This window comes from Centroberyx affinis, unplaced genomic scaffold (genome assembly GCF_046629955.1).
Source record: "Centroberyx affinis isolate AG114_WGS23_722 - 3 ecotype Tasmania unplaced genomic scaffold, CSIRO-AGI_Caff_v1 ptg000100l_1, whole genome shotgun sequence".
NCBI lineage: Eukaryota > Metazoa > Chordata > Actinopteri > Beryciformes > Berycidae > Centroberyx > Centroberyx affinis.
In genome coordinates this window covers 21927-157500 of record NW_027278802.1, presented here as the reverse complement: position 1 = coordinate 157500, position 135574 = coordinate 21927, and the positions used below count along the sequence as shown (strand labels likewise).

Sequence of the window (135574 nt, the reverse complement as noted above, 5' to 3'; positions counted from 1 at the left end):
TGCGGCCAGAGTCTGAGCTGGTACTCAAACTGGAAAGTGAATCTGCTGGGCTGAAATTGACTTGAACCAGGTTGGAAGTTAGTTAGTTATTTGAATGCTGATGGAAACTGAGGCAGAGGACACGGAGGATGATGGGAGGGAGAAGTGAAAGTGAGGCGAAGGAGAGATCAGGTTTTGTTTGCCTCCATAGAGAGATAAATCTACAGCTGTTATTCAACCTTTAACATACGTATCTGGTTATACTGTCTGCTGGTCCGGTGTGTGTGTGAGAACAGAATTTGAAAGGAGACTTTTCATTTTACAGCGCATGTGACACTTGTGACAACTTGACCCCGTGTGCGTGTGTGTCTGTGTGTGCGCGTGGATGCGTGTGTGTGCTGTATGTGCGGCTGTATGTGAACACTGAGTTATGTATGTCTATAGTGTGGAATGCTATAAAAATGTTCCTTTTTTCCCCACAAATCACATCAAACTCTTGGCATGTAAAAACAGAGACACTGAAGGAATCAAAACTATACATCAGCAAGCAAACTATAAGTCAAGTTCATAGCAACTCAGTCTAGCCTCTCTAATGTCTCTATTCTGCCAAGAAACCTCAAAACATTCAGTTTATATCACTTAATCATTGTAAAATATTTAATATTAACATGTTTTTCTCATACACACAGACACAAACACAAAGACACGGTCAAGTTTACACCACATGTGACTTACACTGTGAAAACTTCAGCTTTAGGGTCAGAATTAGAGTTAGAAATAGAGACATTATGTTAAAGCTGGAATCCAGGACTTTTTTCCAGTAAAAAAATATTTTATCTATCTGTCAAAAATTATTTTGTTTTGTTTTTTTCAGCAGGATAATGGCCCATGTCACAAGGCTTGCTCAGGAATAGTTCCTCAATCAGTGGAAGACAGTGAATTAAATGGTGAATTTAGCACTGGCCCACTAAGTCACCATATCTCAATCCAACTGAGTGTCTATATGAGGAGATGGAAAAAAGCTATTCGGAGCAGAGATCCATTACCAGCCCAGAAGCAGTAAGTCAGCATGTATCATCCTACTGAGACAGTCCAAGTCCAGATGAACTAAAGCTGTTCTAGGTACAATAAGAGATACAACTCAATATTAGGAAGAGGCTCCTAATGTTGTAAATCAATGTAATGCTGCCTCAAGCAGCCTATAACAATGCATATGTGTGTGTATGTGGTTTGTGTGTGTGTGCTTGCGGGTGTATGCTTGTGTGTGAGTGATAATAGCTGCTAGTGTGTACGGCCGCTTCAAATAAGGCAACAGATTAGACTGTCAGGATGAAACGAGCTGACAACTTTCAGCCTGTGTGTGTGTGAGAGTGACAGAGAGAGTGTGAGCGTCTTATCTTATCACAGCAGAGGTGTGTCTGCTCCGTGTGACACACTACAATTATGTCCCAATTACACACACACACGCACACACACACGCACACACACGCACACACACACACACACACACACACACACACACACACACACACACACACACAATCTCACTCTGTCCTTCAATTTTCTTTTTATCTTTTTTTGGCCTTGCATCTCCTCTACTCTGCTCTACCCCTCTCTATCCCACTCTATTCCGCTTCATTCTACACTATTCCACTCTATCCTACTCTATTCCACTCTATTCTACTGTACCCTACTACTCTCTACTATTCACTGCTCTATTCTATTGTGTTTTACTCTCCTCTCCTCTCTCTAGTATAACAGTATAATGCTCAACATGCAGTAGTTGGAAGAGGTACACAAATAAATTACTTGATAAAGTAGAAATAGCCGAATGCCAAATTAATATCTCTTCTGTAAAAGTTCTGCATTCAAAATTTGACTCAATCAAAAGTACAGAATTAGCTGTTAATGAATGTACGACATGTGTTGCATGTTAAAAGGGTAGGTGGTCTACTGGCTATTGAAAGTCTCTAACTTTGAAATTCACCATTAAAACTTGTCTTGGATGCAAAATGTTTTTGTTGAAAATAACTACTAACTATATGTGTTACGTAAATGTAGCGTAAAAGATGCTGTAGGATATCTACTTTGAAATTTGAGTAAAACATTATGGTCCTCCATAATGCATGTGTCTCCTCTCCTAGAGAGCCCAAATCAAATCAAGGACAAGTGATACCAAAATAAATCAGAACAGTGTCTGTTGCCACCAATGAGTCATCATAGCGTGAGAAAAATAACTCCTTCTCTCTTCCAGACACACACACACACACACACATATACACACACACACACACACACACACACACACACACACACACACACACACACACACACACACACAGACACACACACAATCGGCTGCCCTTACAGAGCAACACTTTCCACTGCCACTGATAACAAAACAACCCCAGGGACACATAGCTGACACGTCATATTTAGTAATGTATGAGCATCCTGCACATGTCTGACTGCTTTCGATGAATGAGTCCCTGTTGTTGTCCATATGCATACATACGTGTGTATATGTGCATGTGTGTGTAAGCACTAAAAGTCTCAGAGTTTATAGAAAGCCAGAGAGTAAATTTACAGCTGAAACCCCTGGTCTAGGTCCATGGTTCCAGCTCTCAGACTCTCCTCAGGACTCAAAGATGACTAGAGGAAACAGTGGGAACCAATCAAAGGATGACGTTTGAGGTTCAGGCCAGATTCACAGGCTAACCTCTGGTCAGACTAATCCACGCTGACCCAGAGTTCAAGTTCAAGTCAACTTTATTGTCCCACATCGGCAACTGCATAGACCCAAGAGCAAACAGTACAAAACGTGGAAACATAAAACATAAAAGAGATGACTTACACCAAAATGTTATAGGTTATCATCCCCAGTAACATCATGATTTCCTCCATCTTACAGAAACATGTAATGCTCTAATTGGCAATAGATATGAGGGAAATTCTTATACCTGTTGTTCATGGCAGATGGGGGACTAAACCCGAAATCAGAGGGCAGGATCTGAAACTCTGAAAAGAGGCCATCTCTGGAGATTGGTCCAGGGACTTTACAGTCCTGGCTATAAACAGTTATCCAAATCCTCTGAGATACGTTGAGTGTTTCTCTGAGCTTGCCTCGAGAGCAACATGAGTGAGCTTTTTCCAGTTGACCAGCTGTCATTGTGCCAGAGCCATAGACAAGCTCAATCTATCAGTCTGCTGTGCAAGACAAGCAGCATGATTTGTAAAGGCATTCTGCTGTCTTGACTCAGTTCTGCTAACTCTAAATGTGAGGTGTCAACTCACCTGTTCAACTTCATGCAGGTCAGGTGAATTGGAGACTCTAAATTACCCATAGGTGTGAATTTGACCATGAGTGTGTTTGATGTATTATTATGGTTTATGATGTAGTATATGATGTGTGTAGCATGGTATATGGAATATATATATATAGAGATGTACGCTACGACATATATGATACCATGATATGGTATGTAAAGTCCTTTGAGACGCGATTATAATAAAGGGCTATATAAATAAACTTGACTTGACTTAACTAGTCATGTGCTCAGAGTTGGACTGCATTGCTTTGAAGGTAGCTGACATATCTGCCACATTTGAATCTAATTAATTACTTGATGAATGCTTGGTTGAACTGACACAGTGATTGCTTGTTTTCATCTTATGCCCAAATGTTGCTGCATCAAACAGCAGTAGAAACAGCAGCTGAGACAGATGTTCTCATTGTTAAATTGGTGGTGAGGTGGGGTGTGCCAAATACATCAAAACCACATAGATAAACGACCAAAACTCTTTCATTACTGTCCACAATGCATAGACTTAAATCATTCTCTACAGCTTGTATTATTTACCTTGATTAACTTATTTTCACATTCAAATTATTCCATTGTTTTGTATTTACCATTGTCTTAAGGCAACTCTGCCCAATACGCTCCATTAATGTAACTGTGATGGTGTTATGGTATGGATCAGGTTTAGGTAGAAATATTGCAGGGTGTTTCTCACCACTAGATGGTGCTGTAGCCCCTTCCTGTAGTACAACACACAATCTTGTGACTCAGGCCTTGAAGGCACATCTAGCTTTTTTTTTTTTCAATTTCCAGAGTACGCGCACACACACACACACACACACACACACACACACAGAAACATGTGGATGCTCTGACAAATGTATGCAAGGACACATGTGGATGCATAGAATTCTAGGCACATTCACAGATAGATAGACAGAAACACACACACACACACACACACACACACACTTCCTCAGGTTCCTGTCACCTTTTGCCTCTAGCTTTGTCCGTCATAGTGGAGCCTGGGGGATGGTGAGACCAGGCTGGGAAGTGGATGAAGGCGTTGTACCGTTAACTGATGCAGCTGATGATGTTGTAGTCCATCTGCTCATTCATCTTCCCCATGAAATAGACAGCGGCCCATCGACGTGTCAATGAGTAACAGAAACCCTCAAGTAAAAATTAATCTCATGCTGCCATAGAGAAATACTCTGTGTGCCCCCACACACACACACACACACACACACACACACCCCGCCCCAAGACACACACACATGCACATCTATATTCCCTCCCTGTCTCCCTCCCTCTCCCCTTCCTCCCTCCATCCTTTCCATTGTAACTAGCCCCCTGGCTATTTGTGTCGATGTTCTTAGTGAACTTGCCTGATGAGATGAGGGTTGAAACCCTCAACCCCTCTAGCTCACCTAAAGCCAGCCGCAGATAAAAGACTTGTTTCCTGTGACGTCGCTGGTAATAAGTCATATATACAGTGCTGACTGACGTAGGACAGGATGAGGTTTTAAAGTTCAAAGATCAGTAAAGGCAGAAGCTGATACTTCCCGGATTTCCATATATTGCCTTCATTATCGCACAGCAAGTGTCCACACAGCGTGACGTTGGTTGCATTATTAAAAAAAGATACTGCTGCATAGCAGAATCACCCCAGGTAGTTACAGATTGGTGCAGAGCGGCAACATGCGACCCTTGGTTAACCCTCAATTATAGATGTGTTTTACTTATGGTTCAATTTCATATTTTTAGAACCTGCAATTTCATATATTCACCTGAAACCAATTCCAGAAGTGGAACTTGCTTTGGTTCATACTGTACTTACATTCTGCCAATGTTACTTAATGCATTGCTGATTTTTTGTTACTGTGATATATCTTGTTAATCGTGGCTTTAATGCTAATGCTAATTGATGTACCCAATAATGCCATATTTCTCTGCCAAACGATATGAGTATCTGTGAAATAAGAATGATCAAATACTAGAGAAGTGCAAGGAAATGAAATAGTGAAGAGACAGAAAGGTTATACTTCAAGAAAAAAAGCATATTAGTGTAAGAGTGCGTTCACACCAAACATGTCTGGAGCCGTTTATTCAAATTCTGGAGCGTTTACTCTTTTAGTTCAGTTCGGCTGGCCATATGAGAACAATGACGTTTGAACTTTAATGTGCAGCAAATAACCGCATCAATAACACCTGAAAATGCTTCTCCAAGCGACCTGCTGTGTGAATCGTTAGGTGTGAGAACGTAATCCGAACAAACTACAAGAAATAACCCCAAAACACAAAGGTTTTATGGTTTTGAGTGGTTATAAATGGTTATGCGTGCGAGGCCATGCGTGGAAAGCCTAGCATATCAAAATGAACCGAGGGCAAACCGCAGTCTGGACCGATGCTCATATTCAGCTGTTTCTTCATGTGCTCTGAACTGGCATGAACACCAGAGAAGATCAATTATCACAATGAACGCAGACAAGTCCATTATGCTTAGCTAAAGTTACAGGAACTGGACAGATTTCTTCCACCAAAATCTCTAACCTGGCAGGGTGACAGGTTACTGTCCAATAGACTCTGTCCAATAGACAAGCTACTTGTCATGTCACTTTTGTTTACAAGCCCTGGTTCACTTGCAGCGTGAACCTAAACAAACCAAATAATGAAACTGTGGAGAGTGTGTGGTTTTGCACAGTCTGTAGAGGAGAGGCAGTGGGGCGTGGCTCATGGGAGCAAGCTCAGGGACAGGTGAATAAGAAGCAGGTGTTTTACATTCGCTAATTGCCTGTCTCCTCTCTTAAGCTGAACCTGTTGGCAGAGTGGAGAGACAGACAGACACACACACACACACACTCACTCACTCTCACTCTCAGAGCACAGACAGTGGTGGAGAGAGCACCGCTGTGTTTTCATTTACTTTGCAACCAGTGACTGTGTATGAATAAAGACACCAGAGAGCTGATTTAAGTTAATTCATATCTCCTGTGCTGGGTGGGACCCCACAGTAGCTTAGTCATTGCTACAGAAACAAAGTAAGCTTTTCCACTATGGTTCAGACCAAAGAAAACAAACTGTGAGATATGATCTCACCCTTAGGGGAAGGAGTACTAGAAGTAGTAGAAGAAGATAAGGGAATGTAAGTGATGGGGAGAGGGGGATATGAAATATTCCTTCAGGAGATGAGTTTTCTTATGTCCGCGGATAGAGAGTGACTCTGCTGTCCTGACTAGAGAGGGAAGGTAACTCCACCACTGGGAGGCCAGGAGGGATTTGTAACAAAGAGCCAATCACATGCAAGATGGACAGATCCAGAGCAGCCCTTTCAAGATAAGATACGATTAAATTATTGATCCCTGATGGGAAATTAAGTCATTGCAGCAACAAAACTACTATGATTCAACACGGAAAAGGAAATAGAATATAAGCACATATGAGCACAACTAGAATATAAAAATAAGCATTTGAAAATAGTAGAAAATATAATAGACTGTAAAAGTGGGAAGTATAGGAAAGAAATGGAACAAGAAGCATAAATTATTCTAGTGAATACATGTGAGCAATATAAAAACATTTACAGTTACAGTGAAAAGCAGCTAACACTGCTGCCAAGGCCAGAGAGGACTGCAGGAGGAAAACTGCAGATAGTGCAAATATGTAAATCAGTAGGCTCTTCTCTGTCCTGTCATGAAGGCACAGTGGGCATGCGTTTCATTGATACAATATTGTGTCGTCACAAATTGAGGCTGTGAAAAGATTTTCTATAGCCTCATGTTGCCACCTCATGTTCCCCAGGGCTGTTGGAATATGGCTGCAATCTATTGCGTTAATTGGGAACCCTAGCATATCAGCGTACTTAATATGCAGTAACAGTAAATTTTATTCATTATTAATCACTATAGTCAACTAATATAAGCTAGAAATCCTCTTTTGTAGCCAGAGTAGGCAAATAACCTGGAAACACTTATTATATCCTATCTCTGACACAATAAATCATCATAAAAAGCAAAGTGGTTCTTCCAGTCTTGAAACATCGTCAACCTTCTTACTATCTGTTAGTTCAATAGTTCCCACCTGTACAGGTCCTTTTACTTGTCTCATTCATTTGAATGTAATATTTCTGTTCATATCTGGTTTTGTAAATGCATTTTTTTGCACAACAGGATCCTCTAGGAGTGGTGATGCCATTTTTCCAAAGAGTGAATTGGCTTTTTATACGTTAGGATCCGATCACCTGAACATAACCTCCGGAGCAGTTTAGCTGTGCAGCCTGAGTTACGGTGGTGATGTACCCGGCCTAAAAAAGTGAGCCACTGTTGTGACATCGGACGTGTTACCACACTAATAATCTATCTTGGTATTATCCCCCTCAGGTTGCCACAGGGAAGGGAGAGCAGAGCTGCAGGACTGGCATGTAATGCTGGACCATGGCCTGGCAGTATGGGGCTCGCTCAGCAGCCTTGTATGCCAGCCCCAGGGTTTTGAATTAGACATGAGCGGCTCTGTCATCTCACCTCTGTCGTCCCTCCTCTCTGTCATGCTGAGTGCAAAGCCTGTCAATTCAATATTCTTTCATATCAATTCCCAAGGAAAAATGATTTAAGCATTAATATTTCTCCAACCGCAGACCAATTAGGCCACGCAAAAGGTAATCCAAGCGTCACTCACACAATCACTGACCACAATCACACATGCGCACACACAGAGGCGGGTAAGAAGAAAGGTGACTTAAGAAGAAATCAAACATTTATGATGCAAAGCAGAGGGAAGGGAGGGAGGAATTGCCCCAGGCTGATTGAATAACTGCAGTTCACTTCAAAAGCATCCATTTCCTCTCTGACTCGCACAAAAAAATGCACACACACACACATGTAGACATACATAATAATATAGTGTCAGGTTTGTAGTTGGGACCCAAAAGTGGAACACACCAGGCAGAGGCAGGGGTAAAAGTTCAGGGGTCTTTACTGAGCCGAAAACCCGAAAGTCCAAAGTCAGAACCAGATAATCCAAACAATCCAGGCAACAGTACAAAAACAGTGAGCTGAGACAGAATCCAGTAGGCAGGCAAAAGGTCATAACAAGTTACGGGCTACAGAAAACCAGGAAACAGGCTGGAACGACACACAGGAGAAAACACTGGGACGAACTGGCAAAAACTGGCTGACAACACAAGGTATACTGTATATACATCATCTAGCTAACGATAAGTGGAGACAGGTGTGCTTTGATGGGCTGGCAGAAGATCGGCTGGTAGATGATGCAGAGGAGGCGGAGACAAGGTGGAACAGGTAAACCAATCATTGGAGCTGAAGCAGGAGGGGCTGGATGTATAGGAACTGGACACAGACAAACAGAGCAGAAAACACGACAGGCAAAAGGCAAACACAAAATGAACTGAATGTGCATAATGAGAAAATCAATGGACCTCGGCTGGATTCCTGACAATATAGTATGCTATATTACGCCAGTATGCCACTCCTTATGAAGTACAGTGGCTCCATAGATGATTGGGTGTGTGACACAGAGGAGGGAGAGCACAGTGTAGCAGGCCTTAAAGCGTATTCATATTCATATGAGAAAGTAACTCAAGTGGCTCAAGGATGGAGAAAATGAGATAGTGAAGGAAAAACAGATTCAGTCGTATGCTTATGGGTGGAGAAAAATGATGAAAGTTTTACAGTCCTGGCAGCTAGAAACAGTGGAACATCAACAACAAAAGGAAAATACATAACATATTAAGGTATACTGTATGTCTTGCACTTGTCATGTTATTCCTTATATATTCCACCTTTCATTATTTTACAAGTAGCACGCTCTATCACTGTTAATATCCTCATGTTGATAACTTTATGTGTTGGAATTTTGAGCAATTTCTGGCATTCTTTTAGCCTTTTCTTTCACAATCATTGTTATTTTTAGGTTGCTTTGGCAACACTTGTTAAAGGTCATGCCAGCATGCCTAATGAATTAAATTCAGTTGAGTGAGGTGCAGAAGTGAAGACACAGAAAGAGTGGCAGGCGAAGAAAGGGACACGGAGCAGGAATATTTCCATATATCTATTTTCATGGCACCATGGCTCTGACCCTTGCATATTCCTCCTTCATATTGGTTGCCTGTAATGTTGATGATCATGAAATTTAAGCTTATTCTACGTTTGCAATTATTGTAAGTTGCTCTGGAAAAGAGCACGAGATTTAAGTAATATCACACTCGAGGGCGCGCTTATATTGTATATATAATATCTACTGTATACATATATATTGCGCACTGTTATATTGTATATTGTATATACAACAGCACAACCTCAAGTGCTTATTGCTGTAGGCGATGACTGAATCACAGCCGTGTGATATTGCTTTCAACAGTTCTATAAACAAAGCTATCTATCGAGTAATTTGAAACAACTGATTTTTGTCTTTTATTCGTCTCTGCCATTAGAACACCTGTAAAGCGGAGTGATACATATAGTAAAACGTCCCAGTGCTATTAAACTGCATATCAGCACTCATGGAATGTCTCCTGTCCAATCAAATTGCTCATCTGGAACTAACTGTTGTATTAGAATGCTTAAATGTAAATGGAATGAGAGGGAAACAGAGGCAGCTATGGTGAATGGTAGTTATGAGGCGGGCAAATAAGGAAAATAAAGTGTCCTCTGTGTGTGTGTGTGTGTGTGTGTGTGTGTGGTGGTGGGGGGGGCTGTGCCTCAGGAAATTGATTGACCTCGTACACACATCCTGATGGCTGGGATGGCTCGTTAAACGCTTTCAGAGATTCAATTAATAGCAGAAATTAGATCATTCTGTGTGTGTGTGCGTGTCTGTGTGAATGCAGAACATGATTCATATGTGCCCTCAGCGGGGAGCGCAGCATTACCACAGACAGAAGCGCTAATGATTAATGATAATCATTTCCCGTCGCCAAAGGAAGTACAATATTGAATATGATTTCAGACAGAGGGAGAGAGAGAGAGAGAGAGAGAGAGAGAGAGAGAGAGAGAGAGAGAGAGAGAGAGAGAGACAGGGTTATTATTATACGGAGCCCAGTTTGTGTCATTGTTAGACCAATTTTCAGGTCAGGGCCATGTCAACCTGTCACAACACCAGACCGAATCACTTGACTCCTCTCACACATTTAAATGCCAGATCTTGATCCAGGTCTTGTTATTGCTACAACTTCGGTTTGTCCTGTTCAATACAGAACAGTATACACAATCTATCTCTCTCACACACATGCACACACACACACACACACACACACACACACACACACACATGCACACACACACACATGCACACACACACACGTTTAGCAAACCTGAGTGCTAAGAACATGACCTTTGCCAGAACCCATATATCTAGTCCCGGGTTTGTCTCTATGTATGAGTGCAAGCAAGTGTGTGTGAGTGTGTGTGTGCATGTGTACTTGTGTGTGGGCGCTTGGGATGAGATTTTAACCTTTGATTTGACAGGAGCTTATAGATTGAACTGAACGTGATTACCATAAAATTATTGGAAAGTCATCTGTCCTGATGACGGTCTCATATATTCACACGCATCATGCAGCACACTAAAAACCTACAGTATAATGCAGAGGAGACCGCATGTCAGAATGTTTGGAAATACCAAAGTGCTTGGAAAATAGTTCATTAAGTGATTCAATGAGGCAGCGAATAAACAAACATTTATTCCTCCTATTGGTTTATTCATTCAGTCCTTCATTCTAACGACTCCACACTTTACTGTCATTAAGAGCAAACAAAGTAAACAGAGGAGAGTGGAGAGTGAGTGGACTTTTTTATTGTGGACAAAAGGCGTTGATTTTTTTATTTTCATCCAGTGGAAGTGAACACGCATGCAAAAACATGCTCACACACACACACACACAGACACTGAGTTGTTGATGTGATGTCATACCACTGGGTGGGAAATGAAAGGAGAGGAAATGTATCACACAGAGCTCTCCCAACTCTCACTGTTAAAAGCAAAACACACACACACACATGCACACACACACGCACACACACAAACACGCGCACACTTGAATAGCAGGTGTCTCTGAATCATTTTGCCCTCTGCAGCTAAAATCAGACAAACTGATGACATCTATAAGAGTTGGAAAATAGACTCTTCTGCTTGGGTGGCCACACAATTTGTGTGTGTATGTGTGTGTGTGTGTGTGTGTGTGTAGGTGCACCCCGTTTCCTTTGGCGACCTAAAAGGAATTCATTAATGATGACGCTGTGATACAATTACAGTAACAAGGTATATAGGATTCTGGACATTGCACAGTTACAGATAAATGAAAAGTGCAACATGAAGGACGATACCAGTGTTTATGCTTTTTTTCTAGTATTGTATATCTCCATCTCACACTATCCATAGGCAACATGAGTGCATATACACCATTTAAGAGACATTTTACTACCGGATAGCTGTAGCAGAACTGTGAGAAATCGCCTATTACAGCTATCACTTCCAATGCAAACAGTATTATTTCTGCTGCTCGCTTTGAGCGAAATGACTTTTCCAGGCCAGGAACTTGCTGCTATTGTGAAAGTTATTGACTGAAACAAACAAGGAAGCTTGTTTCAGCTCTGCAGAGAATGAACTCTGCTAAACTCCCAGTGATGGATTATGGCTTCAAATTGATGAGGATCTCTGTCGGCAGAATATTAGATCAGAGTTTAACTGAACAGGATTCTGACAATTATCAGTGTGTGTTACAAGTAGTGCAAGTATTCCAAAGTAGGCCTTTTTTATTTGTCTTTTTCTTATTAGTATTATTCTTGTCAGTAGCCTATGGAATCTTTATTTGTCAGACTCTTGCAGAATATAAACCTACTGCACATGTAGTTCAATCACTTAATATAAAGATAAACAAAATATAGCATACAACAACCTTTTTTGTCCATGTCTGCTTAGCTTGTACTGTACATTTCAGAAGCTTGAATTCTTCCATTTTGCAGAGTCCATGTTGTTCCAAGTTTCTGGAAGCCTTTGGAAAACACATGATGAAGTGTTTTAAGCCTTCACATAGGCCTAGACACACTAGGCTATAGGTGAAAAAGATCTGTTTAGATTACCTTTTTCCATCTGAAGCATCCTATTTGGAAATTTAAACTTTTCAGTTCACTAATCTGACAGATTGATATCCTTATTTTTGTCCATTTGACCTTGTTCATCTTGTGTAATAACTCAGAATCATCCGGATGTGTGATAGTGTGTCATGACAAACTAATTAATTACCAAACCGTTGAACCGATCAAAGAACTCACAGCCTTAATTGTTTGACTAGTTCATTAAAACATGGAGTTATAAGGTTAAAGTTACCCGCTTTGTTTCCCTTTGCCGCTCAAACATGTAAAAGAAAATGTGCTGCTGCAACAAGTCGTCAGTTTACATTAAACCTGTGAGATTTATTTGTCCAACAGTCATGGACCCATTACTTACACAGGGAAGAGGATAACCTGTAGAGGTGATAGAGACAAATTTGATTACTGCTAGACAGACAGAGAGAGAGAGAGAGAGAGAGAGAGAGAGAGAGAGAGAGAGAGAGAGAGAGAGAGAGAGAGATAACCATAAGATAATCCTGTCAAGATTTCTTGACAGAATTTTATTAATGCACTGATAATGGACTTGAAAGGAGAGGCCAGGGAAGCAGGGCAGTGACTTTCCAATTTAACCTTCCCAGTTAATTAGGGGGAAAATGGCCAGTGCCACATCCAGCTGAGGGAAAGCCATCTCTCTGCTCTCTGCTGCTGCAGCCTTGCAAACATCTGACATATCCTTGCCCTAAGGCTCCTGAATGGTGGGGTTATCAATATTAATAGAAAGAAGGTATAGCCTAGTGTATAGTACAATATGTGCATGAAGTGTTATTTCAGCCTACATGTTTGATTTAAATCAATTTCCTATTTCATCAACAGCAGTTAAGACCATGCCTGGAGCAACTGGTAAGCCATCTATAGGTACAGTCTAGTGGTAACTCAATTAAGGCTAGGCTATATAACAAGTAGTGTAACGGATTACTCTTTTCATTTCGGTTATGGTATTTTAGTTAGGCTACTGAAAAAAAGTCGCCCCTTTAACTACCAGAATGATCCAAAAACAATCTTCCCGTTTTAGTCAAACTTCGTCATCATCCTCTCATTTTAAACTAGCTTAGATCAGAAAAGCGGGATAGGCAACTTTACTTTCTCTGGGTGGAAATATCCCACTTTTTTATGTTATCGATCAAACAGGACGAGAACAACACTGGACGTCAATGCCACTTGGTTCCCCAGATCATTCAGAGGAAATGTAATTGAGTTATCGCTATTTTTGAAGGTAAGAGAGGATGCAACCGCCAATTTTAAGCTTGTAACGGAAAAAAATGATATAACGAGTAGTGTAGCCGTTACCAACTCACTGCTCCCAGGGAGTACTAATCTAATAAGTAACGTTAAAGTAGGCTAATACGATTACTTTTGAATTGAGTAACGAGTAGTGATATGTTGCTGGTTATAAGACACATCCCCAAGTGTGTGTAGTGCCTTGGCTGGGAAACAGCTGCGCCTTGACTTTATTTCTGTTGGATGTTGAGTCCTGCAGTGCCGGATCTGCTGTCTGTTCCCGCCGGCACACCGGAGCGCAGACATCTGAGCAGCAAGAAAGGATGAGGGAAAAGAGCTATTCTATCAAATCCCTATTTTGCCAGGCACCCAAAGGCGGATTATAGAGCACATATTGGCATCAAGCGTCCATAAACAACTTTCCCGGCCACTGTCTGTCTGTCTCCTATCTTCCGTTTTGGTGCAGATCTTCAGTCAGCACCTGGCCGCCTCTTCAACATCTTTTCCTTCCAGCTCAGCATGAAGGAGGATCCGCACCGTTTTGAAACGCATAAGGTCAGTAAACAATTTGGCTAGATTGTTTTTTTGTTTTTTTTTCTGAAGGGTTGCTTGCTTATCTTTCTAAATAGTCTCCCTCGTCGTTTATTCAGTGAGGGTTGAAATATGTATTTTCTGTGGTGTGGTTTGGGTGGAAATTCTTAAGTTCCCAAGTGCCCATTTTTAGCCAAACACTTGACTTCTGACTCCTCATTTAATAGTAGTAATTTGATGGTGGCAAACGGGTTTTAGGCTGGCTGGTGCAACAGATAGCAAACCCAATTCTCTTGGTTCATAAATGAAAGATGCCTCTGTTCAGAATAATAATTATTTTACTTCATAAATGAAAAATTCTTGAAATTGACACACCTCCTTTACCAGGCCTAAGTCCCTTAGTAAAATGCCAAGTACATTTTCAAGAGCAATTTCACAGACATAAGCTTACTTTCTTTGCTGTATGGGTCTTTACTGACCTAACCAGGAAAGCTGTGAGCTGAATGCATTAGGAGGAGAGGAGGAGATGTTAAACGCATTTCACTGTTGTTCTGTTAAGGAATGTTTTATTTGTAGTTGTTTGGCAGTACTGCCAGCTATTAAAAGATTGAAGGTGGTAATAGCCTCTGATTTCTCTGATGTTTCTCCAAACAGATCTGATTGCACCCCGGTGATAGACTGAAGGTGTGAGGAGAGGGAGAGAGAAGGAGAGAGAGAGAGAGGGGAGAAAGAGAGAGAAAACGCACGAGAGAGAGAGAGAGAGATCCGCACGAGGGATACCATCCTTGGAGGTGAGAAAGTCTATTAGAGGCTAGTCTCGGATTATCGGGTTCAGTCAGCCACTCCCTAGAGAGATCAAAATGTATACGTTACGTAAGGACTGCACTGGGACCAGCGCTTAACACTGAATCACCAGCTGACTCATAGAACATGACATAAGATGCTTTACGTTTACCTGCAAAGATATTTACCTGCAATGCAACTGCGTCACGGGGGAAGGACCTACAGAACATGGGACTGCCAACCATACTGATTTCGGAGCGTTTGGAATGTGATTTTTTGAGAGTGAAATTGCCTTTTTGTTTGTTTTCATTTTCCTCATCATGCTGTGTCTTTGTGCTCTATGAATGGAATTTAATGAGGACAAGTGGAGTTCTGTACCGTTAGCCTTACATCGCAGAGATTTCCGTTCTCCAAGGTCTCTCTGTCTGCCTTTTCCCCTGCCGTGGCCCCGCCCCCGCCCCCGCCCCGGCCCCACAGCAGCATGGATCTGTCCCAGGACCGGCTGTTAGACAGAAGCTCAGTCCAGCCCAGCTTCTCTCCGCTGCTGCAGCACGACGGCTCTCAGGCAGCACTCAACCACACCTACAGCTTCCACAACGCTCTGATCCTACCCTCCACTTCCACCTCGCCCTCTGCCTCCCTCCATCAGCCTTTGCCCTCTCTTCTCCCCTCCTCCCTCCTTTCATCCTCCTCTCTCATCGCTTCCCCTCTCCTCTCCACCGCCTCATCTTTTCGCTATCCATCCACTTTTGTCTACCAACCGCCCTCTCTCCACCCCTCCTCCACCACCTCCTCCTTTCCTCTGTCTCCGTCCACTTTCTCCCCTAATGATTTGGCAGATCTGGAAAGCATGTTGCTCTGGACCCTCCATGAGCCCAGCACCATCGCTCTGACCATCATGTACTGTCTGTCCTTCATACTGGGATTCGTAGGGAACCTCATGTCCCTGTGGGTCCTCACCAACCGCCGCAGCCGACGGCTCGCCGGCGTCAGCGCCACACGCAGCCTCCTGGTGAACCTGGCGGTGTGTGACCTAGCTGTGGTGTGTGTGTGCATGCCCATCACGCTGGGAAGCCAGATCTACACTGCCTGGGTGTACGGCGACCTCCTGTGTCGAGCGGTGCCGTTCACGCAGGCCGTCTCGGTCTCAGCCAGCGTGTTGACCCTAACGGTGATCAGTGTGAATCGCTACTACAGTGTTCGATCCCCGCTGCGAGCCCGCTCCGTGTTTACCCGCCGACGTATCTTGGCGACCGTTGCCGTGGTGTGGACGGTGTCCTCGGTGATGTGCGCCCCGCTTGCGGTGATGAACCGGCGGCGGGAGATCAGCTTTGGAACCTTTGCCATCTTGGTCTGTCAGGAGGAGTGGCCTCAACCTCGCCTTAAACAGGGGTATGTATACTGACTGACTATGTTTTTTATTTTTATTTACTTATCCTTTAAGAAAGCGGCATACAGAGAGTTCATCTAACACAATACAACATTACATAAAAAGAATCAAGAAGAAAACATGATGGTAAAAACACATGAGAAAATAAAGACGCGATAATGAGCTTCAACACACCAGTTAAAAACATGAGCACTCCATGGTAAGCAGGTCTCCAATTTGTTCTTTAAATTGATCAATTCCGATAAGGGAGTTTAGCTGCACCGGGGTGTGCAACCTAATCAGTCTTAGAGGATTCAGGTTCAGCACAAGAATGATCACTATTCTTAACACTGGATATCTCTGCATATCTTGAAACCCCAGCCATCCTCAGGCAGATCTTTGGTCCAGGGTCGTAGGATGTGGAATGTCCTGTTTGGGGAGCTCAGGCTGGAAAAATCAGTGCTATATTTTAAATCACTTCTTAAAATAGACAAGCTTTTGTGCAGGTTTTATTTTTTAATCACATTTTCCCCTGCTGTATTTGCCTGTTTTGTTCCTTTTCAGTCTTTTTAATTCATTATGAGTTGTCAAGTCGTTCAGTATGATTTTTTTCAATGTTTATCTGCTTTTATCTACTTGGCTTTTGTTCCATTATTGCTTTATTGTCTGTGAAGGACTATGCGACTCTGTTTTGAAAAGTGCTATGCTTTAGAAATAATGTTGATCATCCACACACTGCTTTTACATGCAATTCTCCTGGAGTTCTAAGAGAGTGCTGCTGGCTGTAATATTGTCATAACCACCCTTAGTTCTTATTGCTGAAAATGAGACCAAATGAAAATAGCACTGACTGACGAAAGTGTTCCTGATATCTGGATAAGGAATGAATACAATCTTACAGGGGAAAGAAATCAGTCTCTCATTTTTAATTAATACACCTGTCCTTGTTTTGCAGGTACAATGTGTTGCTGTTTGTGGCGCTCTACTGCCTGCCAGTGACCTTTAATCTAACCATAGGCTTCCTGACTAGCAGGCGTCTCTGGGGTGGGAAGAAATCAACCTTCTCTGATCTCGACCCCCGCAGCCAAGCTCTGCACGTCTCACGCCTCAAGACGCGCCAGAAGATTGCCAAGATGGTGGTGTGTCTGGTGCTGCTGTTTGCAGTTTCCTGGTTGCCCCTCTACTTGGCTGACCTTTGGATCGACCGTGAGCAAAGGCCACCATCTTGGCTCCTGCAGACTCGTCCATTTGCTCAGTGGCTGGGCCTGACAAACTCCAGCCTCAATCCCATCTGTTACTGTTTCATCGGGGACCTGTACCGCTCTGCTAAGGTGATACGGACACGATACTACCAGAAAGTGGCCGCTCTCTTCAGCTCCTCTTCTTTCTCCAACTCAGCTGCCATGACGACTCCTGCTCCGCCGATTACTGACAGCAAAGCGACTGCTGCTCAACACCACCGTATTGCTGCGGCTACCGTGGCAGCTTCTGCATCCATGGTAACTATTCCCAGGCTGTTCAGCTTGGCTAGAGGCCAGGGGCTGGGCCTGAGGCCGGGGCAGGGGCAGGGGCAGGGGCAGGGGCTCGGAGACGACACGGACTGCGGAGGAGGATCCGACCACAGTATCTCAGACTGGTATCGGTCCAGCCCTAGTGTGTGTGACAGCACCCTGCTCCCCAGCCAGCTCCACACACTCCAGTACTCCACACACAGCGCAGAACTGCTGCCTACGAGGAGACATTCTGTAAATGAGAACATGGGATCGTTACTGTTAAGAATAGAGTCTGTGGAAATAGACACGCTGCCTTTGAGGAGGCATTCAGGTGACAGAATATATGGTCCGTCATCTGATAGGAGAGACATCATTACCATGGACAGAGACACTCTCTCTTCAAGTGGGCAGTGCAGAAATAACATGTCACATTCCTTCTCTCTAGCAGGAGACAGTGAGGATGAAACAACCGACATTACCAGCCTGTAAAAGCAGCAGATTATCTGATATATCAGCAGGGAGGTCATAGGAAACTCAGAGGAATTTATTTTTCTGTCCTGCAGGCAGCAGAAACACAGTGCGAATCACAGTTTGTAATTGACAGTGTGGGGTTAATCCCTTCCAAAAGCCATTATTTATCTCGTGCAGGATAAACTGACTTTGTCTAAACTCTCCTCCTCTCTCCACGTCGTATATTCTCTGTGTCATCTACTCCATGGGGATTCAGGACTGGTTTATGCCTGAGTTCTTGTTTTCAAAGCCAGGTGGGACAGTGATGGAGTGAACCCTGCAGGGGAAGGGGTGGAGTGCAAATTAGCCCGAGGCTGGGCAGCCAGTCATCAGTCAGCAGGATGGATTGTAGCAGTGTGTCATTATGTTTACATGCAGGTCATACCATAAGTGATTCAGCTACGACTCACAGTTGTGTCTGACATCTGTTTGAAATAATAACCCAGCAAGACGTAACTGTGTAATGTATTTTTGGATTATTTTCTTTCTTTCATATTGTTCTGCCAATGGTTTAGATTGTATTTATTGTTGACAGAAAAAGGTCAAATCCTGTCTTAGAATGCAGTGTGTGAACGCACATGCCACACGCACAGACACACACCCAGACATCTGTGTAAACAGTTTATGACAGATCTTTACAGCTTGTTGTCGCCATCGATGTCTGCAATTTATGGAAGCAGATACGCCGCAGCAGGTGGTTGTGTGCACAGCCACACACAAAATTTGCAGGCCGTGGGTATATGAGATATATCAAGCAGGGAATCAAATACAGGAGAATGCCATGCATGGGTTTGATTTGTACATAGTAAATATCTGATAATGCTATGAGACATTTGAGAACACTTATGATTAATGAGATTTATGAAAGCTGGTCTGAAATAAGTCCTAGAGAGGTGGGGCATCATCACATGCAAGAGTATTAAAAGAAATGGAGATTGTTGATGGCCAATATCACATTCTTGAGTGTTAAACAGCTATGGACAAAGACAGTGACAAGTCTGTTTCAGTGTCTGTTTCAGGAGAGTTTGGCCTAACCAGAGACATTTTACCAGCACATAACATGTGGAGTAGAGGACTGAGACAGGGTGCAGGGAGAGCTTTAAAGGTTAAAGGACTACAACACACACACACACACACACTTGCATGCACGCAGACAACTAAATCTAATCTACCCTCAGGCTGTCTCCAGTTGTGTGGAAGACAGAGGTGGTGAGTAGCATGAAATGCTGTGACATCAAGCTGCTAATCACACACACACACACACACACACACACACACAGAGACTTGTCATAGCAAAAGTAAAGTGGTGCAACACTCAAGACATCAAATGGTGTTGAAACTGTCCTGTTTGGATAAGGCTTGGATTGGATGAGGTTGCTTTGTACCCTTGCAAATCTAAATACTACCCATTATGCTGTGACTGTGTCTTTCATCTCTACTTCCCTCTTTTCTTTTATCTACCTCTCTCTTATTCTCCCAGTTTAAATTTTGCACTGTATCGCTGGAGGGCATGTGTACCAAATAATGTGCAGTTGGTGTTTCATTAAAAAAAGATGAGATTGTCCACAGCCACCCATGGCTGTGCCTGAAAGGTCCTGGGCAGATGTTTGTGTGTTGTTTTTGGGTTTGTTTTTTTTTACCAATAACCAATATGTCTTGAACAGACTTTCAAGGCATTCACAGTTGTTTGCTTTTTCCCAGAATCTGACAAAGCTGAGTGACCATCAGTGGAGTGTAGTTCCAGGTTTTCATTAACTATATCCTGTGTTAATAGAGAAGTGAGAAGTGGTGGGAGGCCTGGAATAGACAGATAAAAGGTTTCTGCAGAATGCTTGGATGCTTTGTCCAATCTGCTCTTGTTCCCTCGGGCGTGATTAAACCTTAATGGGATGTGGATTTGGTTATGAATAGCTGTTATTCCTCAATGAAGCGAGTTACATATAGAAGTTAGGGCAAGAGCTATAGGATCTAGTGCTTGGACCCATTCCATCACAGTCTCATAATATACAAATTACATGTTGTGGACACAAATTTTATGAACATTATGTTCCTCTACCACAAATTGGATTATGTGACAATAGCATTAATTGGACACGCCATTTGCCACATGAAAAGGTAACGGGTAAGCTTTAAGTTTAATTAAAACCATTTGGTTAAGGTTAGGGTAAGGTTTTGATCATGGTTAAATAAAAACATTTATAGAAAATTAACCCCCCCCCCCCCCCCACTCCAAAATTCGCATAAGTTGGGAATTGAACCAGGTAGAGTCGAGTGTGATTCTGCCCACCCTCTACCTCACTTTCCACCATGTTATTTCAGTATCAATCTGCCTGTGTCTAGTCGTGTCTCCTCCATGTAATCCTTTTGTGGTGGAGAGACGTATTTCTCTCAGTTTTCATGCAGGGAGCAGACACCAGGCTCCTGGACCTATTATTGATCAGTACAAACACCTGGGTTCACTCCAAACATCCAAAGAGTTTGTGAATTTTCTTCTGGATCTTGAAGCGGTCATCGCTCTCTCTCACACACACACACACACACACACACACACACACACACACACACACACAAACACAAACCTAATTTCATTTCACAATTTCAAACCTATGGACTCAGGATGAAGCATTGTATCTCTTCCTTTCAGTCTACAGTTATGATCGCTTTCATTTCCCATGTCATTTTTATCATCTCATCTGTTCTCTACATCCCCTCCGTCACTCCTTTTTTTGTTCTCCTCCTTTTCCATTCCCCCCCTCTCTGCCCTCTTTTCTTCTCTGTCTCTCCCTCTTTGTCACCCGCTCTCTCCTTGCGTCATAGCTGTACCAGTGTGAGAAGATAGTGCTAACAATAGACTCTTTCTCTTTCTTTTACTCTTCCTTCATTACCGTCTTCATATGTCCTTTTTTGGCAACAGGGCAAGGACCATTTAACAGCGGAGAACATACCCAGAGGGGTGTGCGACCGACTAAAGGAACTGAAACGGTGAACTAAAAATATTGTGAAATATAAAACTTGATGGCCAGGTCACTGTTGAAAATAGAGCTGTTCATTCCAACTACGAAAATAAAGGTTAAATGAACACAAGTAAAAATCAATACACTCCTACTTGCCGTAAACAAGATTTATCAAAGACTATTGTTAGACTATGATTCACTTCACTTTGCGTTGTTGCATTTTATATATCCTGCTGTCCATAATGCCAAATAGCTGTTAACTTATAAATGTATTTACCATAGTGAGAAAGTAGGCGGTGACAGTAGACTGTAAAATGATGCCTCTCATCACAGTCTTCTCACAGTGTTCACACAAGCTGACTCCAAGATGGTTTCAGTGTCTCCTCAAGTGAAAGGAAATTTCAAAGTTTCAATTACTTAAACATAAGGCTTCAAATATTCATGTATTCACCCAAAGCAGAAGTGACTGTTCCCCCTAAGACATATTTCAATCAACCTTTGTAATTGAATCTGGTGATAGTGGATTCAATAATGTGGCAGCCTTGCATGAAATCATTCATCATGGGGTCAAGAAGTGGATAGTTTTATTTAAAATACTAATATAACAGTAATATAATAATAGGTTTGTGTCATTTATTATCTGCTGACCTGCTGAACTTAATTGCAGAGGGGAATTTTAAATGTTATTTTGATTCAGATTTGAGCTCGTCATGTGTGCTATAGTTCTATCCATTGCCTTGGCAGAAATTTTGCACTGAAATTGACTGACCTAACTACATCACGCTTCAAAAGGCAAATTTTGGGGAATTAAAAAAATGATTTGTGATTCATGACTGCTGCCGATACTGGCCTGCAGTTTGTTTCAGGGTGAAGACTTTGGAAATGCCCAGTACTCCCATTTCTGTCAAGGCAATGAGGAAGAAGGGGATCTCAAATCACTCTTAGTAGCGAGTGCCTCCATGTTCTTGTAAACAAACATAAGTTGCCTTATGAAAAAAAACTTTTGCAGCTGAAACGCTGTTGACAGATTGAAGTGGACTTCAGATGCACTTTTGAACTCTACTGCAGTCAATGGGAGCCGTCATCAGGTCAGCAGAGGCCGATACTAATCCAATGACAAATCAGCTGGTTGAAGCAGTGAACAGCATTTATGTAAGCTAACTGGCAAACATGATGAGATGAGGATATAATTTTATGATGAGCCATCAGATATCTTTTAGCATGTTGCAAAAACATCCTCCTCAGCCAGTTCTGCCACACAGCCTGCATGTTTCTAGTTTCACTGCCATGCCTTCATTCCCTGAAGAAACAGGATTGTAAACCATGACGGTGCCAGTACAAGAGGTCCTGGGTTGATGTTGCACATAAAGTTTAACAGCCCATCTAAATCTTTTATGAATCAGCGTATCATTTTGGCCTTTCATTGCCGTTAAGACAGAGTTAGAGCCTGACCACCCGGAGCCATTTTTATTAATGAAGGGAAACCTTTTCTAGTTGTTTCCAAGTGTTTTGCATGCTGGTCTTGCTTTGCAGGGCTCTTTGTGTTTTTCCGCTCTAGGGACCTTACATTTTTGGAAGACGCCTTGAATACCCTCAGTTGAAAATTTTCAACTCAGAGCAGAGAAGCGCCTTGCGTCACTGACGTTTTTTTCTCTAGTGTCCAATCGGATCAATGGAGAGGCAGGATGTCTGGGGTGCCTCTTGTAAACAAAGAACATGGAGGATTACCTGGAGCTATAGGACTTCATGGACCAGAGTTTCCACGATCTAAACAGGAAACAGCAGCCTAGAGGCTAACTAGTGCTGCACTCAAAATTTGTGGTAACTTTTTAGCATGAAATTTTATTGTTTATAATAATAATTGTATAATTTAACTAAATCGTATTAACCTTACTAGCACTAGCACAATAAACAACAGCTGGTTGAGTGACTGACAGCTGTTTGTCAGTTGAGTCTGTGGTTGCCTAGCAACAACAACACAAACACACTGCAGCCTGCTCTGCTTTCTAGGCACACTGCACCTTGCGTTGTTCAACCTTAAAATGCATCTTGCGTGATCAGGCATTTATACTCTGTTAATAGATGCTGGCACATCAATACTATCTAAGTGGTAGATAAGTCCATTAAATAACGGAACGACTTGTGTCATCACTATAATGCCTACTTCACACGCACACACACACACACACACACACACACATACAGGCCCCTATAAACTGCTTTTGTCAAGCACACACAGACATACATCATACACACGTGCACACACACTACTGTTTGAATTCCATTTACTTCATTTTCACTTCTGATTATGTTTTTTCTTCTCTTCCATTCTACTCTCATAGCAACATGATACACTGAGTCACTCATTCGTTGAGATGTGCTTTAGACCATAGAAGAGCCAAAAGTAAACTCTTAAACTGCCCTCATGCATCCTTGAATCATGCACTGCCCCCCGACACACACACACACACACACACACACACACACAGTTCGACAGTTAGTACAACTGTTGTACCTCCACAAAACAATGAGCGCACAAACCACAAACATAATACAATAATTTGCTGCTTTGCTGCTTTGTTGCTCTGTATTATTTATGGCCAGTACAAACACACAGCAACCCCAGTGGATTTGGCAAGTGTGAAATCATTACATAAACCTTACTAAACAAACTTGTATATATAGAACATACGTGGTCAGCAACCCCCCCCCCCAGCTCTGGGAGGACAGTGAAAGAGCGTTACTCTCTGAGAGTCGGAGATACGTTTTTTTTGCAACAACGGACAGAAACTGTCTATGTGTATGTGTGTGTGTGTGTGTGTGTGTGTGTATGTGTGTACTTATGTCTGTGCTTGTTCATGGGGATTCAGGGGCTGCTGTGGACACATGATAAAAATCTGCAGTTTTCTGTCACCAAACAAGTCACAGTTTTTCCACAGCTGATGGACTTGCCATTCCCTGGAGTGAAGGACAGTGCTCCCAAAATTACTCAGGCTCTATCAGTATGTTGCTGTGTGTTCCCTCCATCATTGATTTCCAATATTCAGCATCTAAAACAAGCTTAGCGGAAGCCATAGGATTTTCTGACATGGCGCCAAAAGAAAGAGACAACCAATGAGATAGCCTTGGTGATGGAGCTGCAGCCAAATCTCATAATAAGGTGATTGAAACTAATGATTTCCAGCAATAACCGTTTCCTGTTTTTTAGCTTCTGAGGAATACTTTCCTCTATCGTCATTTATTTACACTGGCTTTATCGTCAAAGTGATACAGTAATGATTAGAGCTGTTGTGTATATGGTGTTGTCCAATTTAGAAAATGTTGAGCGAGCATAGTTTCAGGCCCATTTGAAGCAGAGTGGCAATAATAGCGCTGATTCCTCATTATGCCTGTGACATTTAAGAGGCTTCAGTGTGTACAAGTCAGACTCCAGTTTTCTCAATACAGTTTGTTCTGACGCAGTGGTTTAATGCTTTGACTCAGTGGTTTTACATGTTCCATCATCAGTTCTTATTAACTACAAAGAGTGCATGCACATGTGCACACACATAAAGTACACACACACACACACACACACACACACACACACACACACATACACACACACACACTCGCATGCACACACAGGCATCCATCTGTGTACTTGTGTACTTCTTAAAGCAAATGTTTATCTGAAGCAAACTTTTCTAAAGCATTTCTGCTTACAGTCAAGAAAGACAGGGGAGATGGGAGATGGCACACGACAAGGGCCAGATTCAAACCTATAGGACACCACAGTTTGTGTGCAGAGGTGTGTGCTTTAGCCAACACACACACACAGATGTAGAAGAAGAGAAAAAGTAGAAGTACTGAAGTACAGAACTTTAAGAAGTTCTAAGTTAAAGTAAAAGTATAGAACTTTTAGCAGCCACACACACACACACACACACAGACAACACAAAGTCTTAAGAGACAAATACCGTGTGATAGGCAGGGCCACATTTTGTTTCATGTCCCCAGTGTAAGCCTGTGTGTGTGTGCATGTGCTTGCACACGTGTGTGCACGTGTGCGTGTGAGCATGCATCCGTAGGTGTGTGTCTCATGCACTAAGTTTTATGATATGATGTTGTAGGAAAACCCACCACTGACTCACAGCATGTGATACAATGTGTTAAGACTGCTCCACCTTTAGACTCAGTCTGCCTCAGTAGAACTGTAGCTGTCTGTGTCTGCACTCCTCTCAGTGAGTCTCTGTGTGTGTGTGTGTGTGTGTGTGTGTGCGTGTGTGTGTGTCTTGTCTGTGACAAAAGCAGTTTATCAGCCAGTGAGGTCACCAAAACTCACCAAAGTGCTGAATACTTAAAGAAATAAAAGTGAAATAGTTTGACATAGTGCATCAAAATGTGAATTCAACATTATGTTTCTATTACTTCTGTTTTGTACCAGGAGATATTGGTGCCTACAGGAGGTGGTAAGGGATTTTTCACTTTCCATAATTGCATCTCTTTAGTACGACTCAGCAATATTCTGGAGCCAACTATCAATAATGTGACAACAGAAAGTGTTTTTTTGTTTATCGTACAATACATGTCTTAGAGCGGAGGCAGGCAGCTAGGGGATGGAGATGGAGAGACAACAAGGTGGACCAGTGCCTAATTATACTCTTCTTATATGTAGGTCTTTCTCAATTTGCGTTCTTGTCCATTCTTGTGTCCTCCACAATGCATTTGATATTTTATCAAATGGCCGCAGTACTATTCCAAAACAAAAGAACCTGGAAGTTAACTTTGCCAACTGCAAAATAGATTGGTGACTTGGCCGACAAGAACGAATTGCAAGCCCCAAATTCATTGTGAGAATAATGCATCACTCCCAAAGTATTTGGCACAAATAAACAGCGCTATCCTCTACAGCACAGAACCAGTTCAAACAGTGGGGAAAATGAACACCTGTGTGTCTTAATAGATGGTGCAACCTCAAACACACAGCCCATCTCAAACTGTAAAGATGCATTCTCAGTTCTCAATTTGTGTTGGCTTGGAACTCTTGGATTTGATAATCACCTTTTGTGTTTCAGAGGCTGAAGGGACTGAGAGAACCAATGGGTTGAGTTTGTCACAACAGCAGCCTGAAAAAAGTGTTTTCATTTATAGACTGCGGGACTTATCCCTGAAAGGGGGAACAGGATTTCTGGCAGCGGCAGTGCAGATTTTAGTTTATAGGTTTTGTTCACTTGTGGTGCCAAATAAAATTACAAGAACCCGAACACGTTTTCTTCAAGTGTCCTTACTTGTTCCCTGTAAATTCATAGCAGTTGTCACACTTTTGCCAAAACCTGGGAAAAATGGAAGGACATTATCTTGGAATGAATGTAATCTCTGCTGGGGCAAATCCCCCACCATCTTGCCCACCTACAGGAGACGCAGGTCACCATGCAGCAGCAACAACAGGTGCTGTGTGAAATGTCACATGCGCAGGCTGGGGCTCAGGATCAGAATATACCCTCTCAGCCTCCCGTCTTCCTCTCTTTTCCTTACAGAAGATGATGCCAGTGGATGACCTCAAAGTGTGCTTCAGTGTCGTTTTGGGGAAGCGCAGCTGGCGGCCCACAGTTTGCTGGCATCCTTTGGGCTGACAATCACCACTGGCTGTCCCACAGTGCAGAGCCAAACGTTGATGGTGGCTCCCATGCACTTGCTCCTCCCATCCCTGTGCTTGCTCATCTGTCTCCCTCTCTCTCTTCCCCTCCTTCTCCTTCAGTTCCTGTCTACTCTCTCGCTGTTGTTTCAGAAGCCTGGATAGGAGTGCTGGCAGTGTGGCCGGCCCGGCCAGTTCTGCAACAGATGTCCGTTGATGGAGGTCAGCCAGGTTGTGTGGGTGGCCAGTGCATCAGCCCCTCTCTCTCAGAGTCAGTGTTCCAAGCTTATACTTTTGATCCCAAAGGTGTTAGTATTTTTTTTTTTTATCCCAAAGGCATTATCTTTTTCCTTCATCGTGCTTTCTGCTCCTCAGTCCCCACTGTCCTCGCCGTCTGCCTACATCTTCCTCCTCATCCCTTATTGCTACTTATCTTGCTTTCATTACAAATGTCTAGGCTCATGCAAAGTTTGTTCACTCGTCATTTTAAAAAAAATCTTACTCCGAGCCCCCCAGTCTCTAAAATCACATGAACATGTGTGTTTGCAAGTGCATGCATGTGTATGTGTGCATGTTTTTCTGCGAGTGTATGCATGTCTGAGGGAGTAAACGTAACAGCATTGCGGAGTATTGGAGCATATTTCAAAAGTGAAAGGCTGTCACAATAAACAAAGCCCTTTGCAGTACAAATAGGGGTCTATTTATGAATAGGGTCTATTTATGAACAGGATATAGTTAGCATGGAGAATGGCCCTTATTGTGTATTTTTGTTCAAGTTCGATTCAGTGTTTTTACCTCATGTCAAGAATTGTAGTAACTCTCGATAGATGTTATAAAAAAAAAGAGATGATGTGATAGTAGCAAAGGGGACTATTGCTAGACTACGGTACCCCCAATTCGAAGAGTGGGACAATTTATATAAAAAGCACAACAGTCAGTGTGGGACAAACTGCTATTTACAGAGTGGCTTTATCGCTGATTAAAAACCTGCAAAAGACAGAAAGGAGAGCAGACAGATAGTGGCACCACAGCAAGGGCAACCAGGGAGCAGGGAGTGACCAATATAATGGAGTTTCTATCAAAATAAAATCAACTTACACCCATTAATCCTCAAGACAAAACACCCACTAGACTTACCAAACATACAGCAAAACAAAAGTACTCAAACCAAATTATATCACCATGATTTCTGCACCCCACCACATCAGTGCAGCCATACGTCCAGAGACTAAAGACAGAAGATAAATAGATGGCACTCAGTAGAGCACATACCTGTGCCAAGTATATGCAATTGTGAATATATGCCAGTTCCTCGTGTTCGATTTTCACCAGAAGTTAATAATTTCTTCCATGCCACATTATCAACTTGCTTCACATTTTCATGACTGGACCTGAAACGATTCTATCCACTTTTAATCTTTTAGTCAATCACAACACCACATGGCCAATCAGCAGTATATTTGTTCAGTGGCCATTAGGGCTGTCCTTCTACCACTGTACCAAGTTTTGGAAAAATTGGCAGGGTGGTTATGTCTAAACTGGAAATGAGCTCTCTAGTTCCCCCATGTTGTTTGACTGGGGCAATAATGGAGGGTTTGCCTCTTCTTATGTCTGCTGAGGCCACAGAGTTTGACGGTGGAGGGCACCTTAAAAAGGCGTGAACATGTGAAATGTTGATGGGAAGTCAGGAACTCCTGGTGCCTGGGCCCTCCATATGAATTGCAGAGTATATTGAAGTTGACATGGGCACTCCATCACAATTACAGTTCCCAGAGAACAGAAAACCCTTTCATCCTCCACATGGGTAGATGTGTGATTTTGACTTCAAATGTTTTTTTACACCGGAACACAATCGCATGTTATTCTTATGACATACAGCCAAACCACTATGAACAAACATGCTTCTTAACATACTTTTATAGTTTAATTTAACTTTACCGCACATACCTGTAATATCGCTTGGGGTTCCACATTTGATACTAGTTACCTCAAAAGTGGAGATGTGTTGGTTAGCCACTTACAGCAGTTGAGCTTAACATTCAGCCCAATCCTCTGACAACTCCATCCAAATAAATCTATATCATGCATTTTATTTAGAAATGCATGCAACAAGCAGAATCCTTTGCAAGTGTTTTCCAACTTTCAGGTAAATTCACAACTTTGGGTGAGTTCACACTTATAACGCAAGACACTAATAATTTGCACCTTCCCAGATTGTGTCAGTTCACACAGTTTGCTCTGTAACACCTGGACCGCTCCTATGCCAGGATCCTGCTGGTGGATTTCAGCTGAGCATTCGATGCAATCATACCAGAGCTGCATAGAGTAATAGTGTATCAATCCTAACTGCCTTGTAATACATCAGCACCAAGCACCAAGTCAATTCCATGTGCACCCAGACAGCCAAGACTTATCTGTAATGTTATACCACTCCTTTGACAATTGATAGGAGACTAACTTTTGGAACTCATACTATAAAATCCATGTGTGGCGGGGTAGCGATGTGAGCAAATAGAATATAACTAACCCGACAACGCCACCTGGGGAGTTTCACCCCAGGAAGTATACTGAGGAACCTGGACTAATACCTCGGTCATACACAGGCTACACAAGTTCGATAACCAAAGTAAGACAGAGACGTGATTCCAAAAGAAATGCAAATTTATTGAATAATTAATGACTGGAAGGGTCTGTGGAGAGGATGGGTTAAACACAAATGAAAAAGGAATCAAACCTATGTGAAAGGATGTAACAAAATATTTATTACAATAATTTAATTAATGTCTAACAAATGCAATTCTTTTACTAAAACACTTCCAGTACTTACGAAGGGGAGCGTGGGCTGAGGCCAGCAATGGAGAGGCAGACTAACTGAGGGCGTGTCCAGGGGTGCAACCACTTACCTACCACATGTGTATTCACTGCAAAACAGCAATCACAGCAAAAAGGTGAAAAACAGTGTCCCAGTGCTCTTTTACCAGTACAAACTTGTGAAGGGAACCGCACCAGGGTGTCGAGCCTCTCCAACCAGCCAGCACTCTGCTCCCCTATAAGGGGATAACAGATATACTAGATTACTCGAACATAAAAAGGTCATTAATAACAAACCAGTTGGCTCTCACTAAAAGTACCAGATACAACTGGCAACGAGATAAATCAACCAAGTCAACACACATACACAGTAAATACAAAACTATAGAGGCAAAACAGCAGCTGATAGAGACCTACAATACAAGAGGCACATTAGTAACAGGTCTATAACACTATAATAACCATTACCTCGGGTATTTATCGTACCCTACTTACCCCTAACTACAGTGACCAGTACCTTGACGAAATGTGCGCTGGCTACGCAGACTCAGGGTGGTAAGAATCCACAGCACCCAAGGGCAGACAGGAACTATAGCAGATAAGATTGATCAGTTGCAGTACCACTTCACATGTGCTTGGTGCACAAACAGTTGGAAAACCTACCTTAATTCACAAATCTCAGCCAGCAGACACCAGTACGACCAGGTAGACAGGAGACTATTACAAACAAAATAAAACTCAGTCATTGAGTACATAGAAACACCCTTAAACAACCTCATGACTGCATCACCTACCTCAGAGTCACAAAGAGGGGCCAATATGGCAACCAACAGGCAGAGAAAAGGAAAGGCAGCCATGATGCCACAGCTGCCTTAAATACCCTGACAAGCTAATTGGAGGGCTGGACCAGGGAGGAGTCAATCTAGTGCTGCGGGGGGTGTGTCGAGAACTAAGAGGGAGTACTGCATTAATATTGAAACAAGTGTTCCTACTACACATGTTTTCTGCAAAAAAATCCTCTTGGGTATTATCAGAGTCACCAATTTCCATTTTTTCCTAGTTCATTCTCCGAGCCCTATGTTATCAAAGCTTTTCATTGAGGTGATATCACATATTTAGAGGTGGGCCAAACTCCCCTCTCTTGTTCCTGGTTGTGAATGCTCTGTCATGCGGACCTAACTGTGCTCGAGCTTCTAGGAGCAACATATTTGAAAGGTGAAGTTCAGGGATTCTCCCAAGTGGGCAGAAGTTGGTTTGATATGTCCCCTTTTCAAAGTAAAGGAAACCTCTCTTGATAAGCTTTTGATTTTCCATGCAGTCAGGCCACTTTGTCGATTTGCTGACTCCTTCTTTATGTTGTAATTGATTTTGGGAAGTACCTTATGCTAACTTGCCCTGTCACACAGTTCTTTAAAGTGGTCTCTCTGAGGTTCGGCAAGAATTACTTTTAATGGAGCTTTCAGTATTCAGATCCTGTTGAAACAGAACAAATTATACTTTTTTTTTGTTTTTTAATGGGCTATTTTTGCCTTTGTTAGACAGGAAAGACTGGAGAGAGAGGGGGATAACATGCAGCAAACGTCCTGGGCCGGATTTGAACCCAGGACGTTAGATGGTATGTGCCTCAGACCACTGAGCCACAAGAACAAGCACAAAATTATCATTTTTAAGGTGAAGAAATCAAACCCACTTTTTCATTTTTCAGTTAATTACATTGAGGTAATTTCACACCTCAATGGGTTTCTGCATTCATTCCCCTCGTGTGTTTGCTGTTGGTAAGAGAAATTGTTATTTCATGTAATCCTATATTAGAATATTTAGCACTGAATGCACAGCCTTTGATGTTAGGCGGGCACACAATAATGACTGCAAGAAAAAAAGTAAACGATAGATTGCAGTAAGCAGAACGAATCAAAATGGAAAAATCAGACAGTTACCAACTTAAACAGTGGCTTTATGTGTGTGGAATTAAAGAGACGGGTTGGACTGATTTGGCTCTCATTCAAGTCAATTTCCTAAAGCTTTTCCCAGCTGGCAACATGCCTGTAGTTTTGCCATCTCTTGTTTCTTTATTTAGAAATAAAAGCCCTTATGTCAGGATAACTGAGGTTCATTGTTGATCCACTTATAGAAAATCTTTAGAGAATTTTGGCCCAGATTCAAGAGTTTAACCTGTAGCGTTAAATTGATTGATCTCTGACATCTTAGTGCTTCGAACGAAGGCATTAATTAATTGAGAAAACTGGAGGCCAGTTTATACATTACTGTAACACACCTTGTTGTCCATAGTTTTAATAGCTTTAGCTGTTGTTTTATTTTCTATAGCTTCAATAGCTTTAGCTTGTGGCAGGGCTGTTAAACATCTTGTCCTGAAGTAACTGAAATGCATGAACACCGGTCATAAAACAAGGAAGGAGGTATCATTAATAAAAGACCATGAAGACCAAGATCACTACAGCTCTCTCCTTTTAAGGTTTTTTTTCTGTCTGTTTCCATCAACAGTAAGCATTCCTCATTCTACTAGACTCTCTCTGATACAAAATTTCACCAGCAGAGACACATCTGTCTTTACCAGGCTTGAGCCTGCTGTGGCCACTTAATGTCTGGTAAACAAAGCCATGTTCCCAGCCACAGGCTTGATCTAGTGGTGGACTTAAAAATGCCCTGATCCACCACTGAAAAAAACCCTCATCATTATATAGGCTTCTTCTCCACAGCTGTTTCCCTTATAAAGATTTGACATGATTTGACTTGATTGATTTGATTGACTTGACTTGATTATACATTTAGCAAAGTTTTAACATGTCCTTTAACTTTAACCATTTTTTTGTATCGTAAGACCTGTAGAGCAAACTCTAATTCTTTCAACTTTATACCAAATTTTATGTTAAAGTCTCTCGAATGTAACCTTTTACTGCATGGCTGCCTCGCTGTGCATGCTCTGACTCCTTGGAGGACTGCAGCAGTTTTACAGCATGGCTGACATTGAGGAGATTTGAACCCAGAAGAACCCAGTGTCATTAAAGATGTTTGTATGATTTTGCCTCACCTGGGCTTCTGGCCACTAGTGATATATTACATTTGTAGACTTAGACATCCACACACACACACACACACACACACACACACACACACACACACACACACACACACACACACACACACACACACACACACACACACTTACTTATGTCACTTTTGGGTATTTACATAGACTTACATTCATTTCCTGGAGACTTACCCTAACCATAACCATAACCATGACCACTACTTGCCTAAACCTAACCTTTACCCTAACCTTAACCTAACCCTAACCTTAACCTAAACCTAACCTTAACCACTGACCCAAAAATCAGCTTTTTACCAATTGGGGAGATGGCTTTTGTCCCCAATTGCACAAGCTGTCCCCAATCAACTGGTCTTGAGTCTGGTGTGTGTCCCGGAAAGTGACTTAAGTCATACCCACACACACACACACACACACACACACACACACACATACTGTACAAACACATGCACACAAACACGTTCACAGAGATAAACTAGTAGCACTGACTTTGATGAATTGTACAGCTTTCCCTTCAGAGTCAGCAGATATCTTTTGCTGTAACTACCTTGTGGTCATTTTTCTGTAGGTAACTCCACCTGTATGACAAAGACTCAGGGTGAATTTGCATATAGATAAAGTACAGATGAGACCACTTCAAAAAATAAAGCGATAGCAGCAGCTCATAGGACAAGAAATTGAGTGTAAGGACAGAAAATACATTTATTAGATATGTTCACATGAAGCATTGTATTGGTCTTGACTCCGGATGAACCTTGCAAAAGGAAGCTGGGATTGATTATCTCGGTAAATAGTGGAATCTGTAGATCCATATGCTGCACCACTCTCTATCTCTCAAAATTGATTTTCAGTTCTAACCAGACATACTGTATATGTTTCTTCAAAACCTTATAGGCTGCCAATCGAACACACCACAGTCTTGGCATTATGTGTTCATCAATATCTGGGAGAAAACCATATAATGTAATCGCATCATATTATCACATTGTTTTCAAATCCATTGTATTCACTGTAGGGGAAAGAAAAACCTGGAGAGACACACAAGAACGCACACACACACGCACACAAACTGTCAAAATTATTCCCTTGCCTTTTGAAAGCTTTATAGAGAAAATATTTTGAACCTTACAAATTTTCACCTCTATTATATAATCACCTCCCTTCACTCTCTCACCATCCGTGATCTTTGGAGTTTGAGCGGCCCCGCTGGTGAGCGCGTAACGTTTGAAGTGCAGTGGGCTAACACTGTGACAGGACCGTGGGAGGCACATTTCAAAAAGATGATTGCTAGAAGTACTGATGAGCTGAACCTTGGGATAGTTAAGTGAAGTCTCTGTCTTTTGTGGATTTTATCTCATGCAAACATCTCCCTTAAAACATTATGACAGCTTTTCGTCATTCATTTTCATTCTGTTTGTATCATTTTCTCTGGTTATCAAACACAGACACACACACGCAAACTCACATCCATCTCTGTTCTGCTGAAGTTGCAGGCATTTTAATGTGAGATAGGTAGATCTATCAGCCAGGGCTTTTCATACTTCTTTGATACAGTTTTCTCAGTAGTGCGACTCCTCGATGCTCAAAGACAGAGTGTGGAATATTAAAAGGCTGCTTCTGGGCCTGCACCAGTATTGAAATATAGTCAATATAGAGCCGAACTGAAAGTCAAGATGACATCTGCAGGTGCTGCGTGCATCATTTTGTGAGATGAGGACCTAAATATCTTCTGACTTCAGTTCAAAACAGTTTTCAAAGCTATTTTATTCATTTTACAATCATCATGTTGTGAAAATCTTGTTTTGTTCTTGGGTTGATAAACTTGGCCACCTCCTACGCACCACTGTCTGTCAAATGCTTACTGGGCAGGATAGGCTTCTGTGTTTGTTTTTGACTTGGATCGCCCTCATAATTCTGTTTTTCACTTGGATTACCCTTATAATTCTTCTTACCCTTATAATTTGTCATAGCAGAGATAGATAGCAAGAGAGAGACTGGCAGCCAAACGTACAGAATATGCTGGTGTGCGCACATATTTTGTTCCTTAGAAATGATTGGCATGTTTATCACTTAATTAGAAAACACCGGAGGAAAATGCATTGTTAATCACACATTGCTTCCAATGTGTAGCCACAGGCAATTGGCCTCCATAATGTCTTATGATAACATGATGTCTTGATAGGTAATAATTAATGTTTATGAGGCGTGACTGTGTGGATCGATGGTACTGGAGGCTGAGGAGGTAGAAATGCCCTGACCTGACTTGGTTACTCAAGCTAATTCAGGTTGAAATGACCTGGCCCGAATCAATGTATCACTACTGTGGCCCTGTCAGACATGAAACAGACGACTCAATCACTCAGGTCATTGCCAATCAGAGGTCACAACCTGACCGCTCACTGCTCACTGCTCACTGTAATATACCCACACTGAAAGTACGTGAGGCGAGAGACCAGAGGTGAATCACAAAAACGGAAACTTTATTCAATCTTTCTGTTCTTATCAGCTATTGCTGTCACACTGGATATGATCTGTGGTTTGTCTTTGATTCAACCTAGCTGATTCAAGCTCGCATTTTGATAAGGACGCAAGAGGGAGAGAGAGAGAGATAGACAGAGAGAGAGAGAGAGAGAAAGGGCGAAAAAAATAAACCTCATTTACCAGATAAATGTGACTCCCTGGCGCAATGTGCAGACTGCATTGCTGCTGCCATCGTCCCAGAAAAAGACCAGGTCTATGATGCATTGTTTTAGGTTTCCAAAAAACATAACATTTTAAAATGTCACTTCACAGTTTTGTAAAGCTCCTGTGTGCATTGCAACAAAAATATTGGTAAAAATGTCTGCACTGATTTCCATAGAGAATGGCCACAATCACAACCCTTGTCATCCAGACATTAGATATAAACACCTCACGACACCTTCACTAATTCGAAAAAAAGTTGGATTTGATTTCTCAAAATAGGTAAATGTGAGAGCCGGTGCTGAAGCCAGAGCTTGGAAGTCAAACTCATATTATTAAAAATGATTTCCAGCCTTTAGCTGCTCCTGAACTATCATCACTCTTTGTTGGTTCCACTCTTTCCTTTCGCCCTGACAAGGAAGATAATGAGAAAAGTTAGAAATGATCATCACAGCCTGTAGAGGGTGAGAACTTGGAGTCACTTTGGGACGCAAAGAGGATGTATTTTATCTGTGCGTGTTTCACATTATGTCTGCTGCAATCCCTTTCACCTTGGTGTCTGCGAATGGACCTTTGAGAAACTGTCATCCATTGAGGCTCTTGACTCTCCTCTGTACTGGAGTGGGCTGATGATAAATGAACCCACTGTTGGCTAGGGAAAGTGGAACATTAATCAGAGATCAAGCAATACACACACACACACGCACACGCACACTCACAAAACAACAAGATACACAACGTCAATAAACAATGCAAAAATTATGTTAGTAACTGTGACACTTGAAACTTGCTTGAGATAGGTAATCCATCACAGTGAACATCCCGCCTGGGTTTATTTTTGTCAAAGTTACTTCACTGTTATGTGTTAATACGCTATATCAGACGAAATGCAACCTCCTTTGATGGGGGACAGGCGGGCTTCCCTCATTAGCATTTTGTCATAGCAAGACAACAATCATTCTTTCATCGATGAAAGCTATATGCTTTTGAATGTGCAGGGTGAAAACATTGTATTTACATGATGCAGTTAAATAGATCTCATGGTGCACCATGGAGAGTTTTCAAACTCTGATAAAACATTGAAAAACTACAAAGGACTACAAGCACATTGGCTGGTTTTAGGAGTTCCGTCAGACACTTCCTACAGTGAAGTGAACAGGCGTTCAGTGTTTAATTCTTAATCCAAAATGTCTCTATAATTGTCTTAAATGCAATATAATCACTGCAACTCAGAAATGTTTCCATGCAGAAACACCCATACAACAGAATGCATGTCATCTGTTAATATTTCTTTTCTAGAGGTCAGAGGAGGTGAGAATAGGTGAAAATAGGGAAAGCAAGGAGTAACTTTAAAGGTGAGTCACTTTCAAGAGATTTTCTGACTTCTTGTGTATATCTGACAAACATGTAATTTCAAGTAAAAGGCACATTTGTAACAACATTAAATGTGGTGGTTGAACTGATTTTAGGACTTAACAGAGGGACAAAGAGAATTGTGACTTTCAGTTTTTTCTCCACTTCCATGGAAGGATTACGCTGCAGCAGCTGCCTCTATCACATATGAACAGAGCTGTGCACACACAATTTCACCAGCAGATGAGTTGATGGATTTTACCATGTATGAAGGAGGAGTAGGAAAACAGAAGATCAATATGGCAAGAGTGATGACTGATGAACTGACTAGTTGAGGTATGACCGGCTTCACTTCTATTAGAAGTTGGTTCCTCCCACGGTAACCCACTCCTCTTCCCCGTCCCGAGACCCTTGGGCATGTCAACTTCTATCTGCCTTGCACCTAATCCAGCCAATGCTATCAGATCTGTAAAGGTCATGGAGGAGGGAGTCATTTTCTACGTAGTGTCACACAGATCACAGACTGCCGCAGAAGCCATTTTTTAGGCTTCAGTGATTACCGGAAATGCAGCACATCCTCGTTCTTCAGTATAAACTGTGTAAGACAGAAGAGGAGAAAACACTAGAAGAAGAAAAGACTTGCTGTGCTGTAGGACTACATTGTGTATCATAGAGCCTTTGTTAAGGCACAGTGTATCAGATCTTATAATGAAATTATAGTCTAACCCATTATAGAGTCCTACTGTAGATTCAAGGGGAGTATCTACTATGGTTAGACCAATCTATCTGTTTGCCAATATACTGTTCTGATATATTGGCAAATATATTGGACATTGGCCTTTTATTAAATATCGGATATCGGCCAGGAGGTTCCTCCCTGACCACAGCTACAGAAAAACAGTTGGTAAAACATTTTTCTTATTAATTTAATTGTTCAATTATGTTTCTGGAAATTAATTTCTCATCTAAAGGCCTAATGTATCCCAGAGTTTCCCCTACCACTGAATAGGTGGGGTGGGTCACATTGCCTTAAGGAGCTGCTAATTAACTCACCTAAAATAATTTTACTAGTCTGGGTTTCAATTTGTAGGCTAGTGTTCTAGTGTCTAAATGCTGTTTCAGGGGCTTTTCTATCCTCACAAGAATAAAGCACTAAGTACTTGCAATTATTTGGCATGAAAATGATTACATTTAAAGAATATAAGCACAAAATATTGTCTATATGTGACTGATTATGAAAATGATTACATATAGAGAATATTAGCACAAAATATTGCCTATATGTGACTGATCATGAAAATGATTACATTTAAAGAATATTAGCACAAAATATTGTCTATATGTGACTTCAGTCTAAAAATATTGGTATTCACCTTCAAAAACATCCATGTTAAGTTTATTGCAGCCGTCAATGTAGTGGAAATGATTTCATGTATCTGACTATTGTCTGCACCTCAACCCACACAGTCTGCACCCTCTGTCGCACCTCTTTATAGCAACATCTCCTCTTTCTTCCTATGTTCGCTCCCCTCTTCTCTCTCCATCCCACCTCTCTGCATCCCCTCTTCATACCACCATCTCTCCTCCTCCTCCTCGCCCTGTGTTTTTCTGCTTCTTATTCTCTCTCCGTTCCTCACCTCCAGCAAAGCCATGATGTTTCTTATTTTTTGTCTGTCAATCAAAATACCCTGTAGATAAATCCGATCTGTCTGATTGGTTGTATTCCAGCTGATGGCTCATACAGACAGACAGACAGACAGACAGACAGACAGACAGACACACACACACACACACACACACACACACACAGACACACACAGAGTCCAATCTTTCATGTCTCAGCAAGTGATTCCCAATGGAACGCTGTTGGGTAAATCTATATTGAGAATCAGGTGAGTGACAGCAAACCATGGAAATATGAGGGATTAGCCACACACACACACACACACACACACACACACACACACACACAAACGCGCAATAATATGTAGTATATTATTACTTATCACTTATTTAATTGTAATTTACATTATGGCTCTTGCAAATAAAAAGCGCTCATCTCTGGTTCTGTGTTCATGCTGATGTGTTGTGCAGCGGTGATCTTGCTGCTCTCTGGGGTGCTGCCCTGCCGAGGGCAGAGAGGCTGTGGATGCTGAAAACCCCCCGGGGAAGAATTTATAAAATCCTGTGACACACATCTCCTCCTCAACCTAACTGCTTCACTGAGTTTGCTTATTTTATTAATTAGTAAGTTGGGTTTATTTTTATTTTGTTGCCTGATTGTGGTTTGTATGTGCCTTTCCCCTCTCTCTCTCTCTCTCTCTCTCTCTGTATGTGTGTGTGTGTGTGTGTGTGTGTGTGTGCGCATGCCCGTCACCCATAAACTAATATTGTTAAGGTATTCCCTGGGGCTTGAGAACACAGAAAGCTTGAATCAGCTATCGACTCTGTCCTCCTTCATTAGAAGAGTATAAAATCTTCACTTTATTGATTCTTCTCTGTAACCTTTACCTCATTTGATCTATAACACTCTTTTTCTGTCCCTCTCTTTCCCCTTTTTCTCCAATTTCATGCTCTTTTTTTCCCCATTACCTTTCTTCCGTTCATCCTCCTTCCTTTCCTCCTTCCTTCCATTTCGTTTCAGTAATGTGCATTTCCATCTTTCCTCTCTCACCCTCTGCTCCCTCTTATCTAGTTTCCTTTTCCTCCTAATTGTCCATTTTCTTTCCCCATCTTCACTTCTCAGACTTATAGGTCCAATAGTTATTGAGGCAACACATTACGCCTGACTGACCTTGGAGTGACCTTGATTGACAGGTCAGGCCTTCGCACAACAGTTCCTGTGAAGGGCAGATTGACGTGTTGAGGGAGAAATGGCAAAGTACATTTACTAAGAACCATTCCTATATGTTCTCTTAAAGGGATGTTGAACTTTGGTCGTACCTTGGGTTGTGTAGCTTCCTGGACATGATTTATCCCCAAAATCGGTGATTCTCTGTTCTCTGTTGCTCCGGTAGAGACGATTGGATTGCGTTTTTTTTCTCTCTCCATTCTCTTCCATTACATGGTGAAACAGGTCTGAAAATCACACTTTGAGCACATAAACAAACATGAGCAAAGCAGAATCTGACAATATATTAAAAAAATAGTCATTCTATAATTTTTTTTTAAGTGAATCGCTAATATCTTCTAGAAGAAGGTGCACATCTTATTATGCATCTCCTTAAAGTGGTTGAACTATATTTGTCATTGGGTGTTCAGTCTTGTTCATATGACCTTATACCTTCTGACCAATAACTTCATTATATTCTATCTGTATTAACATAATCACATTCAACATTGTAAAACTCTGTCGCAGTCGCATTAAGGACACATCTCAATTCAAGAATCAAGAATAATGTTTGTGAATGTAAAGCTTTACTGTAAAGTTCATCACAGTTTAATGACATCACTGCACCTCCTTGGATGGCTGGCGTTGTTAAAAGCCTTTTTTATGGCTGTTAGAATTACAGAGTTATCAATTCTCACCATTTTACAGTTTTCTGACTGTGGAGACGTAAAGGTCAACATAGCTAACAACATGACAGGCATCCGAAATATACAATATAGATATTAAGATATCTGCTGCCCACACATACCGTTATGATTTGCATGTGTTTGCAGGGATAAAACAGGAGTATTTGGGCATCCTGGTGGATCAGTGGTCTATGGCGCTTACCATATAAACGCAACATCCTGGGTTACATGTCATCCTCCTCTCTCTTCCAATCTTTCCTGTCTATCTCTACTTTGAACCGTTAAATAAAGGCAAAAATGCCCCCCCCCCCGAAAAAACAAACAAAAACAAAACAGGAGTATTTACATTCGTGACATTGTTTGTGTGTGTGTACATGTGTTTTTGGGGGTTGTGTGGGTGGCAAAGTCATCGAGTCTAAAGATGGCTTTTTGTGGTCTGCTTTTAGATTTTACACAACAGATGGCATTGGAGGGCACATCTGCAGGCACTTCTGCTGATTTACTCTATCTGTGTGTGGTGTGTGTGTGTGTGTGTGTGTGTGTGTGTTTGTGTCTGTGTGTGTGTCTGTGCGTGCACACATATGTATTTACATCATTTTTTTTAGATTGCTGCAGTCAGGGCAACCTCAGGAGGGAGAGGCCAGGTGGAGACAGAGGTGAGGGAACGGCAGAATCCCCAAGAGAGAGAGAGACTGAGTCAGACCGAGATAGAATATGAAACACAGTGAGGAAGAAAGTGTTGCTGGCCACCGAGTAAGGGAAGAGAAGGGGGTCCAAGAAAAGGAGAGAATGATATAGAGGAAAAAGAGAGGAGGGGGTGGGGGGTTAAAGGCAACAGACAGAAACAGACAGAATACTCTTGGGGGTGAAAGGGTGAGAGAGAAAGAGACAGTGACAGTGAGAATGAGAGCTCTTATGTCACTGTGAAGAGGACATGTCTGTACTGTCTGACCTTTTCAGATGAATTCACACCCCTCCACTCGCTCCCTCTCGGGTCTCACCCAACCTCAAAAAAAAAAAACCACAAACTGCCCTCTATCGCTGTCCCTAGCTCTTATTTTATCTTTTGTAGCACTTCTCTCACATAAATATTGTGAGGGCGCTACGACTCTGACCCTGGCACCGCCTCCTATTGGCCGCTCGTAATGGTGATTGAGCAGTTGAAGCTTATTCTACTGTTGCTGTAAGTTGCTCTGAATAAGACCATCGGGTAAAAGCCTAAAATGTTAAAATGTTCCTCTTTCCCTCGATGCCCTGTACCCCTCTCCCATGTCACTACCACCTAGTTGCGTTGGGACATCAAGAACATGGTGTATACACTTCCAAAATGTGCTTGATACCAAAAGCAAAGCAATGACAATAGAAAAAGAATGAAAAGATACACACTCTCTCTCATTGGATGTCACGTCTGCTACATTTATGTGTTCTCTATGTTTATTTTGGTGTGTAAAATAGAGGCATGAGAAAGAGAGTCAGTAGGAATTACAAGGCCTGGGAACACTGGTTGTGCTGTTTGTAGTTCAGAAGTGCGTAACCAAAAGTATCAGGGTCCATGATATGTAAACAATGAATAATTATAAAAGTCCCCAACTGCTTGATACATATTTAAGAATAGCATGTTGTGGCAAGATGATTGATTTGACAGAAGAGCAAATCATAGCTGGAGTTGACCCGTAGACCTGCACCCCCTCAGTGATGAATGTTTATGAAATAATAATCTGCCAAGGAGACTTTTTCATAGTAAGTCTGAGCAGACAGGAGCTTATGTCTCCACCCAGCGCCCTCAACTCAGAAGTCTTGCTCATCTCATCAGCTTGTGTAAAATGTAGACTTCATGTAGCAGTGCTGCTCTCTGTGGGAAAAACTATGTAACTACACTTTGTGGTATACTCTACATTTTGTCATTCATTATTTCATACACAGTGTTCTGGCATGTATTGCTCTGACAGGTGGTGATGATTTGTGGCTCTATAGCACTTCATGGTGATAGCTCTTCAGTTGTTCTGTGTTTTATTCACAAATGGTTCTTCATAGTAGTGCGATAGTTCCATTTTGCAGCCCTGGATGGCTCTTAATTTTGTAATGCTCTTTAATGATTCAACAATAGGCCTATTTTGATCTCGACGCTAAATAATGATTGAATGTCTTTAAATGAATAAATAAAGACTCGGGTCTAAAATGGTGCTATAGCCTATGCGAGACTGATTATAAAGGTATAGGACCAAAATTAATTAAAGTGGTTCATCGGCTTACAGGACAACGAAGATGTCTGCAAATCAATTGATGAAAGTTTGCTTTACATGTAGATGCGGTCTGTATGCCCCTCTGCGCAAACCGTCCCTTATTAACGCTCTCGAATACTCATTAGCTAAAGTCTCGCGATACTAGACACATCCCGTTCGAAGTAAACTGGAGGGCTTTCTGACTGTTCAGCTAACCGGCTAGCAGGTTAAAGATAACTTATCTACAACTAACTTACTCTCAGCAGACAAGTGTGCGAGGTGAGGACGTGGTTAAGCTTACAAACAAGGCTGTCATAATGTAAACGATAGCTAGCTCTAAAATTATTAGCTACAAACATTTGAATAGCTACTTAGGTTCACACATGAGCAAGAAAACAGAAAACTAACAAATGTCGACATGCAGTTTGAGATAACGTTAATCATCTCGCCTAGGTTAACAGAGAATGGCACGAAAGGGGACTAGAATTATGGTAACTAACATTACAGGCTATGTTGCTAAATATTAGCTTTGTTTATTAGCCAAGTTAGCTTAAATACCTCTATTGCTGCTTGGGGTCAGCAAGCAAGCTAATGGTTGATAACGTTAGCCTCTTGGCATTTGTCGTTACCCTGGAGTTGCCCATATTTGCAGTTACTGAGCGTTAGTTAATTTCAGCCTTATTCTATGGCTAACCTGGCCAGTGAACCAGGTAGCTAACGTTAGCTAAGTTTCTGTTGTTTAGTGTCACTGCAGTATACTGACACTTGTTAATCTAAACTCTCCCTCCGTTTGTGCATAGCACCGCCAGTGACTGTGACAATGGATTTAGAAGATGACACCACGGTGTTTGCAACCCTCAAGTCCTTCAATTCCTTCATCTCCCGTCCTGATCCTCCACAGCGCCTCACTGAACACCCAGCTGGGAGTGGAAACCTGCAGATACAGTTCAAACGCAGCATGGAGGTATACAGACACTAAAGGCCCTCAATAATGAGATGTGTCAAGGCACTGTAAACAAACACCCTCACACTGACAGTGTCTTATCTTTTAGTTGTTGGAAGCAGCAGACAGGGTTCACTCTAAGAACCAGTACCTTCAGTTGGACCAGGAGAAGAAACAGATGGAGCTGAGCCACAAGCGAGCTCGTTTTGAACTAGAGAAGGCTGCCTCTGACAGTGCAAGAGACTTTGAGGTACAGGTCATATATCCTCTTACATTCATGTCTTCTTATAAATATAATGGTATACATGAGCTATAGATTGGGACTGGGCGATATGGACAAAATTAATATCACGATAATCATAAGGAGTAATTTAGATATTGATAAATAAGATACACATAAAATCACATGTTACATCATCAATGCTCATTGCATTGAACTACATAGTAATATAAAGTATGAGAACATTTCGACAACAGAATTGTATATCACAGTGTTATTATTTCATCATGATATGATTCTGATTTGATTCTATTGAAAGACGATAAATTATAATATTGAATTTTTGCCCAGCCCTAGTATACATTCCCACAGGTATTTCCTCTCTCTCTCTCTCTCTCTGACACATGAACTGATCAAAGAGTCAGAGAAGACGTTGATTAAAGACTGTATCTCAATGTTTTGTGTTCCAGCATGAAGTGGGCCGGAACCAGGAACTCTTGGGGCGAATAAAACGGCTGGAAGAGAGAGAGGCAGAGGCAGCTAAGAGCCAATCAGAGCAGGTGGAGGCGAACCGAACCGTCCGAAAGAACCTGGAGGGCTTGAACAAGAAACTGGAGGAGCGAGACACAAGACTAAACACCGCTAACCAGGTACACACACACACACACACACTTTCTTTGTTACTCTGCTCCTCTTTCCTATCTTACATTATCTCTTTTCTGTAATCTGTCCTGCAGACCATCAGTGCCTTGAAGGATGAGATCAGAGAGCTGAAGCAGAAGATTCAGAACCAGGACTCCACCATTTCCACTCAGACCCTGGAAAACCAGGCGCTGCAGGAACAGCTGGACTTACAGCGCAGGTACACACATGTACACACAGATACACTGACATGGTTTATCTAGCTCTGCTTCGTGCTATTGGACAGTGAGCTGAATATACACTGCAAGAAATAAATACTGACTGGTGACCACACTTGGTTAGTATTTGCAATGCTCTGTACTTATTGGTGTCCTTCTACTTCATTGGTCTAATCATCAGGAAGTACCAGGAAGTGTCTCAGCTGTGCCAAAGTCTCCAGTCTGCCCAGTCATCCTGCTCTGAACATGTCATCAAGATCAAGGTATGATACACAACATACATACACACATACACATGTAATGTCAGTATTCCTCTTGGCTGATTCTCTCCCCATCTCACCAGGAGTTAGAGAGACGTCTCGCCCTGCAGGAGCAAGACATCGCCATGGTGAAGACTATCAAGTCAGAGGTGGCCAGGGTTCCAGATATGGACAAGGAGCTGAGGCGCCTCCGGGATGATAACGCCTACCTCAGGTGAAACACGTTTTTCAGTTTTTAACGCGAAGAAGTGCTAGTTTACACACTGTGGTTAGTGCCTTTCACATAGACATGCATTTGTTTAGAGCTGCAATGATTAATCGATTAAACTATTAAATTAATCGCCAACTATTTTGATAATCGATTAATCGGTTTGAGTAATTTTTTAAGAAAAATAAGTCAAAATTCACTGATTCCAGCTTCTTAAATGTGAATATTTTCTGGTTTCTGTACTCCTCTATGACAGTAAACTGAATATCTTTGGGTTGTGGACAAAACAAGACATTTGAGGACGTCATCTTGGGTTTTGGGAAACACTGATCGACATTTTTCACCATTTTCTGACATTTTATAGACCAAACAACTAATCGATTAATCGAGAAAATAATCGACAGATTAATCGACAATGAAAATAATCGTTAGTTGCAGCCCTACATTTGTTCTTTGTTCTTTGTTCATCTGCAGCCCAGTCCAACTCCATAATGCTCATAGATTTTGAGATGAACCATTCGCTAGGTTGACACGTGTTGTTTCAATGCAACTTACATCATCTGATCACACTAGGACACATTAGGTGAAGGGTAATTTTGCTCAAATTGCTATTGGATCCTCAAAACCAGATATGGAAGTGGTCAGGCTGGCACTGTGATCAGCATTCTACATAGTCTGAGGCCATGAAGCCGCAGTGTGCATACAAGCTGTGTAAAGACATGAAGAGGGAGAGTGGGGGAAAAGTAATGCCGTGTGAGGCAAGTAACAGCCATGCAGACCAAGTGCAGACATACTGCAATGTGATCTCACTAAATCCAAAATCAGATTTCAAAAATCATGTCAGAAGTGTAAATGTAGCCATTGATCAAAACAACATCAATATCATACACTTGTCCCAAGCTTTAAAGTTAATTTTGTCCTTTATCTTGTCCACTCCCCTTCCTCCCTGTGCCTCATTACTCTGCCCAGGGAGAGCAGAGAAAATAGCAGCCTGCTGAAGGAAGAGGTAGAAGGGCTGAGGAGGAAACTAGAAAGGATGGAGAAAACCAAGGAAGAGCTGGTCAATATGGAACTGGAGAAAGAGGTACGCTGTGTGTGGGTGTGAGATTGTTTTGTGTATTTGATTCTGTAGCATATTCCTAAACATTCTATTACTATGAATATGACATGGAGACAATACGTGTTACATGTACTTGCATGTTGCTATTTCTGTGCATTCTTCAGCTGTAATAGTGGCAATATGAACATCATGTACTTCCATGGGCAAACATGTTATTGTTTCTTGAAAATATAGAGGATGTGTGAGAAGCTCCTGGCCTGGGAGAACCTGGGACAGTCTACTGGACTCAACATAAGGTTAGACACTCTGTGTGTGTGTGTGTGTGTGTGTGAGAGAGGGAGAGAGCGAGAGAGTGTGAGATAGAGTTAGAGTGTGAGAGTGCTCGAGTGTGTGCGTGTCCATCCAAAGTTTTATCCTAATCTGGTTTATTGTGTAATTCACCAGGAAAAACACCACCAGGGGGAGCTGTGGTCACTCTTAATGAATATGCCTCTTCCTTAGTCTTGACTGGGGTTTGATTCCACCAGTGTGTGTAGGTGTGTGTGTGTGTTTGTTTGTTTTTGTGTGTGTGTCTTTAGCTCAACAGCATGTATGTCTGATTGTGTCTGTGGTGAATGTGTCTTTTTGTCTCTGTGCATCCGTTCAAAGCTGGTAATGAGAGAATGATTGCATGTTTCCTTGTGAGCAGTGGAGCAGATCCGACAGATTATAAACACCGCAGCCTCCTTGTCCATCACACACACACACGCACACACACACACACACCATTTTCTCTATGATTAACTCAGCCTGTGATGTAAACAGAATGTTAAATGGAACACATCCACACAGCACATCCCTTTTGTCTTATACCATGAATGCCTTCAAGTGTGTGTGTGTGTGTTTGTTATAGCCTCCTACAAGACGAGAAGAAAAGGTAGTGCCATTTAAAAAATGAAACATCTTTCATAATGTAAGGTTTGATTTTAGTCTTAGTTAATGTGATATGAGATGAGACTGTGACAGCATTCTTTAGGTTAACATTTATTTAAAGGGTGGGAAGGATTATATGAATGTAATGACAGACTTGGCTCATAATGTGGTACGGCTGTGTCACATTTTTCTGAAAATTGAAGTCAAACCAAGCTGTTATGAGGGGGGAGGGGGAGGTTGAGTTGAAAATTTGAAACACTCCTCAAAATTATCGTACTCAAATGGCGTGTCATTGGCTGCCTGACTGTTGTTGATAAAACAAAAAGAACAGTCTCACACATACGGCTGCAAAAAGGTCAGGCGTAAATGTGTGTGTGGGGCTCCATATTGATCAAAACTAATGGTTAATGCAGCTTGCAAATCAACAAAGTTCATGAAAATGTAATTGATTCACAAACTCCTGCAAGCTATGTTTACAAAATGTACAGCTTAATTGTAGGGTGGGGAAAGAGGCTATTTTCCCGAAACACTGTTCTGGTGTGAAGGCAAAAGGAAAGCAAAAACATTTAATTCAGCAATCCACTCACCTTGATTGCACTCACTACAACAATGCTGTGTGCACCAGTGGAAATGAGTGTTGACTCCAAGTTGTGTATTAGTGGGATGTTGTGATTACCTTGTAGGCTATTATGCAGACATAATTTCATTTGAACAACACTGATTCTTTTCGGGGGTCTAATTGTCAAAGTTTTTCTGATGCAGTTCAGCGATGACGGAAGCTGGATTTCCATCATCATGCGGTTTCTTGGGAAATTAAGAATGATTAGCAACTGTCAGTAGTGCAGTACATGATACTGCAGTGGCAATACGATAATGTCGCAATATCAGGAGTTATGTTGACATGAAAACAAAACTCCCTGTTACAGAACATGTTTAGGCTGCGACTTGTTTTGTCCTTAATATGAAACATTTCATAAGGGCAACAATTCGCTGCCCAGTAAGTTTTATTAGAATACGTATGGTTGTAATGGATGTCACATGTCTCATAACTACACATAATTGATACCATACTGTATACTAGGGTTGTCACAATACTAGAATTTCTAACTTCGATACAATACCCAAGAAAATATCGATATGCGATACCATTTTTGATACCACGGGGAAAAAAAATGAACTTTCAATCTTTTTTTAAAAAATATTTTAAAGTTGTCTCAGATCAAACAACACATTTTTGATTGACAGGTGTCGATCGCCGTCATGATTTGCTCTTTTTTTTTATTGAGGGGAGTGAGCTTATACTGCACAAGCATGTGAAACGTCATATTGCCTCCTGGCCTCTGCAGCATAGACTGTAAGCAACTAAGCAAAAAACATAGACACAGAGACCCAAACTAGTCCCTTAATATCCGACAACACAGGGGGAAATCCCGGTACAAACGAGACAGATGGACAGACAGACAGACAGACGCTTCTCCATAACGTAGGCCCGATAAAACTCATTCAAAACTTCGCACTTACAAAGCAGATTACCCTGCTCTAGTCATCAGCCTATCAGAACACTTTTAGCTTGTTGAAGCAACAGATACACACCAATGATAGGGGAAAATCAGCAGGGCTAGAGTTAGTGGATTATTATTGACAGAATGATTTTAATCGGACATTTCAGCGTCCGGTCGAGCCTTCTGACCGGGCCCGGACAATGCATCTGAAAACCGGACAGTCCGGTTGAAAACCGGGCATCTGGCAAACCTACTTGATAACTTTTGGTAACTAAACTAAAACGGATGATGTGCAGGGTACGTTAACGTTTAAATGTTTAATGTTTCAGTGATGTTGAAACGGGAGCTAACCTCTTCTTTATCTACCTCTAAATTCTTTATATAGACTGGCGTGTCGGTCCTTAAGGTGCTTCGCCAAGTTTGACGTGTTGCCCGCCTTCGTCGGCACCACTCTGTAGCATTGTTTGCTGACTGAGGCAACAACCCAGCTGACTGCAACTAGTGAGAGGGCCGGCTGTGGGCAGCGGTGCTGTGTGTGTGTGTGTGTGTGTGTGTGTGTGTGTGTGTGTGTGTGTGTGTGGCTAGTGGAGACGGAGAAATAATATGTTTGATTTTTCATTAAGAGAAAGCTGGTATCCATACTGTTGCAAATGAGTATTGTATCGGTTTCAATTTTTTTGTATCGATACTTATCGAAGTATCGATACTTTTGACAACCCTACTGTATACAATGTTTTGCTCCAGGATACATATTGTGACTCTGCATGTCACAGTATATTTTGTTATGACACATTGTAACATGTCCTTCCGACAGAGAAAGTGAGGAAATGTGGAGAAGTGGTGACTAGCGGTGGCAGAAGAGTAGGTGATTTGTGGCAGGGCAGTTGTTAATGAGCAGTGTACAGATTGGAACAGTACTTGAAGAGTCTATGTCATGCAACATGGGGGTTCTTTTCTTACCAGACATTTTTGCTATTTTGCCGGACAAAAATAACTTTTTTTACGTGAACCGCCCCAAACACCAATCAAAGTGTCTGGTAGACAAGCCTAGAAGCCGCAGCTTGAATTGCCAGCAGTTGGCCAGTGGCTGGTGTTTATTTCGCTTCCCTCTGTTTCACTGTCTGATAACATTGTGCCTGCTTATGTGTGTACCCATGTGGTTGACAATTGAAAATGAAATTGACAGAAATGGAATGAAAATATTTCCTTTAAATTAGGCGGTGATGTGGTGAAATGTTGTTGAAGGGAGAGGCGATAAAGTAGAAATGAAAATATACGGGAGGTTTTCTGGAAATGGATTTCTTTTCAGTTTTCACCAGCTAAAGGGAGAGTTGAGACTGTTTTGTGCATGTGTGTCTGAAGTTTTTCCTCGCTGGAGGAATGGTTTTAACTCAAAGATAGAACTAATTGGGGTAATACTAGCTAGTTCACATACTGGGTTAGAAATACAGTTTGAGGTGTGTGTGTGTGTGTGTGTGTGTGTGTGTTAATGCTTCCTTTTTTCCTTTCCCTAGACTAATGGGTTCTTAATGTTCCTTTCTCTTTTTGTTCTGTCTCTTAACTCTCTCCCATGTTACTCTCAGTGTGATTTTTTTTTTTGTCCTAAGCTCTACAGCAAATGTCTTTCTATGGGGTTTAGGTGCAGTACATCTAAAATATGTTTACCTCCTCATATGACATCTTGTTTTCCTTCTCACAGAGGAACCACAGTGGCAGCAGCCACAGTAAAGGTCTGTGAATTCAAGCTGGTGCAGTCCTTCGCATAGCTACATATAAGATGGCAACTAAAATAAATCCTAGAATTGTCTCTCATTCATGGTGAAAAAATATGAGTTCATTTAACAGTACACAGGATCTGATGTAAATATCCCTTGTACTATTAACTTAGGGTGAGCGCGCACATTGAAAACCAACAGATGCAAACGCTCATTTTGTCCCTTGGCCATCACCTTGATTAACGGACATAACTAGAGAAATCCTGCTATTATTGTACACCACATTCTACTGTGAGCTGGTAATTTTGTTGTTATTATATTGTTACTGTTTTGTCTGTCTGTGTTACTTGTCATTGCCAATTTTTTCCGCAAATCAATTGCCGTTTTTTTTTACTGAATATGGAAACATGGTTTGGATGTCAGGAGAAAGAAGGGTGATAAAAGTGGGTATGTTGTTGGGATTATCAAGTGGGCACATCCCGTCACAAATGTTTTGTTAAATTAGACCCACAATGCTTTTATGAGGCTCTAGAGTAAATTCTGTTGTCCCACTTCCCTTTATACCCACTCTCGGCAATGATCAAACCTACACTCACACTACACACACGGCACTACACTGACAGAGCAGTGCAATAATGTCCAACCTAAACTCATATCTAGATGGATTTCCAAACCTAAGCCTCCAACTGGCTAAGTGGATGTGGCTATAAATCCATGACACCCAACTTCCACACGGTGTACTCTGGCTTGCTGTTCAGCCTCAGCTGCTAGCTCAGTTTATCTTAGCCTTTTCCTGTCATAAGCTTCGTATGGCACAGTGAGCTCTGCAAAGTAAATGGACTCCTGAATGTTGGACCACAGGTCACATCTTAGGCTGGCGCTAACTATCTCTGGCAGAACTTAAAGTCGCTGGGCTATGCCTGCTTGCCTTTCCAAATCGTGAGCTGCCCTAACTTGTGCCCAGTTCCCAAGAGATAATGACCATTTCTCGACCGGAAATGAATTTTTGGACAGATCCATAGTTACTTATAGGATTTAGAATTTGGAGGTCAATCCCTGCCTCTCCTGGTGTTGTGTCTGTCTGTCTGTCTCGGAGTATGTGACCTTCTGCATTGTTGCCTTCCCATTGTGTGTGTTTGTGTGTGTTTTTTTGTAATCTGTCAATCTCTCCCATGGAGTGAGTTTGTTTTGTGGAACTGTGACCAGTATTTAGCCCACTATCCTCCTCATCTCTCCCTCTGCTGCTCATGTCATTTTATTCCGCAGCTCCCCACTGGCTGGCTAACAAAAGAATATGGAAACGCCGCGGTTTTCATCTATTCTCTGTCCTTTCTGCTCTCTCAGTCATATTGATTTTTCATTGTGAGTGTGTGGGTATGTGTGCGTGTGTATGCTAACTGTTCTGTGCTGTGTCTGTCTGTAGGAAACCAGAAGATCTGTCCAGGGAGGTGATTCAGATCCAGCAGAGAGAAATTGCTCTGAAAGAGCAGAACTACACACTCACCAGCCGGTAACACACACACACACACACACGCAAAGTCCTTCTCTGCCTCAAGCCCTTTTCTCTCATTCTCTGTCTTTCTGTATGTCTCTCCCCCCCCATGTATCTAGCAGAGCGTATCTCTGAGAACTCCTTAATTGTCACAAAGTTAATTAAACTGGTCCTGATTCTGATAGCACTCTTGACAGTAACCACTGGTGTGTGAGTGTGTGTGCATGTGTGAGAGATTGTGAGTGAGCGAGAGGGAGAATCCACTAATTAGACTTGTCCTGTTTAGGAAGAGGTGATGTCTGGCGGGAGGGCTGTGCGCGTGCTCTACTACATCCATGCTGCAGCTCAGTCTAGCTAAGAAAGTGTTCATTAGCTAACGAGCTTCTCTATTCTGATGAGCGTATTGGGCTCATTATGAAATATTAGAAACGGCAGAATGGAAGAGGGATGGGTGTGGGAGGAGATGGAGAAGGGGTGGAGAAGGCAGTGCGGTTAGGGAGACTGGTAATACACCTCTGCTGTAATTATCGTCCTCCAGTATAATTATTGTCCTATTGATCAGGCCTGGCTCCAATGTTTGCTGCAAATAATTCAGATAGTGTCAGCTGCGCTGTCTGTTACTAAGTATTTTTATGCTAAATTGACTATCAAATTAGTCCCTCTGATTGTCTAAACTTTCACCACTCACTTATCAACCTATCTCCCTCTTTTCCTGCCCTCTCTTCCCCTTGTTATTAACCTAGACACACACCCTCACACACGCGCACTCACTTTCTTTCCACCTGTTCATTTATCCTCATTTGTCAGTGTGAGGAGTGTGGAGCGTTCTCAGTCTGAGCTCCATGGAGAGCTGTCCCAGCAGCGCAGCAAGGCTCTGGAGGAGCAGAAGAAGAGAGAGACGCAGGAGGCTCTTGTCCGTCGACTGCAGAAAAGAGTGCTGTTGCTAACCAAGGTACCCGCCCAAGGCCCAACACACACACACACACACACACACACACACACACACACACACACACACACACACACACACACAAGTTTGACGGTATTTATATCCCTACACCATGACCAGATGCCAGAATTTTACATTGAAATCACAGGAGACACAGCAGGCACTTTAATCTTAAGGCCAACTAAGAATTCTTAATCTCTCTCTTTCCCTCTCTCCCTCCGATTGGCCCAGGAGTGTCACATGGCATCAAGGGCTAGCTCTATCTGTCTCTCCTGCTTCCCCCTGCTCTGCAGCTCCTGACTAGGCCTCTCTGTGATATTGATTTTTCTCTCTGTGTGTAATTCCCTAGGTCAACATGCTCACTCTCTTAGTACACAAATCACAGACACACACACGCACACACCACCGTATATCTAAGGTGGGCTAAAGGCACACTATAAAGGCTTGGAAATATTACTTGGCCCAAGATTATTTTGGCAGAGAGTGCAATCATGCATTTGTACTTTATGCAGTATTCAGAGGAGTGAATAATGTTTATTATTCAACCCCAGTGTAGTATTTTAATAAAACTCCATTCCAATTGTTGCTGAACACTTGGCTTTTTCAATTTTATTTTAACCTTTATTTATCCAGGGATGGTTTGCTGAGCATATGTGTTGTCTTTCTGCTCAGCTCTGCTTTGCTTCATATTCACACAGTTATATTCACCGTCTTCTACTGTTGGACACTTAGTGGCATCACTAGAGATGAAGTGCCTTGCTCGGCTCCACCTCAACAGTAGTTGTTAAGGAAGTGAAGAGCAATTTCATTCACTTTCCCCACCCACATTTTCCCAGCCTGCCCAGGGATTTGAATCCCTGACCTCTTGGCTACAAGGCCACTTCTCTAATCTTTAGGCAGGCTACTGTTGACCCCCTCAGCTGTTTTTTGTGTGTGTCGCATGCTTCTGTGTGAGTAACTCGCTGACCCAATAGAGGCACAATCACATTATCTTCATGCGCTAGATAATGGAGTTGACATAAAAGCAATTTAAAAAAAAAAAGGAAAATAAAATGATGAAAACACTAATGATAGGCTAGTTTTATCTTTCTCTCCCCCCCTCGCTCTCCCTGTTTGTGTGTTTAAAATGAGGGTTGTTATCAGAGAAGAGCTTACAGATTTTTGATTTAGATTAAGTGAGTGAATTTCATTGCACTTTAATAGACAGTAAATAGCCAAAGGGCCTGCTGTTTTAGTATGGGCAACACACTCACACACATACACGCTCACTGACCTCTGAAGGTATTTGCGCTGTTTGTGTTTATTTGTGTTTAGTCTGTCTTCCTGTTCGTCTTCCTATTTTCTTCTCTCCAAGGTTCTCACACTGTGTATTAGGCAATTGTCTAATGTTGTGTGACAAATGGCTCTGCTCTGGTGCCAAAACAAATAAAGTTGAATTAAGGATGATTTCACATATAGTGTTTTTAAATGAACCCAACTCAGTCATCTTTAAATGGATTATGTTGTTTTTGATCAGGCTAATCACAGGCAGAATCTGATTAGGGTAATCATGGTTTGTTTTCAAATACTAGCCTATGAGCTAATTTGACAGGGCAATTGCAGCCCATTATTCATAGAATTTTACATTTAGGAATTACAAGGTGCTTCCCAGCCATTCTTGAAAGAAGGCACTATTGAGCATGCAACGTGTATTTCATGCAATTATTTAAACAGACGATATTTATTGCTAAAGTAACCTGACTTGAACTTAAATTTCATAAGCTTCCCCAAATGAGCCCCATTAATAGTAGAGTGCAGAGGTCTCAGTGTCCCTTAAAATTCAAGCTTGACCCTAACCAACCTGGCTGTTTCTTAAATATTCTTAACATGGTCATTAAAAGCCTCATTGCCAAAAAATACTACATGCTTTGCATTATAATGCAGAGAAGACCAGCAGAATGAAGTCTTTGCATTAACAAACAGGCTGTTGCCAGTTTTGGGATAGGATGGATAAAACAGATTAGATTGATCTCACGCATCATGTTACCTGCTACTATTTTTGTTATAAACTGAAATTTTGTACTTGATGACATTTTCAAGTTTGGTATGGATTGTTCATTATTTTACCTGGAATTCATTTTTATCATTGAGCCATGATTTATAATGTCATAAGCCATAAAATCAAAATGCCTTCCTTCAAGTTTCTTACAACCGAAAGTGTTGCCTATAAACGGATTACAGCAATGTCTATGCACATTTAAACAACCAAACAATGCTTGGTTTAGTTTATGTCCAGTTGGTGCAGAGTTTGTCTGACTGCAATGTGCTTTGCCTATCCTTTCTCTAAAAATATGGCCCAAACTGAGCCACCTTGAGTCAGTTAGGCATGAAAAGGGAGAACATAGCTTTGTGTTCACAAGGCAAATGAAGAGAATTCCTCAAAGGTAAACTGTTTTAGAGTCTGAGTTTATTAGTTTATGTGAAGTGTTCCCATGCAGACAAAAAATGCTGCCTAGTTATTCAAAGTTGAATGGCTGAAATGGACCCGGGCTAAAAAAACTAAAACAAACTTTAGAGGCATTTACAGGACCCAGTTATGCTGTTAGTCTGTGGTGTGTATAATATATATGTAGTAATAAATATGTGTGTAATATATATACCTTCGCTCTTTCTTTTGACACTTTAATTTTTAATTGGTGCTGTGGATAGTTGACTTCTCTTTCAGTTGATTTTTGGAACTATACCAAACTGTGTGTGTGTTTTTGTGTATTAGAAAGAGGAATACACACACACACACACACACACACACACACACACACACACACACACACACACACACACACACACACACACACGGTACAAGAGAGAAACGGAGAGCTGTTTGGAGAAGCCCTGTCAAACCGAGTGACACTTGTGAAGAGGTTGAAGTGAGGAGATTTGTATCCTCTGCTGCTCTAAGTGAAGCAACTGTTTGGTGTGTTGATTTGCTGGACAGAGAGTACAGTGTTGAGGACATGTCTTCCATTACATTATTATAGATGAGAAAGAATTCACTTGAGTACCAACCCAAGCTTAAATCATCACATCTCAGATAAGAGAGATGAGGCAGCTTAATACTTTATGCTTCATTTGCAGAGACATTTGTCTGTCATGACTCTTTGATTTAATTTGATTTATTCTTTATCTTTTGTCCACGAAGACATTTGTCTTTGATTTGATTATTACAAGAGGAGAAATGCAAATGAGCACGACCATAACCCTAAGCTTATCTTGTCACAGCCCGGATGAGAAAGACGTGGCCGCCTCATACTTTACTCTTCATTTACAAAGGCATTTGCCCGTCTTATTAACACACCAAACAATCATATAAAAGCAGACACAGACACATTATAAAAACATTAAAGGGCTTTGATATGCTCAATTTATTCACATACACATGCACAAAAACACCTTACTCAACCTTACATATTTGATAACCCAAGACTCTCAAATAACATGACTTTTCTTCCTGGCTACATGGAAATTTGTCAAAAATGCTCCACGATTTCCTCTTTGAAGGGTTATGCTAATGTGTGTGTGTGTGTTCTAGGAGCGTGATGGAATGCGTGCCATCCTAGAGTCATACGACAGTGAGCTGGCACCTACTGAGTATTCTCCCCAACTCAGCAAACGGCTCCGAGAGGCAGAGGACATATTGCAGAAGACACAGAGCCACCATGCAGAGATGGAGGTGGGTGTGCAGACACACACGCACACACATGCACACACACAATTACTTCAGACAAAGTATATGCATACTTATTCTTATTTTTCTACTTCTTCCGGACAAAAGTTTGGCACGCTACTCCTCCTTCACTTTTTACAGTACATAGACATGTGAGACATCAAAACATGCGGCTCATTGAGGAATGGTGTGGAAACCATAAGAGCTACAGTTCCCAAACTGGGTACATAGGTTCACAGTGTCCCCTTCTACGCTGGTCTAAAAAATTACACCAATTGACCTGATGGTGGCGCTATCAGAGGGCTAACAGCCCTCTTTACGTTTTGGTCCATAACTTTTGAACCGTTTAGAATCAAAATTCTTTTTTCCCTGGATTCCCTGGGTCCATACGCACCATATAACCATATAGGCCACGCCCATTTCCGCCTAACTAGATTTTCCGCCATTTTGAATTTTGTCCAAACAGTTTTTTCGCTACTATTCCTACAAATTTTGTCCAATCTTCACCAAATTTGGCACACAGCATGTCTAGACCTTCCTGCACAAACGATTTGTTTTTTGATATTCCGTACCGTTTGATGTTATGGGCTTCCAAAGTTTGATGACATGTTGTGGGCGGGGCCTATGATATAAAAATTGGTTTAACTCATGAACGCATTATGCTATCCCATCCCAATTTGGTACAGTTGTGCACGTGTCATGTCTCAGCCGAACTGTAAAATTTTGTGTCATTTTGCCAATAGGGAGCGCTACAGCGACCTATTAAGTTTTAAATGATCGTAACTCGGTGACCGTAAATGCTGGAAACACAATTCTTTTTTCCCTTGGATTGTCTTTGTTCCCTAGTAACCTAGCAACCACCTAGCGACACCCTAGCAACCACCTAGCATCACCCTAGCAACCACCTAGCAACACCCTAGCAACCACCTAGCAAAAGCCTAGCGATCAGCTAGAAACACCCTAGCGACCACTGGCGAAACCCTACCCGCGACTTAGCGGCACTCTAGCAAAGGCCAGTTCAAAGTGACTGTTGCTTGGACGGCAAGCACACTTTAAAATTTCGAGTGGAAAATAATTATTTTACCCCTACATTTTAGCAGAACCCATTGTTATTGTCTGGAGACTGTATGTGTGCATATGCTGTGTGGAAAGGCTTATTTGATGCATAAGACAATAAACTGTAACACAGGTCTAGAATCATGAATTAATAGCCCCCGAGATAAATGGGCACCAGGCATGTCTGCCTGCAGGAAGCAGAGCACTCATGGGTGAGCGACACTGGAGTGCAAGTCGGAGCAGCAATGTTTTAAAGTTTTATGTATGCGCTCCACGCATTAATTATTAATTAACTATTAATATATGGCTGCTCCTCTCCCCGCTCAACTCAGGCTCTGCTCACGTACTCTGTTGCTGTCAATATATCATTAGGATAAGGACAAAGTCATTTTTTATGATTTATATTTTATATCTATAATCTTTTTCTCCCTTTTTTCTGCCCTCTCACTCTTTTACAGGCTCAGCTGACCAAAGCACAGGAAGAGACGGGGGCCCTCAAACTGCAGCTGCAAACTGTTAGTATATACACACACACACACACACACACACACACACACACACACACACACACACACACACACACATGTTCTTGCTACTGTGTGCCATACCTGGGCTGGGACCATTTACTGCTAATCAGTTACTTACGCTCTTTCTCTCACACTCTGCGTCTCTGTCTTTCTGTCTCTCTTTCCCTGTCTGTCTCTCTCTCCCTTTCATGGCCTCTTGTTGCCGAGGAGACATCAACATAGCCACGGCAATGAGAATTGACGCGTGAAATCCACCTGTCTGGTAGAGCAGTAATTACTTATCCGTCCTGGGAAGAGAGGGAATCGGGATGAGTGGAGAGACAGATAGACGCTGTCAGAGAAGGAGGAAAACAGTGTGCAAATGGAAATGAAGGATAATTAGAGAGAGAAGGAGTGAGAGATCAGAGGGAAACTAACGGAGATATAGACAGACTAAAAACAACCAATAGGCAAAACAAAGAGTGGGACATTGTGGAATGGAAAATGAGAGTAATGGGGGATAAAGGATATATCTGTTTGTCTGTCTGGAGAAGATAGCAGTACACTGGAATAGAGTTCTCCAGATTTATCTGCAGCCACAATGTTTCTGCCAGGCGCCTGGCCAAAGGTGGTTTGATGCTGGTGCACCCAGCCCAATTTTCTTCTCTCTATCTTTCCCAGGTGGAGTTGGAACTGGAGTCTGTAAAGAAGCAGCAGGCCTCTGTTGCCGAGAGCAACTCTTTAGTGACCAAAGAAGAGGTCAGCACACTCAGGTACTGAGCACGCACACTGTTTATATACACCGAACACACACACACACGCAGTCTGTAACCAACCACTGCCAACTCTGATGGCTTGGACATGAAAGATTCACGCCTACGGCTAGCCTGGCTTTACCTCACCCAGGACTTACATGCCTCATCTGTGAGCAGAGCTATGCCCCTAGGATCGGCCTATTTAGTCAACAAAGGGCATGGTCATAATTCTACGTGATGGACAGTAATAAGTCAATAAGTGCATGTGCATGCATTCTTCAGGCAGAAGATTGAGGATTTGGAGGGAGAGCGACAGCGTCTGGAGGAGCAGAACAACATTCTGGAGATGAGACTGGAGAGACACAACCTCCAGGTCGGTAGCAAGACATCCCTCCAACTGTTTTGTGTGATGGATTGACTTGTCTGGCACAAAGGAACCAATTTAATAACCCCAAGGGCAGCAATGTAGCCCGTATGACACCACAGATTGATTCACACAAACGCTTCCCATATCTGACAGTTTTTCAAGCACAATTGGACCCAGGTGTGATTCCAGCAGTGTCCAATGGAAAGCTGTAGGACCTGTGGCTGATTTAAAGTCCCCCATTATTGGCTGAAGGGATTAGAATGGACAGAGCGATAGGGGAGGAGAGATGGAGCTGACAGAATTGTAGACCTCCTTCAGTGTCAGCTGGGAATGGAACTGTCTGAAATGAATCCTACTTGGTTGGGCAGCACACACACGCGCACACACACACCCACACACCCACACACACACAACCACGCACACATGCATGCACACACACAACCATCTAATCCGGCTACTTTCATCTTGCAAAGTTGCTTAACTAACTCCCTCACTTATACCTGATCCCTTCTCCTTTTTAAATTGCCTCTGTGTGTGTGTGTGTGTGTGTGTGTTTCATCTTAGTCAGGCCCTCTAACTCCCCTGACTCACGCTGTGCCAAACTGAGCCTACCAGGGCATTTTAATGAAATGTGTGTGGGTGTGCATGTTGGTTCCATTTAGCAGTGGGGTGTAAGGAATCCGTGGCTTTTCAAGCATGACCACCACATTTTAGGCAATTGACAATTTTTTATGTGTGTGTGTGCGGGTGTGCATGTGTGCAGGTTTCAAGGTTGCGCTGTGAGTGGATCAGGTCAGTTCTTAGGAGTAGACTTTTCTGACTCCTCCATGGTCTAATGCACACCAAGAGACTTCTGCATCGGACTGAGTGAACAGTTGAGTGACTGAATGGAGGACTATTTGAAAGGAGGCATGAATGGATGAACGTAGGCGTGAGTGATTTAGAGACCATTCTTACTGGTCCGATTGGGGCAGTGGTGGCCTAAAGGTTAGAGAAGTGAGCTTGTGACCGGAAGGTCGTCGGTTCAATCCCCTGGACCGGCAGGATAAATCTGGGTGGGGAAAGTGAAAAGCAGCGCTCGCCCCTCCCTCATTACCACCACTGAGGTGCCCTTGAGCAAGGCCCATAACCCCAACCGCTCCAGTGGAGCTGCTCAGTGGCCAGCAGATCGGACTGTGGTTGTACTGGTCAGCTTCCAGGTGTGAATGTGATCAGGGCATTCCTGAAAAAGAGACCATTGCTCTCAGTGAAACTCCCCCTGAATAAATAAAGGTGAAAAAAAAGAAAAAAAAAAGATTGTCAACCACTGAGATGACCAGAATAGGGGAACTTCCCTTCAATCGGAGGACACAGATTCAAGTGCCTGCAAGCATCTGGCCCACTGAAAACATTATTATTAGGTGGTGCTCTTGCGAAAATTCAAACTACATTCTTATTCATAGCGATTTAAAGCGTATATGTACATATGCTCAATTTGCTTGACATATGCTCAGTTTTGCAAAGCTCACAGCACAAAAGACTATTAAATACATGCATTAGATTTAACCTGTATCATGCAATCAAAAAGGCACATGTAATAGCAGAATTGTATTGTTTTGAGGCCAATTACTCAATTTCTGCACACTGCTAAAAAATATTATTCAGCCATTTTGATTGTAAATAATAGTGATGCTTATTGATCCCAGTAAGAGAATTCTCCTTTTGCTTGCCTCCCTCCTGGGAAGTCGGAGTGCAGAGTCAGCTTTAGAACAGCGCCCTTAGAGATAAGAAAGTCTTAAGTTTTACCATCTAAGACAACTCCTTTCCTCCTCGCCCTTAGGAGGGAAGAGGTCTAAATATTTCACTTAATTGGAGAGGTAATGAAGAATAAAGACTGTCAGGACATCAGAGAAGTGTGTGGAGGGCAAATGCCAGCTGATGCAGAGGTGTTGTTGTATGCCTCTGTACCGCTGGCCTGGTCCTGCAGCTTGGAGTAGGTTGTGTGTAGGATGAAGCTGGGAGGGCTGACGGGACAGATAACGAAACCCAAACCAACTCATGGTCCCGGGAGAAGAGAAAACCTTAGTAACTCATGTTCTAACAGGAAGAATGGGGCTGATGCTTGCTCTAACGTTGCAGCTGGTAGGGATTCAGCATCTTGCTCAAGGACACTTCAGCAGTGCGGATGCTTGCCAACATGGGAGCTTGAAACTTCCTCCAATCTATGGGTGGTTTCTATCACCACTAGGCCAGCATGACTCCCAAAACCACCTACAACACACGTATTGAACAAAGAAGATAAAAACAGTGACACTATTCATTCCTGCTGACATTTCAAAGGACCAATACATTGATATTTTTACATTTATTTGAAGTTTTTTAAATTTCTTAAAGTAGTAATCTGAGATGTCCGTGTTGTTTTTAAATTTTGTTTTTCCTTGGATGTTTCATGACCTGGGTATTGGTTGAGTCACTATTGTGTTTTATCAACCGGTGATAGAGAGTAGCAAAATGAACATTTATTCATATGAAAATGTTACAAATGATTGTTGTAAAGGTTAAAACAACAGTGATGGGGTGGATTGGCTGTTTTATGGTGTTGGAGGTTTAATTAGGTTATTTCGTTATTTTTTTGCTCCAAATCCGTCTGACACCACAAGCTGTCAAGGCTGTTTCCAAGAGCCTGCAGTCTCATCCAGTCATATTATTGAGAACACAACCTCATTTGCATACAGGCTTTCAGAGCCAATCAAGGACTGTTCTGCTTCCCCCACGTGTGTTCTCTCTATCCTATGCTATTTAGCCCTTCAATGGCTTGGGCCCTGTGCTCCTTCTGGCGAGAAATCATATTCATAAGCACATGGGAAAAAAGAAAACCTGGATCATTATGCCTTCCACAAGTACATGATGGCTATTTTGAATGGAGCTGATGACTAGTAGCAGTTCCTAATTAACCCACACCTCACTGACGACTTTCCTATCCTTTTCTTGTTTGTGTGATTTTCTTCTCTTCTCATGTTTTTTCCCTTGCACAACAAAACATTATAGTGATAATGGTGGACTTAACAGAGCCGCCATACTTTGTTTCTTTTTCTCTTGCTGTCATGCCAGTGTCTAGACAGAGATAATTGTCGCCATTGCAAGCAGTTGCATCAACAGTGCCTCTCTGATGTGTATGTGCTCACATGGGCATGCCCAAACGTACAATATTTAGCTTCAGCAACATTTAGTTTAGACATAATTACCAGATAGAAAGAGTCCTAGTACTAGGCGAAGAGGTTATTGAGATCTTGGCCTGACTAATGCGTGCCTCAAGCGCGGATCAGGGTTTTTCCTGGCTTAAAATAGGTCTTTAGTGCCCCTGTGTGAGGGCCAGATGATGTCATATGCAAATTAGTGGCATCAGCTGTACCAATTTAAGGGTGCCTTCAAATGTCATCAAGGTGAATCTAAAACTTTTAAAGACCTTTTTTCAAAAAACAGAATTAAATACAAGATCAATTTCACCACTGAAATTAATGTGAAAATTATAAAAACCCCTTCGTTGTGTCAGAGAACGGGTCTGCATGACGAGGCTGATTTCTCACTAGAAAAACAAAGCCAATTTTTAGACTTAAGGCTGTATTTAACAGTATTCAAGGAGTTTTTGAGGCCTTGAATATAGATAGGGTTGTAAAATTCTGGCAACTTTGGGACATTTGGGAAATTTTGAGGCAATTAGCAGTAAATTTGGGAATCTATGGAAACTTAGAAAAATTACATATATTGTTGATTTTATTTGGGACATTTAGAAATATTTTTCTTTAATTTCATTGTATACTCATATTTCACTATGAGACACTATTGGATTGGACAAAATGGTGTTCAGGACAAAAAATATTTTAAAGAAGAATCTCAACAAACTGTTAAAGCAATTTCCCAACTTTATAAATTTTTTTTTCAATAACAAAACCACTAGAATCACATAAATGAGAATCATTTCTGTGACAAAGAGGCCCAGCTTTCTCCCCTCCAACAGGGTAATAAAGTAAGACACATAAGAAGTAAACTTTTTGGCCAGCATTCTTCCTATTTACCACCCTCTGATAAGGCAACATACTGGTGAAGTACATCTTCTGAGTCAGTGGTTCTCAATCCTGGTCCTCGAGTACTACAGCCTTACTGGTTTTCTATCCTTCCAGCTAGTTAATTACATTCACCTGGTGTAATCAAGGGGTTAATGATGGCTGTTTCTCAATATGCGTTCTTGTGTCGCATTTTACATAATATCAAACTGCTGAAACACAAAACAAAGGAAAGAAAGGACAGAGGACGGCAAAATATGGCAGCAGACGATGCATCAGATGGTGACTTGACCGATGAGAACGAATGGAAAGCCCCAATATTCATTGCGAGAACGACGCATCACATTGAATCAGTGTTATAGTCTACAGTACAGAGCTGGTTTTAATAGGTGGGAAAATGAACAACTGTGTGTCTTTATTGATTGCGCGCAATGTGAAGCACACGGTCCATCTCAAACTGTAAGGAAACATCTCTGTACTTACTTTCATGAGAAGCTCGTTCTCTCCAAGACCACTTCGGAAGAATTTTCTCCACAAGGTCACAAGCATCGACTTGGTGTTCTTGGATTTGATAGTCAGCTGAGACCTGGGACACCAGGAGAATGTAATCAGCTAAAGGTAGGTAGAGTAGAAAACCGGCAGGGCTGTGGTACTTGAGGACCACTGCTCTGAGTCTCTTAATTTTGTTGTATTTAACCATATGAGCCAGTGAAGGTAGAGTGAATTATCACTACCCTATTATTTGTGAGTCTGTTGCCTACCTTGGTATGGGTGTTCCCAAAGAGAAACCAGTTGGGCTCAGATGCTTCCGATGATGGTGGGATCTAAAAAAATAGCAGGACAATGGGGGAAAGATCTCAGAACTAGTCAGTCCTTTCCACCAGGTTGATGGTGTGTTGTGGTTGGAAAAATCCCACATGGCATGAGCCTTCCACATACCATCCTTGGTTGTGAATTTGGACATACACCCTCGAACCTTCCCCTCATCAATATGAAGGTGGTGTGCAAAGGCTGTTAGTATGCTACAGGCTGGGGTTCTGTCTTCACCAGATGAGATACAGTTGTGCTCATAAGTTTACATACCCTGGCAGAATTTGTGATTTTTTGGCCATTTTTCAGAGAATATGAATGATAACACAAAAACTTTTTTTTCACTCATGGTTAGTGGTTGGGTGAAGCCATTTATTGTCAAACAACTGTGTTTACTCTTTTTAAATCATAATGACAACAGAAACTACCCAAATGACCTTGATCAAAAGTTTACATACCCCAGTTCTTAATACCGTGTATTGCCCCCTTTAACATCAATGACAGCTTGAAGTCTTTTGTGGTAGTTGTGGATGAGGCTCTTTATTTTCTCAGATGGTAAAGCTGCCCATTCTTCTTGGCAAAAAGCCTCCAGTTCCTGTAAATTCTTGGGCTGTCTTGCATGAACTGCACGTTTGAGATTTCCCCAGAGTGGCTCAATGATATTGAGGTCAGGAGACTGAGATGGCCACTCCAGAACCTTCACTTTATTCTGCTGTAGCCAATGACAGGTCGACTTGGCCTTGTGTTTTGGATCGTTGTCATGTTGGAACGTCCAAGTACGTCCCATGCCCAGCTTCCGGGCTGATGAGTACAAATTTTCCTCCAGTATTTTCTGATAACATGCTGCATTCATCTTGCCATCAATTCTGACCAAGTTTCCTGTGCCTTTGTAGCTCACACATCCCCAAAACATCAGCGATCCACCTCCGTGTTTCACAGTAGGAATGGTGTACCTTTCATCATAGGCCTTGTTGACTCCTCTCCAAATGTAACGTTTATGGTTGTGGCCAAAAAGTTCAATTTTGGTCTCATCACTCCACATGACTTTGTTCCAGAAGTTTTGAGGCTTGTCTCTGTGCTGTTTGGCGTATTGTAAGCGGGATGCTTTGTGGCATTTGCGTAGTAATGGCTTTCTTCTGGCGACTCGACCATGCAGCCCATTTTTCTTCAAGTGCCTCCTTATTGTGCATCTTGAAACAGCCACACCACCTTTTTTCAGAGAGTCCTGTATTTCAGCTGAAGTTATTTGTGGGTTTTTCTTTGCATCCCAAACAATTTTCCTGGCAGTTGTGGCTGAAATTTTTGTTGGTCTACCTGACCGTGGTTTGGTTTCAACAGAATCCCTCATTTTCCACTTCTTAATTAGAGTTTGAACACTGCTGATTGGCATTCTCAATTCCTTGGATATCTTTTTATATCCCTTTCCTGTTTTATACAGTTCAATTACCTTTTCCCGCAGATCCTTTGACAATTCTTTTGCTTTCCCCATGACTCAGAATCCAGAAACGTCAGTGCAGCACTGGATGAAAGATGCAAGGGTCTGTCAGGAGCCCAGAAACTCACTGACCTTTTATACACACACACTAATTACAAGCAAACAGATCACAGGTGAGGATGGTTACCTTTAGTAGCCATTCAAACCCGTTTGTGTCAACTTGTGTGCATGTTATCAGGCCAAAATCTCCAGGGTATGTAAACTTTTGATCAGGGTCATTTGGGTAGTTTCTGTTGTCATTATGATTTAAAAAGAGTAAACACAGTTGTTTGACAATAAATGGCTTCACCCAACCACTAACCATGAGTGAAAAAAAAGTTTTTGTGTTATCATTCATATTCTCTGAAAAATGGCCAAAAAATCACAAATTCTGCCAGGGTATGTAAACTTATGAGCACAACTGTATATGCCTCACTCAGTACTTTTTGTGTCTAGCATGTAGGTAGCTGCATGAATTGGCTAGATGCAAAAGCCGTGATGTTTCTGAATGAAACTGCCTTCTCTGCTTTGAGCAGTAGAGATGATGACAACGCAGCACTGCTCGTATCCTGTAAATCAGTGAAAAGCCTCCAGTTAGACAAGCGTGCCTCATCCCCCTCAACCTGCTCAGTGTAAGATGAAATTGGGGAGAGTAATGTCAGGCTGCTCAGTATTTGTTCAACATACCTACCATGGTATCAAGTTAGTTTGGACAGCTGTAGAGAAGCGCAATTTAGATAATATACAAGGTGTTTTTTCGTCTTATTTCAAAATTCCTTAAATTCCCAAAATGGACATTTACCAAGTAAAAGTTTACAAAAATTAATAGGAATATCACCTAATCTTTTTCCCTATGTGAGAGTTGCTGTGTTTAGCCAAGCAAGCAGCACAATGGGAAGTCCTGCCTACACAACCAATGAGGAGACTGTCCTGCTTTTTCTTCTGCCTAACAAATTACAGTTGTGTTATTAACGCATGCCCTCTGCTTGTAAGATGGTTGAATTACAGCAAAAGTCAAACGATTTGAAGTGATGTTTTTTCACTTTGACACTAAAGGAAAAGGCTTTGGCAGCCGCCAAAAATTCCCTATGCAGGAAAAATCCTGCAGCTGTACCACTCACCCAGATCAGTCCATGGTCAGTTTTCATCATAACCAATCCAGAACACAAAAAGCCCTGGTAGTATTTCTGCTTGTTGCGATTGTCTATCGGTTACGCTCACAGATACCAAGAACCAAATATAGTGCAGTGCTGTTTGACATTGCTGAAAGGATATTTATGCATGAATAACATTACCAAATTATATGGGAGGATACAGTTTTTGCATAGATATATTTCATGTCTTAAAAATGTAATTCTGTGCCCACTCCAACACACGTGCACACAATTTGTAAAGAGGAGAGGCTAAAATAGTCGATATCAAGAAATGTGCTCAAATCGGTCCTTGAATATGTGACTCATTAGTTTGCCTCTACAGCCTCTCTTCTCTCTCTCCATTCAGTCTCACTTTATCTCAGTCGGTGTGTGTTTTATGGGAAAAGTTAAGAGTGAGTATGTTTTCTTTTTTATGATGGCACCCCTGACTCTCACACTCATACACACTCACTTACCATTAGTGTGTCACCTATTCCATCAGTGACTCATGTGTCCCCTGTGGTCTGTGCTGTGTTGAGTATATAAGTGGATGTTTCAGAGCGATTTGTTCAGCTGTGTTAAAAACAGACATTGTTCCCCAGATTTAGATGCTCCCTCTCTCTCGTTTCTGTCTCTCTTGTGCTCTTGCTGTCTCTCGCTCGCTCTCTTGCTCTCTCTCTCTCTCTTGCTCTCTGTTTTATAACAGACTCTGCTCTCTGGTTTTAGATGTGTTGTTATTGTTGCTCCATGAATAAGAGATATGTAGCCTAAGGCACTTAGAATGGCACTCCACCTTGCTGCACTGTAAATTCTGTGTGGAAGAGTGGCCTGTATATATGCATGTAAACACACACACACACACACACACACACACACACACACACACACACACACACACACACACACACACACACACACACACACACACACACACAAAATAGGCCAACTAGACATACTGTAATATTAAGCAGTTGGCTTACGACCACTTTGTAACTCAAGTAACTCAACATTTTCTGTTGCTGCAGCAATTAACTAAATTACAATTTATAAACACATAGTGCTCTCTGTCTCTTCTCATATACACAGACACGCACAATTCGAAAGGCATATAGAGAGAAAGAAAATTATTCCATTCTGTAGATTAATGTTTTCCTATGTGTGAGAGTCTTAAGGTTCCAGGCTATTTATTTCAGTGGATCATGCTTATTCACTTGATTACCTTATGCTGTTTGTTATGTCTGTTTTACCCCGTCTCTGTTTTTCCTCTGTTTAAAAGGTAAAACAGAAAGAGAAAAAGACTGCTTTTTTCATTTCCTTGTTTCTGTTCTATATATGGAAGAGCTCAACCAATTAAAAAAATGATTATGCTGTTTCTTGGCTTACTGTGAAAGCAGTGTGCTTTAATGGCAAAGAGAAAGAAATTTCCTTTGTTTTTTCTGTTGAAGCAGTCAATTAAAAGTTTGCCCCTCAGCTCAGTCCAGGCATCCTGAAAGTGAAATATGAATTGGCCAAATCATCCTAATTTTCTTTAGCTTGACCTAGTTTTAAGGAAGCATGTTTAAAAGAGTTTCTGGTCTTTGACAGTGATGCAGCTGTTGGCTGCTTTTTGACGACTCTACATTTTTTCTGGGGTTTTATAGCACTAATCTACATATCTTTCTCACACTAGCTGTCTCTCCTTTTGTTTCTCCCTCTGTTTCTCACGCATGCACACATGCACGCACGCAAATACACACGCACACACCCTTGAATAAACTGTCCATGTGCAGATGTAGAACTTCAAAAGATCCGGGGGAGAAGAAAATAAGCCAGGAGTTTATTTGGCAGTGACGTGTGTGTGCAGTCCAGTTGAAAATGGTTTGATATAAATACACACATGTTCCCTGTTCCTCATTTCGGAAAGCTTACTCCCTCTGTTCCTTTTAAATTATACAAAGCTTTATTTATAGGAGTGTGTGACATTCCCTCCCCGCCCCCCCATCCGTGTTACTTTTCCCCTATGCTGAAGGCGATAATACTCCATCCGTCCATTGTTTTCACTCTGTTTACCATTCTTTTCTTTGTCCTTCAGTGTTTCTCATCTTCCTATTCCCTTTCTCCTCCTCTGCCTCTCTGCTCTCCCCCACGTCTGTAGTTTATTTGGCAACCGTCGCTTGGGGGCATATGGAATCTAATTTAGCCAGTAATCAAGAGCTCAGATTGGTGTGTGTGTGTGTGTATGTGTGTGCATGCGTGTGTACTTGTGTGTGTGTGTGTGTGTATGCGTGTGTGCGTGCCTGCGTGTGCGTCCTCTTATATTGACATTAAGCTAAGATGGACTCTCTCATTTACCAAGACCCTAGAGAGTCAGGAGAAAACAAAGTAAAAAAAAAAGGAAATCATGTTGTCAGGAAATAACATTCGCTTTTTTGCTTTAGTGTGGGCATCTTCTACTATCTGATGCCTCTTCTCTCCTCAGTCTCTCACATCCATCTGTATTTATTACTAAGTCTGTTATGTAATTCTGTGTTTATCTGTTTGACAGATGCACGGTTGAATCTTGTGTACTAAAATAATCTAATGACATCAATATATTGTGGTACATTTAGTAAAACTATATTTTATTGCCAACATTTTGAAGTATAGGTAAAATTTGTTAAACTACAAAAGTACATGTTACCACGGTTAAAAAGCTATGAAAGGATTTTGGGAGAAATTTATACAAATATAAAAACAATTTTAAATGCTAGCATAAAATATACATTTCAATACATAATATACAAAGAAATATATTAAAAGTATTAAATGTATATAGCAGAATTTACTTTTATTTATGAATATTTTTTTTTTAGTGCATTTATTCATTTATATAATTGTTATAAGATATTGTGTGTAGAGTGAAGTTAATGAATCTTCATCCATCAAAGCTAAAGGGCTCGAGTGATTGGTTACATTTTACAAAACTGCCTCTTGACTGCCTATTGACCCTGGCTGCAGACTGAATGAGTTGAGTTTTGTACATTGCAGTGTTGTACATTGTCTAATTCAGTGTAGAACGTCCTCCAAGTTTGTGAATGTGGCATCAGTGTTGACATAATCGTGTCGTTGATTTGAACTAGGTGACAGAAGGAAGAACATTAGCTTTCATTTCATCTGCTAAATTTAACGTATTTCTCACTACACCATATCAAATCTTGACATCAACTTTAGGCCTGGGCTGTGCCATTTTGAAAGAATCAACTGATATAGGGTCAACCACAAATTCAAAGTTAGACCTATGGCTAGATCCCGCCCCTTGGCTTTAATGGATGAAGTTAACAGATATAGTGTATTTCATTGCACACACTACATCCTGCACCACTAAAGAAATTATTTTTCACTGCAGAGTCACGGTACATCGTTTAGAATCCCAAATGCAGAATGAAAATACTCTTGTTATCAAGAGGTACGTTGCAATACTCGGCCCTAGAGCGCTGACATCTCAAACCTGTGGTGAATCGATGTTCCTTCATCTTATTGAAAAGTCTCATTTATTAAAATAGATTTAATTACCAGTGCAAAACTTATTCAGTTTCATCAGTCACATTCAAGAACACCTGGTACATTATTAACTAGGAAATTAATATATATATAAATGAATGTACAATTGATTATCTATTATATTACTAGTAATGGTATATAATATCCACATTTCTTTGATTTATTAACTGGAAATATAGGTAGGTCAGTTAATCTGTCACTTCAGATTTCCACAGTTAAGGTAAGAAGATTATATTGTAATTCCTGTGTAGCTGAAGAAATACTGTACAATTTAGGGCCATTTCATCTTCATCTCTCTCTCTCTCTTTCTGTCTCAGGGAGACTATGATCCAGTCAAGACCCGAGTCCTCCACTTCAAGATGAACCCCACTAGTGTTGCTAAGCAACAGCGCCAGCAGGAAGTGGAGGCTCTTCGGGAGGAAGTGACACGTCTGAGGGAACACCTGCGCTCGCTGCAGGACGGAGGCTCTCTGGTCCATGCACAAGATGATGCCAGTACACACACCCCCAAACTCAGCCTCAGTTTGCCACCATCACAGGAGGTGCTGGGTAAGATCCACGCACACACACACACACACACACACACACACACACACACACACACACACACACACACTTACAGGGCCCAACTCACTCTTAATTAGGTCATAGTAATTAGCTCATTTGTTCATACTAGCCTCATAACATACACAACAGGATTGCGTGATTGTGTTGACCTTTCCATTGTCATCACATCCCCATTCCAATTAATTTTCGATGGAGTTGTACATCGCTGCAACAGCTGAGATTAGAAGGCAGGACAAACTCTTCACTCTTTTTTTTTTTTTTGGCTATGGGAGAAATGAATGTGAACTAATACAGACCACATTCCAGTAGTAACATACAAGTGATGAGGTCAAGCTTGAGCTGAAATGAGCTATAATGAACTTTCACTGAAGCCCCATGATCATTGAGTATTCGGTTCTGTCAATTAAAATAAAACTCAACATTTTATTTTCACATTATTCTATTTTTGTTAGGCTAACTTTAACTCAGTGGAGAGTGGTGGTCACCTATAGACATGACAGTGAATAGAAGTTTTGCTGATGATTCCACTTAAATTGGAAAGGACATTGCTTATATCATTGAACTGCCTCAATTGCAGCCAACATGGTGTTTGAGTCATCGTTTGAGCCATAGTCAGGTGTTTTTGACAGTGTGTGCAGGGGCAGACTGACAGTTCAACACAACAAAAGGCATGCAGACACAAGCACCCACATTGGTACCCAGGTAAATATGTGATACAGCTGCAAATTGCCCGATTTGCTCAATGATAGCATGATATAACAATGCTGTTGCCCATGATTAAGTATTTGGGAAGTATTTAGTTTTGTCACAGGTCCCTTGTTGAGTAACACTGGCAAACAAACCAGAATTGCAGAACACGGTTACATTTCAATTGAGCCCTCCCAGCGTCATGCAGAGGTCAAAGCCATGAGGTGCGCGGGTTAAAAAACAGCAACAAAAGAACAAGAGGAGAAGTGAGATAACGTATGTGACATCATGAGGTCGAGGGGGGGACTGCATGATCTTGCCTAGGGTACCAACAATGCCCGGACCACCACTGCGACAGCATGCCTGTCGCGGCCCATCATGCAGTCATCCATCAGGCCGAGCCAAACTCGCACAATTCATGACATGCACACAGGCAATCTGTTGCACATACACTCACGGACGAGCACGTTTGTCCAACAAATGCTGAAAACGTGTGGTGCGAGATGAGTGCTTTTAGTGGGCTTTGTGTGATCATAATGAATATGGTCCTGTTGTACGGCTCTGTGGGTTAAGCGTTGGGTTGGGGGTTTGATTCCTGCTGGGGCAACTCATACAAAAGAGCTCCACTTCTGGTAATGCTGTGAAGTGCTTTGGATAAAAGAGGCCATCAAAGCATTTGTCCTTTGGGAGAGAGAGAGACAAAGAGAGACAGAGAGAGACAGAGACAAGGAGAAGGGGTAGTTATGACAGGGTTAAATATTTAATTGGAGTTCAGAGCAGTTAGGATCTGGAAGTCTGCCGGCTAATTTATCTTCTGTGAACCATAGCCTGTCTCTCTCTCCCTCTGTCTCGATCTCTCTCTCTCTCGATCTCTCCCTCTCTCTCCCTTCTAATTCTTAACTACCCCTTCTCCTTGTTTCTGTCTTTGTCTCTCTCCTCTCTCTCTTTCTCTCTGGTCCTTCTTTTTGCATTTTTACATCTTCCATTCACTCTCTGTATTCTCTTTGTCGTTTACCCTGTCTTTAGTTTGTCGGTCAGTTCCTGACCCTTCCTTTTCTTCTTCCTTTCTCTGTCAGATATGAAATGGTAATTGAGTTTCTTACCATTGTGCTCCATTTATAGGATAGCAGATAGTGCAGACCTTCTAGAAACTAATCTGTGATGTCTGTTTATATCTTTAGACCAGGGTCTCTGCACAGCTCTGGAATGTCTGGAAAAGTATGGAAAATAATTCAGTTGAATATTTTTTCATGACATGAAAAGAATATATATACAGTGTATCCGACTATGTATACGACAATCAGCATGCATCTCATTGAACGCCAACTAAACTATTGAAATTCAACCAAGAAATTAAGCTCTGGACTTTGGAAATTGAAGATTTGTAGGAACCCTTTGAAAGGTCTCTCGTGCAAAAGGAAATGCAAATTTCAGTGGGAATTACCTGCATAAATAGAGGAAAAATCCATTTTTGAAGCCATCCATTTTTAATAGATCTGAGGCTGGATATACATCACAAAAACGCTGTAAAAAAAAAAACAAACCCAAAAACTCAAACAGTCACAGTCATTCATAGGTGTATCTTGGCAAATTTTCAATGTGTATTTTCACAGCCCTTTAACTTAGAGGATTTTTCCAACAGTTTCTCACTTTCTCACTCAAGTCAGGACAATATTGCATTTGATTTTGGTATACTGGCTAGTTCGATCAAATGTTGTAAGCTTCTGCCCTTCTGTCTTAAAAGAAAAAAAACACGTGTTAAATTTCACATTTTGTCCCTTGCAGCTTTAAACCGATACAAATGCAATAGTTATAGTGATGGTGATAGTGGTTTAGAGTGAGAAAGAGTTGGCAAAGATGTATGAATCTTATGAATGAGTTGTAGTATTGCCAGAGTATAAATAACCAACTCACTCAGCAGTGGAGTTTTTTGACAGCTTTTAGGAGACAGTGTGCCCAGACCCAGAGGGATCAATTAATGACAAAAGTCAGAAATCACTACCTTTCTCAAATCTTGACAATGGCTATAAAAATGATCTAACGCCCCCAATACTTTGATTTACTGACTAAACACACTGGCATATTTGTGTGTACATGTGTGCATGTTTGTGTTTGCCGGTGCACACACACTAGTATGTTTGTGTAAATGTCCATTTGTGTGCATGTTACAGTATATTTAATCAGAGTCTACTTCAGGCTGTCAGTGGTGAATTAACAGCCATTTTGGAGCCATTTTGATAGCTGTCATAAAGTGACAGTTTTGACACAATCCCTAACTCTAGAAACAGTGCTTATCAGGACTAACTGACTGGCACTCGAGGAGCACAGTCACCCAGGAGACAGACAGACAGTCTTCAGTTTATACTTTCTAACCATCTACCTGTTTAAGAATGGGAGAGAAAAATAGAATAGGCTAAGATGTAGGGGAAGAAAAGAATATGATGGGTAGTAATAATTATCAGTAATAGCAGGGTTGGGAGCCTGGCCTTATGAACAAAAGGTACAATTATAGTCACACTATTAACTGCTCTTCATAAGTACATAAAAGGGGTGTGTGTGTCTGTGTGTGTATATGTTTGTGAGAGTGTGTTAGCAAGAGTGAATGAGGGAAATAAAGAGTGACACAGATGTGGTACAAGTAATAATGGTTGGTGCTGGCTGTGGGAACAATAGCTCCCTTTAAAGGTGAAGACTGGTGGCGTTGTGAACAAGGTATCGTCTAATTCTTATCAAAGCAGATGCACAGTCGAGCGACTGAGACTCCTTTGACCTTGCAAAAGTCATCAACTTGAGCTAAACATTCAGGCTGTTTGAATACCAAGTTCAGTTTAGCGTCAGGAGGAAGATACATACAGTGGTCAAATGTCTCTTTGGCTTAAATGGGAATCAGCCAGGGTAGCCTTGATGTGTGATGTGAAGAGTAGGAATAAGATTATGATTATTACAACCACCTCAAATTTATAATGATATAAATTACTCCCTGCTATTTAGTTAGTGCAAACTGTCCACCTTTCAGTGTTTTGTGGACCTGTGAAACTATGGGGAGACACTGTAAGATTTCTGGGTTCACATAAAAGCATCTACCAAATTGCAAATTGTATTATTTCTATAATCTTTACATTCCTAGATAGAGTAGCTCCATTTCTGGGTTTCAGTGTCCTGAAAGCTCAAATTCTGATGACTGTGCTCCGTATTGATTGGGCTACACTGTAGTGTGTGGACACAGGTCATTCTCTTTAGTATCTGACATTGTAGGCAGACCTTTTTGTAGCACGAAGACTTGTTGAGAGAAGTTTCAGTCAATTAGGGCAGTAACACTATTGAAACATCTGCCTTGTGTGTGGTTGTGTCTCCGTTCCCCTCACTCCACTTTCTCTTGCCCCACTGAGGGATTACATCATGTTCACACACAGGCGCACACACTCGCATGCCCAAGCCCTTTTTAACTTTTTATGCAGCGAAAATAAATAATTCCCTCCATAATGAATCATTTTTGCTCAGACAAACTCATTTCTCGGCCCTCTCAAATCAAGTCTTCAAATTAAAGTAATTATCGCAAATTGATTTTCAACAAATTAAACTCAAGCCCCCTTCCTGCCTCTTCTCCATGATTTTCTATACTCACAGCTAGGAGAAGCTGCTGAGTGCCGTAGTCACCATTCCACTCTGTACAGTGTTCTGTAGACCCTAAGTAAGCAGATGGAGAGTGCTGGAGGGAGTGTATATTTGATATGGAGCCGTCCATCTATGCTGCATGAGCTTGGGACCATTAGTGAGTTCCGAAGCGCTTGTTGAGCTCCATGAAATAAAATGTCTTTCAGACTTGCATATGCATATGAAGAGCAATTTAATAACTGCCAACCCTTCTCATCTTCCAGACCAGTGTCAGTGTTTGTGACCGGTGTATTCTTCCACTGCTGTATATGTTGCAGACCTGCGTAAGCAGATGGAGAGCTTGGAGCTGAGGAACCAGAGGCTGAAGGAGGTGTTTCAGAGGAAGATCCAGGAGTTTCGTACTGTCTGCTACGTCCTGACCGGCTACCAGATAGATATTACCACCGAGAACCAGTACAGACTTACCTCCGTCTATGCAGAGCATATGGATGACTCCCTGCTCTTTAAAAAGGTACACACACACACACACACACACACACACACACACACACACACACACACACACACACACCTTGCGGAGATAAGATATGCTTGGAGGTAGGGATGAGACAGAGATGAGAAATGGAGCGACTATGCGTGTGTATTTCTTTAAGCTCTCAGGTTATAATGCATTAACATGGAAGTGGGAAGTTGAAAGGGAGGAAGATGTGAGACACTGTCAACATCACAATTCCCATGGGCTACAGCATCTGTGTGAGTGCTGATATCTGTCTTGGTGAGCTCTCTCTCTCATGAACGCTTCAGGAAGTGTCAAATTTGACCTTGTGAGGTGTTTTTGTATCTCCGCCGTCCATGTTTATGCACCATTAGGCCGTGTTACAGTATTGTGCCTGACTGTGCCCGTAATGAGATGAACGCTATGCAGACTTTCCCGTATTGAACGCTTGTGTACCCTGTGAGTAGAAGAACGGAGGTGTGTGTGCGTGTGTGTGTGTGTGAGTGAGTGAGTGAGTGAGTGAGTGAGAGAGTGATGACTGGGCGATGTCAGAGGGCTGGGCTGCATTAATCGATCTCCTCTCCCCACACACTCATTGAGTGGGCTAAATAAAAACTGTGTGTGTGTGTGTGTGTGTCTATCCCTTAGCTGTTGAGCATATCCTTTTCATATGGTGCTTTGTAGTGAAAACATCCTCTGTTCTGTTCTCTTCCCACTCACCTCTCTGTCGCTCCCTCCTCTGTCTCTCTCTGTCTCTCTCTCCATCTGTTTCTCTCTCTCTCTCTCTCTCTCTCTCTCTCTCTCTCTCTCTCTCTCTCTCTCTCTCTCTCTCTCTCTCTCTGTCTCTCGCACTCTCTTGCACGCTCTGATCTAAGTGTGTAGCAGTAGCTAATCACTGTGTTGTTTCTCTATGATATGATAGGGGCCCTCCAGCTAGAACAGATACCGTGGAGAATCCATACTGGCAAGGTAGAAGGCAGCTTTATTATCTTGGCAGGGTAATTATTGTGGTCAAATGCTAGTCAATTGCGGCGGGTCATTACTGCCTTGCTCAAGGACTCGATTGCTTGTGGAGAGAAGAACAACAGGGTGGTAGGAATGGAGGGAAAAACAGTCAGAAAGTGCGTGTGTGTGTATTTTTTTTTTCTTCTTGGTGTGTCCAATCTGCTCCACCGAGCCCACCTGCGACCCTGCCAGAAGAGATAATTCACTGTCAATATTTATTAACCTCAGACTGCATCCACACACACACACACACACACACACAAGCACACACAGGCACGCACGCAATCGTAATGCCCTCATAGTGCACACTGTCACACTCAAGTGCACACATACTCACTCCAATCTCAACACTTGCCGTCACACCACACTTCACCACACAACCCTCCCTCCCCGTTGTGCGCACATGCATACAGATACATAAAGACGTACACACACACATACGCACACACTTACACACACACAACAGATGCTAACACCTCCAGTATTAGTATTCAGGGTGATCTCCACTGTCTGAGTGTGTATGACACACACGCCTGGTGGCCTAGGGGAGCAGAGAGGCCTGTACTACTAATGGAATACGACACACATACCACACGCACACACTCGCACAATAACACACAGACATAAAGGAACACGCACACACACAGAAACACAATACACATAACATGCTTGTTTTGTGTGTGTGTGTGTGTGTGTGTGTGTGTGTGTGTGTGTGTAATCTGGGTTATAAGAGTATAAAGTGGACTAATTGTAGGATGAGGCAAGAGTAAGTGGAGTGAAAAGGGGGGATTTTGGACAGGAAGTATAGAAGTCTTTACAAATAGGATTCTAATGTTATTCACCTCAGCAACAGGGTTGCCAGATAATCCTGCTAATATCCCCCTCTAGCAGAAGCACCCAAATCCCCTTCCTATGGTGTAAGCTGTTTAACCTGCCACTGTCACATTCTCTCTCTCTCACGCTCGCTCTCTCTCTCTGCGTCTCACTTTCTCACTCACTCATTAATTCTCGCTCCCATTCTAAATGTTTCTTCACCCTTTTCTTCTTCTGTCATTTACTTTTCAACCCTTTGACCTTGCCATAATTTGGTAAGAGAAAAGTTAAGAGTGAAACTCTCCAGAGGAGGCACTTCTGTCTCTCTATCCATCTGTCTCTCTTGCTCTGTCAGTCGTTACTACTACTGTGTGGGTGTCAACAGGGTGGCAGAGAGACACAATGACAGTTGTAATTATGACTGCAAGAAACGTTTTGTTTATTCCATCTTTGTCAGTCTAACTTGGCACAGATGCAGTGATTTAAACTGTTTTTGCCATCTGAATAATGATTCATCACAATTGAGCGCCGACGGAGGGTTTCGGAAAAAATAAATAGTAGATTAGTAGATGAGAAATCAATTATGTAAATTAGTGTTGGTTAGATTATGAAGATAATTTGTTGGTGATGTTGGGTATTTTCAGATTGTCTTCAAATGTGAAATCCATTTTTGACTGTCATGGATATATTTATATACGTATATGCTAGATTCTTGAGTAGTAGTTTATTTTGCTGAGACATTTAGATTGAATCCTTGTTTAAAGAAAGCATTATAGCTTGTGTGACAGAATTTATCTAAACTTATGCTGAAGCTTAAGAACAACAATTTTGAAGTTTTGAGGCCTTTATTATCTGATCCTCTGTATTGTGTCTATTGTAGAATAAGCCAGCTGCTTTGTGATAAAATGGAGATTTCTAATGTTTGCACAGGCGAGACAAGCCTACATCAAATCTGTTGCAACTGCTAATTAGGGGGGACAATATCAACAAAATATACCACAATATTTTCACAATTTATAATATGCATTTAGATATTTTTCAGTTAGATTTTTGTAAGGAAGGGCTGCAAGTTACTGAAAGGTACAACCCAAATGGTAATGGTACAAATAAAATGAACTGTAACACTGAAATAAGGCTCTGAAGTATAACTAGACCTTAAATAAGAACTGTCGCACATTCATTAGCTTCTGGTTGAAAATAAGAAAATTGATCCTGGAACAAAGATAATTGTTCGGTGACTGTTCCATGTTAGAAATCAAGCTTTTATTTTATTTTATTAGTTTCATTAAAACTTTGCCATTTAAAGAGTGATATATTAAGGGTGCAGCGCTGATGTTTGACTAATACCATGTGCTGCATCAGAGATTCGTATTGAATCAGCCAAAAAAGGAGACTGAATGGAAGAGGCACTGAATAAACTTGTTCAAGTGTTCCTGAGTTGAAGATTCTCTGGCCGCCGCTGCAGTGTCTCAACGTTGTAAACATCACCCTTGTATTGTGCAGCTTTTACATAACACTGTTTTGCTGGGAAAACGAGCCAAGGAGGTGTGACCCCACAACAAAGGCTAAGCACTGAACTTTCACACCAAGTTTTACCCGGCTCTCATTATTGATCTTGACCAGGCTTGTTATGCGGGGCCACATGGAGCGCCAACAAGCGTATTTTCCGTGTCACTTCCAGTAAGAAAGGGGTATCGCTTAATTGCAGCCATTCATGTGGAATTGGAGTGAGAGCTTAATATCTATTGCACACAGTATTTTATTTTGGAAAAAATAAGGCACAAATAAATGAAGTAGAAGACCCATCAGAGTCTGCTGTCATTTAAATTTTTAACTGTCAATATCACAAACATTAGGACAACAAGTTGATATTTTTTACCATTTTGCTCATTTGCTTCATTTTACTCAATGAGGCTGCATTTTGAGTTTTACTTTTGTTTCATTGATACATTAAAGTTGTCTACTGGTGGCCACAACACTGACCATAATACATGTCTTGGTTTCAAATGCATTTGCACAGTGCAAAGTGGTGAGAATCCTTCTGTTGTATTGACCCCTCCATGTAGATCTGTTTCCCAGAGTGGACTCGAAGGTTACGGTTTATGTGTCTGTTTGTGAACAACCAGTCTTCAGAGTGTTCAGAGATCAAAAGAGACATCGAAGTTGTCTGTAATTGTGCGGCCCTTCTGTGTATGTTGCAACAAGAACCAGTACAGTGCAAAGGAGATTCAGTCATAGCTATATTATGTAGATAAATACTGTATGCAAAGTTATGTTAAAATGAGTGTAAAGCCAAGATGAAGCTTTTGAAATGGAAAAGAGAAAGTGTGCGGAAATTATGTTTGTGCGTATTGACTTCAGCATGCGTGCATATTTTTAGCTCACCCCTAGGTGAGAGGTCTGATTAGCATCAGTGATTAGGTATTTATGATGCTCTGCTCATCAGCAAGATAAACACCTTTGCTCTGTGTGAGAGAGAGTGATTTGAACATTTTTCTTCCGGAAGTTTCAAGGATAAACAGGCACTGTGGCATTCCAAAACATTAACATTTGCACATTTAAAGGTTCAGATAAACATTGTACACAAAGTCACCGAGTCCACAAAGTCGGTTTACCATTTATTATTGATGGAATATCTCTAGGCTGTACAACAGCTTGACATTATGGTCACATTATGGTCACAACGTGATTGTCTGACCAGAAGGATAGCATGTATGATTTTGAGATTTTGAGGCATTATTGTTATCACTTTTTTATTAGCACTTTTCAGTAATCTCTCTAAAAATGTCATCTTATGTTTGAATATATCACTGTCTACAGACATGCAATAGCTCAAATGAATCATTACAATCTGTAGATAAACAATATGAGCATAAAATACACCTAGGACGTTAGTGTTGCTCTTATTTGTACCATTTATTTTTAAACTAGGTAAATTTAATTTAGCCAGAATTTTAAAAGTTAAACATTTAGACAATTACAAGTCCTATCAGTTGTCTGTTCCTGTAACTAATCCCCCAAAACAGACCAACTGCTAGGCCTATACACCTCTGCTATTGATTAGATGATTAACAAATAAACACACACAGATTTGTGCACACCACATTAGGGACTTAAAACTTCTAGATGTTCTCCATCGACAGTTAAGACACCCACTCCCCCGCCCCGCCTCTCTCTCTCTCTCTCTCTCTCTCTCTCTCTCTGTCTCTCTCTCTCTCTCTCTCTCTCTCTGCTCTCTCTCTCTCTCTCTCTCTCCCTCCCTTCCTTGACACTCACTCCCCTCTCTTTCCTCCCTAATGAACAGAAGAGATAGAATCTCAGGGCCAGCTCATTAAAACATACACTCAATTAACTGTCAACCCTCTTACCAGAGAGAGATGGAGGGAAGGAAAAGAATGTAGGGAGGGAGGAGTGTAGGTGCTGAGGAGAAAGCTAAAACATGGCAGTGGTTTAAAGTAGGGTTGAAATAGTGTATTTTGAAAAGGAAAAATACTTTGTGTGTCTGTGTGTTAATGTGAGTGGGAGAAGGAAGGGGACAGTTAATAAAGTACAGTTTATGTATACTGTCGAGTCATAATGACCTGTCTCTCTTTTATCAGCCACTTGGGAATGATTAACGCTTCACAAATACAGCAGACAGCACCAAATGTGGTTGTTTGCCTGCAAGCGGGTGTGTATGTGTATGTGTGTGTGTGTGTGTGTGCGTGTGTGCGTGTGAGAGACAGATTGTAGGCCATCATTGCTTGAATGGTCTAGTCATTTGTCTCTTTCATGTAAGTTAATTTCAAAATAAGTTTAAAGCAGGGTTCAACAGTAAGGATTGCCCCGCGGCCCCAGGGCCAGTAAGACGTTGACATGGGATCGCTCAGAAACTGGTTCAGTTGGGCCAGTGCCTGAAAAAAATGGTTTCTGATATTACTATTTTTCACCTTGTGATAAGCCTGTTATCTTTGCCTCTCTATTCTGCCATGGGCCCTCTCATGGCATCCACTCACTGTGAATGCCACCTCAGAGTTAGTCAGAGAGTTGAATGAAACGGATGTGACGGCAACTTCGTTTATAAGTGGTGAAAAGAAAAAGTCTGTTTGAATCTATCCCATACTGTTTGTACCTTTTATCCGGCGATTTCTGAGTAAAGTGGATCATGCTGGCTCATTTCTAAAGGCAGCGACAATTACCGAACACTCAATGCCCATGACGAGCTGGCAGCACCTAGCCTGTATGCCGGCAAAGCAGGCAGCTGACAACCCCCCCCCCTCATCAGGTCTGATTAAAGTATTGGCAAGATGGATGAATGAAGAGACTTACCAGCAGCATGAATTTCCCCTCTGGATTTTGTTTTGTTTTTCCATGTTATTGCTGGTTACATTTACAGAAAACCTTTAAAGGTTTGAGGCCTCATCCATGAATACTGTAAGTGCCAATTCATAACGGCCAATTTTACAGAATTGTTAATCTAGTTTACTGTAGTTTATTTATACAGCCCTTTATCACGGTCAAGTCTCAAAGAGTTTACATACCATTATACATGTAATATGCCATACTACATCATGTATACATGCACATACATACACATATATATACTGTGTACATATATATATATATATATGTATATATACACATATATATATAGATATAGATATAGATATACACACATTGTGTATATATACATACATCCTATACTAGGTCATATACATACTTCATATACATCGTTTACTACATAATATACATACTCTACATCATATATTACATCATAGACTAGATCAAAAAGCTAAAAATCAGGTGTTTCAAATTTATCACAGTTAGTCAATCACAATCATTTTGCTGCTATGTGCATGTCATTATCATGCATTTTCTGGTAATTACACATTTGTTTGGAAAAGTAGTGATTTTCATTTTTGGCTGCTGAGCCTGCTAAAATTTATTCCTGGCAAGCAGAACTCTGACCTACTGGCTCAACCAGGCAAGTGGAGACGATTCTTACCATTGAACCCAAATGTTAAAGGCTGCTTCATTTCAACTTTGTTTTCAAGTGGTTGTGCATGCCGCCTACATTTAAATTGTACAGTTACCATTCCTATTCAGCCTATTTTGGCGATGCCAACTGCAATTGAATTTGGAGCGGATGATTTATTCAAACAGTATAAATGCTAACTGACATTCGGTCATTTTCAAATGTTAAGCCCTTAAAAACATTATGCATTAATTTTGGCAAGATGACTCTGCACTGTAGTGTACCTGATTGTTCGCAGTAGTATGTGATCAAACAAGATTATGATATCCACTAGACACTAATGCAATAATAGAAAAAATCAATAAGCTGTTTCTTTGAAGATATTGCTGAGCTAATGTTTGTGAATTGTGCAGTGTTTGTATGTGTTTGTGTGTATTTGTGTATCTTTAATCCCCATGGTGTTACAGGTCTCATTCTATTACTGAGATTACAGATGCATTGCAACCTGCATTCCTCTCATGCACATTGTCTTCAATCAACTCACAATTCTGTGTGCGCACACACAAATGCATGAGTTTTTGTTAATTTGTATGAGAGATGGAGATTAGAGCAATAAAAGGAATATGAGACTGAAAAGGATAGATGAGTGGGTGTTGAAATATTTTGGGAAGAGAAAAAAAAAGAGCTTGGTTGGTCTGAATTTCACTTTGCTCACTGACTGAAACAAAACACTCACTGATGTATTGCTGATAGCTATGAAGATAAACATGAGCAAAGTACTAATAAACAGTAAACACAAAGGCTGATGGGAATACAAGAATGAATAAATTAACTGCATTTTCAGTGGATATGACTTTTTGTGCTTAAACCTCAGAGAGAAATCTGAGAGTGAAAATCCCAGAGAAAGAAGAGAAGAACGGAGAATGTTGACTCTGATCTCTCCTGACAGTTTCCTGTCCTGCCTGCCCTCAGGGTGTGTGTGTTTGTGCGTGTGTGTGTGTGTGCGCATGCATACGTTTGTGTGCGTGCACTGGTGTCGGTGTCGCTGTCTCTGCTCGATGTTTGGAACATATGTCTGCTGTCTCCGTGGTAACCTGATGCATCAGAATCACCCATAAGTCCATCTGACTTCATGAATATTCCAGAGGAAAAACACTGAGATAGACGGACACCGGAAACTGGCATTTACCACTTGACCAACTCAGTCAGATGATTGTTAGACTTACAGTTTGTAGATTAAGAAACATCCGGACCAATTAGATTGTCATGGATCAGGTTGAGCCACACAGCAGTTATTTGGCTTTATGCATGTTGTTGGGTTCTGATGGGTGTTTAAGAATGAATAAATTAACTTTACACATGTTAACGACATGCATTTATTTCTAAATTTCCCTTTAGGTTTCCCCTTTAAACTATGTTAATTTAGTAATAAGAGCAATGGTTAGGTGGTCGTTCATTATCATTAACTGCAATGCTTTATGCTGTAAACAATTTCTTTGCATTTGTGCTGCTGTAAAAGGTCAGCTATCTTGTGAGCTTCCTTACAGCATTGGAGTTTGCAACTTGTTATCAAGACTCAGTGGTAAACTCCTAATTAACCACTTTATCTCACCACTTAAACCCACATTTTGACACACGCAGGCAGGGTTTATGGTTCCAGTCCGATTCTCCCTCGTACGTCAGAAGCCATTAAGGAAGCGGCACCTCATACAATGTGCCTAATGCTCAGAAGATTAAGTTGTTCAGGGGAAGGGAAAGGGAAAGCAAAGTAGGAAGGGTATGTGGAGGTGCTGATCCTTCTTTGTACGTATGTCCACATCCTTGGTTTCAAGGGGTTTTTCTATTGACCTTTAAAACCAACTGTTCTACTACATGCCTTTCTTTAACGTATTTAACAGCGTTTAGACTGGGCTCTGAACAGTGATTAGTGGGATCCAGGTTGAGCACAGTTGGGGTGGCTGGCACACCACCATACACATAATATAGCCTTCTGTGAGGTTTTTCTGGTCATTATGCATATATGGTGATTTATTGCTATACAGAGCATGAGCAAAGCACAAATAAACAGTAAACAAAAAGCTGATCAGAATAAAAGTATGAATAAAATAACTGCGGTTTGATTAAATTATTTTTGGTAGCGGCTCCGCCTCCTTGCCCTCTCTCTCTTTTGTGCACGCTCTCTCTCTCTCTCTCTCTCTCTCTCTCTCTCTCTGTCTCTCTCTCTCTCTCTCTCTCTCTCTCTCTCTCTCTCTCTCATCCACCTCTCTATTGCCTGCAGAAAAATGCCAGAATCTGCATTTAAATTGAAAGCTATTCATCTGCATATTTCTGATTATTCAATTAATTTGCCTTCTGTTTTTTTCTCTCAGCCAATCAGCAGCTATGCCATCCAGTGGAATTGTTTATTGTTGTTGATGATGGCGGTCGGTGTGTGTGTGTGTGGAGAGGCAGGGGGTAGAGGTGGGTTAAGGTACAATCTGGAAAAGCCGCAAAGGTGTAAATGAGAGTTGAATTAAGCTGGTTGAATTTCAATGCATGCCTCTCTGTCTCTCTCTCTCTGTGCTGAGATGAAATGAAGAGAGAGCGAGACTCAGAAGGAAAGACGGAGCGAGGAGGAGAGAAGTCTCCTCATTAGCAGTAGACGGTGGAGACAGAGGTCAACTGATCTGTGAACCTCCTGTCACCACCTCAATATAGAGCCTTCTGTCAGACACACGCAGACCGAGTCATTCGTTTCCGGTTTCTGTCGTTCGTGGGTTTGCGTCTGAGGGCGTGGGTGTGCGCCTCCACTCTGACCCTGTCTGCACTGGGAGAGGAGCATGATTGTCATTCAGTCAGCACGCAGCTCCTTGGTTGGGTGAGGTCGCCACAAAGCCCCGCCCTGCATCTCAAGCCAGGAAGTATCGATTTCCTTTAATTGGATAGACAAATGAAAAGGTGGGATGAATGGGATAGCACTCCTCTCTATTGTTGAGGTCTGTCCTTCCTAAATTTTGTGTGCCAGTTGCTCTATTAGATTTGTGTCCCTGATCTCGGTGAAAAGGATAAAAGTTTTCTCTAGTCTCCTCCTGTTGCCATGCAGTATCAGGTTGATGCCACTCTTTGGGAAGAACCTTTTTGATATTGGTATTTACCTTCACCTCATCCCTGTGTTTTTTCTTTTCCCCCACATCTCTCCCTGACTGCTGAATGAGGAAAATGCAGTTGTTTTCAAACACAAACAGCACCTTGTTGTTTTCATAAAGGTCAGATATTGTTTAAAACACTTTTTAGGGAAGCGTGAATATGCAAATAAGCATTGATAAGGTCAGGATTTGAATAAAGCTGATTTGAAAAAACCTCCCCTGACCTTTTATTAAAGTCTTTTGAATTTTTCCCCGCACAAGGAAAGAGAAACGTGAGAATAAATCTAACAAGTATTTGTGAAAATGTGGCCTTTTGGGTCTAGGCTTCTCTAAACCCTAAATCTAAAACCTAAAACCTAAATCTCTCTGACACTGTTGTCCATAATTATCATTTTATATTTTTTCCTGTTTCCTGTTTCCTGTTTTTTGAGAAGAACCACCACATGATGTTATTTTTAATCTTAATGATCGTAAAGTATTAATGGGTTAGTAAGGCTGATCTCTACAGTGGTAGCAAGTAGAGGTGGCTACAGTGCTCAATCTGTACTTTACTGCAAGCAAGTGTGAAATGAACAGAATTTAGATCCTAATGAATTTTCAGTCCCAATACTAGTACCAGGTGGTTTATTAAGGAGATCAGCCAATACAAGTCCCGATCCAAGTACCACTCAATTTACAGTCATTTATGCTGCCTGGTGTTGGCCAACTGTGAAACGATTACAGTAACAAGCACACTAGTTGCATTTATTTATTCATTTGATCAAATTATGGGCTGACTATTGTGTAGCAACTCTGATCAATTATAAATATAATATAATATAAATATAATATAAATAATAATGATAAAAGACAAAAAAAAAATAGTCTAGAGGATATATGTGTCTTCTTTTTGTACACTGGTCACACAGCTTATTGACACTCTCAGAAACGGCTTATTCAGAATCGGTTAAAGGAATAGTACACCCAAAAATGAAAATTCTGTCATCATCTACTCCCCCTCATGCCAGTTGAACACATAGCAGCCTTCTCCAAATCAACTGAAGTCAGTGGGGACCAGTTCTTCAGAGTTCCAAAAAGACCTACAGTATATTTACACCATTATTTAGTGCAAATCTTAACTACAGCTGATTGATTTGCAACAAATAATGGTGTATAGGTCTTTCTATTCACAGTGTGATTGTTTGGCTGTTTTTGTTTTGGAACTCTAAAGAACAGGTCCCCATTGACTTCAGTTGTTTTGGAGAAGACTGCTACGAAGTTGTGCTGGCAACCTCCCACAAATTTCACCTGTGTTTCATTTGGCATGAGGGTGAGTAAATGATGACAGAATTTTCATTTTTGGGTGAACTATTCCTTTAGGTTTCCCCTAGATAAAGAACGGTGAGGTTACGTGGGATAAGAGAATGGCATTTTAGTCTGCATAGCCAAGGATGATCTTCTGAACAGGTGCTATGCCTTTGAAAATCACAAATGGCAGCATTCCAGCATTTTGACAGGTTTTATAGTCAAAAGTCGGGACAGCTTCATGTACTGAGAGTGAGTACTTCAGAGCTGGATTGGATCCGACCTCAGTACTCGACCCTAATATTTCTCCTCAAACAGAAAAACTCAAATGTTCAAAAAGATGTATAGATGGGAGAACTCAGTACATGTAAATTTGTAAGCAATACTTTTTATAATCAGAAATTGAAGCTATAGCTGCATATCCTATATCAGGATTTTATAGAAGTAGGCATACATGGTCATGAGGTAAACTGCTATGTCATTGTTATTGATCACAGCACATGAAGCCCATATCAACTGTTTTGAAGCACAGACTCCTTATTAAAAGCAAAATTTACTGGAAAGCCTTCAGTGATTTTTGATATAGTTTCAGACCAGCTGTAAGAACAGATTTTGTTGATATGGGGGGTTTACCTAAAGTTTCTTGGCTTTTACATCCTGAAACTGGCATCAGTGGATTCTCTGTCTTCTGCCTACCACCTTGTCTCTCACTTCATTTCTCTCTCTCCTCTCCATATTGCTCTTATACTCCTTCTGTATCTCAGACCCAGAGCACTAGCACTTCAGTTTTGTGTCTATAACCTTTTGTAATCTGTGTAAATCTGTATAACCTTTCCTCAGCCACCTGTATGTGTGTGTATGTGTGTGTGCATTTGGGCACTTGAAACTAAATGTTAAGTGCGTGCAATAGTGTTTTCTCCAGAGAAAGAGCCGTTATCTTAGTTTTTTCTGATTGGCTGTGGGAGTCCTCTCAGTCCTCAGCTCCCATAGGTCCCATCAACATGTCCACTGTGTCTCGCACACATATACACCCACACACACACAGACTGTTCTGAGGACAAACTTCAGCAGAAGGTGTTTTAGACACTGGGATCTCCATGGTAACTGGTCGCAGTGTTTTTCTTTGATGTGTTCCATGTTCCCAGAGCCCCTGCAGTTTCTAGAGCCGTGTGCACACACGTGTTTGTGTGTGTGCCTGTGATGAGAGTAAGAGCCCGAGGATATGGCATAGCTTTCAGACAGCCACACAGGGACAGAAAACACCAGGGACACTCGAGGGAATAGAGCTAGAACAGAGTGAGGCGGTTAGATGGAGAGAAGGAAAGTGTTAGGGAGAAAGCCGGTGTGATCAGTAAAGAAAGGCCATTGCATCATCCCACTGCAGTGTGTCCCGTAGGACGGCAGTGTGCTCGCAGTGGTGGTAGACATGCAGAGCACGCGACATGGGGTGGATCCAGCTCCTATCCAGGCAAATGAAGTAAAGAGTTGTTTACTGTAGACCCCGATGGAATTCAAGAACACACGTCAGCCTAATGGGGTTTTGCACCGGATGGCTCTCAAATTTTAATGTTTATTGTCTATTGCTCTGATACACTTAAGCCATGCTCACACTTCAGATAAGTCAGGAGATCCTTGGGGAAATGTATTCATATTCAGACTTGGACTACACAGGTAAAGTTGGATTATTTATTTGGATAGATAAGTCAGCAAAAAACTTGTTTTGTTTTTTTTAATTGAAAGCACAAACTATTTTAAAGTTAGGTTTTTTGCTGGCTTGCTGTTATCCAAATAAATAAACCCCCAATCATGATTTTTAAGATTTGGTTTGTTTACTTAATGCTGTTAAAAAACAGTCATCAATGCACCTCATAGGCATATTAGCCCTATATTAGCCCTGTTTGCAAACATCAGCTTCTAATGAGAGAAAGATTGCTTACATTGTCAGTTCAAATACACAGCCAAATGCAATGATATGTAGATCAATAGCCTAATGATTTTTATTATATATTTCTCACCATCAGTTCATATTAGTAGATCTAACCCAGAGTAAACAATTAATTTTAGATTAGGACCTAATTAAACACAAATGTATGTGGTTTTCTTAAAAAATACCACTAGGTTTGCTAGATTTATTCCTCCCTCTAGATGTTATTCATTCAAAAAGAACTTAAGTTGCAAGTCTCCATCAGGATCATTAAGGACGCACCTGTATTTTGGGATAACTACACCCTATGCCCGCAGCTGCCTGCGAGGTGCTTAATACATCTTAATACACTTAATACATCTTAATACACCTGAGACCTTTGCATTTTTGGTATTGTGCCTGCCAAATATACTCACAACTGAAGCCTGGGTGAATATATCGAGCCACATGCATTTTGAAATCAACTTCGACCAATGTAGGCCATTTTTATAAAGTCTCTTTCTACTTGAAAATATCAATTTCTTTTATTATGTGCTGTTCTGTGGTTAGTGCTGATGCCTGACAGCAGATGGGTTTGATCAGGTTCAATTGGCCCTTTCTGTGTGGAGTTTGCATGTTCTCCTCTTGTTCGCATGTGTTTTTGCCGGATGCTCCGGTTTTTTTCCCTCTGTGTTAGCCCTCTGATGGACTGTCAATCTGTCCAGGGTGTTTTCCCTGCTTTCTGCCCAGTGCATGCTGGGATATGCTCCAGCCCCCCGTGACCCTGAAAAGGAATAAGTGTGTATGAAGAGAATGAAAGAATGAATGTTATTGGTAAGACCCCTTTTAGAGTTTAATCAATTAATAAAGCTATTTCTTAATCGAAAATATTAACACCCCTCTAATACTGTTGACTAGTTGACTGCTATTTATGTACAATATAGTGTATTATAACAGATGAAAGTTGATGAAAGATGAAAACTTTTTTTTTAAAGATTTTTATTTTTTTCAGCTGTATTGGACAGTCACAGTAGAGAGAGACAGGAAACACAGGGCAGAGAGAGGGGATGACATGCAGCAAAGGGCACAGGCTGGATTCAAACCCGTGCCTCTGTGATTAGGACTTAGCCATAATGGTGCGCGCTCTAGCGGTCGAGCCACCGGTTTGCAGTCAGCCTTGACTGTATTAAGTGGACTAACTAAAGTTAGTCCACTTAATACATTTAGCTTGAAAATAAACACTGAGACTTGCAACAGCAAGGTATTATCTCTCTCTCTCTCTCTCTCTCTCTCTCTCTCTCTCCCTCTCCCTCTCCCTCTCCCTCTCCCTCTCCCTCTCCCTCTCCCTCTCTCTCTCTCTCTCTCTCTCTCTCTCTCTCTCTCTCTCTAGCACTCTTCATACTTCATTTAACCTTGGTTTAGCATTGCACAGTCAAGCTACATTAGCGAATGCTATTAGTTCAGTTATCTGCGCTCCCCCATCAGGGATTTGTGGCTTTTCGCACAAGACTGTGAGTTGCAGCACAGCCTGTTGTGTGTGAATTATGTGTTGAACAAGCCATTCTGGCAAGGTGGTATATCAAGCAGTATATTTTGTCAGTTTGGGGAGGTATTTAGCTCAATATTGTGCTTGGTGGGTGAACATTTTCTTGGTCGGGCCTTCAATACAAAGCCTCTGTGTGGGAGATAATGCGCTGCAGTACTTAACCTCCCACCAACTGTAGCCTCCGTCTGTTCTGTCTTCTTTTTGTCCTTTGGTGTTTTGTTCTTTACCTCTGATTTCTTTATTTCTCACCATTTCATTCTGCCCTCTTATTTTATAATCCTATTTATGCGTTTAACGTGAATACTTGTCAAATAAGGATCTGTGTCTCTCTCACACACACGCGTACGCACATTAACACGGGACATTTCTCCAACGTCTCAATATCTTCCCAGCATGGCTTGGAACTCTGCTCCTCTCTGCCTCCCCCCTCCCTGAAATGCTTTAATTACTTTATCCCTCGTTTCCCTCATCCCTCTCTCCTTCACTCCATCGCCCCGAGCTGCTCCTCATTCCTTTTAATTAATCCACACAGATTTAGACACCTTCACCCTGCTGTGCGCGCACACACACACACACACACACACACTTGAGAATCCCCAATAGACAATAACAACTTTTTAAGTGATCTCGCTTCACTTTGAAAGTTCTTCTCTAGAGATGGAGGTAGTGGAAATCCCAGGTCTTAGTGTTTGATATTATATGATGTGTTTTGATGTGATGTGTATTTCTTTGCACGCAGGGCTCCAGTGGAAGTATGCAGCTCATGGAAACCGAGTTCTCCAAGACTCTGGGAGAGATGGTGGCCCTACACCTGCATCACCAGAAGAGCATCCCGGCATTCCTCTCTGCAGTGACCCTTGACCTCTTCAGCCGACAAACCTCTGTCTGACTTCGTTTGACACCATCTCAGACCCACGGCTGTAAAATGCTTGATTGTTTTTTTGTTTTTTCTTGTAAATTTTTTCTCTCTCTTTTTTTTTCTCTGTCACTGGCTGTCTTTCTCGTAAGATATGCACAAAGTGATGAAAATATCCCAGTATTTCTCAACAAATCTGACACATGACTACACATGCACTGCAGTGTTGTGGTGAATGAGCGCCTTGTTTGACAGAACACTTCCGTTTTGCTTTCACATCAGAACAGGCGAGAAAGTTACTTGTGTCCCTACTTGTACGCTGAATATTTCATCAGTGTCACTTTCAATAATACAATATTTTTAACAAAATTATATCATCCTGAAATTGACAGATGAAAGCTGCAGGGTTTGGAACTTTTTTTTAACTGTGTGAGTTGGAAATAAACTAAATTGTTTTTCCCCCAGTAAGTTTAATTCATAGTCTGTATGGAGCAAAACAGACTGCTCTAACAGGCAGTTGGTGTGGTTCTCTGGATCTCTAATTGACATGTTTTTACTTGGTCTTTACCAGGGCTCAGTCTGTGTTGACTCTCTTCTATTCTGGCTTTCTGTGTGCTCTCCAGGGGCCTCATTTATAAAAGGTCTTTACACAGCTATTTTCTGCATACAACCAAATCCAAGCCCACCCCGAAAAATGACACTGACACCAAGACCAATGGGTTACATTGGTTTTTTTTTTTTCCCTTTTCCCCCATTTTCGCTCATATATCAAATGTTAAAGCTAATTTTGATCATTATCCAATTTAGGAATACCATAGATATGATTTTATCTTTTTGTATGTATTCTTTGAAAGGATTATATGCTGGAATTGAGCATAAAGCATAAAGAACATTTTGGTCCTTTTTGTTTTGTTAGAGGAAGCCAGGAGCGAGGAGGTGGTTAGAACAAACTAAAAAAAGAAGAAGAAGACGACGATGAAAAAAGCCTTGCTTCCATCTCACCACATCCTGCAGGTCAATATCCAGTAAGGTTCATGTGTAGAGGAGGAATCAACAGGTACTGAGCAAAATCTGTTCAAATCAAAGCGTTTGTTGCACACCTTTGTTCTTTGCACTCATCACCTGCTTTATACATAACATAATGTCAGTAGGTGATGGTCTACCGTAAAGAAGGCGCTGAGTTGGGGAAATGCACATGCAGATTCTATAAACATTTATTTTAGCGTTCCCTTAAACCTAGTTTTTTATAACACAGATCTGAGTCTTTGGATGTGAATCTGATTTTGATGAGAGCTATGAATTTGAATATGAATCGAGATAATAAAATGTCTGTGTGTATTCGACTGAGTAAGAATGTGAGACGGGACAAGAGAAACTTCCAGGCAGCAACAAAGAGAAATGACTGAAATAAACATGGAGAGAAGGGAGAAACAAGGTAAACAATGGAGTAATCCAATAAAACAGCGAAACAATAGGGAGAGAACAGAGAATGAAGCCACTTAATCACAGCAAAAAGTCCAGCTGGTGCGCCCATATGTCTTATGAGAATCAACATTCCTCTTATACGTGTCGCACACTGTCCCCTTTTTCTGCACACTCATTCATTCTCACGGTGCAGTTTGTCTGCTGCACCCCATTGCTCTTACATGGAGGTCAGAATTTTATAAGGATACACTTAAGCAGCACAATGCATAGCATAGAGCTTTTTCCTTCATCAACAGTATTATATACTGTATTGTACTGTATCTAGCTTTATCGACATTGTTTTTTGTCACCATCACATCACTACTTTTTTTTTCTTTTTATTGTCATTATACAAGTACAATAAAATTGTGTTCGCAGCTCCCTGAGTTTGATGCATAACAAACAAAACAAAAATAAACAACTAAAATAAAATAAAAAAATGAGCGCAAAAACACTGTGCAAAGTGTCAAAATTGTCAAAAAAAATCCCTGAAAAGTAGTAAAAGTAGAAATTATTCAAGTAGAGTAATTATAAATACAATCAACAAAGCATAGGTGTTACTGTGACAATTGTTGAAAATTTGAATTTTGACTTTGGAGAATATATTCATTTTGCAGCAGTGTTATATAAGCCTCACTGTCACTATTAACTGCAGTGTTGTAGTCGAGACGACAATCGAGATCAAGACCTGACCTAGTTGAGACCGAGTCAAGATCACAGCCCAAGGTGGGTGAGAAAGAGTCCAAGACCTAGACTGGGACAAGGTGAATCTTTTCTGAGATTGAGAAAAATGGGTGTCAGTGTTTCAAAAATTATGTTGTTATGAATATGTTATAATGGAACACCTATATTTTATTTGGAATACATGCACAGAGTATCCTACCTTTATACTCAAACCAGCACAACACACTACAGTCTCAGAAGAGAAATGTTTGCTTTCTTGACCACGAACATTCACTAAACTTGTTACATTTCAAACTATTGATTTCATGTTTCTCCAGTCTGAGAAATATTTTCTTTCTGTAATACAGCACAGTTCTCATGAAATGCAGGATAGCTGACGTAACCGCCTGCGTTCTGAACCTGCCAGCCTGGCTGCTGCCATGGGAAGTTGCCAATCTATGATAGGTGTGCATACTGCTACAGAGGGAAATCTTTGACCTACTCCTGTCAGGGTTTTCAAATGTGAACAACGAGAGGAGATTACAAAAAAAGAAAGGGGGCATAGGAACTGTGAGAGATCTGAGATAAATCGTTGAAGTCTTAAAGGGGAATGCCACCCATTTCAAGAAGCTACAAGATATTTCTGTGCCCCAGGACAGGCCAGTCAATGTTTGTGAACTTGCACCAGTCTTTCCTAAAGCTAGAAATTGCAGATGAAAAATCAGGGGCTGCTCAGTGGGGTGCTGACTTTGTGGAGCCGTAAGATACTCTTGAGTTCTCACACCAAAAAGTTCATATTCTAGCATTGTTTACCGGTATGAACCAGAATTTAATCCTCATTTGGGTGCAAGAACTCACACAAAATTTTATGGGTGAACAAAGTCAGTCCCCTAATTCATTGTCTATGGAGCAAGGTCAGATTTTACATCCCAGTGACATCACAAATTCAAGGCTTAGCTCTCCAGTTTCTAGCTTTAGGATAGAGTGGTGCATGTTTACAAGTATTGACTGAATTGAAATTGTCCTGGGCCACAGCAATAACGTATGTGAATTCTTAAAATGGGTGGCATTCCCCTTTAAGACCGATCTGGAGAATCATTCTGGTCTTATAACACTTCTAGTACACTAACAGTTCCACACCAAACTGTTGCCACTGTGTATAGCTTACACTATGGGTATAGTATTCAATTCCATCATGGCTTTGTTATATGTTTGTAGATGTTTGTTTTTGACCACAATAAATATGAATACTATAGTTACATTCCCTGTGTATTCTATAGTGGGCTATTGTATACAAAAGGCATTCATGACAGCCATCTTGGTAGGCAATCCACCATGTGGGTGGGAAATATCAGTAAATGTTATAGATTATAAGGGAGACAATAGCAAAGGAAGCGATAGTATGATGCTTAATCCACGCTATGCTGCTGCATATGGTCATAATGTTATGCCGTTTGAGTTTTTATGCTTTTATGTGTAAGAGAAAAAAAATGTTGGTAAGATTGTCTCTTTTCAGCTTTCATCCCAGTTATTTCTATATTTGTCTTTCACTACCTGTTAAACTCTTGTCTCTCTCTGCCCCTTCTTTCCACTCTTTTATTCAGTCCTTTATCTTTATTTCATCATCCCATCATCCCTCAGTCCAAAACAATTAGTACACCCCCTGATATCTCATTAACAATAAATGAAGTGGTTGAGTGAGGTTGAAAATACCAAGGCTGAGCTTTACAACTACACAGCATACATGAGATTTCACACACACACACACACACACACACACTTTCATCAAGCAGTAAACAATCTGCACTGCTTTTTAAATATATGAAGTGGAAAACATTTCACCATTTCAAGGCAGTACTGAGACTTTAAAAAGCAAGTCCCATGCATGTTTCATTTATCAAATAAGTTTACGAGTGGCATTTCAACTTCATCCTTGAATTTTTTTTTTCCCACGCAGAAATATTGATAAGAGCCGTTGAGAAGAGACATCCCCACTACAGAGGAGTTTGTCTCAGCTGGAGACCACAGAGGCTTAAGGGACAGAGAGAGAGAGAGGAGACCACACAGGAAAGGACCTGTCACTTCTTTTTTTCATCTCTCATCCCTCTCTTCTGCCTGTCTATACCTTCATCACTAATCTCTCCCTTCGCCCGATTCCACTCACACAGACAGCTCTATATATCCTCTCTCTGAAGTCAATCTTTCTCCCATCTCTTCCTTCCACACCCCTCTTTCTCTCTCTCTCTCTCTCTCTCTCTCTCTCTCTCTCCCTCTCTCTCTCCCCCCCCCCCCCCTTTCAGTCATTCTGTCCTTCTCCCTAAGGTGCCAGCAGAGAGGGAGTGAGAGAGACAGAGCAGCTGTCATGCTTTAGTTCAGATCTGAGCTTCTTTTCCTCGGGTTCCCCTTAGAGTAGAAATGATATGATACTGTCTCACTGCGGAGGAAGGTGTGTGTGTGTGTGTGTGTGTGTGTGTGTGTGAGAATCTGTGTTAGAGCGTTAAGGTGTAGATAATGCGTGGTAAGGGAGCCGTTATCAAACTCTAACTCTCCTCTTATATAATTTTCTGCCTCCTGCCCATTCTCTGCTCTCTGCACACTCTCCTCTCGAGGGTGTGTGGTATTTGTAATGAATTGATCAATTAAAAGTATCGATCGTCTGGGAGAGAATGAATCCCACCTGGTGTCTCTCCGTCCCGATCCATAGCGATTAGACTGATAACATGGCAGACACACACACGCCTCACAGCACTTCACACTCATTTTCTTTCATCCGTTCAGTACTTTGTGACTTTGAAGCAGCAGTATGTGGGTCAAGGTCTGTGTTATCAGTGCAACCTCTGACTGGTGACTCCACACTTCAGCTAACTTTGCTCTCTCATACATTTACACACGCACACACACACTAGCAAATAGTGTTTCCTGGGGACTGGGTTATGTATCAAATGTGCATATAGTATTGGAAAAAAATAAAACACAAGAATTCACAGTATAGTCAATGACAGAAAAGTATGATACATTATTGAAAGTTAATGTATCTTACTTTTCTGTGATTGACTACACTTTCCTGCAGTGCTATTTCTGTGTTTATTTGCTATGAGATGAATATTTGATACTTACTTTTTATTTCAGGTGTTAAAGATGCCCTTTTTAAGTTATATGTTGTATATACAAAAATGCTGCCTCCGTTGAACGTTTTGGTGTATCGTCTTTCTCATTTTCACTAGCTGCCTCATGATCATCCTCTGGCTTAACGACTAGCCAAGCCTAATGCTGCATTAATTTATTTATAACTGGTGCCAGGCCAAGAGAACAAATTGTGAAAGAGTTGTAACAGGGCAAAACATAACTGTGGCGATGGATCTTCCCAGGGCAGCTTCATTAATGGATCTCTCTCCGCTCACCGTAACGTGTTAGAGGTATTTCTAGGCAAGTGGGCTTTTCAACAGTAATCCTCATGCCCATATATTCTCTATGGCTGTTCTGTGGCCCGGTGGAAACGGGCAGGCGGGCAGGCGAGGCTCCAGGCAGACTCCAATATGGCTGCCAGAACAGGAGAGTGGCAGTTGGGCTAATTAGAGCAGTTTTAATTTGCACTGCCTTGATCTCACGTCTTAGCCCCCTTCAATCTGGGAGTGTGTGTGTGTGTGCGCGTGGGTGTGTGCGGGCGTGTGTGCCTGTGTGTGTGCGGCTGTATGTGTGTGTATTTTGAGGTGGTCCAGTGTCACCTTGTATAGTAATTGAGAAAGGTGAGACGGTTGCATGGCCACAGAATATCTGTCATTTAGCCCTCCCTCAACTTTCTCTGTCCTCTACTTCTCTTTCTACGCTAATTCCATTATCTTTCTCTTCCTCCATGTCCCATGTCCCGTCTCTTGTTTCTCCGTGTCTGGCCCCCAATCACTCCACACACACTCCCTACACTCCCATAATGAAAACAGCGTTTCAGGGTCAACAATCTCCAGCACTCCAGTAGTTATTCAGTCAGTGTTCTTGTTTTAAAACTAAATGCAATTACATTGATGTTTTTTTTTTTTTGTTTTTTTAAGTATATAAAAAGGGAATGTTAGTGGCCTGCACTGTGATTTTATTTCTTGGATGGTTGGCCTCATAAGATATTTAAAATGGAGCAGGTCACATACATTCACACAGTCAGAGAGAAGATAACCAGTGTAACCACTGACCTAATAACTCATAAGTCGTGTTGTTCCCCTCTCAGCCAGCCTCGACCTTTCCACAGTGTTCTCTCTATCCTACACTGTACATTATTAATGCTGCTTGGCCTATCGTGTCTGTGTGTGTGTGTGTCTGTGTGTGTGTGTGTGTTGCAGTGTGAAGTTAGGCTCTTCCTTTTGAGGCTTGATTTTAATATGTATTAATACAGTGGTGAGAATGTTTCCTAATATTACCTTTATCATCTTGCTCTATCAAGCCTCCCTCTGCAGGCCCGGCCCACATTAGACTTGGATCTTTGAGAAAGAGAGCGAGTCTAATTCCCATTTTGAAAAGAAGGTTATTTCACAAAGAAGACCCCAGGGCTCAGAGAGAAATCAAAACTCTGAAAATGAGCAACGAACCCAGTCTCCGTGTCCTCTTTTATCTCCCTTAGCCCCCCATTCTTAATTTCCGTTTTCCTGCTCCTTTCTTCTTCTGTTTTTTTTTTTTTTTCCTGCTTCTGTCCTCATATCTCTCCTACCCTCCATCCCTGCCGTAGGCGTCAGTGTAAATGCCATGTGGGGAATGATTTGTGCGTGTGTGTGATTGTTTGTGCCTGGGGAGGCCTCTTTTTTGTACCGTGTCAGGCATCAGTGTGGACGGCTACAGAGTGACAGGGAGACAGGCGGCGAGCACACAGAGAGAAGACAGATATTTTGGTCATTGCAGCGCCACCAGTGCTCCAACTGACGCGTCTGACAACTGCTTGTGTTCTAAACTGTGTGGCGGGGGCAGGCTGGAGGCTCCTTCTCCGCTCTGCGTCAGACTGCTTTGATAAGACCACATCTAGAAAGGGCAGCGCTCAACCACAGCGCTCTATGTAGGTTCTCCACCACCGTGAGTAGCAGTAATACCAGTAGTTGTTTGGTTGCCCTTTACAACTTCCCCAGTGGGTACGAGACTGAAATCTGTCGTTCTGCCTGCCAGGAGTGCTCTTTAATAAGTTGCCCTGTGCTATGACTTCGACCAAAAACTTTTTTTGTGTGTGACATTAAATGTTATATGTAATTTTAAAAGTTCGACAAAAGAATCCAAGTTCCAAAAGTTTTAAATTGAATTATATCAGTTGTGTGAAGTGGCTCAGTTTGAAAAAAGAATAGTGTTTCCCCTCCCCGTATCTATTATTGTTCATGGTGTGCGCACACACACACACACACATTCACACACACAAACGCACATGTATGCACACAGAGTTCGGCAGCATGTGTGGATGTTTTAGAGAGACAGAGAGAGTGGGAGCGAGGGAGATCTGAGGTGTTAGATAGGCAGGAAAGTGAGGTTGGGGAGACAGATGATGTAACCATGGAGACATACCGAACTCACCTGCCCTGGGTTAGAATCACATAGGACAGATATGAGATGGAGGGATAATGAAAAGACCCTGATAGGATGTGTGCGTTTCTCACTGTCTGGATGGAAGGCCCCCTCCCGCAGGCCCCTAAGCCACTTGTACTAGAGCAGTTTAAGATAAGGAGTGATGAACCTTGTCAGTGTTGTATTGAAGTTGCATTTCCAGTCAGTTCAGGAGGGATTCAGACTGTACTCCTGCAAAGGTATTCCTCTGCCGTTATGAATCCAAAGGGTGTTTTCACACAGAAAGATAAGCCCTTAGTCCAGGCACATACTGTCTCTGTGCCTGTGCCATTTCCTGTGTGCAGTATGTGTTCACATGTCGACACTGTGAGATGAGAATGTGAGTGTCTCCACACCAAGGTTTTGTTAGAAAACCAAGCGGGAGTGTTCCCAAGCTGACTGTTATTGTTGTCAGGAGGGCTGAAGGTGCTTCAATACACTAGATGTGATTTAACCTTTCAAGTTGTATGAGGCATCCAGCAGCTGGATTAGCAGTGGAGGTTTTCTTTTTTTGGTCCATCTACTCTGCAGTATCAGAAAATATGTGCAGGAAAAGTGAAAGGAACACTGTTCCTTTGTGCTGTAGTGTTGATGTCCCTGATAGCAATACACTTACCTTCCTGCTCCACTGGAGCTGCTTATTACAAGACTGTGGTTTAAATGGACGGTGTAACTGCATGCAGAGAAGGACAGTGTCTAACAGAGCAAGTGTGCTCAAGCTCCCCTTTGTAAACAAGGTAGCCTTGTTGTTACAGTGTCCTAAGATTGAGAAGCTTACAATCCCCAACCAAGTCAAAAACAGTCCTAAAATTACACTGTGTAGTCTCTAGAATGCAAAGAAGAAGAATCCACTAAAAATCTCTAGCCTAAATCTCTCCAAGGTGTTTCAAAGCTACATTGCTGTTGGTGTAATAAAGTCCAAATTTCAAAATATATTTTGAATTGTTGAAAAAGAAATCTCAAAAGAGACATGGCGTAAATCCCCCCAAAAAATGGAAGACAGTGTAGTTACTTCACACTACAAGTTTATTTTGTGGCACACACAAACTTAGTGTAAAGTAAGCACTCCATCATACGCTTTATTTGTGGACGTGCCCCGTGTCTCTTTTAAGATTTCTTTTTGAATTTGGTTCAGCACTCCAGCAAAGATTGTTTGTTGAAGCGCACTCCTTTTTCTACTCACAGCTGCTTGCTGCATTGCTGCAGTGGTTTCTTGGTCCATTCACTTGCTATTGTCAAATTAAAATTCAGCAATGTAAGCATCCTAATTCATTTCACAAAGGACACGCTCCATATAGGGCGTTTTATCTACAGTGCTCTCCATGGGACCCCAGTCCAACATTGCATCACTTATTGGGTTTGTCAATACCCATGCTCAAGTTTTCTTAAAGCAGTTTTAGCCCACTTTTGCATTTACCCTCATTTTGTTTGGACTGAGTGTGCATACATAAAATGGGTGTAGTTTTGCCAGAATTAATATTTTACAGGGATTATGCAATTTATTTAACAGGATTATATTTAACTACAAGCCATAGACTGTTCACAAATATCAATCGGTCATGGATTAAGCAATTATTTTTGATTTATTTATTATTTTTGATGTTTCCATGTTATATGACTATTATAAAACTATAGAGTCCAAAGTTATATATATATATATATATATATATATAGTAATTATAATTATTATTGTTATACTTTAACTTTCACTTGTCAGGTGGCCCAATGGCACACCTGAATAATATTACCATAGTAAAGTGATAAAACCATTTGTGTTTGGCACGCTAGGGTGGGATTTCAGTTGTACTATTGATTAAGTGATATTCTTGCTTTGCTTCAAGCTACTGTAGGTATGGCTGTGTGTGACAACTCAGTTACCACATATCCGGTATCAGGACAATGTTTTAATAGTCTGTGTGTCCATGTGATGATCCAGCACATTTGTAGCTTCAGTAGTTCCCAAGTAAGAGTAGGCAGCCATCTTTGGATCTGAAATGAAATGAATGTCCTGAGAAGGCTGAACACTTCTGGCCGCATGTATGGTTTCTCCAGGAAAGGAGACAGTGAAAGAAAGGCTATTTTATTGTGCTCATTTTAATTTCCGACAAGAAAAATAAAAGAAGAAAGAAACCTCTGAGAGATCCTATGGCAAAGCGTTTTCTCTCTCTCTTTCTCTCTCTCTCTCTGTCTGTCTCTCTCTCTCCTGAGTCATCCACTAGAAGAAGAACACAAGCTTCCACTGAGCTCCTCGCAGCATGCTCCATTGTTGTTTCCGTCTGTTGTCACTAGGACCTCTATTTATTTCCACTTTCTAGGCATTGCCGCTTCTAAAACACAGTTTCCCTTCATCACGCTTCAAAGAATAGCAGTGCTGATTAGGGTCGCTGTCGACTGGTCCCTTGACCATCTCATTATTGTCTGATTCTAGACTAGCACTGTTACTCTCAGACACATGATAAATACAGGCCATTGTTCATAAACAGAACGAAAAAAACAACAAAAACAAAACAGTAGTTTAATACATCGCTACATTGATATTACTGTTATTCAAAGAATGCTCAAGTGAGGCTTAAGAATCAAGCAATTATAAAATTGCAGACAGAAAAGTATAAGTAAAGAAACCAGGAAAAATTTTGATTTCAAAGCAATGCTCAAGTTAAAAAGATGAAAGAAAATCTAATGTTTTAAGGCTGTTGTTTAGTTAAAGCCACAATCTGGGATATGTAATACAGAACCAACCACAGCTCATCAGTTTCCTTTTGGATCAGAGTTGGATTGCAACGTTTGCTGCAGTAGCGTAGAAGCAGTGTTTCTCTGTAGGATCCATGTAGTAGCTGCTGCAGTGTGAGGGGGAAAAACTGCCTTGTTACCACACAAATTAATGTGCTTTTGCAGTGCTACAAACAGCTGTGGTGATTTCACTAACCCATGATTATGGCTTTAACTGGGCTTAATGACTTGAGCATTCTAAACTCATTAGCAGAGAAAAAATGTTTTATACAGTGTTTCCCTTCACCAATAAACTTTTCTTAGTTTGCCAGCTCTGTTGCTTCTATCGTGTGTTTTTAATTAGCATCAAGGTTGGAGTCAATTCTGTTTCAATTCACGAAGCAAAGTGGATGCAATTCGGTCGATATAAGCACTTATAATTAAAATTATTTTTCCATACAATGAATACTTGAAGCTTTGTTAATTCAAAATCGATTGAATTGAAATGGCCTTGACCCCATCCCCGTTTCACTCTGCACTTAAATGAGTTGTTTTAGCACAACTCTGTTCAAAATGAACAGCAATATTTTTGTATCACCACAATTCTCCCCTCGTTTAGGCCTCCAGTTTTCAGAGATACTGCAGATATTGATATACATGTAGTCCCATTTTCACCACATGAGCGATACTGATCGCTCTTCCTCTCTGTTTCACTTCTCATGTCAGGAACTTCTTCAGTTGAATCTCTTTGATATTGTAAAACGTAATCCTTTGCTATTATTTTAATACACAATGGTTGCAGCTGTTTTATAGCAGCTATTTTACATTTTTCCTAGTAAACATTTGGTTGAATTGGTGACACAAACCGGCGTGAGGGAAGTAATCCACGAGAATCTGGTCTAGAATTTGGTTTGATTTTTTTAGAAAGCCAATAGTTCCTTGTTTGTTTGAGAATCTGTGAAGCAGAAGTGGCCATCTGTAGTGAGAAACTAGTAGCAAGTCCGTCGGACAGATCAAGACACTGTGTTGAATACAGCTTGTACATCAGAAACAGAAAATCCAGCTGATAAACAGTATTATTACGCAAAGAATACATTCATCTGTGTGTGTGTGTGTGTGTGTGTGTGTGTGTGTGTGTGTATGTATGCATGTGCATGAGTGCATGTCTTTGTGTGTGTGTGTGTGTGTGTGTGTATGTATGTGCATGAGTGCATGTCTTTGTGTGTGTGTGTGTGTGTGTGTGTGTGCGAGCCTATGTGCATGTGTGTGTGCCTGTGCGTGCGCATGTGCTAGAGTAGTAACTGTAGCGATGATGGTGTGTAAATACTCGGGGCCGGGTCAGGGGCTACAAGGGTCAATCTGCTACCACAGTACTTTGGTCTTAGAAATGATTGGAGGATAGGAGGGGAGCAGTGAGCCAATGGCGGTGGGTCATTTTGTGCAAATTGTTTGTTTGGCAAACTGATGTGTACTGATGCAAAGGAGAAGAGGTCTGTAAATAGTAGTATTTAAAATCATTTCAAATACTTCTTTGTGATTTATCAAGTTTGCCTGGCACAATGGCACCACAGTGGAACCAGAGGAATCCAAAAAGTAAAAACCTGGGAGATGGGAGGAGAAATGAATTGTGGATAAAACACAGTGAAGCTACAGTGTATCGGGAAGGAAGCTGAGAGTTTTAGGTCTTTCCTAAGAGTCGTTTTTTGATTTTGAACAGTGCAGATATGTTTCCCCTGTGGGAATTGAAGACATTCATTGAAGATTAGAATTTTTAGTTCGATTTCAAAATCAAAAACGTACCATTGTAAGTGAGTAGGTAGGTAACTAACTTGGGATTCTGGTTTCTGAAAAGTCTGAAAGATTTCAAAACCATGTTGTACAAACAAAACAGTCACCTCTGTTGCAAATATAGAACTTCTCTCTCTCGTCTGTACAGCGCTCCCTCTTTAGGAGGATGAGGAGCAGTAGAATGTAGCAGGGGTTTACCAAGAGAAAGACGGGTTTCTTTTGGCTCCGTACGGAGCACATTCCTCTTGGTAGAAAAGGAGAACTGAAACGTCTTGTCCATCATATGTCTCTGTTGGTGTGTACTTCTCCTCAGCTGAGAGGTTCAAAACAGTCAAAACACAGTCACACGACGGAGCCATGCCATATTCAAATAAGAATATTAATGATGAGGATCATAGTAATAAGAAGAAGACTAGTAATGATAATAATAATAATAATAATAATTATAATAGTAATAACAACATATCATTCTAGGGTTTTTAAATTCTGTATATAAAAAGAGTGAAGAGGAGAAGTTGGTACACAGTAGGGTTCTACTATCCCCTTGGTTGATTTGGCACATTATACTCGCTCTCTGGTGAGAGCTACCTACTCATTCTCAGCACAGTTGAACAATACTGTTGCCTGGCTACCCATCCAGAATTTGTTGTTGTAATGTTTCACTTCTCCCAATCAGTCTGAATCTGCTGTCGTTCAGAATATCTGGTCTCACAGCAATATTGCAGAGAGCGATGCAAAACAAATTCCCCGGCAAATGGATCGTCTCTTGCGAGCGAAATCTCGATCAATCCATTGCCGTAATGAGAATACACTGTTTGGTGAGGTTAATCTGCCGTGGTCAGTTTTGATGAATGTCAGTCTCGAGGCAGATTAAATGGGTAGCAGGGCAGAAAGTCTGTTCAGGATGGGTTGCTCGGCAACATTTATGGTTTCTGTTCTCAAGATGTTGATTTTTTTTTTCTTCATTCAAAACTTAGTACAAATAGCTACATAAGTCTGAGCTATAATTTTCATTACATTACAAAAGGTAATTCAGTCTTTATAAGTTATCTGATTTTTGTTGTTCAATGTAATTAATATATTAGTTTGGTCCATGTTCTCAGAAGCAAAGGCTTAGTTTGTGTACAGTGTGTGCCTATGTGTGTGTTTGTGTGTGTGTGTGTGTGTGTGTGTGTGTGTTTGTATATGTATGTGTGCAATTGGATTCTGTATATCCTGTAATTTGTGTGTGTGTGTGTGTGCATGTATGCATATGTGTGTGTGTATTTACAGGTCTTTTTCATATAGGTCTGTGTATCTGTGTCAACATGGGATGTATGCAGTGTGTTTATTTTTCCATCTCCAGACTGGTATCTGTCTCCAGGTGTGGATTCAGGCCTTCTGCTGGGCGGACACACCCTTCCAGTAGTCCAGTATGTCATGGAGATCCTCATCCTTGGCAAATTGCACCTTTCGCCTCAGCGCGTGTCCAGCCGCCACGTATCCTTCTTCCTCCATAGAAGCCTGCCGGTGCCTCTTGCGGTGCAGTTTGAACCTCTCCCACAGCCCCAGGGTTGGGGTGCAAAGGAGCCCTTCCTCCTCTTCGTCTTCCTCGGGGCTGGAGCAGTAGCTGAGGTTGTGGTACTGGGGTGAGAGGGGGTAATGTGGGGACAGCTGGGAGTAGGCCAGCTCCCGCTGCTTGGCCTGCCTGCTGAGGGTGAGGGGGTCTAAGACGGAGGGCTTGCGGCCCCCTGGGTGGTGGTGGAGCTCCTGCAGGATCTGAGGGTGGTGCTGCAGATCCTGGAGGTGCTGCTGGGAGCCGGGGTAAGAGTGACGGTGTTCGTTGTACTGGCGGATTCTCTGGGCTTCAGCTCGTAAGATAGCTGCTGCTGGGGTGACTGTGCGGATGGCCTCTCCTCCTCCGCCTCCTCTTTCTCCTCCTCCTCTTTCTCCTCCTCCTCCTCCTCTCTGTCCGGGTGAGGTCCTCTCGATGTAGCGGGTCTCGGAGGAGTGGTAGCCTCCCTCGGAGCGGAACGAGCGGGGGCTGCGGGCAGAACCGGGAGAAGAGGAGGTGCTGGGCCGTTTGGAGGTTGGAGGAGCTTCCATACTGTGGTGTCGCTGCAACGAGTGATGGTAGCTTCTCCCCCTCTCTTCTCCTCTTCCTCCTCTTCCTCCCTTATACACCGGGGAGAGGAACTCTCCTCCTCTTTCCCCTCTCTCTCCTCCCTGGTCAGAGAGAAGCACCAGCTGCGGCTCAGCTGTTGACACTGCCCCTCCGCCCGCAGAGGAGGGGGATTTGATCCCCTGTTGAAAGGAGGTAGACTCAGATTTGAGAGCATCTATACAGTTGTTGATGATCTGGTTAACTTTATCGACTTCTTTAGCAATGGTGGAGATCTCTGCTACTGAGCCCTGCGGGTTGGCTTGTGGTGACATCTCTCTTTCTCTCTCTCTTTCTCGCTCTCTCTCCCTTTCTCTCTCTCTCTCCACACCAGACCCTCTGACTTCCATGTAGTTAAGTTTAGCAGGCTTGTGCGCTGGTGTTTCTATCACCTCCTGTAGCTTGTATGGATCTATCTCGCCACCCTGGGGCAGATAGGGCATTCTGGACAGACTCTCTCCAGCAGCAAGCATCTGTTTCTGGGAAACAGAGCCCCCTCCTCCACCCCCTCCCTCTATCTCCCCTCCTCCACCATACTTGAGCTCTATCAGAGTCCTCTGTATCCTGCTCATCTTCCTCTCCTTCTCTTCCATCAGCCTCTTCTTCCTCAGGCAGTGGACGACGAGGCCCAGGAAGAGCAGCATGCCGAACAAACAGCCCAGAATGGTCATAATGTAGTGGGTGGCCGACGACTCATTGGCTATCCTCCCCACCCCGGCCCGGCGCCCTGTGGAGATGGTTAGACAGGTGTGGTTGAAGCGCAGGGAGTTCCTTATGGAAGCCACACAGTAAGTGTAGTCTGTGTGAGGCTTTAAGTTCTTCAACTCAATATCTTCTTTTTGACTTTTCAGATTCTGGATATCTGTGAAGAAGCTGTTGTTGTAAAGCACCAAGATGTACATTTTCCGGTACGGATGCGGGATTTGAACCGTAATCACGGCACTCGAGTGCAACACCTGTTTTAGCTTCATGACTGGATTAGTATCAGAGAAGATGGGGCTCAAGCTGATTGGCTCGTCAGGAGAGGCTCCAGAAGGACAATCGTCCAATCCACAGGGAGAGGCAAAATCCGGGGGTGGGGTGGTGGAATCGGACGAGCCGATCACAAAGTACGGTGTCACGCTGCTGCCGTCATCTGTGCAGACGATACTGAGCATGTGCAGAGCATTGCGGTGGGCGGGCATGCGGGGGTTCTGGCTGAGGAGGTTGTAGCCAGAGAAACCTGCGGGAGAGTCGCACACCATCCTCTCATTGGTCCTGTTGGGGAACACGGAGAGCCAGCGCAGGAAGCCCAGCAGCTCACAGGAGCAGTTGAAGGGGTTGGTATACAGTTCACAGGTGGTCAGCTTGGTGAGTCCAGAAAACAAACTGCCATCCAAGACCTGGATCCTGAGAAAGAGATAGGAGTAATCACAGATTTAAAGGAAAATTCCAAACCTCGGATACTCTTACACTGTTATATATCATCAATCTGTGATGTTGTCATTCCAGGAGCTATTTTATGATAGTGTTGTATGTGTTGGAATTTACTTTTTTGGTGTACCCACTTTCCCTCAACCTGCCTCGTCTACTGCTACTTCAGTTGGTGATTTCCAACATTTCTTTATATAAGTCAGAATTCTGAATATATTCTCAAATTTCAGAACTCTTTTACGATGGATTTCTCCCTGTATGATTGTTGAACATCGATGCAAATTGGTGAGTCTACAAAGAAGCCCTTGAAAACCATCCCCCTTAATTGGGAATCCAGAACCACAATAAACACTACATAATGGCTAAACCATAGAGATATAACACATGTTATAATATAATATAATATAATATAATATAACATATATATATGATATATATAATATTATATATATCATAATATATATTATAATATATATATATATATATATATATATATATATATATATATATATAATATATAATATAATAATATAATATTATTATATATAATATATAACGTGTTATATCTCTATGGGCTAAACCTCCTCAAAGAATACGCTCACATACACACACACACATATGCACGCTCTCTCCTCCTCTCACATACATACATTAACATATGCTTTAATCTCCCACCCTGCGTATCAATTACTACTACTACCCTTGCTCTTGGATTCAGAGGGGCTAACACCAAAACCATTTACCGACCAGAAATGCAAGGTGCATCACTAATAGTGAGTTAAAGTATTGTAGGCTACATCTCTCTCTCTCTCTCTCTCTCTCTCTCACACACACACACACACACACACACACACACACACACACACACACACACACACACACAGACAGTTATTTACACACACGCCTGTACCTATTCATGGAGAGGTCTATATTCTCTATGTTGGGGCATTCCCAGAAGGTGTTGGGTGTAACAGTCTCAATGAGGTTGGCTTGCAGGTAGAGATACTGCAGCTTGCCCAGGCCTCGCAACATCCCCTCTGTCAGGTTCCTCAACTTGTTAAAGCCCATCTGGAGAACCTGGGGAGAGAAAGACAAGGGGGATTATTCTAATCTCTGAGGAGCTGGCCAGCACCAGGCATCACAAGCTACAAGCAGGTAACGTACAGTACAAACAGAAAACTGTTCAGTACAATCCTTCATGTTTCACATGCTGATCTAAGCCTCTATGCTGTGCTGCATTGACTCAGATCTTTCTTGTTCACATTTTCCCTCCTGGCGCAGTTCCAGCACTTGTGGTAGATGTGTAAGAATGCCAGCTCATTATGGCTGTGCTCAGCTCAGTTTGGTGAAAATACTTTGTACTTTTGCTTGAGCATTTCTGGATGCCAAAACAAGTTAGTTTTTCTCCTGTGTGTGTCTGTGTGTGTGTGTGTCTCTGTCCATGTCTCTGAGTGCACACAAGAGTGCATGCGTGAATGGTTGTGTTTGCCTGTGTGTTTGTATGCATATGTATGTGTGTGCACATAATATGCACATGTGTCTGATCACTAACCTGCAGGTTGAATTGTGCTGAGAATGCTCCGTCTTCCACATAGCTGATATCGTTCTTGGTGAGGTTCAGATAGGTGAGGTTGCCGAAGCGACTGAGAGAAGAGTAGTGGACCGACCGTATCTTGTTCTCATTCAGCCTCAGATCCACAATAGTGCTGTTGAGAAAAGTATGAAAAGTATGAAGACTGTAGTATGAGTAAAATACTGTGGAGGAAACACTGCTGTGCTTTTCAGGATGGCACTTTCTACAGGAGTTTTCTTACCTGTTAATGTGGGCAGGGATGGCCTCATAAGGCGGTTGGTTCATACTGCAGATAGCCAGCCACACAAAGCCCTTTTCCCCTTCAATCAGCCAGCAGTCAGCTGTTACCATTGGCAACCGCATTACTGACAGCAGAGCGAGCCAATAGAGGAAGGACTTGGCTGTGGACAGGGCCACTGATGATGAAGCTCCAGTCACTTTGTGTCTCTGCCGACCTAGTCCTGCCCCTTGGGCTATATGGGATGTCTTTACAATATCCATTGGAGAAAGCCGTCCAGAGGTGCTTGCCATCTAACATTTATTCATGCAGGCGAGTGCCATTGAGAAAGGGAGTGACGGATGTGGCTTGTTTATATGATAATATCTCAGTGTGCCTTGGCTTGGTGTTACCTATTTCTTCAGAATTGTGTTTATACTGCCTCAAACCATATAGTCAAACCATATAGCTTTAATAAAATGTCCCTGTGCCTGCTTCACTTTACTTTTTCTTATTGTGTGTGTTGAAGTTCCAGTTATACTCCTTGTGTATCTGCCTGAGAAATAAACGATTAAATAATGAACAAATGAGTTAGGAAAGGGATATATTCCCTCATTGGCAGTAAGTGTGTCTACGTAAACTGTATCAATTGTTTAATTATGGGGTCACATTTGATTTGTTATGTATGAATTGGCAAGTGAAGCTCTTCCTCACGCCAGATTGGCTGGTACTCATGTCTTCTGTGGCCATCTGCATCTCTGATTGGACAAGCACCTCTTTTCTTTCTTCCTCATTTCTCACTGCTGTGTACTTGGTGTGAGAACCGGTCCCTGGAGACAGAGAGGGAGACAGAAAAAAAGATGGGGAGGGGGAGGTGTTATAAAAGAACCGCTAATGAAACACAGTGGTTTATTTTGTGAGATAGCAACAAACTCAACCCTGTTACCAGCATGATGAGATAGAGGTAGTTAGGTCTACTTATGTAACAGTCTGGCGCGCATACACCCACATACACACACACAAACACAAACAGACACACACAACAGTATGCATGCGCACACTGATATGCACACACAACTATCCTATGTACAAAAGACACTTCTTGACAAGTCCAATTAGCACACATGGCTGCAGATACACACACAAACACCTGCAGTACTTAAAAATACACACTACTTGACGCTGCTGAGTGTGTGTGAGCGTATGTGCGTACACACACACACACACACTCATACACACATTCTCTGCCACACCATTAGCTTCAGGGCCCTGATAGGCCTGGGCTAAGGATGGCCATGGCTCTGATACTGTATCTAATTAATTAATCTGCTCTAAATAAAACACTTCCTGGGAAAAACAGCTGATGTCTGATGGAACGGCAGAGACAGAAAGAGGGGGCAAGGAGGAGGCAAGAAAGAGCTATGGAGTAGGGAGGAGGAGGGAAAGCGGGTACAAGAGAGGGGTAATGACGGATGGCTGGGGATGGGGAGAGAGAGATGGGGGGAGAAAGAGAGAGTGACAGAGGTGGAGGGGGATAAGGCGAGGAGAGACTGAGGCAGCGCCTGAGGAACCGAGGGGATTCTGTGAGAAAAAGAGGAGGCTGGAGAGAGAGAGGGGATCTAGAGTGGCTCTCTGTCTGTCTGGGGAATTTGCTAGAACAGTCGCTACCCCTCCTCTTTGAGAGCCCTCTTCTGGGTACTTAGACCAACAAACAGGATGTGATGTCATGGAGGTGAGCTCATGTTAAGAGAGTGGGAAAGAGCATAAGGTCCAGCCTTCCCCACAAAGATATTTTGGCTTTCACTCCTTCCATACTGATTACAGATGAATAGCAAGACGGAGATGATGTGTCACCTCAGAGGGTGAATGAGAACATAACTTTTGTGAATGGAATTTACACCTTTTCTTCTCTTGATGCCTTTTTTTTTAAATATTCTTATGTAAACATCACTCTGTGCGTATGTGCGTGCACGTGTACACAAGTGTGCATGAGCATGTGTTGGTGTGTATGTACACGCAATGCATTTCCACCCAGTCAGCACAATCTATAATTGATGGTGAGACTTCCTCCCACGTAGCATGAGACAAACTACCCAGTTAGGTCACCAGAGAAAGGGTAGGAACTGCTGCCAGCTACAGACTCATACACATACACACAAAAACACGTTCACACACACGTACACACACACACAGACACACGCACACACACATGCACAGGAAATGGCCATTTTGCTGACCTAGGGTTAAACAAGGGTAAACAAACTGTTGAGAATAGAGTAGGTGGGGGTGTGGAAAGGATGCAGAGCAGGCAGGGAGACTGGAGAGTTTAGTTAACATGCAGTGACGGCTGATTTCTGCCTGACCTCTTTTTGTACCAAGGTAAAGCAGGCGATGTCGACCGAAAGGCCAGAAGACAAAGCCGAAGTGAAGGGCAGCAGAGAGCACAGACGCAGTAAAGGAAAGAAAGCAGAGAGGTACAGTAACAGTTACCGGCTTGCACTTGACCTCCTTTTGTAGTAAATACGCTTTTAGTGGCAAACATGATATGTGCAGAAGAAACTGCTGAGAGTCTGTCAGCCTCTTTTCCTTTTTGCATCATTCATTGCCAGCCCAACCAGACCGGCGTCCTGTGTGCGTGCGCACGTTGCTGCCTATTGCTGAGGAGGCTTACAAACACATGGAATATTCCAGCAGTCAGCATCATGACTGGCTGGAATATTGGCTAGCGTTCTGTCATGTCACACATTCAAAGATTCATAAGGCACAAACCATTGTATGTGGGGGTATAGTATGAAGTGGCCTGGGGGTGTAAATATATGCTTTTGGACCCAAGGCCGCCAAGTTCAGCTCTAACCTTGCCCAAAAAACAGGTGACATTTATGTTACTGTGGCCCTGGTGGCTTCAGAATGTACCGTGTTGATGCACATGCCTTCAGCTAAATGAGGAAAACAGTGAAAACACATGGGACAAAACCTGGAGTGTGTTGGAGTGTGTTGAGAACTTGGCTTGGCTACAGTTTTGCTCTCACTCACACACACACACACACACACACATACACACGCACACACATAGCAGTGCTTCACCTTTCTCACACACTCTGCCAAACAGCAGGGTACTGAGCCTCTCTACAGGAGTGGTTTTATCCCCCTATTCTGCTCTCGTCACACACACACACACACACACACACACACACACACACACACACACACACACACACACACTCAGACACATTGCTTCAGTCGCACTGCTTCAGTCACATCATATATTCTTTCTTGACACAAACAGAAACACCCCCTTTCATCAAACCATTTTCTCCTCTGTTCTCATTCTCTTTCCTCTTTACTTTGTCCCCCCTCCCGACCCACCGACCCACAAGCCCCTGCTCCGGCTGACTGATGAACAGTACTTACCTAGATGGGTTATACTAGGGAGGCTGTGAGTGTGGAAATATGAGCACATTAATAACAGGCACACATACACACACACACACACACATGCATGCACAAAGACAAACACATACAGACACGTGGCACAGTTTCCCATTTTAGTGTGTAGTGGGGCATTACACACCCTGCCAGTATTCCCATTAGTATTCCTAACCTGTTTGGAAAACAGCACTCCCGTTGACAGTGCAACACCTGTTCCCGTCCCACAACACTGGGAACATATATCAACACAAACAGAAAAATGATAATGGGGGTGAGGGGAAAGAAGGAAGACAATTGACCAACGATACACATATACACATCTGTGCATGTACATGCAAATTCATATTTGCATGTACACAAATCCTGAGCCCAATGACATGACAACAATGATGATGATGATGCAATTCCACCATTTACCGTCCAACACTAAAGGCAGCTGCTTCAGGCAAATGAAAGGAATGTTTTTAACTTTAGTGAATTTCTTCTCTGTCCATTTCATTTTTTCATTTTTGCAATGTGAAGACGACAACAGAATGCACTATTGTTGGATGCAGTTTAATGTGTTCTTTGTTGCTAGCTGTAAAGCCTCTGACTTTACTATGGAAATATTCTAGGGCTGGTTGGCAAATGCTGTCATGCACAGATTCCCTTAATGCTACATGTTGATTTATAAGGCTATTTTAGGAGCACTCCCAAATAATTTAGGTATTTATGCAACACAGAAATGTGGATGTTAGTAGTTTACAGTTCCCACTGTTCCCTGAAGCCCTGACAGAAGATGGGCTAGACAGCCTTTATGATGCTTTGCCTTCTTCGTGCAAATTTGTCTGCTTAAAGAAGTGAAAAGTCAGAAGCTCATTTCTCTGGCTGAGTTCAAAGCTTTAGTTGGAGCCATGTGAGATGAAGCCATGGGAGTTGTCATTACTCTGAATAAGTTGTTTTCTGGCTTCCAGGCCTCTGTCTGTCTGCCTGTCTGTCTGTCTGTCTGTCTGTCTACCCCCTGCTTACTTTTCCTCTCTCCCTTCTCTCTCTGTATTATTTATTTGAAACTTCATGTATGCTGCTGCCTTGTTGGCTAGGTCTCCTTGTAGATTTTGGATCTCAATGGGTGTAACCCGTTTAAATATAGGTTCAACAAAAAACAAATGAACTGCCTTTGCCTGTGTTGTTATGGAGCACAGTGAAGTGCTCCTTCCTATGAAGCATATTGATTCCCCAGGAAGTGGAGATGTCAAACCGTGGACGAGCTTCTGAAGAATTAATCTCTTCTCAGTGGCTTGGGACTTCACATCAAACTGTATTACACAATCTGTTCTGGGCAGTACAAAACTAGTTGCCCTCAGGTGTATACGCACTCACACACAGGCATATGTACACGCATGCGTGCACACACACACACACACACACACAGACTTTTCTAGGCACAAATAACACATGAGATTTGTGCAATCGATAAAAATGAGTCATCTGGATTATATTAGATTACGGAGCAAAAAGAGGGGAGATTGAGCAGGAAGGGAAGAAAGAGAGAGACAGAAAGAGAAAGGAAAGGGGGGTAAGGGAGTGGAAGAGAGAGAGAGAGTCAGAGACAGACACAGACGGAAATCAGAAAAGCAGCTTGCTCTGAGGCAAGTGCAGCTACACCTATCACGACCAGGAGAGAGAGAGAGAGAGAGAGAGAATGTGCACGTGTCTGTCGTCTGCACGATTCAAAGACATCCACGAGAACATAATTTGTTTTGACTCTCAGTCTCACTCATCCTCGCTCACCCCCCCCCCCAACCCCCCAACCCAACCCCTCCCTCGCTTCTGATTGACTTTTAAGGAAATAAGACTTCACCATCACACAACATCACACATCCCTGATGGGGAGTGAAAGCCTAAGTCTTTTCTCCCTTTCCTCCGCCTCAGGGGTTTGGGAAGGGAGGGGGGAGTAGGGGGCTGAGCTGACGTCCAGACTCAGTGTGATGGACGTTTCTATAAGAGATATGAAAACACGGAGCGTGACGGACATTTCTATTATAGAAATATCCCACTGCCTGCTACCCTGCTACCCTGCCTGTGGTGTTGACAGAGAGACAGCTACTACTGTGTTGTAGGGGATGGCTACTGGAACGAAAAGGGGGGAATAACAACGCTATGGTACAAGCTTTAGTTTTCTCTATTTCTCATTGTGTGTCTTTGTTTCTCTCTTTCTGTCTGTGGTGCAATCTGTCTCTGTCTTTTTCTCTATGGTAGAATCTCTCCCCGTCTCTCCCTCTGCCTCTGTCTTTTCAGTATAGGGTTATGCAAGAATGATAGGCAAAGGTGATACAGATCTCCTTTTATCTGCCCCGCAATGCTCCACTTGTCACTCCCGTACGGGGAGAAGTGAACATGTGAGATGCCATGGATGATCTCTGTCTGTGGTTAAGCAGGGGCCGGTTACGTAATACGTTTAGTATTCATAGCGGAGAAAGGAAAAGAAGAGAACAAGCACAAAGAGAGAGAGAGAGGGTGGCGAGCAGAGGTGGAGAGAGTGAGGGCTTGATTAAAGAGAATGAAGCAGAGAACGAGAGAGGACAAGAGAGCAGCTCGGCAGGCAGATGTTAGAAAGAGGTGAAGCCTGTGTCCGGTGTGAGACGGAGAACAGCGATTCTGGTGTGAAACGTGCATCAGAAAATTACCACCCTCACCCGACATAGCACTTCTCCAAAAGCTGATAGACACACACACACACATGCATGCACACACAAACAAACACATACACAGGTGTGATGACTGTGTGCCTGTGTTGTCTGTCTCTCTCTGAGCAGGCAGTAGGCCAAAGAGGGTTTTAACACACTTAATGGGATTTCACACTCTGAAGTACACACACACACACACACACACACACACACACACACACACTCGCACACACATACACTAATGTTGAAGATAAACATGTCTGAAAGCTATGTGTGATCCCAGACAAATAAACACACACACCCACACATGCACACTCACTGATATAAAAGGATTTGTCAGGCTCCTACATTGTAAACATGCAAAACTAATGGACTCCAATATCCACATAGTAACATTACTGTTACTCACTCATTTTGAAAGGACATGGCTATGAGCTTTTCACACCTGCCAGAATGGAAACGTAGACACACAGGCAGCAGTAACCGCCGTACAAATCCCCCATTATGCATCTGTCCAGCATCTCAGTGTTGCATTAGTACTGTAGTGGTCATTGAAACCTGTTATTTTTTCAGATGTTGTAATGCACACCTGTATGGGCGGATAGTACACAAGAATATTATGGAGGAATGTTCTGTCCCTCAAACAAGTAGTTGCTAGATCTTTCCTTGTACCTGTGACAGCTGAAAAGTGAACAGAAATTTTCAAACTATTCCCTTTGGGAGTAGCGCAACAGTGCAGCTGTAGTTATCTGTTGTCTTCAGTGCATGCAGTAAAATATGGGACCTGTACATTGAGAGAGAGAGAGAGAGAGAGAGAGAGAGAGAGAGAGAGAGGGAGAGAGAGAGAGAGAGACTGACAGAGAGATTTCTTAGTAATAGAAGGCAGAGCTTATGTGCTGTGGTAGGTGGACCGTGTTATGGCCTGTCTGAAAACTTCTGCAAAGTTTGGCTTTAGAACTTCACCAGACAAATGACCTAGGCTATATACCATAACTCATACTGGAAAGCATCTCTCTCTGTCTCTCTCTCTCTCTCTCTCTCATATACACAAACACACACACACACACACACACACAGCGGCATACCAGCGGCAGCAGCTGAAGAAGCATCACTCAGACACCCCTAGCTGTTCATTTCCTTGCTGTCTTGATACATCCAGCCAACTGTAAAATGTTATAAAAGCAACATCAGAGTGTCCACTGAGCACGTGCACACGCGCACGCATATGTACACACACACACACAAACAAACAAACTCTTTCATCCTCAGGGTCACTTGTCTTACTGCCCCTTGCTGATAAACACATTGTCCCATATTCATAAAACTCACCAGCAGGGTTAACGATGCGGTACTGGCAGCCGGTGGCAGTAGGCATTTTCCCTATTCATGGGGTTTACTGCCTCTGTCTTACTGTTCTCAATATTTTGGCACCACCACCCACTTCTGATGTTCCAACTTATGATTATCTACTTTTCATTAACAAAATATCTCTAAAAGTTGTTGTTTTGTCAGTGTGTTTCACTGCTGTCCTTGGAAACAGGTGTTAGCAGTTACAAAATTTTGTATTGTATGACACAACCTTTTTTCTTCTTTTTTCTTAATACACCGAGTTCTGCTGGCAAGAATTTGGCGAGAATAGGGGTGTTTAATATGCAACAATTCATTAACATGTTGATTTTCATTGGCTTTCACCTGGGCCACCGCAAACAATAACGCAACGGTAAAGTAGCGGCAGCCGGCACTTTGTGAATCACCTCAAATTACCGCACCGCAAAATTTGCGTTGTGCAACGATGTTACTGCTGAGTTTTATGAATACGGCCATTATGTAGAAAGTATTTTATACAACCTATTCAACTATACAACTCTCTGTCATGAGTACATGTTTGTGTGTGTATCTGCATGCCTGTCTACTTTTGTTATGTGTATTTTTTTGTGTTTGTGTCTATGTTTGTAAGTGTAGGTGTGTGTGTTTGTGTGACAGACAACAGCGCGGGGGTGATTGAAAGGGATGGGATGCTGCTAGCCTGCAACAAGCCTGTTGTGTTGACAGAGAGATACAACCTCTACAGTGATGGTGGGAATGGCAATTGGGATAAATAGGGGAAAATAACACCATGGTACGAACTCGTTCTTTTTCTCTATTTCTCATAAGGGTACAATCTCTGTCACACACACACACATGCGGTTTAAAATTAAGTAGCAGCTAACAACACCAGGTCAGGGACAGGGATTCTGACCACACACCATCATAACTCTGGTTAAAGCCGCACTTGGCAATTTCGCAAATGGGAGCGAGGGGTTAACAGTTTGAATTTTTGAGGACTTCAATACCCAGAAATGACGTAATATGAGGTCATTAAACTGCACACTCCTGGTGGCTGGTGAGGGTGGACGAGGTGAAGATGGGAGATGTTGCAGCTCCACTCTATAATTTAGGCTGATAAGATGGGTGTATTTCTACATAACAATTTTGCCTAGGGCAGCTTTAAAAGTGTAACCAAAACATTTAAAAACTGAAAGAAGAAGAAAATGCCAGCAGCATCCTACATCATAGGGCTGGAGAATGGCTGGCTGCCTTAAATTCAACATTGCACTTAGAATTTAATGTAACTGCTAAAATTATTGCCTAAACAGTGTCTATTTAATACATAGCACTTAGTTTGACTTGCAAGTGGTTTGTCGGTCACTGAGGATATTTTGGTGCCTGTTTAAGATATATCGAGTATGCCTCAGAAATTAGAAAACATATTCAAGAATATTTTTCCGTGGTCTGCACTAAACCACTGCTGAATTCCCAAACAGCAGCACACAGCGCTGCTCTCCCCACAGGCAGCTACAGCCTCAATGACACCACAGGACAAGGGCCCACATGCTCATGGGTGGACACACACACACACACACACATGCACACTGAATAATTAGGTCAATAGAGAAGTTTAAAACATTAGTATGCCATTGTGGTTGTTCATGTGTGCAACAATAGTTGTATCAGCAGAATATGCACATGTAGATGCACATGCAAACACACACATGCTTTCAGGAAACACCCAAAGGACCTGAAGGGGGAGGAGGGAGCTCCGCTTTATAATTTAATCTGAACTCATTTGAGAGAGAGGGAGAGGCAGAGATAGAGGCAGAGAAAGAGAGAGAGAGACAAAGAGAGAGAGAGGCAGAGACATTGAGTGAGTGAGTGTTTATGAGAGTGTGTGTGCACACGTACATGTGAGAGCTACAGTAGTGTGTGCTTGCCTTGTGTATACTGGTGTGTGTGTGTGGATGTAAACAGTGTAATGCATTTTTCTGCCTCCCCTCTGTGGCTGTGTAAATCAGGGGATATAGTGACCAACACTAGGTGAAGAGAGACTGTGTGTGTATGTGTATACAAGAACACAAGCATGGATGTGTGCACGCCTTCTTAGGCTGCATTCAGACGACGCTTTTGCACACAATTAAGCACACTCATTTTCATCAGTGCTCTTCGTTCGGTGCTCTCTCCTCTGCCAAAGTGACGCATCTCGCATTTTATGTGCGCACCACAGTTGAACCTGCTTCGACTTTTGCGCGGAGCGAGTGTTGGGAGCGCTGCACACCACCCACAGCGGACCAATCAACATCGATGATAAGCATGAGTGACTGCAAAACGAACATTTAGGAAAAGCTCATCCTCTGAGTCACAACCTGAATGTAAAAAGACGAGCCTGGCAGATTGTAAACCTGGTGGTGAGGGCTACCAGTGAGTATTTATGATTTCAATGATTAGCTAGTGTATCCAAGCAGTGTAAACACTGAACGTTTTCTGCAAGTTAGGCTAATGTTAGCTAAGTTAGCCTAGTAGTCATCTGTTTCCCTGACTAATACACCAAACCCCAGGCCAGTACAGAGCAGGTCGGCTTCAATAGTTTTTGTGCCCATATCAGGCTTGGAAACCAGCAGCCTCATTATTTTCAGTGTATTGCAATGAGGGGAAAAAAACCTATCTGCCGCCTAACCTGTATTGCCAGTCTGTGCAGGAAAGCTGCTCTCTGATACTGAGGGATAGAAAGCAGCGACCAACCAGACTTAAGCTGAGGTCAGCACCTCATCATGCTGGGGTTTCTTCCATCTCCATACAAACATACAGAAATCCTTACATCCACACAGAGAGCCACTTCATAGCAACATAGCAACTCAAGAGGTGTGATTGGAATGACCCCTACATGTAGAGGTGGCATCAGTGTGTGTGTGTGTGTGTGTGTGTGTGTGTGTGTGTGTGTGTGTGTGTGTGTGTGTGTTTATGTGTGTGTGTGTGTGTGTGTCTGTGAAACAAACCCTATGAGACTTGGTAAACCTTTGTAAAAACCTCATAAAGTCTGTTGACCTAAGAAAGATGCTTCACTGAATTGGTCAATAAATAGCTGACATTCAGGACAACACACAGACACACACACACATATAGTATACGCTTATGCACACACAAACACACGCACACCGTTTTAATGCATAGGCAGTAGAGTTGCTAGGACATATTTACATCACAATGCTTCCATGCATTACATACATAAAACATGATTTAATGTAAACAAAATGCCTCCGCACAAGCAAACTGCGAACTGGCACATAAACACCCGCACGAATACACACATAAACACACTCACACATGCAGTGGAATGGAAGGCACAGCCAGCAAAATGCAATAAATGTTTTGTTACATCACATGCGCACACATGCAATTATACAAGAGGAAGGAGAGTGGGGAGGAAGGAAGAGAGAGGTGGGGGGTTCAGTATGGAGGGATGGAGGATGGAAGGAAAGTAAAGATTGTAGATGAGATGGAGGGAAAGGAAATATTGTCATCTGATCTCTGTGACCACAGATTGGCAGTATTTTCATGTATTTAAAATATGTGCTTAATTACTTTTGTGTATTTTGGTATTTGTATTTTTCAGATATCCAAACCCCTCCTGGAATTTTTAGCAAAGTATTTCTGGGCCCTTGCAGAGCTTCTCAAACAGCTCAGTGACAGTAAGCTGGTGAGACTAGATGATGATAAAAACAAACAGCTGATCACAACACAGTTAAAGACCCCATGAAATGAAGATGGCTTTTTAAGCGTGAAGTACCTAATCCTACCTAAAGAAGATGATCTAGCCCAAAACATTCACCAAAAATGTCATAACCATTTGAGATATTTGGATTCAAAACAGTCAAAGAATAATTTTTCTCCACTCTGTTTGTAAACGCTCCGTGAAGAGATGCTTACTCAACCAGCACTAAGGCACGTAACATTTTGATTGACATCTCCTAGCAAGCGTGAGGTGCTGCACTGCAGCCTCATTTCCAAGGTAACAATTCCAGTAAGTTACAACAAGCACACTAATAAGATCAGTTTGACCACAATCATATTTCATCAACGCTTGTATTTTCATATTCTTTGTTGTTGTCACCTCTTCAATTACGGTATAATCAGTTTCTGCCGTTCAGTACTTGGCGAACATTCACCAATTTATGGGGGTGTTCAACACCAACCAGATACACAGGACAGATGATACACAATGTAATTTTAGAGATATCATCTACTCTCTACTATACTTCCACTGTACATACAGTACATCCATCATAATCTCATATATCCTAGGATATATCATAGGCTGCTCAGGACTGTAACCACAGAACCTGGAATCAAACCTAACAAATGCCATGTCCCATCCAAGTAGAGACATTAGTTTGGGCAATAAGCCATGTGACAGGTTAAATTAGTTGCTGGTCTCAGATCTTTTTAATTTTGTCTGTCAGGTTACATCTCAAAGAGATGTAACCTGTAATTTTATAATGTATATGCGTAATATGAAAATGCAAACTACTATGTATTTTTATCAAATACATTTCCTCTCACTAGTATGTTTCTGTTTCTTTTTATACAATTGTTGAATATTTGTAATTTGTAACATGAAACATTTACGCATTTTTCCCATGTTTGGTCTTCTCTCCAAAGAAGACAAATTTGACACCTTAAAATATGATACCAGTGTGTTTGACATGTTAGTCCTTGATAAAAAATCATGCCTCAAACTGTTTTTCTCTATCTGGTAGCATTTTGGCATTTTTATGCAGATTCGACACTGCTGTAGGCCTGAAAATGTGCTAGAGCCCCAGGAAAATTCACAGAATTTGATGGAAATGCTGTTCTAATCTCTGAGGTGTCGCCTTTCCTGAAAACTTGCTGCATCGTGTCATAATACAAACTGTTACAAAGACTGTCCTTCTGAGTCTATTATAAATCTTTATCAATTTCTCCCAGACATAACGAAAAAAACTCTTCTATCTTGTGATTTACCACCCAACCAACCTGTTCAGTTAATCTACTCGACCCTTTTGTGTGAATTTGTTTTAACATATAGCTATTATTAATACAGTGTAAAGTTCATATTCATGCCATATATTAACATACCATTTTTTTTTTTCCAGAAATAGAAATCATTAGCTTTAGTCATAAAAAAAATATCTCACTGGTGCATGAATAAGTAGTAGAGCTTTTCCAAATGAATAGCCTATTTTTGTAGTGTAAATATAGTTGGGCACATTTACAAATCTATTCCAAAAATGAAGCGCCTCACATTGTGCCTGATATCACAGGGCTTATCTGTCGAACACTGTTTGAGGTTGGAAATTAGCTCTTTCACTGCCGCCTCACCTTCCCTCCCACCTCAGCGGAGCTAAATATCTTCTTGGCTTATTTTTGGTTCACTTTGCTCCAGACAGGTATTGTTTTGGATTTGTGATGAGCTTAGAATTAGGTTCTAAGCAATGATGAGGGATTATTTTATTAGTCATTTTTCCTCACCAAAATAATATATTTGGAGAGCTTTAATATGGTTTTAGGTGCTGGTGAAAAAGATCTGACTAGGCTGCATATTTACAGCGAGGTTTTGACCATTTTGCATAATCCCAAGAGACGTGTGTGTGTGTGTGTTGTGTGTGTGTGAGTGTGAATGCTACCTTGCAAATTTCACATTTGAAGAATTCAAATGAGATCCTTTAGGACTAGACACAGACACATGTGCACGCAACACACACAAACACACACAGGGAGAGAGAAGGAGAGAGAGACAGAAAGAGAGAGAGATGTTCATGCCTAACAGATAATCTGCTGTATTTAGGATCATCTTTGCTGCCCCAAACCAAGTACGTGCCTTCAAATCTGAATGTGATTCAGATTTAGATCAGATCTCTTTCAAAGTGTGTGTGTGTGTGTGTGTGTGCGTGTGTAAATATGCTTGTGTGTGTGTGTGTGCATGTTCATGAATGCATGAGCGCACCAAGTTATATTCTCACTAACACCATCTGAGCACCAACTTTCCAGCTGCAGCTCTGTTTACCTGTTTTTCACTCACTCATTTGATATTGTTTGTTTATTGGGTTTTCCTTGTTTGCAGAGCTCAATGGATAAGAAACACTTTTGTCTCATGTTATCCATGAGACCCCCTCCATCTGTTACCCTCTGTCCGTCTCTCTCTCTCTCTCTCTCTCTCTGTCTCCTCTTCCCACTCAGCTTCTCCCACTCTCTCTCCCTGCTTTGCCTCCCTACTCTCCTCAGTCTCTTGCTACTGGTAGTTCCTCAGCACACTAAAGGCACCGTATATTTTGTCATCGTTTTGTTTATTTCCTGCTTCTTCTTTTTTTCCATGTGTCTACGTGTGTTGGATTGCTAGACAATCATCTGTCACATCTCAGAGGCATCCGTGTGTGTGGTTGGATGCGTGAGCCTGTGCGAGCTCGTATGCATGTTAAAGCGAGGAGAAGTTATGTGGCTGATTTTGTGCTGAAAGTCAAAACAAGCTCAGTATGATCTTCTTTTAACTGTCGGCGTGTTCTACGCCGTCCTCTCTCTGTCTCTGACTGTCTGTCAGTCTCTCTTTTTACAGCTGTCATCACCATGCTGGGGACAAATGAACAACGGGGACGCTGACAGAATCTTTTTGGACACTTTTTCTTCACGCATGCATTATTAACGCTGCCACGTGGAGCATTTTAACATCAATAAATAATTTCTACCTTCATTTGGAGACATTAGTATAATTACTGTTAACAACGAGACCTATCGCCAAGAGGATTGGCAGCCTCCACACTGTATTTCACACTGTGTGCCACCGGGTCGGGTTTAGCGGGAAATCTGCTGGTTTGGTTTATGGCACAAAATAGGAAGAGGGATGCTGTTCTATGAGCTAAAGCTTTCAGAGTTCATCGCAATTTGACTGATGGTCAAATAATCCAGACTACAGGCAGATGGTGGAATGATTGAGAGGCTGCTGGAAAAATCACTTCCAACATGTTTATCTTCTTCAGTAAAGTGGAAGAGAAAATAAATGTACACACATCGATGCCAGGGAGGGGGAAGGGGGGGTGTGAGGGGGGGTGGCAACGTCCTCTTGGCACCAGAAAGCAACAGGGTTTATTGGAAATGTCTTAATTTTGAGAAATAGTAGCACTAACAATTCCCCTGGCATGAGACAGAGGCTATTGTCTCGATGTTGGTCTCATTTGTTTACAGTAATTATACTGAAGTATTGCAATTAATTTGACAATGGCATATTGATGTTTACAAATGCTACACGTAGCACCTTTAAATTCAGTCAAATACATAAACTAAACTAACCTCCCCCTTCTCTATTTTGCCCTCTGTATCTGTCTGTCAGAATACGGAAAAGAGAGTGAAGGTGGTAAAAAGGAGAGAGAATGTGAAAAGAGAAAGTTTGATTGATTCCACTTATCAAACCACTGCCCGCCTGTAATTTGCAACTCCACCTTCCCAAACTCCCTCATCCCTCGATGTGTTTCTGTCTTCTCACTGAACTCCTTCCCCTTTCACGCCCTCGTTCCCTCCCTCCATCTCTCTCTCTTTCTCACACAAACACACACAAGCCAAGTTGTGCCAAGTTGTTAAATATGAGCTCTCCATCTCTTTTCCCACAACAACAAACACACACTCGTGCACACACACGCATACACACACACACACACACAGAGGTACACATACACCCTGGCAAAAATAGCATTCATCTCTGCATCCATCTCTGATTCTGGGCTCACAGATGAGAATCCTTTGGCAGGAAACTATCTCTCTCTCACTCTCTCTCTCTCTCTCTCTCTCTCTCTCTCTCTCTCTCTCTCTCTCTTTCTTGCTCTCTCACTCTCACTATCTCTCTCTATCTCTCTCTCTCACTCTCAACACACAAATTGAATCTGTGGTCCTGACAGGGCAAGAGGACAGGGAGGGCGAATAAAAATCACCTCATTACGCTCGCCCTCACACATCCACACCCGCACGCCTTAAATACACATACAGACACACACACACACACACACACACACAGGGCATGCACATGCATTAGAGACGAAATAGAAAAAGCTTTGAATCCCAGTCAAACTTCATTCGGTGTGTAAATGCTGACGGACAGGAGCGGCAGCCAAGGCCACATGAGACACTGTAATGTCAGAGCGGCTGTTGGCTCACCAAACAGATGGATGAAGGCAGCGATAAGAAGAGAGGGAAAGGATGGATAGATGGACATAGACAATGGTGCGCTCAGTTGGTGGAGGTGGTGGTAATGATGATGATTAAAATGACGACCGGTGAAGGTCACACTGGCGACGAAAAGATGTTGATGATAATGGTAATGATGATGTTCTCCTGGTCTTTCATTGTCTGCCTGCCCTCCATGATGAAGATTTTTTCCTGCTGCATATGAATGTTGCCCTATTATGATTTCAGGTCGGAGGTTTGATTGACGCTTTCCCAGAGTGTCATTTAGGCTCCGCAACACAATGCTGAGCCATCTTTGAGATTATTGATCTATTAAACCTGTTAGATTCCATCAGAACTAAATCTAATCTAATGATTTTCTACCTGTTAAATTGGTTTTGAGATTTTGGTGCACAGCTATGATGGACAGACTACAGATAGGGAGAAACAGACCTTGAAATGTGGGATGCTATATTTATTTTTGCTGTAATGTACAGCAGGCATAAGTGACGAACTATATGCTTGACACCCAAAATATACAACTGCAGGCTGCGTGCACATAAAGCATCTCTGTTTTTCTGGTACAAAATCCCACTGTCCTTGGGTGGCTGTAACCCTAAAACACTGACAGCTCACAATTTTTCATAAAGGGAAGAGAAAATAGGATTTTTTTTTCACCCTTTCACACACACACACACACACACACACACAAAATACAAAATAGACTCTCATATTTGTGTCAACAACATTTTCTCAAAGGAGATGAGGGTAAATCACATGATGAATATCCCCTTTGCACTGGTGTATACGTGTGTGCGTATGGGTGGATGTGTGTGTGCGTATGCCTGCGCATTTGTGTGTGTGTGCACACGCGCATCCCATAAATAAACTGCGTATTTGTATGTCTGCGTGAGAGCCTTGTAAGCAAGGTTATAGGTATAAAGTTTGTTCTTAATATTCGCTGCATTCTATTTTCTGTCTGGACTATTAAACTGTTGTTTTGTATTCCGCTGACGTCTTCGCATCTAACAGCGAAGGTTGGAGACGGAGAGCAGAATGGAAAAAAGACAGAGGCAGAGAGAAGGGGAGGAAAAGTTTTTTACCTTGGCAGATGGAGGACCTCTCCAACCAGCTGAGCCTCCAGTCTCTGTGTGCTTTTCACATCACTATCACAAAGAAAAAAGGGGGAAAGGGAACAGGGAAGGGAGGGTAGAGACGGAGGGTGGTTAGAATGACAAAGGTGAAAGATTTTTGAAAATTGTTCGGCAGTAGCACTGTCTAGACAGACTAGCAGCCTCATGCATTAAAAGTCTGAGACAGGAGATGATAGGGTGCATCAGGAGAGAAACACAGGAATAGATAGTCTGTTGGAAATTAAATGGTTTTGGACTGAGCTTTTGTCCCTGGTTGCCGTGGTAAAGTGAAACTCATTAAGTAATAAATAATAAAATTGGATTTATGTAACACAATTAATAGGGCACCTCAAAGCGCTGTGTTGTGTCAGAGAGAGAGAGAGAGAGAGAGATTGGGAAATGAGACAATGCAGAGAAAAAGAGAGGGATTGAGGAAAAAAGGGTTGTGTGAAGGGGGATTCCCTTTAGAGAGACAGATGAAGAGAAAGCCGAGGATGACAGCAACATCTGACGGTTGGCAAGTCAATGATGGACGGAGAGAGAGAGACGGAGAGAAAGAGAGCACTCCTATTTTCAAGGGAAATCCATGGCATCGCCTTACAGGAAATATCTGCTGCAGAATGGGGGTACGACCGTCTCTATCACATGACCGGGGCTCTCAACTGTCCAGTAGAGAGAGAGAGAGTGTGTGTGTGTGTGTGTATGCTCTGGTATCTAGAGGGCTATAAGAGAGATTTCAAGGGATCCTAATTAAAAATCTAATTTGACCCCTCCAAACTCATTCCCACATACCAAATGTCTCTTTAAAAAATGATAAATCAAATCCAAAATATGCAATAATAATGTAAGCTAATTAATGTAATAAGGTATGCCACATTTTCTTTTATAGAATTCAAACTGACTACATATTTATAGTATGCATGGACTTAACTAGATATCTTTTACAATTGAAGAAAGTGCTTTTTTTGCATTAAAACTTATAATATAGAATAATATAGAATTATGCCCATTAACTTTGGTTGCCCAAGGTTTTCATATAAACAAGGCTGCGATTCCCAAATGATTCATTTCTAATTGCGACAGAATGATTCTTCATGTAATTACTATTCAGTAACATCCTGAAGAAACTGAACTGCCTTTTAGAGCAGAACAAAACACACATGTAGAGCCAGGCAGTGGTTTTACCTTCAGGCAATTGAAGGCACATACTGTATAACCATTACTGATATTTCACATTTTGCATGCATCACAGCATTATTTCTCTTTCTAAAGCTTGTCTCTAGCTCCCCAAAATGGTGGATATATATACCAGTATTTCTGCTTGGTAATGTATGTGAGAGGTCTACTGCCGCTTGCACTATCTATGTAAGAAACAAAGAAGAAAATGTGGGCTTTTGCTGCGAAGTGCCCCCTGCAGACCTCCACATAACCCACTGAACAGCTGTGCTGAACCAATGAACATATACTGTACACCCTCACACACACACACACACACATACATGCACACACACTGCATCTGTGCTTCACACAGCAGGAGAGCTGTGGCCTGAGGATGTAGAGATGGACTGAACCGACAGGAGAGAGAGAGAGAATGACTACTGTGTCTCATCCAAAACTGAGAAAAGCCCTGAGTAGACTCCGTGAACATAACCTGGCTGTTGAAAAAGGCCGTCACAGACAAACCTGGCTCCACAGAGAGGAACGGATATGTAAACACTGTTCACTAAATGAAGTAGACAGTGAAACACTTTTCCCCACCTCATGCCCCAAATCTGAATATATCAGAAATACATTCTTCCACCCAAAAAAAACTGTGTGTATGAGGAATTTGAATCAAAATCAAATATAGAGAAATTACCATATTTGCTTGGTGAAATGCCTAAATGTGCCGTCACTGCAGTAAAATATACAGTTTAACCTCGTGCCACAACCTGAGAACAAGTACTAGATGTTTTTCTGTTTTACAATCATTACTTGTTATAATCGTTGACTGTTGATGTTTATTTCATCTGTTTTGTTTCATGTGTTGGCGATGTTTACTGATGTTAAGCCATGTCAATAAAGCTCTTTGAATTGAACTGAAAATTGAATGAATGAATGAGAAAGGGAGATGCTAGGGAAGAAGAGAAGGCAAGAGAGCAAAGGCAAAATAGCTTACTGATCTTACTGCTTACTGACAGCCGTGTGATACTGTTATAGTTGTAGCGGTATTGATGTGTGTGTGCGTGTGTGTGTGTGTGTGAGAGAGAGAGAAAGAGAGAAGGCAAGCAGTCGTATTAGCCTGTTGGACAGAATAAACAGTCTGACATTTCGTCAACATCTCTCAGCTTCCCAGCTGATCTGTGCGCCTGATCTCTGCTGCAGAGATAAGTTCTTCATAACAAAAAGTTGCTTTACACTGCATTCTTGCATTAAAGCCACACTTAAGCCATTTAAGCCCACAAATAAAGGTACACAGACATACTGTGTCAGATACAGTATTAGTTTTAATAGTACTAGTAGTGATTATTGGAATGGCAGAAAATCATCTGAGACATTATTTACATTATGCAACACTAAAACTCTCCATTGAAAATAACACATCTTTTAGGTGATATGGCACTCAGTGGAAGGGGAAACACTGTAATAGGTGTGATAGCTTCCATAAAAAAAACGAAAAGCTTAAAAGAGAAAAGATAAACAAAGGGGAAAAAGAAAAGAGGGGGAGAGATGGATGAGGAGGCTGGAGAAAAACAAAGAATAACTTAAAAACAGCATTACTGCTGGCAAATTAGCTAAATATAGAAACTACTACTGAATTGTTGCACGTACAAACACACGCACGCACGCGCACACACACACACACAGACCACTCATTAGTTATTCCTTATGCATCTGCAGTGAATTTGCTCCTCTGTAGTTCCCTCGACTGCAAGTGGAGAGGACGGAGGAGAGGAGCTGGGTATTTATTGTTATACTCTCCTCTCTGTGACTAAAAACACAGTGGACCAACTCGCCCAGCAGCAGTGTGAGTTAGTCAGCCTCAGCTGGTCTCCATCAGCGGGACGTCTGGAGAGTGGGATATCTGATTTGACGTGAAAAAATGAGGTTGGCCGTCGGCAAGCTCTGGGCGGACCAAGCCAATCATCACAGCATTGTTCTGACTTTTCTGAATGTCATCTATATTAACTCTCTCAACACATTTGTTATACATGTCAGTTAATATAATGACAATGAGAGCAGCTGTCGGGGTAAATAAAAAGGTGGATAAACTACGACATTGTGTCAATGATCATCATAATGGCCATTATAAACAAAAATCTGTTATATTTTCAGAAAAGCATTAAGCATGTTTCTAAAGACTATCTTCATATGACTTAGATCAGTTTGATACAATATGTAATATGAATTCTCAGCATTAAGATTTACATCAAAATAAAAAGGTGCTTCGGCAAATAAGAATGTGGGTAAACTGAGTTTAGTTGGGCTAACCCTCCACTATCCCTGACTGAGAGTTGATTTACCCTTATATTTTGCCAGTTTCCTTTTCTCTTGAGTTTTTCCTTCATGATAATCTCTTGAGACTTTAACCATGTCTCCCTCTCCTCCACTCTCCAACTTCACCCAATATGTGCAATGCAAGACAAGGGAGAGCAGGACACTAACTGAGCCGGGCAGCGGCCATCCTGCAAGGGGAAAAAAACTATTTTGCACGACATGCTACTGTGTGCGTATGATATATAGTATAAAACATGCAGTTGAGTTGCAGAAAAGTGTGTGAATAGATTGTGCAGATATGTTTATATGTATGTGTATAAACATATGTATAAACATATGTGTGAAAAGATGCGCACATATGTTTATATATAGAACCAGTGCAACTCCTCTTCTGGGACTTGTGGACTGATTCTATAACATTCTCAAGTCTGCAGATTGACGCTGGTTGCTCTCAATATGTCAGGTGTCAGTTACCAATAAAAACGCCTTGCATAGCAAGCGCTGTCAGTACGCCTTCATAACTTGAATTAACCTGAAGTAAAATTTTTATCAGCAAATCCATTTATTATGCCTTATCAAAAGCATAATTTAATTAAATATATGCAATCAAGTATATTCAACTAATTATAGCAAGTAAGTGAAACCAGTTTGAACTTGCTGCAAGAGCTAAATTGAGCATATACTTTAAAAAAAAAACGTGCAGTTTGTGGACACAAGTTAATTAATTTGTTTGCCCAAATTATTAAATTGTGCACACAACATAATGAAAATTACTGCACACATTAACCAAAGCAACCAGAGAGATTTATTTTGTGTGTTGTGATACCATCTTGTGCCCTCAATGAAGTAAATTGTTGTCTTGAACTTTTTGACTCCTGCAGCTCTCCCAAGCACCATAAGACACTGAACTTGCTGTATGTAAATGTTAAAGGTGCATACAGCTCGACCTCGCTACCCCCCCCCCCCCCCGCCCCCTTAATAGATCAGACCACAACTTCATCCACCTCGGTTATGTGCCTGTTGTCCAGCAGCAGCCCGTCACCACTGAGACTGTGTGTGGCCCAGAGTCTGTTGGGGCTCTACAGGACGGTTTGGAGCTCTGTGGGACGGAGGCGCAGTGAGGACATCAAAGGACTCTCCCATGGCGTAACGGATTACGTCAATGTCTGTGTGGACACTTAAAATTCCAACGAAAACAGTTTGCTGTTTCCCAAACAACAAACTCTGGATTACAAAAGGCATAAAATCCCTTCTCAATAGGAAGAAGAGGGCTTTCAGGGCTGGAGACAGGGAGGAAGTTAAGTCTGTCCAGGGGGAGCTGAAGAGGAGAATTAAGGATGGAGAGAACACCTACCAGGAGAGGACCAGCACAACAGTTTGAAGGAGGTGTGGAGTGCGATGAGAGGCCAAACAGAGGAGAGGAACAAGGACAGAGAGATTGAGTTAAACCTGTTTTTCAACTCCATGCCCCCCCTCGCTATATCCTTTTCTATTTGTGGCTGCAACAGCCCACATCTTATTTTCCCTTACCCTTAACTTTATCTATAGCTGTACAGGTTATTATATGATTTGTATAGCCAGGCTTTATTCAAGTCTCTAGCATGCAATAAAAAAAACAGAAAACATTTATTTTATTTTATTTTATGTTTTTAACAAGTTTATTGTACATGCTGGACAGTACCACCACACACACATACAGCAGTACCTCCAATTCTGTGAATTGTATGTGTTTATGTCAACCTCTCTGTATGTCTTGTATGTGGCTGACCCGAACAAAATGAATTTCTATTCTATTCTATTCTATTCTATTCTATTCTATTCTATCACAAAATGTCGGTTTGAATTTGTCACTCACTATAGACATGCTATATGAAATCGACCTAGCATATAGATCAAGCTGTTCTTCCTATATATGAATTGACTTATATTAAGACAGGAGTGCAGTGGATAGTTAATCAAATTGATTTACTTCACTGTTTGATGTATTCACTGGGCTGCTTACTGGGGAAACGGCTGGCTTGTAAAATTTTCATGCAGACTCAGAGCTCAAGTGTTTGGACTTGATGACTCTCGCTCCACCACAGACCAGAACAATCCTCAGCAGTATCGTAATCATGTTAATACGTAAGATAGTGCTACCTTATTATAAGGTGCAGTCTGAGTTGCAGGAGCAGAGAATCATAATTGCACTGCCTTGGTTACGGGGCACAACGCCATTGTTTTGAGTCATTACTCCCAGCATGCTCTGCTGGGTCTTTCCCTGTCTGGCAGGGTGTCAAACCAGCATCCCTGTGTTTCCTGACTATGTTTCTCCAAGCGTGCAGCTAATCTCTTTTCTAAACAAATGAAAATGTATTCAGAAGCGACTGCAGATATAAATGCCATGAATAGGGCTCAGATTTTGGTAGTCCATCAGCATGCACAGTCACAGGAAAAACACGCCTCATTTTCCGGCCTCACTAATAGCCCCGCTCCCAGATACACAGACACACACGTGGTGGGGTCAGCTATCGGCTGCAGCGTACTGGGCAGAGTTATGGGGCATTAGTACTCCACACATCCACAAAATAACAGACAAACACATCCAAACACTCACCCATACACACACACACGCACACCGCCTGAAAGCTGTATGCTGATTTGCTAATGAGCTGTCATGGTGACAGATACTGTCATTTAATTGGCTGGTAAAGGAGGCAATTAGAATTCACTGCATAGATGCACATCAGAGAGAGAGAGAGAGAGAGAAAGGGAGAGAGAGCGAGAGAGCTGGGGTGATGATTTCTGTACGTTTATGTGTGAGAGTGTGTGCTTCAAAGTGAAACACACTTTGGGAGACTGCAGGCATGTCACACACATCTCTAAATTATTAATCCTGACGATCCTACTCAATGTAGGATCGAACTACATTCAGTGATCTGTTATGCAGTGTGAGTGTGTGTGTGTGTGTGTGTGTGTGCGTGCTGTGAATCTGCATACATGCGTACATGAATGTGCATGTGTGTGTGCGTGCACCTGTGTGTCAGCGTGCTCTTCCCTCAAACTCTCTCTTCCTCTCTCTTCAGCTTCTTTTCAGTTCTTCAGTTTTTTTGTATTAAAACAATTTACATCAATCCCTCTGTTCTCTCTCACTCTCTCTCCATTCCTCCCACCCCTGTCTGCCCTCATCCTCATCCTTCTCTCTGTGTCGATGAATCTGTCTCTCTCTCTCTCTCTCTCTCTCTTTCACTCTCTCTCAGCCTCTCTCTCTCCCCCCATCTCCATTTTTCCTTCCAACTCCACCATCTGCTGGCTCAGTATGCAGCATCTGTCCAACCCCCTTCCCATCTTTCCCTGTTTCTTCTCATTTCTCATTCTCATCCTGTCTCTCCTTGTGTGTCTCTCTCTCTATCTGTCTGTCTGATTCACATCAACTCATTGATCCTCTCTCTCCTCTCTCTCTCTCTCTCTCTCTCTCTCTCCCTTTCTCTCTGTCTCTCTTTCTTTTTCTCTCTCTCGCTGTCTCACACATGACCACTAAGGAAAAACACATCAGTGTAGCCTAATGCCTGATTTCTGTCCACATCTGTGTGTGTGTGTGTATATACAGTATGTGCATGTGCCAACGACCCACTATTCAGATGAGTGAGAAGACCAAGGATCATAGCAGCAGTGCCACATGTCTGTTTGCTTTGGTGTGAGTGTATTTGCCTGTGTGTGTGTGTGTGTGTGTGTGTGTGTGTGTGTGTGTGTGTGTGTGTGTGTGTGTGTGTGTGTGTGTGTGTGTGTGTGACATGCTTGTATGAGCCAGAGAGGAGCAAGCACGGATCAGTGACCGTAGCACTCTTACATTTTTAAAACAGGCCGTGAATAATAGATTAAGTTGGAATAAAACAGCGAGGGATAAAATATGAATTAAAATAATCTGAATTACAGAGACACGGGGGGGTGGGGGGGGGATTGGGGGGCTTGTTAACGGGGAGAAAAAGAAAAGATAGAGCTCAAAGAGAATGGAGAAGTGGATGTAGATGGTTGGAGCTAAAGAATAGATTGTTATTTATAATAACATAAGCTTGGATAGTTACATAAAGTATTGGCCAATGCTATTACTTAACTACAACTAAATCTAAGACTTACCGTGGCATGAAAAACAGTTTAGGAAACTGAAATAAAATAAAATAAAAACTCTAATATTTACCTCTGCTGATTGTGATAAAATTAAAATTAACCTGAATTCTTTTCAGGTTTAGTCTTTCAACTAATGGAGAATCATCTAATGATGGTAGCCTAAATCTAAATTTCAATCTGTATGTAGACCAAGCTAAATGCTAAAAATGCTGAAACCTTACTGAAACTAAAAGGGAAATATAAAAATTGAAAATAACCAATGAAAACTAATGGAAATCATTAAATGATAGTAACCCTGGTGTTCTCATACAACATTTATATCTCACAAAAAGTTAAGATTCGTACTACACCTACGCACCGCTGCATAACTTACCAATGTGCTAAAACAACTTTGGTTAAAGTGAAGGTTAATGTTAGGCAACTGAAACAGTTTGGTTAAGGTTAGGGCAAGATTTTGGTTGTGTTTAAGTAAGAAAAACTTTTGCTAAAAATGAAACCTTCTGTGACAGCAGAGAACTTATTTGCATGAGTTGAGAATTGAACTTGGGTTGTTTCAGCTGAAGGCATATGGTCGTCTACCACATCAACCTCCACACTCTTACTTTCCACCATGCTGTTTCAATATCAAACTACTCTCTGTTTCAATCATGTGAGCTCCACCTTCTGTTTCAATCAATTCGTAGAATAGCATACGAAATTAAGGTAGTTTTTATAACTATAACTTTGATAGATCAGGCTTAGATTTCGAGAAAGCGTCCTCCTTCATCACTGCTGCCACCTCTAGCAGTGATGATCTATTATCCCTCCCTCCCTTAGAAAACCTATTGAGACTTCTGACTTTGAAGCCCTCCAGATAGTGAATGATCAAAACAAATGAGTTCTTGCTCATCAGCAAACCATCAACTACTCCACTGCAGATGCTCATTAAATTCAGAGATTGTAAAAATGAGCTCAGAGAGACAACCTTATGGCTGTTCTTTCCCTCGCGCTGGTACAGAGAAATCAGAGGGGAAGGAGACTTAAAGGGAGAGAGAGGCTAAAAGACAGTCTGCTGACAAACCTCATCATAATGACAACAGATCATTCTGGATAGAGCAACTGCTCTCATTAGTTAGTTATTATACAGTACAAGTTGACGCTTTGGTTTGTTTTGTTCAGCTTGTGAACTGGGTGGCTCTCCTAGTGAACATTGTTCAAACAGCTGTTTCTAAATACAACAGAGGAGGTGGCACCAAGTCATGCTCCCATTGGTGTCAGTGAATCAATCAATCAATCAACCAATCAATCAATCAATTTCCATTTAGAAAACGTCAACAAGCGCTATTTCCACAGCACCGTGGTCATCAAGTGGTCAGTCTGTGGTGAGAAGCTTCACTCCTCTCTACCTCTGTGCTAACATTTATGACATTTTCTACAAAATCATGTCTGTTTTTTTATTGAGCGGCACCTTATTTACTAAAGGGAGTAAAGGTTTTTATATTGTAAAAACAACTTTAGCTATGAATCTATTTTTACACAACTCCCACAATCTTCTTCACATAGTCAGAAGGTTAGATAACACTTACATTAAGGCAAGTAAAGCAACTTTGGCTAAGGTTAGGGTTAGGTTTAGGCAACTAAAACAGTTTGGCTGAGGTTCTGGTCAATGTTAAATACTGTAGGAACAACTTTCCCTAAAAATGAAAACTTCACTAGCAGTAGAAAACTTCTTAACATGAGTTGGGAATTGAACTTGGCAGTTGCCTATCCAATCCATCCATTCATGCATGGAGCACATATTTGCATTTTAAGACATTGTGCTTATCTCTCAAAATTTCAGGAGACCAGGCTGGTCATCGCCTGTACAGAATCTGCAGTTGTTTCTTAGTACTGTCCTGGAGTTTTTTGTCTTTCTCTGTCTTTGACTCTCTTTCTGTCTGTCTGTCTGTCTCTCTCACAAGCACACACACATACACACCTCTGATTTCACGTCTCATCACCCCCATGACCCACATAGGCCAGGAACTAACTCATACAGACCAGAGGGAGAGAGAGAAAGACAGAGAGAGAGAAGTGGAAAGTGTGGACGGAGGGAGGGCAGCTGGTTCTGTGGAGATGGGAGGCAGACAGATAGAGGATGGGGGAGGGAGGACAGGCGCTTGATGCTAAATGGAAGTTAGAAAGATAGAAGTGGAAAAGACGGCTAGGTGCGGGGAGAAATGAAGGCGAGATGAGAGAGGGAGAGAGAGGAGGAATTGGTAGGAACGGATAGTGAAAAGGCAAGAGGGAGGAGGAGGCACGGAGATGGATAATGTAGCTGGTAAGTGATAGACTGAGCAGAGGGAGAGGTAGAGGGAGGTCAGATGGAGAGATGGATAGAAGGAGAGAGGAGTGGAACAAAAAATTTGGGTCGGTGAAGTGCAGCTGCATCGGGAGAGAGGCGAGATGAGGAGAGTGAAAAGGAGAGAGAGAGAGAAAGAGAGAGTGAGAGAGAGGCACAGGAGGCAGGAAATCAGTTGAGCAGATAGAATGTAGAGTATGTGTAGAGAGGATAAATGGAGAGGGTGAAGATGAGAGAGAGAGAGAGAGAGAGACTGAAGACGGCTGAGGGAGAGAGAGGGAGAGAGAGCGAGGAGGAGAGAGGGGGTGGGGGGGGGGTGCAGTCATCAGTATTCCAGCCCTGTACTCAGTTTCCAGCCAAGACAAATGAGAGCCAACATCAGGGAGGAAGTGGATCAGCTGAAAACACACTCCCCCCCGCAACCTCTCCTTCTCTCTCACCCCACTCCCCTTTCTCTATTTCTCTCTCTCTCTCTCTCTCTCTCTCTCTCTCCTTATAGCTGCAGTAGGAGCTATTCTATAGGGAGCTTCCCAAACACCTAC

General features: G+C 41.9%; 3 protein-coding genes across 4 annotated transcripts; 2 read left to right on the top strand and 1 right to left on the bottom strand.

The window, feature by feature from the left end:
• The first annotated feature begins 15416 nt into the window (after positions 1 to 15416).
• LOC139647053 (galanin receptor type 1-like) lies at positions 15417 to 26876 on the top strand. Its single transcript, XM_071522878.1, has 3 exons — positions 15417 to 16327; positions 17260 to 18049; positions 26781 to 26876. The coding sequence occupies exons 1-3, from the start codon at positions 15417 to 15419 to the stop codon at positions 26874 to 26876; spliced, it is 1797 nt and encodes a 598-aa protein (XP_071378979.1).
• A 15853-nt stretch (positions 26877 to 42729) lies between these two features.
• Positions 42730 to 92729, top strand: mad1l1 (mitotic arrest deficient 1 like 1). Of its 2 annotated transcripts, none has more exons than XM_071523000.1 (18): positions 42730 to 42808; positions 43330 to 43493; positions 43582 to 43722; positions 44163 to 44342; positions 44430 to 44554; positions 44734 to 44815; positions 44896 to 45026; positions 45990 to 46104; positions 46315 to 46376; positions 51633 to 51719; positions 52509 to 52653; positions 56219 to 56359; positions 57868 to 57924; positions 58597 to 58688; positions 58953 to 59043; positions 70334 to 70565; positions 75203 to 75396; positions 90751 to 92729. In XM_071523000.1, exons 2-18 carry the CDS (start codon positions 43350 to 43352, stop codon positions 90898 to 90900), a joined length of 2169 nt encoding a protein of 722 aa, XP_071379101.1. In that variant the 5' UTR covers positions 42730 to 42808; positions 43330 to 43349; the 3' UTR covers positions 90901 to 92729. The 2 variants fall into 2 exon arrangements, with proteins under 2 accessions (XP_071379101.1, XP_071379109.1); XM_071523008.1 differs by lacking the exon at positions 42730 to 42808 and adding an exon at positions 42918 to 43020.
• An 11698-nt stretch (positions 92730 to 104427) lies between these two features.
• On the bottom strand, positions 104428 to 108713 carry LOC139647363 (protein ELFN1-like). The gene is made up of 4 exons (XM_071523248.1): positions 108424 to 108713; positions 108162 to 108315; positions 107520 to 107686; positions 104428 to 106585 (listed from the first exon to the last, which is right to left on the bottom strand). Exons 1-4 carry the CDS (start codon positions 108711 to 108713, stop codon positions 104428 to 104430), a joined length of 2769 nt encoding a protein of 922 aa, XP_071379349.1.
• Between the last annotated feature and the right edge of the window lie 26861 nt (positions 108714 to 135574).

Excerpts from the sequence above, each read along its gene's own strand:
- LOC139647053 (XM_071522878.1), top strand. The coding sequence starts at position 15,417 with ATGGATCTGTCCCAGGACCGGCTGTTAGACAGAAGCTCAGTCCAGCCC. Across the intron at positions 16,328-17,259 it reads CAACCTCGCCTTAAACAGGG|GTACAATGTGTTGCTGTTTG; the intron begins GTATGTATACTG and ends CTTGTTTTGCAG. Across the intron at positions 18,050-26,780 it reads TGCCTACGAGGAGACATTCT|AAGATGATGCCAGTGGATGA; the intron begins GTAAATGAGAAC and ends TTTTCCTTACAG.
- LOC139647363 (XM_071523248.1), bottom strand. The coding sequence starts at position 108,713 with ATGGCAAGCACCTCTGGACGGCTTTCTCCAATGGATATTGTAAAGACA. Across the intron at positions 107,687-108,161 it reads CAGCACAATTCAACCTGCAG|GTTCTCCAGATGGGCTTTAA; the intron begins GTTAGTGATCAG and ends TTCTCTCCCCAG. Across the intron at positions 106,586-107,519 it reads ATAGACCTCTCCATGAATAG|GATCCAGGTCTTGGATGGCA; the intron begins GTACAGGCGTGT and ends TCTCTTTCTCAG.
- mad1l1 (XM_071523000.1), top strand. The coding sequence starts at position 43,350 with ATGGATTTAGAAGATGACACCACGGTGTTTGCAACCCTCAAGTCCTTC. Across the intron at positions 43,494-43,581 it reads AGTTCAAACGCAGCATGGAG|TTGTTGGAAGCAGCAGACAG; the intron begins GTATACAGACAC and ends CTTATCTTTTAG. Across the intron at positions 44,816-44,895 it reads AACATGTCATCAAGATCAAG|GAGTTAGAGAGACGTCTCGC; the intron begins GTATGATACACA and ends CCATCTCACCAG.